A 144179-nucleotide genomic window follows, 5' to 3' on the forward strand; every position below is an offset into this window, starting at 1 on the left:
TGCTTTTTACACACATGTGGTTTCAGTTGTTCCTACATTTTTTCAACTTAGAATACATTTTAGTACGAAAGTTTTTGGTGAATCATTTGTTCGTGCACAAATTTGTGTGTACGCAGCAGGTTTGGTGAATGAGACCCATTGTTCTTTCCAACAACACAAATTACATTCTGTGTATGTATACAGATGGTTAATTTACCACGGTTACAGCAGTGAATGACTTGTCACCCTTACCTGCAAGATGTAAAGCTAAATATGGACAGCATCAATACTTTTGAGTAAGTTAGCTGGGTCTTTATACATGAACAAACGGCCTTTTATCTTGTACTGGACTTATGCCACAGATCAGCCTTAATTTACCCGTTAGAAGCATTAAAGTTCTGATTGATTATCTAAACAATTTTCCCAAAAAGCTTTTAATATAAAAAAATAATAATTTTTATTTTGTGTGTGTGTGTGTGTGTGTGTGTGTGTGTGTGTGTGTGTGTGTGTGTGACAAATTCTGTTCTAATCTTTATGTAAATTTACTTGTTACATTTTTAAATGTGTGGTATAGTTTATTAAAAAAAAAAACAAACACTGAATGTATTATATTGGTAGTACTTTTGCAGTTATCCTTTTGTTTGTCTTCCATGTGTGAAATTATGTTTTTGTTTTTATCCATCTGCTGTGTTGTGACCATTACAGTGTGGTCTAAATAAAAATACACACAAATGTGTTCTCAATTTCAGTGATGCTACTGTAATGGGGTGACCCTTTTAGGGTCTTCCGTTCTGTGTAGGTGGATGGAGCTGGGCGGAAGTTAAGCTCACGGCCCCTTTAAAAATGCGGAGATTCCCTTTCACTTCCGTTTTCTCTCTGGCATGGTACGCTCACGGCCCTTTAAAAACGCGGAGATTTCCTCTTACTTCCGTTTTCCTTCCGGCATGGTACGCAGGCTGCATTCTTTTGTGTCGCAAGAGCAATCTATTATGCATCAAGCATTGAGCGCGTATTAAGTGTTGTAGACCTGCATAAGTTGGAAATCCCTTTTTTAACTTTTGCCGTGGGCCTGTGGATGTTCAATTGCATTAACATATATCAAGGTATGTTACTGCATTGATATGTTGCTGCAATTATTCTTTAATAGCGCCGTTTTTAATGATGACTCGTTTATATAGTGTGATCGAGGCAGTATGGGTGGTTTGTTCACTGTTCTCACCGAGGGCCAGTCAATTGTGCTGTAGGTAAGTTGATATGTTATTTTGTAAGTTGTTTGTTAATCAGAGATGTAATTTTAGATATAGTGTATGCGTGGTTAATGACCAAATTGAGTAACTATTTTTATAGAAATCTGCCCGCTGTTGTTTTGCTGCTGTGTGGCGGCTCGCTAACTGCGACCCGTGGTGCTGTGTTGTGAAGACTGAAGAGGGTGCGCGCTCAAGTCCCACCACGGTCTACTGTGATTGAGAAGCGCACGTGTGTGTTGATGCGAGCGTGTGTTTGTGCGAGCGCACAGTTGTGTGAGCGGGGTTTTATGTGTGTGCGTGTGTGAGATGCGAGCGGGTGTTCGTGTGAACGCATGTTTGTGCGAACACGTTTGATGTGAACGAGTCTTTATTTGAGTGTGTGTTGAGGCGAGCGCATATTTGAGTGAGCTCGGTGTGAACGCGTGTTTGTGGTGGCGTTTGTGTGTATGGAAGTGTGTGCGTGTGCTGAAATGATTGGGTATTGAATTATTTATTTGTTATATTGATTGATCTAATTGTATTTTCTTTAATTTGGTATTACTCTTTTTGTTCTTTTCTTTTGTGGCTAATTGTGTTCTTGAGTACTGTGGGTGGTTATTGCCACCGCTCTTATCTACTGTCAATTCTTTTACAACTACCATGGGCTATTAGCTGCTGGGATTGGGAGGATTTATTTAATTCATTTATACCTTGTTGTTTATTGTGTGGATTGTGATTTTTGGTTATACATTTGTATGAAGGTGTGAATTGAGGTGGTTTGAATTTAATTCATTTGGATATTTTGTTTTCTTTTCTTTCTCTTTCCCAAATGTGACTTATCCCAAGGGATATTGATATTGACGGTCCAAGATCCAATTTTACAGGTGGCCACTTTGATTTATTCTTTTCTTTTGTGTGAATGTTGTTGTATTTGTAACTTGTGTATTTTTTTCTTATAATTTTTGTATGATTATCCTTTTACTACTTTGGTGTCAAATAAAGATTGTACGCATCTCTGCTTGTTTTTTTCCATTTATTTGGAAACCCTGTAGTTGGGAGCATTTACAAAACATATTCTATATCTTAGGTGGCAATAGCCTCCGCTCACATTTGGCGTAGTCGGGCAGGGTTTTGTACAGGCAGAGGTGTGTACTTCCAATCTTGGGACACTTTGTATGTGTTTGAATTTGGAGGTGTATTTGTGGTTTTTGTTTTTGTTTATTTGGATGTTTTGGGTGAGTGTTTATTTTACAGCGGCAAAGCAGCAGCGGGCAGTGATCAAGGGAAGCTTTCTCGAGACTGGCAGTTTGTCAAATTACCCGTGAGTACGTCTTTCAGGTTTATTATTATTATTTTGGTGCATTTTCCTAATGGAGAGTGAGTTGGAAGATCTGCGAAGACAGGTTCAGTCCTTGCAGTCAGAGAATGAGCAGTTACAGCGTCAAGCTAGTTCTGCAGCAGGGCCCTCGGTTAGTATTAGCTCTGCCTCTGATACACATGTTCGCGGTGTGGTGGATGCCCCCAGGCCCATGGCAGAGCGTGTCATTCTTGTCCCCAGAGAGAGACGATGTTCCATGTTTAGTGGAAGGGATGATGAGGAGGTGTTTGAATGGGTGGAGGAGATTAAGAGTAATTTAAGGGCTCGAAATTTATCAGCAAGGGAGGAAGCTCTGTTTATTCTTGACCATCTAGGAGGTTCTGCCAGAAGTGAAATTAAGTTTAGACCAAGGGAGGAGAGGGAGGATCCAGAAAAGGTGTTTTCTGTGTTAAGGGAGTTATATGGGTGTGCGCACTCGTATATTTCCCTTCAGAAGCAGTTCTTTTCCCGTAAACAGGAAGAGGGGGAGTCCTTGCAAGACTTCTCGCATGCCCTTTTTGCTTTGATGGAGAAGGTGGTACAATGCGCTCCAGATGGCGTGCCTAATTCCGCTTCTTTACTCAGGGATCAGTTTGTAGAACACGTGATCGATAACAGCCTATGCCGTGAGCTTAAGCGCTATGTCCGGCTCCATCCACAGTCTACCATTTTGGAGGTAAGGAAAGAGGCAATTAGGTGGGTTGATGAGGGTTTTCGCCCTGATACACGGGAAAGAAGTTACTCCGTTCCATCTCTTGCTACTCAGTATAGAGTCCAAGGGCATAATTTACCCTCCCGAGGTCGAGAGAATCCGTCTGAGTTGGCTGAACTGAAAGAGATGTTGAGGGCCCAACAAGAGCAACTTAATCAACTCACCCAAGGTTTACAGCAGTTGCAGTCACAGCATGTTTTTAATCCGTCTAGGCGAGTTAACCCTATTATTTGCAGACGTTGTAACCAACCAGGCCATATTGCCCGAAATTGTGTTTTGGATTTTCGTAGATCTACAGAGCAGCAGGCATCTTTGTCACGGCCAGGTAGCTCTCTGAATCCTAGTAGGCCGACGGAAAACTTCAACCCCCTGAATTGATGAGCCACACTTCAGGAGGGGTAACCGTTGGCTCTCAGCCTGCTGAATTAGGTGGGAACCAGGCCCTTCTTAAATTATTAGGTAACTGTCCTTCTGTCACTGTTACTATGGGTGGGGTAGAGGTTCCCTGTTTATTGGACACTGGGTCGATGGTGACCACTATTTCAGAGAGGTTCTTTTTCCAGCATTTTGAGCCTTGGGGTAAAGAGAAGTTGCTTAGTTGTGGGTGGCTACAGTTACGGGCTGCAAATGGCTTAGATATACCATATTTGGGTTATTTGGAGTTAGATTTTGTTGTTCTTGGGAAGAGAATTCAGAGTAAGGGGGTACTCGTGGTGAAAGACCTGTCCCACTCTTCCTTACCGGGTGGGTTCCCTGGGTTGTTGGGCATGAACGTTATCCAGGAGTGTTATAGAGAGTTGTTTAGTCAACATGGTCATAAGCTTTTTGACCTTCCCACTGTGAAGGAGACTCCTGCATGGCTTTCTGCCCTACAGTATTGTAAGAAGACTGAAATTGATTTGTATGAGACCACGGAACGACTGGCTAGGGTTGGGGGCCGAGAAACTGTGCGAATCCCTGCTGATTCATTGCGTTTTTTGCCCGTTACGTTTTCCTTACCGGCAGGCCTTCCACCTGTGTTGCTGTTCGAGCCTTTGGGGAAAGAGAATTCGCTCCCTGCTGGCCTTTTAGCCTCTGTATCTCTCGTACCAATTGTCCAAGGGGTGGCCTTTGTACCTATAGTTAATGTAGGGGAACAGGACGCCCTGCTGCAGCCTCATGTCGCGGTGGGAACATTGTGTAAAGTGGAGACTGTTTCACAGTCAGAGGGGTGTGAAGTTGTTGTACCATCAGAGGAACAATTTTGTTACCAAGCCACTATTGCATTACAGGCGGTCGAAGTGGATAAAATGGAGGAGGCAATCCAGAATATGGATTTGTCTCAGTTGCCTCAGGACAAACAGGCTCAGGTTAAGTCCCTTTTGCATACATATAGATCTGTTTTTTCAGCTCATGAAGGTGATTTGGGCTGTACTAAGCTCATTACCCATGAGATCCCCTTGCTTGATACTGAGCCAGTACGGCAGAGGTATCGACGTTTGCCCCCTTCAGATTATGAGGTAGTTAAGCAGCATATTCACCAACTGCTGCAGAGTCAAGTGATCAGAGAGAGTTCTAGTCCGTATGCCTCTCCGATTGTAGTTGTGAGGAAAAAGGATGGTCAGATTCGTCTTTGTGTTGATTATAGGCAGTTGAACAGTAAGACACGGAAGGATGCTTTTCCTCTGCCCCGGATCGAGGAGTCCCTGGATGCCCTGTGTGGAGCCCAGTGGTTTTCCACATTGGACCTTGCCAGTGGCTACAACCAGGTTCCGGTGGCGGAGGGAGATAAGTGTAAGACCGCCTTTTGCACACCCTTTGGGTTATTTGAGTTTAATCGAATGCCCTTTGGGTTGTGCAATGCACCTAGTACCTTTCAACGGCTTATGGAGCGCATGTTCGGTGACCAAAGGTTCCAGACGTTGTTGCTTTATTTAGACGACATTATCGTTTTCTCATCTACCATTGCACAGCACTTGGAGAGGTTGGAAATGGTCTTTGTCCGACTTCAGCAAGAGGGACTTAAGGCCAAGTTAGAAAAATGTTGCTTTTTCCGGCAAGAAGTAGGCTACTTGGGGCATTTGGTGTCTAAAGAGGGAGTGTCTACTGATCCTGCTAAGATCAGCACAGTGGCAGAGTGGAAGCATCCGACCAATGTGACTGAATTGCGGTCGTTTTTAGGATTCGCAAGTTATTATAGGCGTTTTGTAGAGGGATTTGCTCAGTTGGCTTCCCCGCTACATCGGCTTGTTGCAGACTTGGTAGGGACGAAGAAGAAGAGAGGTTCTGGGAAGTCAATTGAAAGCGGTTGGACTGAGGAGTGTGAGCAGGGGTTTCAAATTTTGAAGCAGCGATTGGTGTCTGCTCCTGTTTTGGCATATGCAGATTTCTCCCTCCCATTTGTGTTGGAGATTGATGCTAGCCACTCCGGGTTAGGGGCAGTGCTTGGGCAGGAGAAGGACGGTAAGATGAGGCCAGTGGCATATGCTAGCCGGGGACTCAGACCCACCGAACGGAATATGCAAAATTATAGCTCCATGAAGTTGGAGCTATTAGCTTTAAAATGGGCTCTGACCGAAAAGTTTAGGGATTACCTTTTAGGGCAGAAGTGTATAGTTTACACGGATAACAATCCCTTGAGCTATTTGAAGACGGCCAAACTTGGTGCTTTAGAGCAACGTTGGGCTTCCCAGCTAGCAGCATTTGATTTTGATATTCGGTATCGCCCTGGCCGTGTCAACGGTAATGCAGACGCTTTGTCTAGGCAGTACACCGTGGTACCTTCTCCACAGCAAGAGTGCGGAACTGCTCTGCCAGCCATTCTGGTAGAATTGTTGGACAAGGGTAGGCCATTCGAGGCAGTACAGAGCACAATCTCTGCTTTTTCTACAACCTCAAAAATAGACCTGCGACAGGCGCAGGAGAAGGATTCAGTCATTGGTCCGGCTCTTGATTTTTTTTCTTCTAAAGTGTATCCAACGAAGGAACAACGTCAGTCTATGTCCAAAAGGTGTTTGGAATTGCTTCGTCAGTGGAGCCGGTTGTTCGAGAGAGACGGCTTGTTGTACCGTCACCTAAAACTACCTGATGGGGGAGAGGAGGTGGACCAGTTGGTGCTGCCTGAGGTTTTTCAGACAGAGGTTTTTCAGCTATTGCATAGTGCTCATGGCCACCAAGGTAGGCAGCGTACCTATGAGCTGATACGCACCCGGTGTTATTGGCCGGGAATGGAGGCTGATGTCCGGAAGCAATGCCAGGAGTGTAGTCAGTGTGCTGTTGCAAAATCAAATCAGCCAACAGCCCGTGCTCCATTGGGCCATTTGTTGGCATCAAGACCGAATCAGATCTTGGCGGTCGATTTTACCACCTTGGAGCAGGCTAGCGATGGAAGAGAGCATGTCCTTGTTATTACAGATGTCTTCTCAAAATATACTCAGGCTGTGCCCACACGGGACCAGAAAGCAACTACGGTAGCTAATATTTTGGTTTATGAGTGGTTTTATAGGTTTGGTGTACCTGCGCAAATTCATTCAGATCAAGGTCGAAGTTTTGAGGGTGCAGTGGTCTCCCAGCTCTGCCAGTTGTATGGAGTTCAGAAGACTCACACTGTCCCGTATCACCCTCAGGGAAATGGGCAGTGTGAGCGCTTCAATCGAACCCTTCATGACTTACTTCGTACACTGTCCTTGGAGCAAAAAAGGTCATGGACTTGTCATATAGCACAGGTATGTTTCGCATATAATACAACTCCTCACCAGACCACCGGTGAGTCACCATATTTTTTGATGTTCGGGCAGGCCCCTAGACTTCCGGTTGATTTTCTACTCTCGGCAGTGGACGAACCTGCAAGTGGACAGGTGAAAGACTGGGTGGTTGAGCATAGAGAGAGACTTCAAACAACCTATACGAGAGCAAGGGCTCGGCTAGATAGAGCTGCTGAGCTTCGTAAAAAGCGCCATGATCAGGTAGGAAGGGATTTTGCGTTGCAGGAAGGTCAAGAAGTTTATCTGCGGGACTATGGTGTCCGTGGTCGTCATAAAATACAAAATCATTGGTCTAGCATTGTTCATAAAGTAGTTAGAGCGCCTAGGGGTAATGGCGGTGTATACACTATAGCACAGGTAGATAACCCTTCCATGGTAAAACAGGTGCACAGGTCTCACTTAAAGCCAGTACCACACGTAGAATGCTCTGGCCACATGGCTGATCCAGGGTTAGGGCTGTCAGATGGCAACTTGAATGAGTTTTTAGCTTCCCCAATGGCAGTGGAAGAGTGGGATGTAGCCCTTGTAGATGTAATCCCTACTGCCTTGAGTTCAGCTGAAGTAGATCTACCACTGGAGCCAGAGAGGTTTGTAGAAAGTCCTGTTGAAATGGGGATTGAAGGTCCTATGTTGATTGATAATCCCGCAAGGGAGGGGGGTCGGCGCCAAACCACTCGGACTACTGCCGGGAAACATTCTAACCCTTATAATCTACCAAGGGCCACAGCAATAGTTCAAAATATACATGTGGGCAGAGAGCCGGTGACTGCTCCATTTCAACCTGGTCAGACTCAGGGTTGCTCTTTTCGTCCATGGTTGTAGATTGTATCATCGGGACGATGAAAGAAAATCCAGGGGTAGAATGTAATGGGGTGACCCTTTTAGGGTCTTCCGTTCTGTGTAGGTGGATGGAGCTGGGCGGAAGTTAAGCTCACGGCCCCTTTAAAAATGCGGAGATTCCCTTTCACTTCCGTTTTCTCTCTGGCATGGTACGCTCACGGCCCTTTAAAAACGCGGAGATTTCCTCTTACTTCCGTTTTCCTTCCGGCATGGTACGCAGGCTGCATTCTTTTGTGTCGCAAGAGCAATCTATTATGCATCAAGCATTGAGCGCGTATTAAGTGTTGTAGACCTGCATAAGTTGGAAATCCCTTTTTTAACTTTTGCCGTGGGCCTGTGGATGTTCAATTGCATTAACATATATCAAGGTATGTTACTGCATTGATATGTTGCTGCAATTATTCTTTAATAGCGCCGTTTTTAATGATGACTCGTTTATATAGTGTGATCGAGGCAGTATGGGTGGTTTGTTCACTGTTCTCACCGAGGGCCAGTCAATTGTGCTGTAGGTAAGTTGATATGTTATTTTGTAAGTTGTTTGTTAATCAGAGATGTAATTTTAGATATAGTGTATGCGTGGTTAATGACCAAATTGAGTAACTATTTTTATAGAAATCTGCCCGCTGTTGTTTTGCTGCTGTGTGGCGGCTCGCTAACTGCGACCCGTGGTGCTGTGTTGTGAAGACTGAAGAGGGTGCGCGCTCAAGTCCCACCACGGTCTACTGTGATTGAGAAGCGCACGTGTGTGTTGATGCGAGCGTGTGTTTGTGCGAGCGCACAGTTGTGTGAGCGGGGTTTTATGTGTGTGCGTGTGTGAGATGCGAGCGGGTGTTCGTGTGAACGCATGTTTGTGCGAACACGTTTGATGTGAACGAGTCTTTATTTGAGTGTGTGTTGAGGCGAGCGCATATTTGAGTGAGCTCGGTGTGAACGCGTGTTTGTGGTGGCGTTTGTGTGTATGGAAGTGTGTGCGTGTGCTGAAATGATTGGGTATTGAATTATTTATTTGTTATATTGATTGATCTAATTGTATTTTCTTTAATTTGGTATTACTCTTTTTGTTCTTTTCTTTTGTGGCTAATTGTGTTCTTGAGTACTGTGGGTGGTTATTGCCACCGCTCTTATCTACTGTCAATTCTTTTACAACTACCATGGGCTATTAGCTGCTGGGATTGGGAGGATTTATTTAATTCATTTATACCTTGTTGTTTATTGTGTGGATTGTGATTTTTGGTTATACATTTGTATGAAGGTGTGAATTGAGGTGGTTTGAATTTAATTCATTTGGATATTTTGTTTTCTTTTCTTTCTCTTTCCCAAATGTGACTTATCCCAAGGGATATTGATATTGACGGTCCAAGATCCAATTTTACAGGTGGCCACTTTGATTTATTCTTTTCTTTTGTGTGAATGTTGTTGTATTTGTAACTTGTGTATTTTTTTCTTATAATTTTTGTATGATTATCCTTTTACTACTTTGGTGTCAAATAAAGATTGTACGCATCTCTGCTTGTTTTTTTCCATTTATTTGGAAACCCTGTAGTTGGGAGCATTTACAAAACATATTCTATATCTTAGGTGGCAATAGCCTCCGCTCACACTACTATTAGGCCTACAAAAAATAACGTTTTTGCAAGTAGGCTATATAAAGTGTTTTACTTATGTAGGCCTGTTATTGCTGTGTGCAAAACAGAACTTTATAGGCTCGTATTTTCTATTGCAATAAAAACAAACTAAATTTAGTCAGATTCAGGGTAAAAGCTTTATTTTGCGCTATTTACCAAATAACATTAGCCTAACATAAAAAAAAAACACTGATAATGAAACGTGAGCAAAATTAAATTACTAAATTAAACAAACAAAAACAATTATATATATATATATATATATATATATATATATATATATTTGTTTTTGTTTGTTTAATTTAGTAATTTAATTTTGCTCACGTTTCATTATCAGTGTATATAGTATAAATCTCAATATAAATTTTACCCCTAGCCGCTTCTCTATTGTGAAACAACCATTTGTTCTAAAACATTCATCATCACAAACGCCTCTTATCAGAAACAAGTAGGCTATCTTCTATCAAGACATGAAACTAGTTCATTCAAAAATATCGGACTCAGCTCGTGAAGATCCTGGTGGGCTTGTCTGTTTGTTTTATCAATCAGGCGCTCCTCCAGTGGACTGTCTCTGGACTCCAATGCCCACAACTCTTCCCGTGATGACGCCGCCGCAGCAGCGCACAACGCGTCTCACGCAACGCTCTGTGTTTTGGAGAAGAACGGAAGATGGCGACCTCAAACAATCCGCGAAAATTTAGCGAGAAAATCGCCCTTCACAACCAGAAACAAGCGGAGGAGACCGCGGCGTTTGAGGAGGTCATGAAAGACCTGAGCATCACGCGAGCTGCACGGGTACGTGTGTCAGAAACGGATACGTGTGTCGCGGCTAAACGCGCGCGTAGCACAGCTGCTATGTATAGAATATAGCCTGTATATGATTTGAGAACACTTTTGTCGCCCGAGAGCCGTGATAACTCGGTGAAGACGATAATGATGTCTCAGGGTTTGAGCGTAACGAGAGGCCGATCGGATGCATGAGCTCAGAGATGCTGAGGATGCGGCCGGACAGATGTCGTGCACATCTGTTTTGGCCGCGAATGGATTGTGATTGCTTTTCGGTCTTTTTATTTTTAGGCTAAATAATGAAATGTCATAGAGTAGACCGTGGATAACTGTCATATGCGCAAGTTGTCACAAAATATATGTATATCAGTTACTATGAGTTAAATGTCTACACGTGTGCATTGTTGCAGTTTTGTATATTTGATTAAATCCAACTAGGATTTAAATATTACCATGTTTTTGTAAAGGCTGGTAAAGTATGTAGTAAAACCATACTGGGATGCAGAATGAAGATATATTCAGGGTTAGCCTACTATTGTTAAATACAACTAATACAATAATAAATAAATAAAAAATTACTCATTACTCAATATTTCAATAAACATAAAAAAAAAAAAACATTAAGACTAATTTTATTTCAGCTTGTTGCCAAGGCAACATTTTAAATTTTTTTTGTTTAACTTGAAGTAATAAAAAAATAAATAAAAATAAAAATAAGAATGAATAAAAACTATTGACATACAAATAGAAAAACTAATACAAATGACAAAAATACACAACACTATTACTAAAACTTTCAAATTAAAACATCTAATTCAAAATATTACAATCTTTAATATTAAATCGATACTAAAATATAACTGGACAGATTTGAACATATTGTGTATTTTTCATAAATGTCAGGTCAGGGAACGTTGTCACGTGGTTTATATGTTGTTATTTTAAATAATTAATTTGTTCATTATAATTTGACCAAAACAGTGGTTTGTTATGTTTTTGTATGGCACTTTTTCATTTTTATTATTGTTCCATAATGATTAATGTAATTTTATTTAATTGACTGATACCTAACTTATACACAAGTTGTTGAATGTGCCTTTTTACTTTTATTTGATAAGGTTTTATACATAACATTTCTTCTTCTCAAATCATTGTCAATAAACGGTATGTTTTCATTGTGACAACTTTCTCCGCTATTGGGCAACATAAGTTAAATGAACTGTTGTTTTTTCTGTGAAATTTTCTAAACTTATTTTAGTCATGACTTCAAGTTTAACTTTTGAAAATAAAGAAATATTCACTGGAGGAAAATGTCTGGCATTTAGTCCTGGCCTCTATTGAAATGCAGCCTACTAGTATGTTCCTTGGTATTGAACTTATGACATATATTAGTGTGCGTCACAAAAGTTGAAACCCATATTCTGCTACTTTTTGTTAACTCTCACTGGTCTGCTTTTCTCATTCTTCACTTGATAAAATGTTTTTACTCCACAGTATCTGGTTTACGTTTCATTCATGCTTTCATTTCGTCATTCACTGCTGCTTTTCACGCACTGTTATTTTGCACAGCTGCAGTTACAGAAGACCCAGTATTTGCAACTAGGCCAGAATCGAGCTCAGTGCTATGGAGGGTCACTGCCCAATGTCAATCAGATTGGAAATAGCAACACTGACCTCCCTTTTCAGGTGAGACCTTAGAAACTTCATAAGTTTGAAAATTCTGTCGTACACACATGCTGTCACTTTATGATTGAATTTCCCTTCAGCTGATCTAATCACAATTTCATAAACATCCTAACTGGATAAAACTCATAGTGCAAGATGGGTCATTCCTTTTATGCAGTACCTTTTCAACTAACTTAAAAAGAAAATTAATATGCTTGTGATGTACTCTAGTTAAGCTTAGATGCTTTGAGACACTTTGACTAGTAATTATAGCTTGATTATTGACACAACTGGTAAGAAAATTAACCATATGAAATAACACGATGGACATAAGAACTAAAGTTAGTCATTACTCAGTGAGATATTGAGCATTAGCCTGTATATTGTTGTGCTGTCAATCGATAAAAAAAAACGAATTAATCGCACATTTTTCTGTAATCGCGATTAATCGCACCTAACATTAAAGTTTTAAATATATTTTTATATTGTAATACTTTCACATTGAATCTCCAAAATAATGTTGAAACAACATAAAGATGGTTAAATATTTGTTTAATGACATCTTTTTAGTAAGCCAGTATGAAGGCCAGTATCACTGATACTGATACTGTATAAAATTGATTTTCCTCCTCATTATTTATCCTAGTTAAAAAAAAAAAAAAAAAGTATCTAAAATACATTATTTTCATACTAAGTATACTACATATCCATTAACATTTACTGACATATCGCTTGAGACTTACTGATATAAATATTATAATTAAGTTTTATTTGGAGTACTTCTTTATTGCACAATGCACATTTCTAAATTTTAAGCCAAAAATGAGTTTTAACTCTTTCCCCGCCAGCGTAAAAAAAGAAAGAAAAAAAGTTGCCAGCCACTGCCAGTGTTTTTGATCATTTTCACAAAATATTCATGGCCCCCAGAATATTTTATTGTATGAATATCTGAACATGGAATATGTCAAAAGAAAGAACAGACCCTCTGCTTTTAAATAGAAAAACTAGTTTTATTGTTACAGATTAATGAGGGAGGACTCAAATGCAGAAATGAGCGATATGGGGTTTATTTGAAACATAAACCCATTGTAATAAATGTCATATTTAGATGAGTTTTTAAAATATTTGGGCTCAACCCTCAGATTTTTTTTCTACTGTACCAGTCGGGCCAGTTCAGATTTTTACATGCCCTGCTAAAATGCACAAAAAAGTTATTGTTTTCATTGTTCTTGACCATGTAACCTTGTAAACAGTGATTTAAGATTTCCATGTAGGTCTTACAGGTAAATATACAGAAAATAAACACTGCAGTCTCAATCCTTATTAAAGCTACAAAGGTTATACAGTCAAGAGCAGTGAGTTATTTTCTCTTTGTCTTTTGTTCTTTGATTAACATTAATGACAGACAGCAGCAGGTTTATTAGGCTGCTGTCACTTTAAGAACTGATAGACATGAAGCGGATCTGACACCATGTTTTCTCACAACTCTTTACGTTAATTTAACTTTTGAACTCATTTAAGACTGTGCTTACGAGGACACTCATCAAAAAGGGAATTTTTACATAATTTTGTGTGCTTTCTTTTGTCTGATCAAGTGCGAAAGAGAACTCAGTGGGGTGCTGCCGTGCTGTCTGAAGCGACATTCTGTGCGCATGTTTTGGGTGTTAGTTCACAGAGAAACACTTCACAGACAGCGCACCAGTACAGATTTGAGTTCTTTTTTGCGTATTATCACGCTTGAATGATTTAATAGCACTTGAATGAATGATAGCGTGATCATATACTGTAGCGCAGCCAAAGGATGAAAGATAGAAAATGGATGCTGTGTTATAGTTTAACGCATTTAAACTGAAAAAAATCAATAGCAAAATTAACATCCCTAGTATATTGTAATACCGATGTCTGTAATTTTACTTATTGATGTTTGTGCTGTTGTTTTGCACCAAAATTCTGTCAAATTCCTAGGATGAGTCCATTAAGACTTTTCGTTTAGTTAAAGGGATATAACAAAAATACTGATAAAAAAACAGGATGGAAAGTTATATGGTGGGCACAGAAAATATCAAATGCGAAATAGCAATATTATCAAATCAAAGGACATTTTTTCGTAACCATTTGGATTTGAGAAAGAAAAACGTCTCCGGTTACTATCGTAACCTCGGTTCCCTGAGAGGCGGGAACGAGACATTGCGTAGCTACGCTGCCTTCATCGAAGCAGAACACCAGGAGACTTGAGATGGATCTTATAAGCAGAAGAGATTTATTCTTCCGAGTCTGAAGCAGAAGAGATTTATTCTTCCGAGTCTGTAGTTCATCAAGTCTCCTGGTTTTCTGCTTCGATGAAGGAATAAAAGTTCCCAACAGTAGCTACGCTTCGGGAACTCCTCCCTTCTCCACTTTTGTTGAAATCTTATGGGCTAACACCAGCTTGGAACTGGCCAATTGTCGTGAAGTATGCAAATACTGACAGGTTCGCGGGCAGTATAAAATGCATGGGCGCGACAATTGCGTCAGAATCACGACTGAACGCTGCAAAGCTGATCGAACACGGTGGCTAACGCAATGTCTCGTTCCCACCTCTCAGGGCGGTCCCTTTCGAGAGCAGTTACCCTACATTGCGTAGCTTCACTGCTGGAACTGTATTAAATCCCGCCATGAGAGTAGTGAAGATAAGCCCGGGGAAAAACGGGGCCAAGCTACACCAGCCATGGAAGAGACAGACAGTCAGCCAATAGCCGCCCCGCTAGGAGTGCTCGCATCTGATAGGCGGAACTAGACCAATGAGACATCATCCCCGATTTGCATATACAAACGCAATGAAAGTGAAGGCTGCACTTATCCAGGGCAGACACAACACAATAAGCACTAAAGCATGAAAGTAAACACAGTGTCAACAGCATTAGCACACTAGTAGCCATATACTTAGAGTCAACAGCATAGCGGTAACCACTGCGTACAACTAGAAAAGTTCACAATACGTGAGTAAGGAACTTAACTCACTGAAAGCACTTGAGACGCCACAGACGGTACATCCAAAACATAAATCCTGGATAGACATACCTCTAGACCAGGCCCACGAAGAGGCAACAGTCCTCGTCGAATGAGCTCATATGGTAGGGAGGACAACCTTCCCCTGGCGTAAGCCAGCGGGACAGCGTCCACAATCCAGTGAGAAAGTCTCTGTTTTGAGACAGTTGACATCTTTCCCTTAGTAACAGCAACCAAAGCACACGAAAAACTGGACCGGCTGAAGGAAGGCAGCCACGCGATTCACATACATGCGCAAAGCCCTGTTAAGGCCTCATTATACTTCTGCGTCGGACATACGCCGGAGCCTATACGCCGTAGGCAACGTGTTGGTTTTAATTTATACTTCTGTGTCGTTGTCCGCGTTGACGCGCACCTGGGGAGCATGTTACCCCGAGGGAGGGGTTCTGGCAGACCAATCACAGCGCTTGTGTCCGCGTAGAATTGACGCGTTGTTACATTTTTGGAGAGGTGCACGTCAGGGTACGCCGAAGGGTACCGCAAGCTACACACAGCCTACGACGTAGCTACGGCGGCAGTTCGGCGCAGAAGTATAAAACAGGCTTTACAGGGCAAACAGCGCTCTGAGCGTCAGCGTCACGCGAGATGACAGCTCAGCAGATAAGCGGGCAGAGAAACATCACTGTGCTTTAAACCATGTAACTTTAGAGAGAGACTTAGGCACGTAGCTCCGTCTCGGCCGGAGAGTAACACTGCAGTTGCCGGGTCTGAAAAAGATCATATCACCGTCCATGAGAACACGTGTACGTCTCCAATGCGCTTAGCTGAAGCAAGGGCATTGAGCAGAGCCTTTTTTTTTTTTTTTCAGGGATAGCTCCTTAACGGCAATCGAAACCAAGAGCTTGAAAGGCGGTAGAGAATGAGCCCTCAAAACTAGAGCTAGATCCCACGGCGGCACTGAAGGCGGCAGTGAAGGACATAATCTCCTCACTCCCCTGAGAATCTGACCACCAAAGAATGCCTTCCGATCGATTGCCCGTAACGGGGGAACGAAACAAAGCAGTAGCAGCTACGTATTCCTTCAGCGTGGGTGCACTCACATTATTTTCCAGTCTGTGCTGCAGGAAACGCCAAACATCCAACACGGGGGGAACCACCGGGTCAACGTCAGTATCCTGGCACCGTTTACTCCAATCACAGAGTAGAACAACAGCCAATAGCGTCGCTCATCTAGGAGTGCTTACATTTGATAGGCAGGGCCAGACCAATGAGCTGCTCAGCTCAAGTACATCAGAATTTGCATATCAGCTAGAATCTTAGGCTGTACTAAATAATACAGAGCAGCATAACAGCACAACAGCATAATCACATATCAGTATGTAGATCAGCACAGCGTCAGCAGCCGTAGCGACGACAACTGTGAATATACGCAGTTAGATCAGAATAGCCAGTTGCACTGAAGGATACAGGGCAACATAACGGCATAAACACATATCAGTAACGACTGCGCAAACCCGTTGTCAAGACTCAAGACTAGGAGATAATTGAGGATAATCACTCACCGAAAGCACTTTTCTGTGAAGATCAGCCGGTTGCAAAACATACAACCCTAAAGACGCGCTTACATGGCCCATGAAGAGGCGATAGAACTCGACGAGTGAGCTCACATGTTAAGGGAGTCTTTCCTCCTGAACGTGCGCTAGTGAAGTGCTCAGATGATGGGTCTCGGGTCCAGTATCAGATGGAGTCATCCATCCCTCTTGGGCACCACAAAATAGCGGCTGTGCACTTCCATGCTCAGAACGGGGCGTTTTGAGGCAAAGTTAGTGACGGACCCACGCCTGACGCGGGTTGGTCTGCGTCTGGACTGAAGAGAATACCTGTGTTGAATTATCCCCAGTAGCCAAGGTGAAACGCCTGAAATAACTGTTCACGCGTCTAGAAAATGACATCACGGCTGTATTAGTTCTATGGCCGCTGTTGCCAGTTTGTAGACTGGAGCCCTGTCCCAGCCAGGCGGGCTGCCTATCGGGCACGAGCGGTGTCGTGCACGGCGGGGAAACATTGGCACTCTCGCGTTTTTCCATCGGGAGGCCATTACAGGCACAGACTGTGACTCCGTGCTGCTCTGGGGCAGGGCGAGTGACACAGTGTTGAGTGTATGAGGAGGAAAAGGCCCTTTGTGTGAAGAGATATGTGCTCTTATTGTGGAGCTCACACAAACAGCACACAAACATTGCAAATGTCGCCTACAGGAACAGAGGGGACATGATGCAGAACACGGCACTTGGGGGCGGGGCCTCCAACAAACTCTCTCCTCCTTTTGGACGGTCCGTAGGACGAAGGCTTGGCAGCCGAGGACGGCGCTCTCTGTGGTCCGTGATGCTACATTCCCGGTCCCGCCACTGCCTACGGCGAACATCTGGCTCAGGGCGGAGAGCCGTAGCAGGCTGCTCAGTCGATCTTAGGCGGGACAAGGTGCCGACGAAGAGAGAGACCTCAACACGGGCTGGAACGAGCGACAGGGCAATATTCGTGACTCATAGCCTTTGCGCTTCTGCGCCTCAGAGAAATGCTCAGTAACTGACTCCACGGCGTCACCTAGGAGGCCGTAGGGAGTGATTGGAGCCTTTCTTTTTTCAGACAGATGAGCGGCTTGGACTGCAAGCTGAGATCCTCGGCCAGAGACGAACGGTCGGGCACAGATGTATGGCGACAGTCTCCTCGACGGGGGGCATGCGCACAGAGCCGTGAGCTTCTGCCACGTCCCTTTACCACGTGCTCGTGGATATCGGGGAAGGACGGAGTCCTCCTCCTCGAAGCAGCCTGGCGGCGGCTCGACTACACATACCGGACTTACTTCCTTTTTACCGGAGCATTTCGTGTCGAGTCCAGCGTGTCCGCGAAAAGGACCGGTGTGTGGCGACGTCACAGGACTATGGCCCCAGGCCTCGTCGTCACCGTCGTTTCTGGGTGGGGGAGGGCCAACCAGCGGCTTGCTGGCGGCAGTGGGCCTTGACCCCGTAATAGCAAAAACCCTCTAGAGTGCGCACCGGCAGGTCGGCACAGTGCACGCACGTGGAGACCAAGAAGGTCGCCTCGGCATGGGCCACCCCAGGCAGGCGGTGCAGTACTCGTTGGTGTGGGGCGGGTCTATGGGGCCCGCACAAATCCTGCAAAGGTTAGCCATCGGATGCGAGGAAAAACTAGTCCTCAGGTGCAACTTCAACGATGACAGCGCAAAGAAAGAGATTCTGACGCAATTGTCACGGCCATGCATTTTATACTGCTCGCGAGCCTGTCAGTATTTGCATATTTCGCGACAATTGGCCAGCTGTTCCAAGCTGGCATTAGCACATAAGATTTCAACAAAAGTGGAGAAGGGAGGAGTTCCCGCAGCGTAGCTACGCAATGTAGAGTTACCGCTCTCGAAAGGGAACTATGAAGAAATATCTGGAATGTTTCTTAATAAGTTTACCATGTTTAGTGTTCATAAGCACTTGAGGACATGAATTGTTATATTATGATAAAAGTAAAACATATTTTTGTGAAATGTTTTGTTTGAAATGTGTGTTTATTCTATACTTCTTGTCACTTGCTTTGACATTCTGATATATAGTCCAAAGACATTCGGACAACTTAGTGTGGATTACATGTCCAAATACTTTTAGGGGACACTACTGTATATATGATGGAGATATGAAAATGCGCTGTATTGTAGGAATAGCCCAGAACAACCACACCGAAAGCAAATTACTAACCAAAGATTCATATAATATTATTGGTTGTCCTAAGGAATGTCTATTTAATGAATTAGTTAAATGTAACAAAGCTGATGGAAACATGCATTTGCACAAGTGTCATTTCAAGTATCATTTTTATCATTGCTATTCATTTATGAAACATTAGCATAAGAATGTACAATATGGTTCTCATTGCTCTAAGCTTTCATACTGCTAGTCCATCTTCTGTGTGGAGCCTGTTTAATGCTTTTATTTGCCCCACACTGCAGCAAAATTTCCCATACCTTTTCTAAAGAAAATGCATCTTAGAAGATCACTTAAACAAATTTTAAAAGATTCTTTTACAGTCGACAGTTCTGGACACCAGTCGGACATCCCGACATCATGGCCTGGTGGACCGCGTGTATCGTGACAGGAATCGCATCGCTTCTCCACATCGTAGACCTCTCTCTGTGGACAAGCATGGACGTCAGATATCCTTTACCATACGCAGCTAGTTTTACCCTACTGTGGTGTATTTTATGTGCGTGTACCTGTGTGAGACATTGTCCTTAGCCCAATTACATTGACAGCTGCCCCTACAGCTCTGTATATCTGTCACCACCTCCCGACACAAGTTGGAGGAGGTAAAGCCGTTTTCCTCACAAACTATGAAACAAAACATGTTTAAAGGTCATACATCATTGTTTCTTCTGTTCCCACCTCTACTACAGGACCAACTCTGACTCAGCTCTACACCAGAGCGCTGTCAATCCAGCTCAACAGGACACTTTTGTTGGTGGATCTCAAGAATTGCAGTCAAAAGGAGTGAAAACATGTAAGAATTTGGGAGTTTTTTTTTATTAGTTTTTTATTTGTGAAGATACATGTGAAGTGGAATTAGAATTAATTTTAATATGTTTGTAGTGCGTAAATTCAAAAATATTGTAAATGGTGATACAACTGTCCTGATATTATAATAAATAAAATGAAAAAAATCTTCAGAAGTTAGTAAGTTTGGCATATTTTTTATTATTATTTTAAAATAAAAGTTATTCCCTGCTTTTTAATATTTAAAGTGCCCCTATTATGCTATTATAAAGGTAATATCTGACAAAGTCTGTTTTTGTACATAATGATTAAGATTATTTACACTCACATGGACAGGAAATATTTTATTACTTTTTATTTTTTACTAATTCAATTTAAACATTTCTTGAAAATTGTAGAAAGGTCACACACACACACACACAACATGAACATTTCTAAGAACTTATCATGTGTTTTTAAAATATTTTTCCTTTTCTTTATCGTGGACACTCTTATTTGTCATGTAATTGTAAGATATTGTTTTTCCTCATTTACAATGACTAGTTGGAGTTCATCCTCCTCTCCATTTCCCTCTTTCTTCAGTGCTGTTGCTCACCCCTCCAGATACAGAGGACACTGAGTCAGAGATGGAGAAAGACGAACCCAAAGCATCTCTGCATACAGAGTCATGTGATGTTCCTGGGATTAAGTGAGTTTATCATGACATGTTTTTTAATGTATTTATTTATTTATTATTATTATTATTTTACCTGTGTGCTGGACAAACATGTAACACTTGAATGATCTTTGATTTAGCATCAGTAGAGAAAAGGAGGTGTGGCAGCAACTTTAGATGCAAGATCCAAAATTAATACTCACCATGTGCCAAAATGGGGTAAAAATGTTTTAATTAAAAATGAAATAATAAAATATAGTTTGCAGTGGCCATTTGTCGAGTAACTTTATTAGGAACTGAAATAGTACATGGTTTTAATTGAACTGTTAGAATTATACTCTGTGATATGAGAGATTTAGACATACTGTACAAATCTGTCATGACTTGTTTTTAAATATTTTACCCTTGGAGCAAACTGCAAAATTTTACATGATGCCTAAAGTTTATTTTTCTCCAGAATTTCATGTGGATTATTCCTCACATAAGCACCATAAACGAAACAATAAGAAACAAATCCACCATACTGTACGTTTTTGTGATAAATGTAAAATGTTAGTTTATAGCCATGAAGAAATGTTTAATGGCTGGTAAATATTCTCAAATCATCCTTCATTGGCAGGTAAAACAGACTGTTCATTTTGAACCCTATTTGGGTGAATAATTAATATAGAAATTATATTTTGCTTCAAGAAAATGATGCCTGATTTTAAGCTTTTTTTATGGTGAGATTATGTTCATGGTAATTTAATGTATTTCAGTAATGACAATTTAATGAGATTTGGGGTGGGACGAATTGTGCTTAATTGTAATGAATCTAAATTTCAAGACAATTGAGTAAAATTAAGCTAACTTTAACCCTTAATGGTAAATTGAAAATAAATATCATTTTCGTCCAGCAAAATATACAGTATATTAATATGAATATATATTGTTTCATGAGATTTACCATATATGGAGGGTATTCACAGCATATTCTGTTTAATTTTTCCAGCATATTTCCATCTCCTGATCAAGAAATGAATAGCTCTTTGATGCCAGCTGCTCACAGCACAGGCGGCTCCTTACCTGATCTGACAAACATTCAGTTCCCCCCTCCTCTCCCCACCCCGCTGGATCTAGATGACCCAATTACCTTTCCTACGTCCAGCTCCAGTAGTACCAGCAACCTGACCACCAACCTGACACACTTGGGCATCAGTGCTGCCAGTCACGTCCCTACCTCCCCACCTGCCCAGCACACTGGCCCCGTCCCCTCACCCAATATCAGCCTACAGCAGCCAGCTCCCACGCTACCACCTGCGGTCTCACCTCAGATACCGATCGCACAGGTAAGCCTGCCTCCCTAAACAGCGCAGTCTGTGTTTTCATTTGTAATGTGTAATTAAAGGGTTTTAGTTTTATTTCTAGCAATCTATGGGGTCTCATGAAAATCTGATATATATAGTTCTCTTACGAGAGGTTCTCTCGTATTGCGTAAGCTAGCTTACGCTGCGGGAAAGTCTCCTTTCTCGAGATACTGAAGCCAAAAATTATCCTTAATTTTTTAAATCTTGTCAACGCAGTGCGGCAGCCTGCAGACCTAGGGCAGGCGACTCGCGTGCCCATTGGCTGCTCTGCGGCAACTGCAGCAGCCTATCGCTGAGCCCTGGGCGTGACGTCACGTCCAATGAGCGCGCTTGGCGCGCTCAATGCGTCACAGCCCGTCATTAGGGGTGTGGCTTAGCGTATATAAGCAAGGCTCAGAGGCTGCTTCGCTGATTTCTGTCTCTTCAGCGAAGCTCTTCGCATCGCTGATCTCTGAGGAAGCCGCCGTCGAAGCAAGCGACCAGCACGCCGAAGATCTCAGCCTGAGGACGCCGGCCGCTTTCGCCACCTTCAGCCTTCCCTGCCTGCTGTGCTATCCGGCACTATATCCTTTTTCTGCTCTGTGTTGTGTGTGTTTGTGTGTTCGCCCCGCGACACACTTGCATCTAAAAGAGCGCGAGGCGTTGTTGCAAATGCCTCGCTCATCCTGTGGCTCGTGTGAGCCACGCTCAGCGACAGAGACCGCCATGTATCTGGGCTTCTATGACAGCTGAGCGCTCGCCGGAGCCCCTCCCGCGAGCCTCGCTATTTCCTTCTCCCCCCCACCTCCCGACGCGCAGCGGCCGGCTTCGCCCGCACTGCCGTCGCCTCAGGGGATGAAGCAGACAGCGCTGTTTTCTTAGACAGCTGCTTTCTCCCCTCTGTCAAGCCGCGCAAACGCGCCGCTCACAAGGGATGTCAGAAGTAGACGGTCACGGGCTGGCTTCCTTTACGTTATAAGAAAGCTACCCCGCGTCTCGGTCGCGCGCGGCACTCTCCGGCCACCTCCGTTTCTCACACATTTCTCAGTCTCCTCCTAAGCTCAGGCGGCTAGAAATATCAATATTGCAGTAAACGAGCCTGTTTTAATACACGCACGCCTGCAAACATACGATGTCATAGCACATGATGACATCTTCCCGCTCTCTCTCCCTTGTTCGAGCCGCGCAACTGCGCCGTTCTCAAGGGATATCAGAGCGGACGTCACGAGCACCGGCGAAAAGAGGAAGAGAGAGTGTTTTCGTCCCGCCTAGGCCGGACTACCTCCAGTCCTCGCATATTTCTCAGTCCCCTCCAAGTTCAGGCGGCTGGAAATACTATACTGCAGTAACGAGCCTGTTTTAATACACGCGTGCGTCTGCAAACAAACGCCGAAACGAAACACGACGCTCGGGCATATGCTCGCACTAACTAAAAGATTATGTGTGCTCCTGTGGCTCAGTGGCAGAGCATTGGACTTCCACACGGGAGACCCGTGTTCGAATCCGGCTCTGGCGGCAGATAAATATTTTTTTCTGCTGGCTTCTCCGAGCTCGCGGCCAGCTTTCTCACATACAGAAAGCGAACCCGTATCTCGCAGGATGGTGCTTGAGTATTTATGAGCGTCTAAACTTATGAGCCATCAAAGCTTCTCGCTCTATCAGTTTCCTATAACACCGATGGTGTTATACATGTAGAAAATGTGCCCACTCCCACGTGCTCACTGCTACACACAAACACGGTCTCCCCGGTAACGTCCACAGAGCGCACTCTCTTAAAGCGGTCACACGCCGCTTGAGTACTAAGTGTAGAAAATGTGCCCACAACTCTGTGCTCACACCTACCCGTTGCTCGCTCTGCCACTCAGTTACCCCGGGTTGCAGATCCTCTAAAGCTCACTAACATTCCAGCTCTAGCCGAAGATAAGTGTAGAAAATGTGCCCACTCTCATGTGCTCACTGCTTCACACAAACACGGTCCCCATGGTAACGCGCTCAGAGCGCTCTCTCTTAAAGCGGACACACGCTGCTCGAGTACTAAGTGTAGTAAATGTGCCCACAACTCTGTGATCACACATACCCGCTGCTCGCTCTGCCATTCAGTTACCTCGGGTTACAGACCCTCTAAAGCCCCGAAACACTCCGGCTCCGGCCGAGGGTGTCATAAGTGTAGAAAATGTGCCCACTCCCATGTGCTCACTGCTTCGCACAAACACGGTCCCCATGGTTACGCGCTCAGAGCGCTCTCTCATAGGCGGACACTCGCCACTCGAGTATTAAGTGTAGTAAATGTGCCCACAACTCTGTGCTCACACCTACCCGCTGCTCGAGTTGCAACGGCTCAGGCCGAGGGGATATTAAGTGTAGAAAATGTGCCCACTCCCATGTGTTCACTGCTTCACACAACATGGTTCCCATGGTAATGCGCTCAGAGCGCTCTCTCATAAAGCGGAAACACGCCGCTCGAGTATTAAGTGTAGTAAATGTGCCCACAACTCTGTGCTCACACCTACTCGCTGCTCGCTCTGCCATACGGTTACCCCGGGTTACAGACCCTCTAAAGCTCCCAAAATCACTGGCCGTGTTATAAGTGTAAACCCTGCGCCCGCTCACGAGCACGCGCACTCACTTTCAGACACTATATCCCCCACGCCGCTCTCGCGCCAGGGGTGTTTGACAGCAAAACGCGCTCCATCCTTCAGGACCGAGCTACTGAACGCTGTACAGCCGGCCAATACTGTTTATCAGCCCCCGTGTTCAAGCATCCTCTCTGATACAGGTTCTCCATCCCGCGCAGCGCGGCGATCTGAACCCAGAGACCATTCGACCCCTAGCTATGCGTGCAAAAGCATGGGAAGCTATTCAGGGCGCGTCAGAATGGGTGTTGAACACTACAAAACACGGCTATTCGCCTCAATTCGCTCGTCGCCCCCCGCGCTTTCTAGCGCAGACGGAGACGAAAGTGGGTTTAGAAGCAGCGCACCTGCTTCGAGCAGAAATAGCGAAGCTGCTGCGCAAAGGGGCCATAGAACAGGTTCATCCTTCCTTGAGCGAGTCAGGCTTTTACAGCCGTTACTTCCTCGTTCCCAAGAAGGACGGAGCATTAAGACCTATTTTAGATCTGAGACATCTGAACAAGGCTCTCATGAGACGGCCGTTCAAGATGATTACAACCAGACAGATCCTTGCGCAGATCCGCCCAGGAGACTGGTTTATCTCTCTCGATCTGAAAGACGCGTATTTCCAGATCCAGATAACCCCCCGTCACAGGCCATTCTTGAGATTCGCCTTCGACGGTCGAGCTTATCAATACACAGTCCTGCCGTTCGGCCTGTCTTTAGAACCCCGTACATTTACGAAATGCATGGACACGGCTCTCGCTCCCCTGAGAAGTCAGGGAATGCGAATTCTGAACTATTTGGACGACTGGCTTGTTCTAGCGCAGTCAGAGACAGAACTTGTGTCTCACGGAACAGCGCTTCTCAGCCATCTGGAAGGTCTGGGTCTAGCGGTCAATTGGACCAAGAGCTCGCTCTCGCCCCGTCAGTCAATTTCCTTTCTCGGAATAGAACTGGACTCGGTGGCGATGACGGCCAGATTGTCGGAGCAGCGCGCGCGCCGCATCCGGCGCCTCGCCGCATCCTTCAAAGAAGGCAATCGGGTTCCTCTGAAAGCATTTCAGCGCATCCTGGGGCATATGGCCTCAGCTGCAGCAGTGCTTCAGCTGGGTTTACTGCGCATGCGCCCGCTTCAACGCTGGCTAAGAGCGCGCGTATCCCATCGAGCCTGGGCGACCGGCGGCTCGCTAATCAGAGTGACTCAGGGCTGTGTCTCAGCCCTGCAGCCCTGGCTAGCAGCCGAATGGTATCACACTGGAGTGATTATGGGAGTGATTTCACACCGGAAAGTTGTCTCAACAGATGCGTCCAACCTAGGTTGGGGAGCGCTCTTCGAAGGCAGACCGGTCTATGGCCGCTGGTCAGACCAGGAGAATCTCCTACACATAAACTGTCTAGAGATGCTCGCGGTCGAGAAAGCGCTCATGCACTTCCTCCCATTCATCCATGGTCACCATGTTCTAGTCCGCACGGACAACACATCAGTAGTGGCCTATGTGAACCGCCAGGGCGGTGTCAGATCAAAGAAGCTCTGCGCCCTGACGGAACGCCTCCTCGTATGGGCTCAGCACTCTCTGCGCTCTCTGAGAGCATCGCATGTGCCTGGCCATCTGAACGAGGGCCCCGACAGACTGTCCAGGGACAACGTTCCCCCTGGGGAGTGGTCTCTACACCCCCAAACAGTCCAGTCGCTGTGGCGCCGCTTTGGCAGAGCGAAAGTCGACCTCTTTGCGTCAAAAGACAACGCACACTGCCCAGTATTCTTTTCAAAGAGCGAGGACGCGCTGGCCCAGTCATGGCCCAGCGGCCCGCTATATGCTTTTCCCCCGGTCTCTCTGCTGCCTCAGGTCATCAAGAGAGCCAGGAAAGCGCGCCACACAGTGCTCCTCATAGCCCCGTTCTGGGAGAACCAAGCTTGGTTCCCGGAACTCATACAATTGGCAGATTCAGCCCCTTGGCCGATCCCGGTGCGGAGAGACCTTCTCTCTCAAGCCCGCGGCTCGATTTGGCATCCCCACCCAGAGCGCTGATCTCTGCATGCGTGAAGCCTCAACAATTACATGCTGATCTACCAGAAGGGGTGATGAACATGATCATACAATCTAGAGCTCCCTCCACGAGGCGGCTCTACACGTCTAAATGGTCGGTGTTTAACAAATGGTGCACTGCCAGAGGGCTCGATCCACAGACATGTGGGGTCTCGCAAATATTGTGCTTCCTTCAAGAGCTACTGGACGCGGGCAGGTCCCCTTCCACGCTCAAAGTCTATGTCGCGGCCATTTCAGCGCTCTCTGTCTCAGAGCCGGGCCGCGCATTAGGAAGGAACGAGTTTGTCATCCGCTTCCTTAGAGGAGCGAGGAGGATGAACCCCCCGCGACCCCCTTCGGTTCCTATGTGGGATCTTTCACTGGTCTTAGACGCCCTGAAAGCACATCCCTTTGAACCCCTGGAAACTGTGGATATGAAATACCTCACGCTCAAAACCGTTTTTCTGATAGCACTGTCTTCAGTAAAACGTGTGGGAGACCTTCACGCGTTATCCACTAACGCTGCGTGCCTCGAGTTCGGACCCAATGACTCTAAAGTTATTCTCAGACCGAGGCATGGGTACGTCCCCAAAATTTTGGGCACTCCCTTCAGAGCGCAGGTCATTTCTCTTTCAGCCCTGCCGAATGCTGGCTGCGAGGCAGATAGTAATCTCCTCTGCCCAGTTAGGGCGCTGAGAAGCTATATTTCGCGCTCCGCCGCCTTCAGGCGTTCAGAGCAGCTCTTTGTTTCGTTCGGGGGCGCACCAAGGGTCTCGCCGCCTCGAAACACACCCTATCCAGATGGATAGTTGACGCTATCGCGGCTGCTTACGCGTCTAAAAACCTGCAGTGCCCTTTGGGCATTCGAGCGCACTCCACCAGAGGCATGGCCTCATCGTGGGCGTGGTCCAGCGGGATTCCCATTCATGACATTTGTGCAGCGGCAGGCTGGGCCTCCCCCTCCACATTTGTTAGGTTTTACAACCTGGAAGTTCCCGCCTTGCAGGCTAAAGTGTTATCAGTCTAAGTCTCGCGTAGCCAGCCCACTGTCTGTGCGCGGGCTACGTTGTTTGATTTAGCTCTACTGGTTGAGCTGCACTACGTGGGAAGTGTCAGTCTGGACCGGCTGTGCCGCTCCTCGCCCCATAATATGTGCTTGTGTACTGTGGTATCTTGGCCGCCCAGCTCCGCTTCGCGTTCCCCGGGCTTTCCCTGGGACTCATTCAGGATGCTGGGCGCGCGCACGGCGTTGACAAGGGAGTTCCCGCAGCGTAAGCTAGCTTACGCAATACGAGAGAACCTCTCGTAAGAGAACGTACTCGGTTACTGACGTAACCTCTGTTCTCTCTAGAGAGGGAACGAGTATTGCGTAACCCGCCGTGCTCTCGCCACGAGCTCATTTCGCTTCATGCGACAGAAACCAGCGAAGCAGCCTCTGAGCCTTGCTTATATACGCTAAACCACACCCCTAATGACGGGCTGTGACGCATTGAGCGCGCCAAGCGCGCTCATTGGACGTGACGTCACGCCCAGGGCTCAGCGATAGGCTGCTGCAGTTGCCGCAGAGCAGCCAATGGGCACGCGAGTCGCCTGCCCTAGGTCTGCAGGCTGCCGCACTGCGTTGACAAGATTTTAAAAATTAAGGATAATTTTTGGCTTCAGTATCTCGAGAAAGGAGACTTTCCCGCAGCGTAAGCTAGCTTACGCAATACTCGTTCCCTCTCTAGAGAGAACAGAGGTTACGTCAGTAACCGAGTACGTTTTCGACAATAAAACAATCAAGCAGTTGAGATTTGCAATACAGTATTTACTACAGGTATATAGCAAATCTCAACTGCTTGATTGTTTCATTGTTGAAAAATGTAAACTATATTACCTGATGATATATTAAAAGTTGGATATATAGTACATCTGCATACACACATACACACATTACATTCATGTAAAGCAATTTGTTTATATTGTAAAGAAATGTAAACTTTATCACACAGCTCTATATATAAAATTGGATATATATTATATCCAACTTTATCCACATACATGCCATGCACTCACGTAAAGTCGACTATAGCAAATATCAACTGCCTATTTTTTATTTTGTTGCAAAATGTAACTATATAATTCAGATCTCTAAATGAGATTGAATCAACTGAGAAATCAATAAATTGATTGAGCAATCAAGTATGTCTCTAAATACATGAGTCTACAATTTGTCAATCAAAAAAATCTGTGATAAAAACAAATTAATTCAAAATAGCAACAGATGATATAAACATTTAAAAAAGTGCTTAATTGCATTTTCAGATTTTTCTTTATCTATTGACCCTGTATTTAAAAAAAAAACCGTATTTGTCACACTGTGGGATCAATGGCAATGAACTAGTAATAAATGTATGGGTTTATGATATTTTTTTCCAAATTTCCTTGTTCATAACACTAACATCTGATTTGTTGACTGTATGTTGTTATCACAGCCAATCACGATGGACAGTCTGTCACTGGAGCAGCAGCTGTCTCAGTACTCACTGCTGAGTTTACTGAATGATCTGCAGAAACAGCCGCATACCCTTCCTCAGAACATTCGTCTCATACGGCTCCCTCCTCTCACCGTAAGCTCCACCCCCAGCACCGTCCAGACCTCTCTTGCCAGCCAATCACAGACAGCCACAAGTGGAACTGCCAACTCAGTAAGTTTTTCTTCTAGTGTACGCACGTTGGTTTAGGTTGATATTTCAGTTATCTCAAATTCAACACATCACATGATTCTAAAGCCCTTTTACTCCCAAAAGTATCGCAGTCAGACCGGCTCTTCAACCAATCAGTCACCAACATCTCCAGTGTCCAATCAGGGCTTCTCACCTGGCGGTTCACCGCAAGTAAGTAATGAATTTTTGTAATTTTGTGTTTATTGGCATCTCAGAGTGTAGGCTACTTCTCTCTATTACCACCACTTTCACACTGTTACAGTACATCTGTTTGTTGTTACATCTGGCTAATTTCCTTTAGATATGATGTTAATCCCTGCTTGAGTTCCTGTGTTTCTCCTCAGTGTTTTGGAATATAATAAAGAATGTCTACTTCATCTTCGTGCATGCTTACCACAGCGTTACATTGTTCTTAATGGATCTTTTTTCATAGCATATTCAGGTGGTTGGGAGCATCTTTGGAGATTCATTCTATGATCAACAATTTCCATCCAGACAGACCAATGCCCTATCCAACCAGGTACATACATGTGCGGCATTTAAAATCACTCTTTATATTAAGATATACCATTTAAAAAACAACAACAACAACAACAACAAAAAACCCTGTTACCATTGAAAGCTGACTTCAGCTTAAGAGTGAGTCATAGCTGATTCAGAGAGGAAGTGAATTGCCTGATTAATTCAGTTCAGATCAAGACAAGAAAAACAACTAGATTAGGGCTGTTCTTTGTGATGAACCAATCAACTGATTCGTTCACAAGTTTTACATTACAGTCATTACATTATGGTGCGGTGCATGTTAGTTTTTGTTCAGTCAGAGCACGCAAAATATTATTATTATTATTTTTTTTTTTTTAAATAGATTTGACTGCCTAAGAAATAACCAGGACAGAGAAAATACTGTCAAGTTCAAAACAGTGTTATAAATAAGCTTTAATAACACAACTAAAACCTTAACCTGTTTGACCCTTTAATCAGTCAAAACATCCTCGGTTCACGCCTCGCCGTCGTCCATTAATACCTGACAATGGACACCTCGTCGGGCATTAACCCGCTTATACCATGGTCACTTGCCAAATAACACATTTTTAAAACATTGGTTTTACAATGGTTACGCCTGGTTACGCCTGACAGTTTATTTAGCAACCGGAGATATTTATAGTCCGCTCGATTTATAGTCCGTATAGATACTTTGACTGCCTGTTGCTATGGTTACTCACAGCTGATGTAGCCAGCGCATTTATTTATTAATTTCGAACGGTAAACAGTCAGTTTCACCAGAACTCCTTTACTAGGTGTCCTCTATCACTTTTTAATGGACACCCTGCAGCCAATCAGAATCGAGTATTCACCCAGACCATGGTATAAATTTAATGTGAGAGTTTAGCATGCCATAACGCTAACATCACCCTATTTTAAATACAACAAAAATATTCCTCTCTAAAGATATTTGAAGTAAACTTTCAATAATCCACAGTTTTTTTATCCGAATGGTGCTGGATAACAGAGGCAGGCTAAATACACATAAATAAATACATAATACATAATTATTAATAAAAATAAAAATAAACATGAATAAGTCACGTTATTTTGACTGTCAAGCTGTTGTTCAATTTACATGTATATATTTTTTTTGATACATTCTTCACCTCCCATCTCTACCAGTGATGCTTGATTCAACTTCCCGCGTCTACTACCGGCGCAGATATCAACTGCGCAACTGGGTTGTAGGTTGCCAGGTTGAGGTCACAAATGGGTTGAAATTTATATGATGTGTTGATTGAGTGAGTAGGATGCACTTTATACAAGATTTTATGCTAGATTTTATATACGGAAGTACGGAAGACTCCCAGGAAAAACGGGACTTTTGGCAGGTATGCGTGCAGCGTGACATATGACATTGTTAAGGTGCAATACCGCCACCTATTGTACTTTGGGATGTCAACCAGGTACTGATGCTGGATTATTGTACTATTAATGTTAAATATTATGGTTATCGCCAATACCGGTATATTGTGTCACCCTTAATTAACACGATATCGATATTTCATGTTTTGAATATCACGGTTATCGTCAATACATTGCGTATATTGCGACACGCCTGATAAATAAATAAATAAATAAATATACTGTATAAAGAGAGGGAGGGAGATAGAGAGAGAGATTCAGTGCCTAAGCAACTGTGCAGGAAACTTATTTCAAGATGGGCAAAATTAAATCCATTTTAATTCTATAGCACTTTCACAGTATATAATGCTGAATCGTCTATGACACACTCACTGGACTGGACTACTGTTTGATTGAGTGTGAAGGTGCAGGAATAAAATTTGCTGCTGTATTACAAATGTTATTATTTTATTTATTATTCAAATGAGTTAAAATCTTTCTAATGCTGATCATGTAGCTGGAACAGTTCAACATGAACATGATGGAGAATCTGAGTGACTCCAGTCACTGTTCAACCCTGAACTACACACAGGCAGCCATGATGGGTTTAACTGGGAGCCACAGCAGTCAGCAGGAGGCACAGCAGCTGAGCTACAGTAGCCATGGCAACATTCCCAACATCATTCTCACAGGTATTGTGTCTTTCAATTCAACAAGAATGTCTTTATGCAAATGTCTTTCAAAGAGATGTCACAGAGGTACAATAAATGCATTGAGGCTCTTTACCTCCAGTACAAGCACAAGTTTTGGGGAGGACAGAATGCTTGCTTAAAGTTATCATTAAAAGTCTGTTTACAACCTATTTTACTTTATTTTGTTAATTTTTGATTAAAACAGGATATTAAACAAGAAAAAAAAGAAAGAAAGTAGGACAGGACTTGATTTGAATAATGTAAATATTCTGATTTCATGATTATTTTAAAGAGTAACAACCAGTCTCATGCAAAATGGGTTTCTGTTAGTCAAGACAAATTTGTGTAAACAAGATTCAGTTTCAGTTATATCCACCCCTGAATGACATTTTAATACAAAAGCTGTGATTGGTTTATTTACTGTATATGTCAGGCATTTCTTGGCAAGAATACAATGCAAAGTTAGGCAATAGTCTGGCTATGCACGAATTAACGTAAGACTTATGTTCCGTTCACACAGAAACGGAAAGCTATCAAGACCAAACTAAACTAGTTATGCACCGAAATTATTAATATTATTATTATTATTAAAAAACACTGAAACCATTTAGCTGAAAACCAAAATCGAAAAATAAAGTTTATTTAATAATCAGTTAATCAAATGTATTTAATAATTGACACTTAAATAAAAACTTAAATTAAAGCTGCAGTCAGCAAGATTTTTTTGATCATATTCACTGAAACCGACACTATGCTTCGACTGAACAACATAAATCAGGCGGTTTTAGAAAAAAACCTGCGCTTCTACCTCCACCTAGAGCGTATAATTTGTTTTGCAAAAATCCACCGCTCCCGCTTCTTCTGGTCCAATCAGCGCAGGGCTGTGTGAGATCTGACTGTCAATCACAGTTTGTGCACACGTCACAGATCCCCCCTCACACACGTTACAATATCACATGCACACGCCTGAAGTTCGCAGGTGTGTTGGATTATACGAAGCGTGATGGCGGAGAGAAAATCTACTAACAAGCTTCCAATTCCTCGGTTATTGCTATCTATGGGTAGATTAGCCCAGGGTTCTAAATGAGGGGGTCTGGGGGGGTCCCGGACCCTCCATAAGTCATTAGGGACCCCCCATAAGAATTTATTTTTGGATTTTGGGGGGTCCTCGACAAATATAATTTAACATTAAAAATAAATGTAATAATAATAATGAATTAATTCGTTACATTTATATAGCGCTTTACATATGGAAGGGGGGAATCTCCTCAACCACCACCAATGTGCAGCATCCACTTGGATGATGCGACGGCAGCCATATTGCGCCAGAACGCCCACCACACACCAGCTTACTGGTGGAGAGGAGACAGTGATGAAGCCAATCAGTATATGAGGATGATTAGGAGGCCATGATGGACAGAGGCCAAGGGGCAAATTTGGCCAGGATGCCGGGGTTACACCCCTACTCTTTTTCGAAGGACATCCTGGGATTTTTAATGACCACAGAGAGTCAGGACCTCGGTTTTACGTCTCATCCGAAGGACGGTGCTCTTTTGGCAGTATAGTGTCCCCATCACTATACTGGGGCATTAGGACCCACACAGACCACAGGGTGAGCACCCCCTGCTGGCCTCACTAACACCTCTTCCAGCAGCAACCTGGTTTTCTCAGGAGGTCTCCCATCCAGGTACTAGCCAGGCTCAGCCCTGCTTAGCTTCAGTGGGCAACCAGTCTTGGGCTACAGGGTGATATGGCTGCTGACAATATATCTCAGTTTATATCTCACAATTCTGAGAAAAGATGTCAGAATTGCGAGATATAAACTCGCAATTATGTGTTATAAAGTCAGAATTGCGTGATATAAAGTCGCAATTGCGAGAAAAAAAGTCAGAATTCTGACTTTATATGACACAATTGCGACTATTTCACGCTATTCTGACTTTATATCTCGCAATTCTGAGAAATAAATTCAGAATTGTGAGATGTAAACTCGCAATTGTGAGATAAAAAGTCGCAATTATCTTTTAAAATGTTTTATTCAGAGTTAGAGGGTTACCTGTTAGATTATAGCCACTTCTCCAGACACCACTACAATACTGGGCCTAGCCCAAACCATGAAAAACATCCCAAGACCATTATCCCACCTTCAACATTGGTCCATATAATTTTGCCTACAGTATACAGTGTAGCAAGGTAGTCTTCAGAATTTTTAATAATTTAATAATTACATTTTAGGGGACCCCCCAAGAGTCCTAAGTCATTTCGAACCCTGGATTAGCCAGGGCAGCCTATCTCCGAGTACTCCATGGTGTTGATCGACTGAAGAGACTATTTTTAATTTTTATTATAGTTTCTACTCAAATTCATTGTTGAAATATAAACATTTACATTTTAATTAAAACTTGTTTTCATGACATATTTATTTAAACATATAATGAATATAACCAATTAAGTAAAAATATAATGAATATATAATATAGTGCATTTATTTAGCAAAATGCTTCTCCAGTAGCCTAGAAATCTAGACGCACTCTAGCGGCAGCAAAATTTATTTAAGTTTTTCTTTGAGAAAAGAGCGGCACTTAAGTCATTCTTAAAAAAGGAAGATGTGTTCGTAGTTTTGCCGGCCAGATATGGAAAAAGTTGAATCTATCAACCAACGTTAGCTCCGCTGTTGGGAAAACGCTCTGGTTGGTTGGAGTGCTGTCCTATTGCATGCAGAGGGAATTTGAAAGACAGACGTTTATCCCGCCCCTCGGATTGAGCCGTGTCTATGGTGAGTTGCCAGACCTAACATCTTGATGTAGGTCTGGCTTGCCAGGCTACTTCTCCAGAGTTATTTTAAAGAAATCGAATGGCTTTACAGATATAAATGTAACGTTTCGTGACATACATTTATAGGCTGCTCCCTATCTGTCAGTCACTTTGACGTTGTGCCGATGAACTGAGACTAAGGGTCGCACCTGGGAGCCCCAAACACTTCTGATACTTTGAGAAAAGGCCATTTAGTATTGGTAAATGGAATTTCTATGTGCCACTCCCCTGGACATATGGGTATAAAAGGAGATGAGGACAACAATGGGATTGTTCCGCCAGTTCAATCCCCACGGGCCTCCCATTCCTAGTCACTCTCATTTTGCCCAGTCAAGTTCATGGATGAGTTAGGCAGTTCGTCTTATGGTGAACCTAATTTCTAATTCAGGGATCCAGAGGATGACGAACTTTCGATTGCAGCATTATTATGCCTTCCGATGCCGAGGACTTGGCTGAATTCCCGCTGAATTCCTTTGCAGCCTGAACCCACAGCCCGGATGCAGCATTGAGCCCACCGCAGGATGGCGACACCGCCCATCCATCATGCTAGCGCCAAGATCCCGAAGGCTTCGAATCGCCCCTGAGGCGGGTGACCCAGAAATGACGAGAGCTGCTTTCCCAGGAGGTGATATCCAGACTGCTCCTTCCCCCATTGGGTCACACAGCTCGCAGTCTGAACATGTTGGACGCGAGTTTCCCACAACGACACACACAAATTCCGACTAAGGTCAATGTAACGCGTCTTGAAGGTGCACAGATTCCTCACCCATCACAGGCTGGTTCCAGTCAAGATACATGGAACAAGGTAGCTGTTTCAGTGCACCCACAGGGTTGGGACGTGATGCTTCTCAACGTGGAGGCCAACACTCTGTGTCGCTGTACTACCACAGGTACATCAAAAACAATTGTCCCTCTGGTGCTTCTCATGAAATCATCACACTGGCTCATCAGGACAGGTTCAGCGGTGCCTTTTTACCTCAATAGCCGCGTTTCCACTGTCGGGCCAGGGCCGGGCCAGGGCTTTAAACGGGCCGAGCCGGGCTAATAGCCTCGGGCCAATAGCACCGGGCATGCGTTTCCACTGTCGGGCCAGAAGCTCCACAGCGCTTCACTAAAACACGCCCGTAACACGCCTCTCCGGGACAACGTCACACTAACCCATCATTTCACCAACAAATGGAAGTTTTATCAGAAAACTAATCAGAAATCACTGGAAACAGCGTTGAAAACAAACACGATAAAAGCGGCCGTTTGCTAGCTTTTTTTTTTGTTTGTTTGTTTAGCAGCTACTTGAATATTTAAAACCCAAGCATCGATGTTTTACCACAGGTTTACAATAAAAAGTGATACATTGATCATAATGAATTAATTTATGTAAAAATTACACATTAGTCACTCAGAAATAAATTACCGTTAGGTCTATTTCACAAAAGAAAGAGGACACACTTACTTTTTCAGTCGCGTCTGTTTCTTTATCTGGTAACTTAGTTACAGGACATATTTACATCACATTTAGAAAAAATGATAATTTCTACAAATATATGCCATACGACCTGAGGAGCTTTAGCACTCTCTCGACTTCCATATAGATATTTTCAGTCAGAGAAACAGAGGAAGCTCCCGAAAAAAAAAGTTACTTTATTTTTTGATAGTCCGGTATAAAGAGACGAGACGTAGGCTATGACAGATAAAATAAAAACATGACTGTGATAGCCTTTAAGATTGGTCTGATTTCTTCAAGCGTTCGCTATGTTTTTTTTTTTTACTATGCGTATCTTCAAGCGTTTACTATGTTTACTATGGTAACGGCTAGCGCGCATAGTCTTTTGCATCACAAACAGAAGGCATTCAAACATGAACGCGATTTAAATTATTTTATTTTTAAGTCTTAAATGCTGACAGAATCATCCGGCGCTGCCGTCTCCCAACGGTAAACTCCTCCTCTGTTGGTAACCACTCCTCTAGCCCGAGCTGGCCCGCTTTGGCCCAAGGTATTCGACGGGCCAGAAATCCTGGCCATTGGCCCCGGGTAAGCCCCGATCAAGCCCCGGAAGTGACAGTGGAAACGCGACTGGCCCTGGCACGCACTAGCACGGCCCGGCCCTGGCCCGACAGTGGAAACGCGGCTAATGACGGGCAAAGATGACCCTGTCCTGCATACAGAGAATGCAGTCCTTTTGGAAGAGGATGCAATAGAGCCTGTCCCTCCAGCCAAGATGAAGAAAGGGTTTTACACCCCTTCATCGTACCAAAGGTGGTGAAATCTGTGAGTTTGGAATTGGGCCCTGCACAAGCTCCAATTTAAGATGTTAACACAGAAACACATTTTGACATATGTTCGCCATCAAGATTGGTTTGTGGCAATAGACCTGAAGGACACATACTTTCATGTCTTGATTCTGCCTCGACACAGATCGTTTCTTTGGTTTGCCTTCTGCAGAGGCTGCCCTTGCCCCGCTAAGATCACATCAATTATCTTGACAACTGGCTGATTCTAGCTCACTTTTGATATTTATTGTGTGCGCACAGGGACCTGGTGCTTAGACACATAAGCTGACTGGGGCTTCAGGTCAACTGGGAAAAGAGCAAGCTCTCTTCTCTGTATGGAGTTGAGTTCAGTCACTTTGATGGCGCATCTCATTAACAAGCATGCTCAGTCTGTGCTGAACTGCCTGAAGTCATTCAGGGCAAAGACGGCAGTCCCACCAAAACAATTTCAGTGGCTCTTGGGGAATATGGCGTCCACTATGGGCCACTCACATTCCAGAGGAATGTATATTGTGCAGTCAATAATGTAGCGGATGCGCTGTCGTGATGAGCAACGCTTCAGGAAGAGAGAAAACTCCCCAAATGGTCCAGCTGATCTGGAGTTGATTTCAGCTAAGCACAGATAGACCTGTTCGCTTTCCAGGAATCCTCCCACCGCAATGGTATTCTCTGACCTCTCACCATGCGTGCACTGCGTCACACCACAGTGAAGCACATCAAAACGACATTTATTGTTTGAATTTCATAATAAAATTGACAGAATTTGAAGGAATTTGTTTCATATAAAAACTAACAAATCACAAGCTTATTGTGATTTTTAGATGGTAGGCATGCTACAAGTGTAATACTTGTTTGTGGGTGTTCTCGGGGCTTTAATTCTCGGGGCCCGTCATAATAAAAGTCCTCACAACAACATCCACTTTAACACAATATATACTGCTGAATAAAAAAAAGTCACTTACACAGTCAAAATGTTCCATTGGAGAAACACTTTTTAAATGATACATATTTCACTGAAAGATTTCAGTCCTCCAAAACTGTTTCAGCTGAAACTTTCAATACATTTTTGGCCAAATATTTTCATTTACCAAAATGTCTGTGCATCACTAAACTGAACTTAATGAAATGTAAACTTACGCCAAACACAAGTCACTGATGTCATGGAAAATCTCCAACTTACTCCAATAAAAAAATGAATGACTTCTGGTCACTTTGTTGTCACTGTATGCGTGAACACCCGTTCATTAGTTGCTAACTGGCATTTTTGATTTGTCGCACACTAGTAACAGGGGAATCTCCACCCAGTCTCTCCAAAGACCTCACCAGCTCATTGGCCAGCGTTGGTGACGTCAGCTTTGATGCAGACTCTCAGTTCCCATTGGACGAGTTGAAGATCGACCCCTTGACACTAGACGGACTGCACATGCTCAACGACCCGGACATGGTTCTCGCCGACCCGGCAACTGAGGACACATTCCGCATGGATCGACTGTGAACCTGTGAATGCAATTTTAAGCGAGACATTCCGCTGCATGGCCTCTCTGTTCACCATCTGGTGAGTGGCTGACCTCGTCCTCCCAACCACCCACACAACAGCATGCTGCCAAACCGCTCATGGCCAGGAGCTGGTGATGGCAGCGAGGGTTTGGGGGGTGTGGAGGTGGAAGTCCTGTATCCACACTGGATAGTTTCCAATGCGCAATACCGTCCACCATCCACTCTCTTCATGTATTCATGTTTTGTTATTGTTTGTTTGCATTTCGTTATCTTGGTTGGTCGCCAACATGCATTTTCTGTTTGTCTTGATGTATTTTGTGTTTTGTTTATCCTTTTGTGGATCTTTTATGGTTCACACCATTGTGATTATGTTTAGTAATTCATATTTACTTCAGTATGTTTATTAATTATTTTGTCACATTAAGTGAATTGCCAACTTTCATCTATTTTAAAATGTTTACATAATTATGCCATATGTCCATGAAGAATTATCCGTCTGTATAATTATGTGTGTGAAATCGACATATTTATTTATAATATGTATTTATTTTTTTTTATTTTTTTTAATAATAGATATATATATAAATATATATTATTTAATTATATTTCTGTAAGGAGCACTACTCCCCCAGATTGTGTATTAAGGGTTTAAGGGAGCGTTGCTCATTGTACACTGGAAGGCATAAAGTTTGCTTTTACAAAATGGCTTCCATGGCATTTCAATTTGCGAGCATTTTGTAACATCCAAACATCTCAAGATGTCACGATTGGTGTTATCATTCTTGTTTTTTAATATTTGCCAGTAATTAATGAAATTTTCTAGCAAAAGTACAGCAGTCTCTTGATAGAAATATAACCCATATTTTGGTGTTTTTGTGGACTGTCACGTGACTTTCTGTATGTTTTGCATATGTTATTCAAATTGAAGATTTGATTACTGTTATCGCTGTAATGTACGCTTCTACAGTGGTCAGTAAACGGGATCCAAGAGCTGCTGCAGAAACCTGCTGAACACTACACTGTGAGAGGACCTGATTTTGCCTTATATGAACAAAATGCTGTTTTTAACTGTCGATGTGATTTTCTAATCTCCAAAGTGTTTTCCTCTCGATATTCTTGTTTTACCAATGCCATTTTGTTTAGTATTGAGTGCTGTATAGTTTGTACTTGTACTGCCAAACATAACTCAAGTTTCTGTGTGAAGATGATGTCATTCATCTGGCATGGGGAGAGTAATGCTCCTTATTCTGTGCTGTTTACCGGAGTTTGTGTTTTTCATTCCCACATGTGTGTTCGAGCCCTGTCGCACTTTGATCAAGTGACGTTTTTTGCCCTGTGTGCTATAGCAAAGGTCTTTAACCCTGCTCTTGGGGACCCACTGTCCTGCAGAGTTGAGTTCCAACCCTAATCAAACACACCTGCATCAGCTAATCAGCTCTTCAGGATCGCTTGAAAGCACACAATCAGGTGTGCTGAAGCAGGTTGGGAAATCAAATTCGCAGGACAGTGGGTCCCCAGAAGCAATTTTGAAGACCTCTGTGCTATTAGAAGGAATTAAGGAATCACTCATTTACAGTTCAGTGACATTATGATCTCTATATGCAGTGGGGTTTTTTCATTCAAACCTGGAAAGTTGTAGGATTTAAAAAAAAATCTAACACAAAAAAAGAACTTGTTGAATCTGAGCTAATATAAACTAATAATGACCAGTTGTATTTTTATGGAGTAGTGTTAACTTTATTAACAAGATTAATACCGACTATAACAATTGTATTTCTCATTGTTAGTTAATGCTGGTAATGCATTAACCAATGTTAACTAATGGAACCTTATTGTAAAATGTTACTGTAATACTACAAAATTTGCCAACAATTTACGATAAGGTCTCATTAATGCATTACGTAACATTAACTAACAATGAGTAATACATTTGTTACAGTATTTATTAATGTTTGTTAAAGTTATTTAAAAAAAAATACAACTGTTCATTGTTCTTTCATGTCATCTCAGGAATTAAATATGAACAGATATAGCATTTTAATAATGTATTAGTAAATGTTGAAATTAACATGAACTAAATTGAATAAATGCTGTAGAAGTATTTTTTAATTGTTAGTTTATGTTAAATGTTAACAAATGGAACCTTGTTGTAAAGTGTTACCACAAAATCTAATAGATTTTTTTTTTGTCAAACTGTTATGCGGATGATATAGTTTATATAGATGTTTTAGATTTATTTAAAGAAATTATACATTTGGGCCCCACTGTATCTAATTTGCCAATCCAAAAACACAAAGTTCATGCTACTTTGGATAAATAACGTGGTGGAGTTTAGCCCTTTTTGGCCAGATACATTTTGGACATTTGGATCCTTCAAGGAAATAACTATTAAAACGGTGCAAATCCCATTTGTAATTCCTATGCAAACTAAAAGCATTAATCAACTATCAATCTGGAATATTTTTGTTTGAATATGAATTGTGTACTAAGGGCTGAGAAGTAGGGATTGGCTCAGATGGTGGATATTTATTAGACAACAAAAACTGCAATACTCACATTTTATTCTTCAAACTGTGCCATTCAGAATATTTCTTCAATTGTTTTCACGTTTTCCATGAACGTGTTTGTCTCAGACACTTTTTTTTCCCTGAAAACAGTGTACATAAAGCTTATCACAGGAATATGACGACAGCATGTCAAAATGAGAAAATACCTTTAGAGAACGAGGTCTTCATTAGCTTGGCTGATTCCAGTAAAAAGATTCACTGAACATAAAACAAAATAGATTCCAGAGACACCGTGCATGTTTTAATTAATGCTAGTGGTATAATTTTACTGGTTTATCACTGATAACTACGTCTATGATCATGTTTAGAAATGGAATGTATTTATGGGGCTCCGTGTTATTATAGTGCATTACACCAAATGACCTGCTTGGCAATGCTTGACCAAAGCACTTTCGTTTCTTTGTTGTTGTTTTTTTAATGATCTGTTATGTTGGCTTTTTTGGGGTCACAGTAGCATTTTTCTGTTCATCACAGTTGTAGCATGTTTGTTAACTTCAGTTGGGTCATTCCCCCTCCCTATCGATTTGTTCAGCCCTTGCATCTTGAGTTTCCATTTGAAATCCTGTCAGAAATCTGGAAGATATGGCAGCTTTCATACTGACGTATGTGCATTACTTCAAAATCTTCTGGCTGGGGCTTCAGCCATGGCTTTGCTCATGAAACTTGGACTGTTTTACTTTCTGAGAATGCCGACTGTTCAACCCTGTACATGCATTTTCCCCCAGTTTATTGTGAAGGTGTTCTTTGTGAACTGTTCTCTGTATTGCACTGATAATTCAGAGGGAAAACAATTCTGGAAGCGTATATGTGACTTCCCAATGCAAACCGAAAAAAGGGCTCAGTCTGTTTGTTGCTTTACCATGTTAAACATTAGGAGATGTGGGCAGACTGCATGTGTTTATTGGTCAAATAATCTGTTGTTGATGAACATGCAGCATGCAGCCAAACTGCCTGTTTGGGGCATTTTATTGGAGCGGTTTTAGCTAACAGCACTTACATGTATGTTGGACTTGTTCATTTGTGTCCTGGTTATTTGTGTGAGAGCAAACCCCCTTTAGCGTAAATTCCCCTTTAAGCCTTAATAGAACTGCTAAGCAGTTAGTGACCATGATTACCATGTCCGTACCATTAAGACTAATAAGGACGTAGTTGACTAGATTGGATGTACTTCTTGATAAACATAATGATAGTGACCCATAGGATAGCGCTGATCAGTATAACAACCCTTCCCCTTAACTCATAGCATTAGCATAAACTAAGTGCCATCCACATTGATTTCTTTCTGTAAAGATGATATATTTTTTATTTCGTCAACTGTCATCTCACTTAAGGCAGGTTAATAAGTATTAAAAGACATTGTAAACAAACCGCTCATGAGAGTGTTAGATTACAGAATGCACATCAAATCTTTGTGATCTTTCATTTTGTGAGCATAAACAGTGCTCGCTCTTTATTGGAATTAACGGTATATTAGGACATATAATTTGTGGTTGTCTAGAGCTTTCATTGGGTTGGATCTATCCAGAGGCCCAGTTCTATAGTCGCTGTGCTGGTGTGGTCATCTTTGTCTCCTGTTTGTGGTAATTGATTGTAGAAGGAACTGATTTTGTCTTTGTTGTATTGCTGGTCCTTTTCCTTTCTCAGAAAAAAAAAAAAAAAAAAAGCTAAATATGGACGTGCATGATGTCTCAGCTGCATATATCAGAGCCTTCTTGTTATATCATTTATATTTTGTAACCTGTATTTCTGTACGTGTTTTTAAAATACATATATATATTTAAATTCTAGTGTTTGTGATCTCAGTGCTAATGCAGTGTCATCAGTGTATCTGTCAGTCATTTGGGGTTTTAAAGAAGGCTTGTCTACTGTTGTTCTTAAAGTATAAACAATTGAGTATGAAATATGACACACATGACAGAAATATACAACTCAAAACACATTACCCTTGTAAAAAATAACTGATGTTGAGTTTGGGTTTAAAAAAGCTGGATTTGCTGGGTTCTGAATGTCTCAAAGTCCTCTGGGATTGTGTCTGCAAAAACAAAGAGGAAATACAATAGAATTTAATCATTTTCTCCTCAGAGACTGTGAATTTTGTATACCCATATTACACATTTTACCTTAATAATACAAAAAATGTATGATTCTGCACTTTTTTCAAGGGAAAATCTGCTGGATTCTGCAGAATGTATAAATGTAACGGAGGCCAGCTAGTAGTTGCTGTGCGAGTAAACCTCACTCCTCTGATCTCAATAGGCGCTCTAGCGACAGATGCTAGAGGCTGCAGTCTTTAGCCTCCTTGTTAGAGCGCCTGACTCTCACGCCGGAGACCCGGGTTCGAGGCCTGCACAGAGCAGGGCGAGTAGGACCTGGGTGGAGGGGTTACATTGGTGCCGTGACCCGGATGGGAGTGAGGTTTAGGGGGGTGAATGTAACGGAGGCCAGCTAGTAGATGCTGTGCGAGTAAACCTCACTCCTCTGATCTCAATAGGCGCTCTAGCGACAGATGCTAGAGGCTGCAGTCTTTAGCCTCCTTGTTAGAGCGCCTGACTCTCACGCCGGAGACCCGGGTTCGAGGCCTGCACAGAGCAGGGCGAGTAGAACCTGGGTGGAGGGGTTACATAAAGTCTTCCAAGTGAAAGGATATTCATTGAAAGTCCAATGGGAACTGGATCATAAAAAACGGTCATCCAAAGAGGAATTATTGTAAAATTATATATTGCTTTTGTCATAAATTTGAAATAACATGATTCAATGAATCATGCTAAAAAATGCTTGACATATGTATTTAGCCTACCTTTATTTTGTATAAATAAAAATCAATAGATTTTTTTTATTTCATGATAACTTTAAAATATGTAAAATATGTTACACATTTAGGAGTATTATACTCCTATTGGTAGCTTTAAGTATTTTCAAATGAGCCAAAATAATAAATGAGCAAGCAAGTGCCCAAGGATGTGTAGAACTGTTGGGAATTCAGATTATTTATTGGCCTGAGAGTAAGCTCTTTGAGTGAGTGTAGACTGTTTACTTATTTTCTAATGTACGCAAAAGATATTTTATCAAAATAACTGACCGTTGCATCTGTAGCGCAGGTTGGCCCAGATGATGTTCTCCTGAGAGAAGCAGAAAACTCCCAGTCTGCCTCCTCTCATGGTTGTGTCAATAATAATTCCTGTGTCTGCTACCATCTGCTGACCTTCATAGAACCGAACCCTGCATGCAAGATATGCAGAGTATTACCTAAACATGCATAAAACAATATTGCAAATGAAAAAAAAGGAGGATTTGCAGATGAAACATTGTCCATCTGATTATACCTAATATAGCCTTCTTGGGGTCTGTGCTGCAGGAACCAGCGGTAAGACGTCTTGTCTTTCCAGCCAACATTTCTGGAGTCTTTCCACAAGAGTTTCACCTGGTTAGTTGAGTCACCTGTGTGCCAGAGTGAGTTCCGCAAGTTTTCTCCAGGTCCCGTGTCTGATTTCACTGCCTACCAAAAAAAAAAAAAAAAAAGAAACCTGATACTATATTTGATCCGAGCAATAAAAGTTGTTACTCTGCACTTAAAGAAAACAGATCACACCTTTAGTTGGATACCAGGCTCAGCTACAGCTCGGAAAGGATTGGCTTGCCAGTAAATCTGCTCCACTTGCTTCCACATTACCACATAGAAGCTTGAGCTGTCCTGATAGCCAAAGATAAAGCCTGCATAGTCATCATCCGTCTCAGTATTCACATGAAACGTCCCTTCGAAGTCCACACCATTGAATGCTGTGTAGCCTGTTGGAGTAACCAGAGGGGTTAAGCTTGGAATCAACTTGACAGTACATCCACTATGCTGTTTTTCCTTGTTATAGTCTCTTACCTACAGCCAGTCCAGGGTCACTGTTCATGGTCTGAACAATCTCTCTTCCCTGTTAAAAAGGATGAGCATTGCTTAGTAAATTCACACTGTGAGAACTTTGACTGCCACCATCTATGAGGCAGAAAGAGGCAGACAGACCTGATTAAGCACCACCCAGTTTGGATCGATCTGCGCATCACCCTCTGGATCTAGAACTACAGTCTGATAGGTTCTGAAGTCGGTGAGAGTGACCTCAGCATTCTCAGGACAAACGTCAATGCTGTCGCTAAATGTGTCATTGTCAAAGTCATTCTCACAAACGTTGCCAATGCCATCACCTGCAAATCAACAGTCAAGAAAATGATGCAGATGATTATGATCTGACATATACATGACAAACCAACAAGATCAGAAACTGGGTGAAAACAATCCACAAGAAGGGTTGTAAGACTGCTGAAAAAAAGGTTTGTTGGTTTGGTGTTGGTCAATATGGTTCATAAAGTCTTTTCAGTTAAACTAGTTAAGAAGGCTGGTTGAAACACCAGCATTCCATATCGGGGACCATCATCCAAAACACAACATATGTTGATCTTTTGAACAGGAGATTATTTAATTCAGAATAATGGTATTAGTATAACAAGTTGACATAAAGTAAGGTTTCCAAGCTTTAAAACCTGACCATCAAAGTCCTCCTGCAGTGGGTTTGGAATCAGACGACAGTTGTCTGGACCAGGTGGAAGGAGATCGGGAATGCCATCGTTGTCATCATCATCATCACATTCATCTCCAATGCCATCCTTGTCTGTGTCTAGCTGGGAGCTGTTGATAACTGCAGGACAGTTGTCTCGTGAGTCCTGATGCCCATCTCCATCACTGAGGATAGAGACCAAAGCATTGGATTGAACATTCTGATTATGGGTGTTACCAATGGGAACCAACATTTGGAGTTTTGTAATACCTGTCTTTGTTGGTGTCACAAGGATCACCAATTAAATCATTATCCACATCCATCTGTAGCAGAAAGAAGGAGAATCATGAGTTATGTAGGCTTTTTTAATACCTCAATTTCTTGGATTCAGAGTTTTATTCCACCTCTATCACTCTGCAGTCTCTTTTTTACATTGTACTTTTGAGTCTGGACAACCAGATCTTTGGGTACCAAAATTTGCAAGACCACACCCAGACCACTTTTTTTTAAGCGGGCAAGGGTGTGCACTCTAAAAACTAATTCTGACATCAAACCATTCTGGGTAAAGAGAAGAGAGAAGTTACAAGTGAGAAATTAATAAAGAATTAATCAGACCTGATCAGGGTTGCGGACGTAGGGACAGCTGTCACAAGCATCACCAACATTATCACCATCTCGATCTTTCTGGTCACGGTTTGGTACCTTTTTGCAGTTATCCTTATCATTTTTTATTCCTAGAAAGCAAACCTTCTCAGTTGGACCAGTGCAGCTGTTCATAGTAACTCAATGAAGGAAATATCTAAAGTCTTACCATCCCCGTCAATGTCATCATCACACTCATCACCCTGACGATCACCATCTGTATCCTTCTGATCATTGTTTTTGATCAGACGGCAATTATCACAAGCGTCTCCATAATCATCCTGATCAATATTCTTCTGATTGATATTGGGGACGAGCACACAGTTGTCCTATCAGAGAAGTAAGCAGTAAGATGGTCATGAGAACTGGTAGTTTAGGCTTACAGCTCCCCAAATGCCTATATAGACAACATTGGGCATAATCCCAACATAAGGTATGTTTTAAAAGGTAAGCAGCAACCTTCTAAGTTAGCATATGACAAAATTCTAAGGCAGCATCACAAATATCTTTATGAAGAAGCCAATCCAGGAAATTTCCCTTAATGAGCTTTGTCTGTGATATGCATTTTAATGTAATATTTAAGTGTAATATTAGCTGAACAACATGCTAACATCGAACTCAATTAGAATCAGTAGTGAGTCAAGTCTCCTCTCCATTTACATGCATCATTATGTATGCTGTGCAAAACTATTGCCTATGTAGAATGTTCAGTCCAGTTCAGTCACTTGAATGAAGTTCCATTTGGATTAGGATGCTTCCTAAGAAGGCAGCAGACTGCATACAGTTTTAATCAGAATTATTCAATCCCCATTGCAAATCAGGTTTATTGGCAAAATGTTCATACTTTCAGCAGTTTGCAATGAACAAATTTCTGAACCTGCATTCTCAGAAATCTGGCAGCAGCCACTGATAGCTTCCTTTTTCTGCCCGTCCAGGTAGTGTAACCACTGTTCCTTTAACTTTGAACTTCCGAACCATAATTCCAACGCTGTCTCTAGGAACATTTAATGAATTTGCGACCTTTTTGTATCCTGTTCCTTGTTTGTGAAGGGTGATGATATCTTCTTGTTGGACCATTCTTTTGACTTAACCAAATTTCTAACATGCAGTTAAATGTGACACTTAACAAACCTAGCCAGTTCAGACATTTAATGTGTTCTAGCTCAAGCAAACATTGTGCAACTAATGAAGCCCTTGATTAGTTGCATCAGGTGTGCTTAAGACAACACCTGTTTTGCAGATTTGTGCTGCTGTGAGGGATTCTATTCGGAGGGGTTGAATAATTTTGAGACTGCAAAAGTCAAGTAAAAGTTGCATTTTCAGTTGAATTTGGGGAAACCACTTGAAACATGTTTTGTGTTGAGCTATTTCAATTACTTTTGTTTAATTTGTTCATTGCAAAAAGCTAAAAGTCTGTCAATTTTGCCAATAAACCGGATTTGCAATGGGGGTTAAATAATTTTGATTACAACTGTCTATCAGGTGATATTATGACACTGCATTTAACCAAGATGGTGTGGTGACCTCTGACCTCTGTGTTTAGGATCCCATCTCCATCTGCATCATCATCACATGCATCACCAATGTTATCTTTGTCTGCATCTTCTTGGCCGGAGTTTGGAACAGTGAGGCAGTTGTCCTAGAAAAGCATTTTACTGAGACCTCAACACTGAGTTTTTAACAAGTTCCTCACTTTTTACTTTGTTTTTACTTAATGCTTAGTGCAATACATCTTTATTTTGTTTTTTGGTTGTTGTTTTTTTTACCTTTGCACAGTTTCTTTCCACACATTCCAACTTTTCATCAGGAAAGCCATCAATATCAGTGTCTATTCCGCACAAGTATCCATTCCCAGCCCAACCAATTCCACACTAAAACAGATTATATCAGTTAGGCCAGTCACATCTATAGGAGTTTGCATATGTGAAATATGATCATTGACTTACTGCACATGCAATCTGTCCATCACGATGAACAATGCATTCTGCGCTGGCATGGCAAGGATTGGGCTGACCATTACCACAAGACCGCTCAGGTTTGCAGCCTTTCGCCTGATCCCCAACAAAACCAGTCTTACAGCGGTCACAACGAAAAGAGCCCTGCCATAAACATGCAATGATTCATATAAACAAGGTGAATGAAAAGAAAGATGCTCCCACTGATTGATATGATTAAATTTCTCCAAATTTGTAGACCAGTGGTTATCATCTGGTTTGATTAGTTTTTACTTTGCATTGTGGTGAGCCAACAAAATAGCTGTGATCCAATTCAGGGTTCACAACTTATCCATTTATGTACATAATAAAGAGCAGAAATGATCTATAAAATTGTATCTTGGTAAAATATATCAATATCTTGTGTCCTTTGAACCTCTTTGCCCATTTTGTGTTATCCGGGAGTGATGCGCGGTGATGCGCTGCCAAGATGGCGACGGCCGGCTCCGCCCACTTTAGGCTTCAAAAATCCTCTTCAGAAACCTACAGGTGACGTCACGGACACTGCATCCATATTTTTTACAGTCTATGCTTTGAACCAGTGTTTTTTTATTTTTTTTTTTTTACATTTGTATCAGTAGATATTCAAGTAAGTTGAAACCCAATAGACCTCATTCAGAGCAGTGACAGGTATGAAAGCGAGGCTGTGAGGGATAGCCTTACTGTGTTTTCAATAGCATCTGCTATATAAAAAAAATAAAAAAAAATAAAAACTGTATAAAGCTCCTAGGTCACTTTTCCACAGCTCATGTTGTCTGGAGTTTTTTGTGTATTGCAATTTCTTGGAAAGATATTTTTGCAGTGTTTTGTCAGCAGGACAATCCAAAGACAAAGATATCAGTAAACCCCACTGAAGAGATGTATGTCTATTCCTCACAGCCTTGGTTTCATTCCCGTTTAAAATCAAAGATGGCGCTGCTGTGAATAAGGACTATACTTACATTTAAAAGTGTAAGCTGGTGTAAACCTAAAAAAGTGTAAAAAAAATTGTCATCCCCGCCCGGTGTGCAATGAATTATGGGATGCATCCAAGGCAGCCTTCAAAGGATGCAGCCTCTGAATTGGAACGCAGCTAATATCAAATCTATAACCAGTATTTAATGAAGTCTGGCTCTATTTTTGTTATCTTACACAGTTCTGTTAATTATATTTAAGGATAAGGGCATGTCACGCAACCTGCATATGTTAGGATCTGCCTAATTTAGCTAGCTTTAGCTGAACAGATGAATTTGTTCCAAAATACCTTATCGTTTGGATGCATATATTTTGCATGAATTAGGAATTTGTTCCCACACTTATTAATCTGTTTCCTAAATTTATTAATTTGTTCCCGTTTTGTGGTTATGGTCACATTGTAGTAATGTGTCCATGATTTAACTAAACCAAGGGAACTCAATTACAACATTAATACAGAATTAATACAATTTGGCCATGATTTGCCGAAAATGTGGGAACAAATTAACAAAAGGTGACGAGTTTTACCAAAAACGAGGGAACATATTGATAAGACGTGGCCATAAATGAATTGGGATCAAGTCATGGGAATGAATTCTTAATTTGTGTCCATGATATACAAATTTTTGTGCATGTCATGTCTGTGACCCTTCAACTGAAAATATTTTTAACCTAAAATTAAATAGGCACCTAATTACATGGGCACATGTAAATGAACTGATTCAAGTCAAACTGTTCCTTAATGGTTCCTTGCCTCACCACATTAGTTGATAAAAGTTATTTTTAGTGTCAGATCAGGTAGAAGTAACTACTGGCAGAAGTCTCTTTTTAGAGTGTATCAATAGCAGAACCAATTTTTGGGCTCCAAACCACCTGATAAGAACCACTGCTTTAAACGTAGTTCTGCTGCTGTGACCAACAGACCATAAAGCATCACTCACTGGTGTGTTGATGCAGTTGGAGTTCTCCACGCAGCCTCCATTTGAGTTCTCACACTCATTAATGTCTGCGCAGACCTGCATATAATAGTTTCCATTTAATTTCAAACATTTTATCCATTGATTGCCTCATGATTATTCTCATATAAAAATGATACCTGTTTATTGGCAGATGCATAGGCGAGTCCAACCCCCTGCACCTGGGGGCCCATGTACCCGGCTGGACAGGGCCCACAGCGAAAACCAGGTGATGTGTTAATGCATCTCACCCCCATGTGACATGGCATTACAGCACACTGTACAACAAAGAAATAGTAGAGAACAAAAATCTTACTCTGCAGTGAAGTACAAATTAAATATTTGTTCTTTAAAAATGTGGTTCAGCACCACAAATCCTTAAGAGAAAAAGATTATTCAAAACGAAATTTTAGCACCCTAGAAAGGCACCTCAGGAAGCGAATGCCATTTATAGTGGCATTCCAAATGAAAGTGAATCCCTTCATAAAGGGCCCTTCCACAAGTCCGTTAGTGAAGGGTACATGCAATTGAGGAAATATTTTTTATCGTTTATGGTTATGTGAGCCATTTTAAAGCTAGATGGCGGGAGAGTTTGAGTTAACATATAAATAAAATAATTCAAGTTGTTCAGCGGATTCAAAATGCCGTTTTTCGCACCTTGGGAAGGGGACTTAATTTGTAAGGCCGTTCCAAACAAAAGGGAACAACCGAATACCTTCACGAAGGGCCCTTCCACAAGGCCGTTAGCGAAGAGTGCATGCGATGGTCACTTTGAGGAAGTAATTTTATCAATTTTATCGTCCTTGCGATTCATTTTAAAACTACTATAGATGGCAGGGGAGTTATGAATAAATAGAATAATATAAGTTGTATCAGTTCTTTTTGTTTTGCTGTGACAAATTAATTTAATTTAATTTTAGTTTTAGGTCAAGTATTAATTTTTTATGGTTTTGTCATTTTAAATTATTTTTTTTTTAGTTTAGTTATGAATAGTTAATCATTTTATTTCATTTTTAGTTATTTTAGTACATCAGGATGAACTAAATGAAAATGACAAATGCTTTAACATCTAGCTGAAATGAAATGTTGTATATTTTATTTTATTTCAGTTAGCATTCATTTTATTTTGAGTAACAGGGTTTATGGTTTAGTTTTAGATAACTAAAATAACCCTGTTACCACATATTTGTAATGCATTTCACACACTTTTTGTGCTAAGAAATGTGCTTAATATTAGATACAGTAGGTAAAAATGACTACCTGCATGATCCTAATAAGAGACAGCAAGTTTTATAAAGAGAGCAGAGAGGAAGAAACACACACACACACACACACACACACATAAAAGCATGTTTTAAAACTTCATTATAAATGTATATTTATTTGCAAAACTATATTAACAGCAGTAATACGAAATTTGTTGTAAGACCAGCTAATGGGGTGATGGATGCTATGCTGTATTGTCATGATAACATTCCAGGTAAAGATAATTAGTTACAGTGCAATTGCTCCCTTAGCCAAGCGTGTTCCAGACTGCTACCTTATAAGACACAATTTCCCTGCTCCCTCCAGAGTCCCCACTTCAAGAGCCCCCTTTGGAGTGAGTATGGATGCTCACTTCTGATTGGGAATACACCCTATTTCAGCTCAGGCAGCCCACTCACCTCATCAACATCAGTACAGTGAGTTCCATTTCCTGTCATGCCCTCTGGGCACAGGCCACACTTGATGCCACTGGGTGTCATAATGCATTCCACACCAGGGTGGCAGGGGTTGGGATCACATGAAGGCTGTGGATCTACTGGTCCCATGCCTACAAGGACAAGAAAGAATGAATATCCAATATTAAGCAGTTACAATCTCGATTATAAATCTGTGTGCAATGATAAGCTTAGAATTCCTCACCACAGGCTTCACACTCCATAACCGTGTTCTTCAGGAAAACTATTTCCTGTATCTATAAAACAAATTGTTCATTTGTCAGTGTTGTGTAAGAATGTAAAGTAACTAAAATGTGATTTAACTTTTTAATAGGCAGGAATGTTATAAAATATATATATATCTATATAATTATCAACAAGTAAAATAACATAATGATACCTTTGCAAATCATTAGCTAATGATTAATTAAAGCAGACAACTGGAAGTTGACCCATTGTGGTAATTAACACATTCATTTACACTATTAGCTAATAACACCGTATATTTAATTAATTAATACATCATGACACATTTAATTAATAGCAATTCATATAATACTTAATCTATTAATCTTAGTTCTTCATGCGTCATACGATTATCTGTGCATTAGTTAAGCATGAATTAATGCATATTAGTGCCATATTGTATTGTGAAGTATTACCAAATATATTTATGTATTGGTTCTAACACATTTTCATATCTTTGTTTAAAATATTGCATTCATTTTCTGTTGTACCATTTGTATCTCCAGGAATACATTGCTCATTTATACAATAAGTAAGTCTTAAATGACGACAGGCTGTTGAAATTATATACACAACTGGAGGTGGTAATGCAAGTTTCTGTGTGTGTTCAACAGCTGTGGTATACAAGTGGTATACATTCCAACAACGGAATTCCCTCCAAATATAGTTAAGATATCAACATTTACATCACAGTCTTTGACCTTCTCACAGCATGCTGTCATGATATCCTCTGGTGCTCTTCTGTCACTTTTGACCAAAAAATGTAGAAAATGTAAAAAAAATCGTAGCTTCATCGTAATGGTACGAAACATGATGACTTTTATGGCACTTGCTATATGAACACAAACAAATTATTATTATTATTATTTCAGGGCATGATTTGAAAAGGCTAAGTGGTCGTAATAAAATAGTCACACTTTTGGTCTTCGCGGTCAAAAAGCCTCTCTTTGGAGAGCTGTTCGTGAATCTAGTGGTTACACCATGGTATTATTGCCTACATGTTTTTCTTTCTTCACTCTCACCAGATGGCGCTAATCTGCCTTCAAAATTTTGATTTTAAATGCCTAGTCTCTATTTTAACCTGAAAAACTGTATAAATTGTATTAACTCCCAAATGAGGAGCACAGGAGGGTTAAATAAAGATTGTTAGTGGATGCCAGAGGTTTCCTACAAAGTCATTTACCTTGATAATTTACAATGACATACTTAAGGAAATGATTGAAGAGCCCATTATGTTTGGTTTCTGAATTACCTGTTGCTTCAGTAGTTCTTTGATTTCAGCAAGCTCCTGGTTTGTGCCTTTAATCTGTTTGATAATCTCACCATCTGTAGTAAACAATGTAGAATTAGAAAGATGGTTTAGCAACATGCTGATTTATCGAAAGATAATTCTTGGTTTGGAACCTTCATGTTTCCAAACCAAACATTGTGTATTAAGTTTATTTCTGTTCACACACAGCTATAGTATCTAATGGCTTACAATAAAGCATGAAACACGGTACTTTTATGGTTAAATATTATTGTTATATCTTTTTGAGCTCATTAAATATTATGCTAAATGTCTTTCTTCTGCAGTATAAAGACAGTCATACAGGTTTAGAATGACATGAGGGTGTGTAAAAAAAAGCGTGTTCATATTCATTTTTGGGTGAAATATCCCTTTGAAACCTGTTTCAACAGTAAACTAAGAACAACAGGACAGTTTCATGATTAATGCTTGTAACGCCCGCTCAAAATATAATGGCTTTTCCTGCAGGCCCTGTGGATGATTTTTCAGCATCTGACATTTTAGCAGTCAGGAACTGTATTACAGTAATTTGCCAAGGACTACATCTGTGTCTCACGCACATTTTGAGTGTTTATGCTGTGTGTTTGTGAATAGCAAAGGCCAGTCTAAGTTTGTTGCCTAATGGTGGATCCTGCTTTCTGTGTTTCAGCATGACCATAACATGTAACCCAAATATCATGCGTCATTTTGATTAATCTCATGGGTGAACATGTTGTTATGACAAGAGATAAACTGTTGCAGTTTTGATTTATGAGGCTGGATTTTATGAGCCTCAGGAGCAGCAACACCAGAATGATCAAATCAACCTGAGACCATTTCTTTCTCAGCTCTAGATGTGGGGTTAGGGTCCTAATAAGGGTTAGGTTTAGCTTTTCTCCATCGATGATTCCGGTAAATTTAAAAAACGTTAAATAAAAAGAAATAAGTAAATAAAAATCTAAGAGACAAAATTAGTGGGTGGGGCTTCTGTCAGAGGTTCCCCTCCCCAGAGAGCAGTCCAGACAAACAGAAGGGAAGTGTGCTCTTTCCATTAGCGACATCAGTGTTTTCCATATGCATTCCAGTATTCCATAAGCTCTTGCAACTTGCAGAATGGAAATGTTCTATTCAGCTGTATATATGTTATTAAAGCATTCCAAAACCTGCCCACATTATAGGTTCTCTTACTTGGCAAATAGTATAAAGATTCTTAGCATAAACCCTTCTAGGAGCTTTGTAAAAAATATATATATATATATATATAATGTTTATATTATTATATATAACTCATGCATATGGTTATGAATATATTCTCTGAAATAATCTTGCGGTGTACTTTAGATATTCCTCTACAAAGACTTTCAGATTTTGGAATATATATAAGATACAACAAAAATATAAATTTTATTAAGAAAGACAACTCACCTCTGGATATTCCTTGAGCCGAAACCAGATCGCTGTGCAGATAAAAGCTGCAGCTGAACAAGAGAGTCCACAGCATGTTCAGTGCCTGTGTCTGAGGAGGGCAGCAGATCTAAAGTTCTGAGTGTGTCTGTGTCTCCTCTGCTTTTATACCACGTCTCTGACGTCATCTGCAGTCTGGTTCTTCACAGATCACACCTTTCATTCCATTCCAAGGTTCACGTGTAAAGCCGGGGCAAAAAATACTTGGATTTGAGTCTCTCTCTCCCACACACACACACACACAAACACACAACCAATGATCAAGAGTTAGCCTACTTGTTTTCTGAGTCTTATGAGAAAATGCTAATGCGTCTTACACCTAAAAGTTTAGGTTTTACAGCAGCTTAAGTTCTCAGTAATATTTTTGTTTTTATAGGTTTTGCTTCAAGAGCTTAAAGAAATATTCTGGGTTCAATAGAAGTTAAGTTTAATCAACATCCCTCATCCTCCAAAAAAAAAAACAACAACAAAAAAACAACAACACAAACAGCAAGGCATTAACAATGCAAGTAAATAGGGACAATTCTTAAATGTTAAAATACTGTTTCAAAAGTATAGCAACAAGACATAGACAATAAAGGTGTTAACACAAACTTAGTGTGAAAATTGCTTTATAACCATTACATTTTTAAAGATTTTATTCAATTTTTCAATTTTGTTGCCATGACAACCTAAAGATGACAAGTCAAGTCAAGTCAAGTCATCTTCATTTATATAGCGCTTTTAACAATGTAGATTGTTCCAAAGCGGCTTTACAGAGATACAAGAATAGTTTAAAGTAACAGAGATTGTTTTGGCTTTATAGCAGTTCTTGAATAAAGTTTTTTTCCAGCTAAAGTTAATTTGATTGATTCACTTCGGTCGCAACGATCATTAGTTATTAACTTAGGGGCCGCTAACACAACACCGTTTTAACTGGAAACTCTACACAGACTTTAAACGCGAAACCTGTGAGAACGCTGATGGCGTGCTATTAGACGAGTTCAGTCTATTGGTATGCGCATTTGAATATATGTGCGCAGGTTTGTAATTCCCTACAAACCAAGCCTTAAAAAACTACTTGTCTGGCCGTAACATTTTGATACAGATTTGTATCACTTTGGGGTAGATTCGCGAACTGAATTTTCCCGACAACGCTTTATCTGTAGAGTGGTAAAGGGATCCTCCATAAGGAGAAACTAGTTGGCACTTTAGCACCCGCTATGACATCGGGTCCAGGCGCAGGTCCTTCATCAGATCTGGATACAGCCTGGATCCGGCAGGCTGCGGGAAAACCTCGGGATAAACAAAAACACTAAAATTAGCGTAGATGCCATTCATCTTATGATGTAACGAGTACATCAGGATTTATGGGAAGTGTTCCCGGTTCCGACTGATCTAATCTATGCAGCCTAACATTGAATTATAGAAGTCTATAATGTGTTGTGTATGCTAGGTCAAAGAGATGTGTTTTTAGTCTAGCTTTGAACTGACAGAGTGTGTCTGCTTCCTACAATGGTAGGAAGACTGTTCCAAAGTTTTGGTGCTGAATAGGAAAAGGATCTACCACCAGCAAATGATTTTGATATTCTATTATCAACTGGCCGGAATTTTGAGATCGCAATAGACGTGAAGGACTATAATGCGTTAAGAGCTCGCTCAAGTACTGCGGAGCTTTGTAAGTAATCAGCAATATTTTAAAATGTATACAATGTTTAATAGGGAGCCAATGCAGTGTTGACAGAACCGGGCTAATATGGTCATACTTCCTGGTTCTGGTAAGAACTCGAGCTGCTGCGTTTTGGACCAGCTGTAGTTTGTTTATTATGCGTGCAGGGCAACCACCCAGTAAAGCATTACAATAATCTAGCCTTGAGGTCATGAACGCATTACCTAATTGTCCCGCATTTGTCAATGAGAGCATTTGGCGTAATTTAGATATATTTTTAAGATGGAAAAATGCGGTTTTACAGATACTAGACACGTGACTTTCAAATGAAAGATTGGTATCAAAGAGCACACCCAGGTTCCTAACCGATGACGAAGACTTGACAGAGCAGCCATCAAGTGTTAGACAGTGTTCTAGATTATTACGTGAGGAAGTTTTTTGTCCAATAATTAGAATCTCTGTTTTTTCTGAATTTAGTAGAAGGAAATTACTAGTCATCCAATTTTTTATATCAGCTATGCATTCCGTTAATTTTGTGAATTGGTAGTTTTCGTCAGGGCGTGAAGAAATATAGAGCTGAGTATCATCGGCATAACAGTGAAAGCTAATTCCATGCTTCCTAATGATATCTCCTAAGGGTAGCATGTACAGAGTGAACAGCAACGGTCCTTGTACTGAGCCTTGTGGTACGCCATACTGAACTTGTGATCGATAAGACATCTCTTCATTTACTGCTACAAACTGATAACGGTCAGATAAGCAGGATTTAAACCATGCTAATGCAGTTCCACTAATGCCAACATCATTTTCAAGTCTATTTAAAAGAATGTTGTGGTCAATAGTGTCAAATGCAGCACTAAGATCGAGTAACACTAATAGAAAGATACAACCACGATCGGATGATAAGAGCAAATCATTTGTGACTCTAATGAGAGCTGTCTCGGTACTATGGTACGGTCTAAATCCTGACTGAAAATCCTCGCAGATATCATTTCTTTCTAAAAAGGAACATAGTTGTGAAGATACTGCCTTTTCTAGTATCTTTGACAGAAGACAAAGATACAAAACAACTTAACAGCTCAAATAATACAATAATTTTAACAGAGGAAGAAATGGAAGTGATTTTATAACATTTTAAGTTCCACATTTCTACTTCCATTATAAGTGCCTCAACATAACCTTACTTAAAAAAAAAAAACTAAAAAAAAAAAAACTAAGGATGAGTCAAAATATTGTTTTGTGGTAATAATTTGACACAAATGTTGTCAGTTGAATTGAACCGGAATAATAATAATTTAAACCTACACTGGTCAAAAAATTTGGAAACACCATGCTTCATCATTACTATTACTATTTATTTGAATAATAATAATAATAATAATAATAATAATAATAATAATATGCTGAACACTTTTTGGCTGCTTCTCCTTTACTATTCAGCCCATTTACAAAAAACTGTTTTGCAACAAAATTCAAAAGAAGGCATAATGTACATTCATCTACAAAACAGATTTCAAACATTTAAACATAATCCTTTAAATCAAATGATTTTTAAAGCCACGAGAAACATAAATTCAGTTGACTATGCCCACACATTTGGCTTTAGTTTGATTATTATTAGTTAAATTATGGTAAGTTATTGTAATTAGTAATTAGTTAATTAGTAAATCAAATTATTTATTTTTCCTAACTTTGAACAGTCTTAATGTTCTCAAAATGATTTTGCTTTGTATCCCATTAATCACATTTATTTAAGCAAATATTGTAGATGAACAATAAAATGTTTGCTCTTGCATGACCAGATATATATATATATATATATATATATATATATATATATATATATATATCACCTTTATTTCTATTGTTATTCAGTCCAAGACTTCTCTGTTCTCTGCACATTTAGGTTTATGTGTTTCATTAAAAGCTTTCATTAGTATGCCTTGTTTGCTGATAATTGCATTCACAGACGTGGGTTGAATTCCAGCTTGTAGACCCGGGCCTAGAGCCACATGTGGTGCAACTTGAGGTCTTGTGCCTCAGTACATTCTTCTAAACTCACCTCTCTCACCATGAGCTCTTCTGGGAAAAACAAACAGAAGTTTTATAGCCTGGTGGTTTTCAACATTTTGGGGGATGACACAGGAAAAACAAACAAACAAAAAAAAAACAGCGAAACTTTTGTTTTTTGAGTCATTCTCTTTACAGGAAAAATGCACTTAATGTACTGAGATTTCAAAAGATTATCTGGGTTATACTGAGATTTATTTTATGCAAGGCTGTCCATTTAAAATTAATATATATATATATATATATATTTTTTTTTTATCTAAAAACCTCATGTACAGGAATAAATTGGTCATTTGTCCTGGTTAATGAGCTCTTCTATTGGTGTGGGGCAGAGGTGAAAGGTCAGCAAAGGCTCAAAGGATGTAGGTTTTCAAGGCAAGTAAACAAATGTGTGCTCACAAATCATCAGTCTTTATTTACAGTACATGGATTACTAATTACTTTACAAGATGTTTCTTTCACGTGAAATCTAATTGGCTTAAAAATGGCATTAACAGAAAGATGCGCCAAGAACAAATCAAACACTTCACCAAGTTTGAACCTATCATACAGTAAATGTCCTCCAAATTAAAATTCTACTATCATCTTATTGCAATAGCTGTTGGGTAAAAAATTTAACAGAAGAAAATGATACTGGGATGACTTTTGGAATGGGAACAGGAATATTGGATCTCTTCACCAGATCCCACCAGAAGATATCCATTTAGTCTTGAATCCAAAACTTGTCTGGTGTCCAAAATCTGTATTTTTTCTAGTACCCAAAACTGTATTAACAGTCTTCTATCAGTTAGAGGTTTACTGAGGAAGCCAAGTAACAGCAGAAAAAAGGAGACAAAGTGATGATTATAAAAATGTGAAGGGTTTATTACATAATCTTAGTTGCGTATGTTTTAACGCCTTTGTCTGAGCATCATCCCAACTTTTTCAAACTGGACTTTGTCCTGTACTTCATCTGACCAGTACAAATCAAGTGTTATTTACCAAAGCAAAATCAATGGAAAATAACTGCTTCACAACATCGTCCTGTGATTTTAAGAACCTTAAAGTGGAGACATTCTCTTATTTCTAAATCGTGACGACTAATATCCCCTGAAATCACACAATCATTCAATCATTAATAGCAAGCACTAAAAGAGCAAGGAAACTAAACAAAACAATAAGTAATGTGATAAAGGTTTGAATAATTAAATGATACATTTCTAATTAAATGAAAAAAGAAAAGAAAACAACAGATGAATGGTTGCTTTCTTGAAGCAACGCACACAGGTTGCTATTGAGAATCCTTACTTAACATTTAATATTGTAGTGGATTTCCTATAAGTCAGGGCAAGATGGTAAGAAGGTCTTCACACACAGTTTGGAATAAACAAATAACCAATGTCCACACAGTGATATTCTTTTCAATGCTTTGCTAATGAAAAATATTCGTATAGGTTTAAAAGCACATGGATCTGGTAAGAACCATATGTTCCCGCCACCTGCCCCTCCATGTGATATTGAATAGTTGACCACTTACACAACTGGTGCACATCGCCATCTAGTGGTTTAACAATCATTACTGTTGGCTCCTACAAACATATAACATTAAAGGGTTAGTTCACCCAAAAATTTAAATGATGTCATTAATGACTCACCCTCATGTCGTTCCAAGCCCGTAAGACCTCCGTTCATCTTCGGAACACAGTTTAAGATATTTTAGATTCAGTCCGAGAGCTTTCTGTCCCTCCATTGTATGGTAACTGTCCATGTCCAGAAAGGTAATAAAGATATCATCAAAGTAGTCCATGTGACATCAGTGGGTTAGTTTGAATTTTTTTGAAGCATCGAAAATACATTTTGGTCCAAAAATAACAAAAACTACGACTTTATTCAGCATTGTATTCTCTTCCGGGTCTGTTGTCAATCCACGTTCACGACTTAGCAGTGACGCTGTACAGTCAACCTTACTGTACATTGATTTAACTGAAAAGCAGAACTGTTTTCTCAGGTCAAGGGTATTTTTCATAACTGTCAGACTTTTAAATGTTGAATGTTTGAATGTTGTAATTCTGTGCAATTGCTTTGTTTCATTTCCTGTTGATCATTAATAATGGTTGATATGCTAGTGACCAGCCAATTATTTAAAATATCTCATGTGCATTTTTGTATTTGGTGATGGTTAGATTTTAAAAGGCGAGAATCATAGTTGTTCAAACAGATAATTTCAGTGAAATTATTCAATTCAAATTATTTGATGTAAACTGGTGACATGTGCTGATAAAACATTTAATAAAACATGCTGTTATAAAACAAAAAAAATGTCCATGAAAATCAATTCTAGGGGGCAAAAAATCTAAATGTTGAAAGAACTGTGATAAACTGTGATAATAAGCTCCATCAATCTTGTACTATGACCGACATTTTAGTTGGCAGTGCTATCTAATTTAATATATTCATATTACTTATATACAAACAAACAAAGAATGAATGAATGAATGAACAAAAAATTAATAAAAGTATAAATAGTAAATGTATGAAAACATTTTTAAAAATTCTAGAAATAAGAAGAAATTCCGTAAAAAAAAATACTGCCCAATGTACCGTGTTAATATGAAGGAATGTTGATTTTCAAAGGTGTTTAACCTGTATTTTGACTCACGTATTGCATTGTGTTGTGTTTTAGGGTTTGTGTTTTAGCCAGGAGATTAGCTGGATTTCCTACAGAATTTTATTCTGAGGGTATACAGTTCATTGAACTCTCCTTTAATCCCTCTATCTCTAGATACAAGTGAATTCTCTTGTGTCATATGTATGTGGCAAAAGCTTAGTAAAACTGGTCTGTAGTAATAAATGTGTAAACAAATGCTCATTAACCTTTTCTACATTTCTCCTGCAGAGCCATTACATCCATTTCATATAGGCTAACATGGTGACCCTGAAGTGCAAATGAAATTCACAAATCAGAAAACACAACAGTAAATAAGAAAACTCAACAGCAAATTATGAAACGGAAAGGGGCGGTACATGTTGATTGGACAGATAGGCTACGTGCCAATTTGTGGAAGCAGACTTTTTCAGTAAACTCTGTTCAATGTTTGTTGCTTATTTGGATAAAATGACAGACGACATAATTCAAACATAATTAGAACATACTTATATGCAGGCCACACATAATGTGATAGTGCGTGATAGACACAAATGCAGTTTTGCACCGTGTCCTAACCAGACGCGATGCGATAAGATTACAGCGACGAGCAATTTGCCTGTCCACACCAGAAGCGACGCAACTGCGAGATGCGTCAAAATCAATCAAAAACCGACGCGTCCGTACAAGCGCGAAGGTGCGCGCGGCAAAAATGACGTCATTGCGGTCTGGGCGGTCGTGCGCGTTCAGTGCGCAAGACCCAATTTCGCTTGGCGGTGTGCACGGCGCGCGCGGCTCCGCATCCGAAGATGAACGACTTCGAGCTGAATCTGGCCGAGCACGAACTTCTCATCAAACAGGTGTTGTGCCAAATTTCGACCCCTGCCAAATTATTGCGGGGTTACTTGTAACAGACAGAGGGGTTAGTTGTAACACACATAATTCAGTACTATTTTATCTGTATAGTTTGATAGTGTTTGTGCATCTGTATACACAATATACATCCCTCATCCAATCATCCTTATTATGGATCAATATCATGGATAGAGATATAGGAAAGGGCTGCACAGTTTTGCAATAAATAAATTAATAAAATCATCAAATATTGTAATTGCAATTGAATTATATTTGTGTGTGGCAGCTGCATGCAAAATTATTATTATTAATAATAACAGTAATAATAATAAAAAACGAGCTCAAAATCACATTTTAAAAGGTTTATTGCATGAAAACCAGGATATATTCTTAATAAATAAAGTCTCTCCTCAACCACCACTAGTGTGCAGCATCCACTTGGATAATGTGACGCCAGCCAAAGTACAACGGCGCCAGTGCGCTCACCACACACCAGCTATAGGTGGAGAGGACAGAGAATGATAAAGTCAATTCAGTGGATGGGGATGATTAGGTGGCCATGATTGGTAAGGGCCAATAGGAGTGGATGGGGATGATTAGGTGGCCATGTTTGGTAAGGGTTAATAGTTGGAATGTGGCCAGGACACTGGGGTTACACCCCTACTCTTTACAAGTATGGGATTTTTAATGACCATAGAGAGTCAGGACCTCGGTTTTACGTCTCATCTGCAGGACGGTGCTCTTTGACAGGCTCAACCCTGCTTAGCTTCAGTGGGCAACCAGCCTTGGGCTACAGGGTGATATGGTTACTTGGCAGCTTAGTTGTAACACTATGCTACAACTAACCCCGCAGTGTAAAACATATTTTTAGGACATGTTTCAAAATTGTGCTATGTTTCAGCCAACAAAGCAGTGATTAAGGTTATATAAAGTTAGATTTGGTGACGCACACACCCAACTCAGGAAAAAAACATATGATGAAAAAATGTACTTGCATGGTGTCAAAACACTCTTTTTCCAGTATCTTCACAAAACTTTCCACAAATCAGCGGGAGACAGTCTTCTGGCAGCGAGAGAAAATAAGCGGAAACACAACCTGACTACCCAGCTAACAATTTATGGTTCCCAGAACGTTCTCGGAACGTTAGTTTTTGGTTGCGGGAACGTTCCCTTAAAGGGTTAGTTCACCCAAAAATGAAAATTCTGTCAGTAATTACTCACCCTCATGTTGTTCCAACCCCGTAAGACTTTCATTCATCTTCGGAACACAAATTAAGATAATTTTGATTAAATCTGAGAGCTCGATCACTCCTCCATAGGCTTCAACAATTTCCTCTGGCAAAGATGTGGCCCACACCCTGTAAAATAACTCTAATTTATTGATATGGCCCAGGTCTGGGCCAGGCGCTGTAAGACAGATCTGGCTGAGAGCCGGCTGGGTCTCTGTGCCAGATGTGGAACAGAAACAGGCAGTGAAACACAAATTCAACCATTGAAAAAGATTAAGGATTTTTATTATAAAATTAACAAATACACTTTAATATAAACATGTATTAACAATGAACACTTATAATATTAACATCTATTAACAACACACTTTTTAAACAACAACATAACAAGTAAATTATAATTACTGTATATGATTAAAAGAAAAACATAATTCTCTTTCACACACATAAACTATCTTTCACTCTCTTTAACACTAAATAATTTCCTTTTGCAAATGTCGTCACCTTTAAATATATAGCGCAGTAAAAACTGTTTCAAGGCAGCTTTACAGGAAAATGATCAATGATGCAAACAGAGCTCAATTTGGCTGTAAAGCTGCTCTAAAAATAAAATAGTGTCATTGTTCTGTTGAATTCAGTTCAGTGTTGATTCAGTTCTGTTCAATAACTGTATAAAGTATATCAATTATAAAAATAGTTCATTTCAACTATTAAGCAGTTCTTCAGGAAACAGTGATGTCATTGTCCAGCTCAGTTCAGTTCTCATATAATAGTGTCAATGCAGGCAGATCAATAATATTAAGATTAATAAGTGTCCCCAACTAAGCAAGCCAGAGGCGACAGTGGCAAGAACCCAAACTCCATCAGATGACAGAATGGAGGGAAAAACAAAACAACGAATATGGTGTGGTTAGGATTCCAGGCTGCTTTACAAGTCAGATTGTGGATTGATATCATTCAGATTATTTCATTCAGCTCCTTCTGCTTGAATATTGGAAAAGATTACATGAAGGTAAAAGAGTAGCAAAGCTCAAGAGCATGTAGATGTGAATTTGAGAACTTGTACAATAAATATTTGTACTTGTACACTAAAATTTACACTCACAGCTCCAATGTGAAAACTTGTTGAATGTTGAGATTTGCACTTGCAGACAAAAGTCACAAACCTGTATACTGAATTTGAAGCTGCAGACAAGTAGTCACAAATGTGTAAAATGTCATTCACAAAAATACAATGACAGACACAAACTTGTATTCTTTCATTCACATTCGCATCTGGACAGCACAACCTCAATTAGACATTTGCAACTTCTCAAATCTTACATTGCAATTTCAAATCTTCACGCATTGACTTTTGCAACTATTTTCGAGATATGTTAGATGTGTAGGAAACTCAGAAGCGAAGACCGGGAGACTTGGTTGTATCTTCAGCAGGACTCTTTATTGAGAACACGAGCTGTCGTAGCTGCAGTCATCAAGTCTGACTAGGGCAGTGTACATTGTAGTTTATATACATTTAGAGGGCAGTGCTTAGAAATGGAGACAAAGCTGCTGGGTGACGACCTTAAATAAAGCATGCAAATGAAGTATACAGCTATAGGAACCTGCCCTAGAATGGAAGGTGGTCCTGACACAGATTTGAAAGAAAACTCCCAAAGCTATATATATATATATATATATATATATATTGTCACGGGGTGTTTGCAGGCTGACAGACGAAGACGGATGAATAAAGTTCTCAACGTCTCAAGTTTAATAGCAAGTATACTCAAAAACAGGCGAACAGGCGATGAAAACACAACTAAATGTGATCGTGACCAGACAAAGAGGCTGTGTTTACACTGCCACAAAAAATCCGATCTTTTACTTTTGTTGCATGTTATGTTTTAATTTCTTGCAATTTGTTGCACGTGTAAACACAAAAATCCGCACAAGATCAGATTTTTCCTCATCCGATCTGAGCCACTTCCAAATGTGCTTTTAAATCAGATACATATCCGATATCTGGACATCCAACCTATGTCTAACACGCATATCCGATTCCCCTTTGAATTCCAAGCCACCACAAGGCGAGGACGACACGTTTATTCACAAAGATAGCTTTTTAATGTTGTATTTTAAGGTAGACGTGCCTGTATGCGCTCGCTCACAGCTTTTTAGAGGTGGGAACTTTATATTTATCTAAATATAATATTTATCTCTTTATATAAGAAAAGAAATTGCACAAACACAGAAACATTCAGGAGCTGGTTTTCAACCTCTGCCCATGACTTTTATAAATAAAACAGCTTCACTACTGAAAGCTACATTATATTTCTCAGCTATGAGGTAATAACTTCAATGTAGGCTAATTAAAACAACAAGCTTCACTATTAGGTTACTCTCTCTCTGGTTAAATCATTCGAATTCATAAAAAAAAGAAGAAGTTTATTTTACTTCAGAATAAAAATTCCTTAATAATAACACATTACTAAATTGTTGTCGAGGGAGCTGAGTAACATCACTGTTGCTGGAGACCCAGACGATGCCGTGGCGACGAGCGTTGTAGGTAGATCCAGAGTACCTGAGGGCTGGGGTGATGCTGGTTTGGACAAGGACAGAGGTGAGGCCAATGGGAAGGAGGAAACTGCTGGAGCTGTAGGGGTGGAGGGACGGTGTGCAGCGGGTGGCCCGTAAGTCCATGGTCTTTTTGAAGCTCTCCACAAGTGATCCTTGGCTCTTGGACAACTCTTCTGATTATTCTTTTCACTCCTCTATCAGAAATCTTGCGAGGAGCACTGGTCGAGGCAAATTTATGGTGAAATTATTGTCTTTCCACTTTCGTATTATGGCCCCAAAAGTGCTCACTGGACCATTCAGAAGCTTAGAATGGCGCCTATAACCAATGCCATCATTATGTTTTGCAACAATTAGGTTGCGAAGGTCTTGAGACAGCTCTTTGCTTTTACCCATCATGAGATGTGTGACTTGTCTTGTGTGACACCTTGGCAATGAGACCTTTTTGTAGGCCATCATTTGGGACCGAATCAGCTGTTATTAATTTCCACTGACAGGGGGCTGGATTGCTTTTTAATTACTGTAAGTTTTCAGCAGTTGTCTTGGCTTTCCATGCCTTTTTGCGCCTCCCTTTCTTCATGTGTTCAATACTTTTTCCCTGTGTCATTTCACATTATTACACATAACTTAATTTCTGAACTTATTTGTGTTTGTTTCTTTGTATGTATGGCTTACTTGGGTTGTTACCAACATCTGGTGAAAATTTCATGTCAATAGCACCTTTGGAAATATATTTACTGAGAAAAATGATGACGTGTTCAATACTTATTTCCCCCGCTATATATATATATATATATATATATTATGGCGAGCAAGCAGCAGTTCAGATTGTCTGTTCACCCCTGCCCACGCTACATCATGGGTACAGACACAAAAAATCTGTGTGTTGTTTGTTTGGGACTGGAGCATGCACAGTCAGCGCTCAAGGGTGCTGGCTGTGCAGACTGTGAACAGCTTCCTTAAAGGACAGTCCAGTCCCACCTGGCGATCTTCAAGGAGGTTTGGGTCCCGCTGTTGCGGAGGCACAGCGGCGATCTAGATCGTGGGGATCACAAATGGATCTATCAGAGGGGTTTGAGACGGGCCCATGCTTATCTCAGCCCTCACCTTATAGATATAGTGCCTTTTCCCAGTGTTAGGAAGCACGCATTGCGGTTCCTTCCGCACCGGGTGAGGCACCGGTGCTTCATATATCCAGCTCTGAGGAGTTGGATGTAGAAAGCATCGAAACAGAGGATGGTGACTCTCCATCTCACTCTCCTGCATAGGAGGAACTGGTGGAGGTTGTGTCTTGCTCTGTTGCCAAATTAACTATTGACTGGCCAGCAGAGAAGCAGGACGTTCATCCCAAGTCCAAGCTAGATGAATGTTTCCAGCCCTCACGAGCGCAACCTCTGTGTCGGGGCCTGCCATTCTTTCCTGATCTCCACACCGAGGTGTCGAAATTGTGGAAGAAACTGGTCTCCTATAGAATACATAGTGCACAAACATCACACTATTCCTCTATAGTTGGCCATAAAGAACATGGTTATGGGGCGATGCCTAAGGTGGAAGAGACGCTTGCCAGCTCTCTCTCCCCTCAGTCTGCATCGTCCCTAAAGGCCCCGATGCTGCCCACCAATCCGGTCAGAACAACTTCGGCTTTGGTGAGCAAAGCTTTTGCTGCTTCTGGTCAGGCTGCAGCATGCCTGCATACTATGGGTGTGCTGCAAGCCTACCAGGCAGAAATGCTAGGAGACCTAAATGAGGACGGGAGAATTGGCCCTGTCGCAGTTGCATCGTCGGGCCACAGATCTTTCTCTCTGGGCCACCAAGGAGACAGCCAGAGCTGTTGGTTGTGCCATGGCAGCCCTGGTGGCCACGAAAAGGCATTTATGGTTCAATCTCAGCACCATAAAGGAGAAGGATAAGTGCTTCCTCATGGACGCCCCACCTCTTCGGTGACGCTGTCACTCCAGTCGTCGAGAGGTTTCAGGAGGCTGAAAAACAAACGGCTGGGTTCCAGAATCTCCTCCCCTGTCGCTCACAGGTCTCCGGGGCTGCTGAGTGGGAGCAGCCCCAAACCTCTAAAGCCAGATTCTCATACCGTACGGTACAAAAGCAGAGCTCAACTATAGCCTTCGAGGGGTAAGGCGATCTGAGGACCGTTATGGGAAAGAGGTCTTGACATCTATGGCATCAGACCTCTGAGGGTAGTCCCCTCTGGAGAGAAATGGTCAACACCGCAGTACATGGTGCCAATTTCCCTTCGGTGCCCTTAGGGGGACTGTTATGCCAACCCTTCCATCTCATGTGCTTCAAGGCGAAGCGGTCTCCGGCGAGCACATATCTCTGCATCCGCCCGGAAACGTAGTGGTACTGGGAGGCTTGTCCCCTCTGAGGAGCCTCAGAGCTGGTCGCTTGAAAAACAGAGGCCAGCCTCGAGAGGCTGGTTCCCTTAGTAGATTTTCTGGCTGTGTGGAAGCTACTGCCAAATATATCTCAATGGGTCCTGCACACAATCCTGCACACAATCTCACCCACCCAGGTTTATGGAGGTCCTACCCACAGTGGTGGGCCCTGAGCAGGCTCTGGTTATGAAACAGGAGGTAAAAACTCTGTTGGCGAAAGAGGCCATAGAATGTGTACCTTCTCCTCTACAGAGAAACCGGTTTCTACAGCCAATATTTTATCGTTCCAAAAAAGGATGGGGGGGTTGTGTCCCATTTTGGATTTGCGCCTTCTGAATCAGTCGGTCATGCAGCTTAAATTCAAAATGTTAACCTCATAGATCGCACCACAGATCAGATCCGAGGACTGGTTTGTTACGATAAATGTCAAGGATGCATACTTCCAGGTATCCATCCTTCAACAACACAAGTTCCTGAGGTTCGCTTTCGGGGGAAAAGCTACTAGTATGGGGTTCTTCCATTCAGTCTAGCTTGTATCACCCCGCACTTTCACCAAATGTGTGAATGCAGCACTAGCACCACTGCATCTACAAGGCATAAACATTCTGAACTACATCGACGATTGGTTGATTTTAGCTCAGTCACATCAGCTAGTGGTTCGGCATCAAGATGTCGTTCTCGAGCACATGGAAAGTTTGGAGTTGAGGTTGAACGTCAAAAAGAGTGTACTTTCTCCAGTACACAGAACCACTTTTCTAGGTGTTGTATGGGATTCGATCTCAATGCAAGCACGTCTCTCTCCTGCAAACATCGAGTCGATTCTGTCAACAGTAAACCGGATAAAGCTAGGCCAGTCACTTACTGTCAAACAGTTTCAAAGGCTGTTGGGTCTGATGGCAGCAGTGTCCAACATAATACCTTTTGGCCTAGTTGTACATGAGACCCCTACAGTGGTGGTTCAGGACCAGGGGGTTTTCCCCAATCCTTTTCGCACGATCAAGGTCATGCGACGATGCTTACATGCCTTGGTTATGTGTAAGAAACCCTGGTTCCTATCACAATGAACCATGCTGGGAGCTCTTTGTCGTCGCAAAATGCTAATGACCGATGCTTCCCTCAAGGGATGGGGTGCAATCCTAGAGGGTCGCTCGACTCAAGGTCTGTGGAGGGGACACCATTTTTACTGGCACATCAACTGTCTGAAAATTATGGTTATTTTTCTTGCTCTCAAGAATTTCCTCTCAGACCTCAGGGGCAACCATGTGCCCGTCCTCTCAGACAACACATCGGTGGGCGCCTACATAAATCACCAGGGGGGTTTGCGCTAGCGTCCACTCTGCAAACTAGTGCACCAAAACCTCCTGTGATCTCAGGAAATGCTGTTTTCACTCAGAGCAGCTTACATCCCTGGGAACCAGAACATAGGAGCAGACGTCCTGTAGATACAGGGGCTGAGGCCTGGGGAATGGAGGCTCCACCCCGAGGTGGAGGAGCTGATAAGGAGGTTGTTCGGCCAGGCTCAAGTGGATCTGTTTGCATCTCGAGGGACGTCTCACTTTTCACTCTGGTTCTCCCTCACGCATCAAGCTCCTCTGGGGCTGGATATTATGGTTCAGACGTGGCCAAGACTACGTCTGTACGCTTTTTCCCTGATCGCTCTGCTCCCCGGGATTCTGGAGAGAGTTCGCCGGGACAAGATTCGTCTCTCCTTGATCGCCCTGGGGTGGCTGGGCAGAGTGTGGTTCTCGGATCTAGTGTCTTTCCTCGATGGCTTTCCTTGGGAGATTCTGGTCAGGAGGGACCTTCTGTCCCAGGCAGGGGGCTCAATACTTCACCCCCACCCAGAACTGTGGAAGCTGTGGGCTTGGCCTCTGAGGGGGCCCAGCTCATAGATGCTGGTCTCTCAACTGAGATTGTTGAGACCATTCTTCACTCCAGAGCTCCCTTCACGAGGAAACTGTATGCTCTGAAATGGAGAGTGTTCAATTCTTGGTGCAGTAGTCGTCAGCTGGACCCAGTTAACTGCCTTGTTGGTACAGTGCTTGAGTTCCTGCAAGAGCAATTTGCTGCAGGGTTATCTCTGTCCACTTTAACCCTCTGGGGACCAAGCTGTTTTTGGGGCCCTTGAGATGTCCTGACATGCTCTGACATTTGTGCTTTTTTCAGTTATTTATAAACATGTTAATGGCAAAGGTGTAAATTCACTCTATATAGCACAAACAGGCCTACCATAATATGCGAGCAACATGTATGTAGATGTTTGTATTTTTAAGAGAATAATGTTTATGCGTGGTTATTTAAAAAAATAAAAATGAAAGTTGCTGAAATAAGACCACAAAACTCATGCAAAATATGTGCCCACAAGACTTTTGACTAATGGATGTTGTCTTTTCGAGTTCTAGCTTCAAAATTATGTGAAAATAGTCTTGCTTTATCGTTCACAAAAAAAAAATACATTGATTTAAATGGTGTAAAACAGGTTTTGCTTGGAAAGCCAATATGCGAGGGGGAGGAGTAGTTTACACCTTAGATTACCCAGTCCCACCCACTCTGCATAATGACTCTGCATAATTAGCCATTCATTCAGGTGTGACACTGACTGAGCCACAATGCAAGGACAAAATATATATTTTGAAGAAGACTTATATTGACCATTTAAGATTTTGCTTACATCTATCTTGTAAATATGTTTTGCTATTTTATTAAAAAGGTTACAATTACAACAATAATTACAATTTCAGCAATATTTCTGCAAAAAAGTACTCTTTCTTTGTAAAAAAAAAAAAAAGATTATAGGCCTACATTTTATCATATGTATTCATTAGTTTGAATATAGCCAACATTGGAACATCTTAGTCTATGACTTTATTTTTGACAAAATAGTATTTTTTATATATATATATATATATATGAGCAGAAAAGCTTATTTGATGTGACAGTCTATTCTACAGTAAAAACTGTACTCAAATCTAGTCAACAAAATGTTGTCTTTCATACTTCGCCTGACTGTAACGTTGTTTTTATGAAATATTAGGGCATAGCCTATAAATGTTAATTTGCAGTTTAATACGTTGCTTATACAAATACATTTTATTTCAACATATTTCAGTCGATTTTTACTCATCTCAGTAGGCTATAGCAAAGCAGTTTATTCTTTCACACACAGACGCGCGATTCATATTTAGGCTAAACAGTCTTTACAAATATGTACCCTTCATTCATCTCACAGAAACGCGATTCATATTTAGGCTAAACAGTCTTTACAAATATGTACCCTTCATTCATCTCACAGAAACGCGATTCATATTTAGGCTAAACAGTCTTTACAAATATGTACCCTTCATTCATCTCACAGAAACGCGATTCATATTTAGGCTAAACAGTCTTTACAAATATGTACCCTTCATTCATCTCACAGAAACGCGATTCATATTATAGAAGCGCGATTCATCTTTTTGTTTACATAGGCCTAACGTTATTCCATAACGTTATTCCACATTAACACTTGAGAAAGGATAACTTAGCCTACCTCACTCCTCAGCGGGATCTGCTCCTCATATTGCTCCTCATATCAGCACGGAAACTTTTCTCCATAAGGTAAGGTAGGCTATATTATGCCTCTTTGTTTACAGCTGATGTGGGGGCGTTTCACAGACTGAAATGGTTCTCAGAATTTGCGTTTGAATAGCACGCGCTCTCCGGGGCGTGGTCAAATTACTTTTGAATGGCTCGTAATGAGCTCGACTGGAGTCGCTCTCTTTTTATACAGATTACAGAAGCTGATAATATTTGTTTTTTATATAAATTACTAAATTTAAAAGCTGCGATCTCAAGCTTTATGCCCGTGGGTCTGTTTGCCTGTTTGACTGAATTTTCGCGGAGTTATAGATCATTTTCGAACGCGTTTCAAATGGGAGTTTACTGACAGAGAGAAGGCAGAAATAGCATCATGTTAATTTTTCTTTATTTGTCAAAAAGCAAAACACTTTATTTTTATTGTGAGTATACAGAAAAAAAAATTGAAACTGAACAGGATCGATTGATGTATTACACGAAAATGAAAGATCAAAATTAACAGAGCATTTTGTGTTTATTTTTCATTGCTAAAAAAAAAACGAGCAAAACGCGCGGGCGCGTTTTTGGTCCCCAGAGGGTTAAAGGTGTACGTGGTGGCCATAGCTGTATAACATGTTCCTTTGGGTGGTGTGTCTTTAGGGAGAGACCATTTGGTAACACGTTTCCTCCGTGGCACTTTGAGGCTGAGGCCTGCAGTATGCACTAGGGTAACAGCATGGGATTTGCCTGTGGTGCTCCAAGGCCTATCCCTGGCTCCATTTGAACCTATTGAGGTGGTTCCAGTCAAGTTTCTGACTCTCAAGACATTGTTCTTCCTGGCTATCACTTCTCTTAAAAGGATAGGAGATTTACAAGCTTTGTCAGTTTCCCTTTTGTGCTTGGATTTTGCACCTAGCATGGTAAATGCATTCCTTCACCCTAGACCGGGGTGCATTTCTAAAGTTCCCACTAATGTGGCCAGATTTATTGTTCTGCAGGCCTTCTGTCCTCCTCCATTCCAGGATCCCGACCAGGAAAGAAATAATCTGCTTTGTCCAGTTAGGGCATTGGATGCCTACGTCCACAGAGATGCCTGGTGGTGTAGATCAGAACAACTGTTTGTGAGTTGCAGAAAATTCGCAAATGGATGGTCGAGGCTATCTCTCTTGCTTATGAATCAGCCGGACTACCTACCCCTTTGGCAGTACGGGCCCATTCAACTAGGAGTATGGCTGCCCTCTAAGGCTCTAGTGTCAGGAGTTTCACTTCAAGATGTTTGTGATGCGGCAGCCTGGTCTGATGATGCGCAGCGTTCCCACTGCGTCGATTCGTTCCCTCTTCAGGGAACCGAGTTTACAGTCGTAACCAAGGCGTCTTTTCATACTGTAAATGTATCAAATTATGATTATACAGTGAGAGCAAAAAGATAAAAACAAAAAGTTCTCGGTTAGACTTATAGCAACTTTTACTACTGAAAACAAAAATAGCTACATATTTGCAGTTATATTCCAGATAGGTTTGTGAAGGACCACATTACTCTATGGCCATGTTTACATATGGTATTAAGATGCATTTTGGTAGATTGAATTACACGTGTAAACAGAGTCTAAAACATTTTGAGCTTTTAACATTTAACGACTTCTAGAGGGAGTCGAAAACGCATTTGACTGGATTGCTTTCGTAGTGTCATGATGTGATAATGTCGCTCATGTGATTGATTGCGTTCGAACAGCCACAACAGACCGCCTGCTCTCGGGCCTTGTTTACACCTGGTATTAAGATGTGTTTTGATCGATCGGATCATAAGTAGACGAGGGAGACTCATACCCGTTCACACCTGGTGTTTTATTCCGTCTCTTTTGTCCACTTTCAACCACTTCTGACCTGATTTCTTTGAGGGGAGGGTCTATGGGGGGGTAAATGTATGTTTTTTTTTCAGATCTTTTGATCTAATGGATGAAATAAGCTTGTGCAATTTACATATGAACGCACCAGGAGACCACGGAAAAACATCCAGAGGGCAGCAGCTTTCATTTATGCTCTGATAGCTGCAAGACTATGCCAAAAACTGTGAGCATGTGTTAAAAATCAGGGATGGTGAGAGCACATTGTGGTTGATATGTTTTTCGTCTTCAAACTTGGGTTTTCAGCTGACTAAGTTTAAATCCCATCTGACTAGCACACTTCCCATAATGTTTACGCAGGTCAGTATGCAGAGAGTAAGCGGTCTTTTGTGGCTGTTCGAACACATTTGATCGCATGAGCATTTACACTGCGAAAACAATCTGGTCGAATGCGTTTTTGACTACCTCTGGATGTGGTTGAAAGTGGACAAGCTCAAAACTTTTTAGATCCCGTTTACACCTGTATTTAATGTTGTCCACTTGTGATCCCAAAACGCATCTTAATACCAGGTGTAAACAGGCCCGTCTACTGACTTAATATGACATATGACTCCACTCAGTGTTATCATGTCTCTGGACTGGATCAGACTGTGTGTGCACTGCGGCGGTTCGCATGACACTAACATGAATTGCCAGCAGCCATATCACCCTGTAGCCCAAGACTGGTTGCCCGCTGAAGAGAAGCAGGGCTGAGCCTGGTTAGTACCTGGATGGGAGACCTCCTGAGAAAACCAGGTTGCTGCTGGAAGAGGTGTTAGTGAGGCCAGCAGGGGGTGCTCACCCTGTGGTCTGTGTGGGTCCTAATGCCCCAGTATAGTGACGGGGACACTATACTGCCAAAAGAGCACCGTCCTTCGGATGAGACGTTAAACCGAGGTCCTGACTCTCTGTGGTCATTAAAAATCTCAGGATGTCCTTTGAAAAAGAGTAGGGGTGACTTCCGGGCGGACGGTTGACCAATATGGCGGTTTAGTTTTTGAGCTCCTCAAAGTTGGGTTGTACTTTCCCCTGAAATTCAAGTTGACTGCTTCAGAAATAGACTATTTTGTCTGAAAATATGCCAGGGGGAGGCAGGAAAGGCACTAGGAGAATGCAAGGAGATAAAGAAAAGCAAAATTTTGAACAAGACGAAGCACATGCGAACACTGATGAAGAGGATGGCGACGGCGAGGCAACAACGCAGACTTTACACGAAACTATGCTAAGTATTAGCAAGCAGATAAGTGGCCTACGGACGGAGCTGAAATCGGATCTGGATGCATTCAAAGCGGATATGAAACAAGAGATGAATACTCTTAAACAAGACATCAACCAGCAACTAACAGTGACAAAGCTAGCGGTGCAGGAACAGAGTGAAAAACTCGAAGAAGCCCAGAATCGCATAGGGGGGCTTGAGACTTGGTCAGCGGTAGCTAACGAGGCGCTCAGACAATCACTAAAGGAGCAAAAGAAGATGATGGACAAGATTAACGATCTGGAATCAAGGGGGAGAAGGAATAATCTGAGAATTTACGGGGTCCGCGAAGGAGAAGAGGGCAGCTCCACAATAACCTTCGTTGAAAACCTAATTCGAAGTGAAAAGTTGATCAGCGAGGGTACAGACCCGCAAATACAACGAGCTCATCGCTCCCTTGGCCCCAAACCTACCGCCGATGCCCCCCCCACGATCCATTATCGTGAATTTTCTTGAATTTAAGACCAAGGAGACTGTACTGAAAAACGCGTGGCAGAAGAAGATGCTCATACGAGACAAGCCCGTAACTTTTGACCATGACTATACCGCGGCCGTGGTGCAACAGCGCCGAGCTTTTAAACATATAAAGAGTGCGCTAAAGGCTAAAGGCATCCGCTTTCAATCTCCTTTCACCAACCTTCGAATTCATTGGGACACAGGACCACGGTTGTACCACACCCCGGCGGAGGCTGTACGTGAAATGAGAAACCATGGAATCGAGGTGGAAGATCCCCAGGATCGCGGAGAACTCGACACGGCTGTCTTGCAGGATCAGCTGGAGAGCGCATCTCCATGGCAACTCGTCCCTCGCCACAGAGACAAGGGAGCTATCAAACGCGTACGCGATCGACTTCAGGAGTTCCAACGTACCCCGTCCTAACTTAATTACAGCATGTCCTACAGGTACTTTTCGCTTGTTAATTTTGGGACCAACAACCCACACATAAAACATGTGCTGACTAGACCTATGGTTGTAGTTGACAAGGTTGATTCTATTGTAGGCTTTATGAATATATTTACCCTACTTTGAGGATGAGGAAGTTTGAGCTGGAATGAGTGAAACTCATTTTGCGTTATCACTAGTTCTGGGAGGGGGCCCTCGCTTTGTGCGAGGCTTTTCCCCCTCACTTGATGTTGGGATAATAACCCAGAGTGTATTTCCAGTACCTCATTTTGGAAGTCAATGTGTTCATGTTAAATACTTTTGTGTGTTCTTTAGTTCATTTTTGTTACTTTTTGTTTTGGAGGCTTTGGGAGGAGTAAGAGCTACATTTTATTTTAATATTATCTGATGATACAAAAACTTGAAATAATGTCACTGAATGTAAACGGTCTTGGGAATGCAATCAAAAGAGCAAGGGTAATGACAAAAATAAAGAAAGAAAATAAGCATGTTATCTTTCTGCAGGAAACCCATTTGTCACCACAAGAGCACGAGAAACTAAAAAAATTAGGATACAAGAAAATCTGCTACAGCTCTTGTGTTCATAGTCACAAAAGAGGTGTAGCCATCCTCATCTCGAACTCTTTGAAATTTGACATATATAAAGAAATAAAAGACAAAGAGGGACGCTATGTTGTAGTGAAGGGCAAAGCTGAAAACAGCAAATTGACTTTAGTTTGTATATATGCACCTCCAAATAGTGATAGATCCTTTTTTAAAGATTTATTTGATGTGATCTCTCTAGAATCGGAGGGAATTTGTATTTGTGGTGGGGATCTCAATGTAATACTGAATTATAATCTGGACACAACTAGTCAAATCAGAAATAAAAAAGCAATTGGAAAATTTTTAAACAATCCCTTAAAGAAACTGGACTTGTAGATGTATGGAGGCTATTACACCCCACACAAAGCGACTATACCCATTACTCTGTCCCGCACTCTGTACACACGCGAATTGATTATTTTCTAATGCAAAAGGAAACATGTTACAGAGTGTTGGACTGTAAAATTGGAGTCGCTGATATCTCAGACCATAACGCAATTTTCTTAACTATCCAAATAGACTTCACACCCAAAAACTCTGTGTGGCGGCTTAATGTGGGTATTCTTAACAATGAGAAAATAGTGAATGATATTAAGCAAGAAATTGATACATTTCTTAGAGAAAATGATAATGGGGAAGTTGATCCTTTAATTCTCTGGGATGCATTGAAGGCTGTGCTGCAGGGAAAGCTAATAGCTATAACTGCACAACTTAAGAGAGATAGAAAAGAGAAGTATGAAAAATTGATGAATACTTTGAAAGAGTTAGAGAATAAATCTAAGTATAAAAGAGAATTAAATACACAAAAACAGATAACTGAAGTAAAAACACAAATAGAAGAATTACTTAATCAAGAAGTAGAGAAAAAGGCAAGATACGTCAAGCAAAGTTATTATGAACTTGGTCCCAAGTCAGTAAAGTTACTTGCTCGTAGATTGCGGAAACAACAAACGGATACTGCAATTCACAAAATTAAAAACCCAATATCACAGAAAATTGAAACTAAGCCTGAGGAGATTGAAAAGATATTTAGAGAATACTATCAAAAACTTTATTCACAAGATGAAGCCGTGAACAAGCAGTACATAAGGAATTTCCTTTATTCATTAGATTTACCTAGCATTGGGGAGATACAAAACAAAACAATCACCAAAGAGATTTCACTAGAAGAATTAAATAAGGCGCTGGGAAAAATGAAGACTAATAAAACTCCGGGTGGTGATGGGTTTCCTGCGGAGTGGTACAGAAAATTTTGTGACAAACTGAACCCAATTTTATTAAGATCTTTTAACTGGACGATAAAGGAAGGTTGCATACCAACATCTTGGAAAGAGGCCATTGTGTCTTTGATTCCCAAGGAGGGGAAAGATCGAGACGATTGTGTTAATTACAGACCCATTTCTATTTTGAACGTGGACTATAAATTGTACACTTCAATTATTGCTAAAAGACTAAATTCATTTGTTACAGAATTGATTGATGAGGACCAGAGTGTGTTCATTCCATGTAGACAAACACAGGATAATATTAGAAGAACTTTACACATACTCAGAAAAATCAACAGAGATAAATCAAGTGCAGCACTTATAAGCCTGGATGCTGAAAAGGCATTCGATAGGGTGGGGTGGGAATTCCTGTACCAGACACTGGAAAGATTTGGATTTAATCAAGATTCAGTAAAAATTATTAGGGCAATTTACCAACAGCCTACTGCCAGAATCAAAGTGAATGGGTCTTTAACAGATCGTTTCTATTTGAGCAGAGGGACGAGGCAGGGCTGTTGTTTAAGCCCTACTCTCTTTGCTCTTTATATTGAACCACTGGCACAGGCGATTAGACAAGAAGAGGGATTAAAGGGTATCATTATGGGACAAATGGAGCACAAAATAGGACTATTTGCTGATGACGTTATGCTATACTTGCAGGACTTGGACACTTCTCTCCCTAAACTTTTGGAGGTAATTGAACAGTTTCATATTTGCTCTGGTTATAAACTAAATATCACAAAAACTCAGATTATTCACTTTAATTACTCTCCAGGAGAAGAAATTAAACATAAATTAAATATAAATTGGAAAACAAAAACACTGAAATATTTAGGTGTAAACATAACAAAAAAACCCTGAGCTGCTATATAAAGCAAACTATAATCCAATAAATGATAACATAAAAAAAGATTTGGAGAAGTGGTCGACCTACCCGCTAGATTTTAGTAGCAGAATAAATGTAATAAAAATGAATATTCTGCCAAGGCTCCTGTATCTGTTCCAATCGCTTCCAGTGGAAATACCACTTCAACAATTTGCACAATGGGACAAAACGGTGTCAAGGTTCATATGGGGAGGAAAACGCCCCAGAATACGTTTCTCTACTTTGCAGCTCCCAAAAGAGAAAGGTGGAATGGCTTTGCCAAACTTAAAAATTTACTTTCAAGCTGCACAACTACGACCTTTGTGCCTTTGGTGTGATAACTCCTATATTGCACGATGGAAAGATATTGAGACTTACGCACCAGATTATAATGTTCAAACCCTGTTGGGAGAGGAAGGCCTAGATGAAATTCTAAGGAAGCTTCTGAATCCTATAGTTACATTTTCCCTTGGGATATGGTTCTCTCTGATTAAGCAATTTAAACTTAAAAATGATCAAAAAATACTGAGATGGATCGCACTGGATAACAGATTTAAACCGGCTATTTATGATAGTACTTTTAAAGATTGGATGAGTAGGGGTCTGACAGCTTTTTGCATAGCTATCAAACATAACAAGATGAAGAGTTTTCAGGAGCTAAAGGATAGTTTTGACCTAAATAACCATGATCTATTTAGATATTTACAGCTGAGAGATTACTACTACAAAGAAATTAAGGGGATTTCTTCTGACGTGGTAAACCCTCTTATTGAAATAATGTGTGACGCTTATCAACAAAAGACTAATAAGATTGTGTCTAAACTCTATCAGAGCCTGATGGAGAACTTGAAAAACACTACACTCTATGTAAAAGCAAAATGGGAGTGTGAATTAAAGGTTGTCCTCACAGAGGATGAATGGTATCAAACATGTGTGGAGGACGTGAGCAGAGTCTTCAAAGTCTCTAAAAGACTTCAGAGTCTTCAAGAGTCTTCAGACTCAAAAGACTTCAGAGTCTTCAAAAAACAGAAGACTAGGAAAGCTTCAGGCCCAGACGGCATCTCATCTGCTTGTCTAAAAGCCTGTGCTGACCAACTGGCCCCAGTCTTCACGCAGATCTTCAACAGATCATTGGAGCAGTGTGAAGTTCCCTGCTGCTTCAAACGCTCCACTATCATTCCGGTTCCCAAAAAAACTAAAATCACTGGACTTAATGACTACAGACCTGTCGCTCTCACGTCTGTGGTCATGAAGTCGTTTGAAAGACTGGTGTTGGCCTATCTGAAGGACATCACCGGACCCCTGATGGATCCCCTTCAGTTTGCTTACAGAGCAAACAGGTCTGTGGATGATGCAGTCAACATGGGACTGCACTATATCCTGCAACATCTTGACAGACCTGGGACTTATGCACGGATCTTATTTGTGGACTTCAGTTCGGCCTTCAATACCATCATCCCTGATCTTCTCACAGCCAAACTGACTCAGCTCTCCATGCCATCCACAATCTGTCAGTGGATCTCCAGCTTCCTGACGGACCGGCAGCAGCTAGTGAGACTGGGGAAACTCACATCCAGGACCCTCACCATCAGCACTGGCGCCCCCCAAGGGTGCGTTCTCTCCCCACTGCTCTTCTCCCTGTACACTAATGACTGCACTTCTAAAGACCCCTCTGTCAAGCTCCTGAAATTTGCAGACGACACCACTGTCATCGGTCTCATCCAAAATGGTGACGAGTCTGCTTACAGACTGGGGGTTGAACAGCTGGCTGTCTGGTGCAGCTATAACAACCTTGAGCTGAACACACTCAAAACAGTGGAGATGATCGTGGACTTCAGGAGAAAACCCCCAGCACTCCCTCCTCTCACCATCATGAACAGCACTGTGGAAGCAGTGGAGTCATTCAGGTTCCTGGGCTCTACCATCTCCCAGGACCTGAAGTGGGCAAATCACATTGACTCCATTGTGAAAAAGGCCCAGCAGAGACTGTACTTCCTTCGCCAGCTGAAGAAGTTCAATCTGCCACAGGAGCTGCTGATCCAGTTCTACTCAGCCGTCATTGAGTCTGTCTTAAGCACTTCCATCACTGTCTGGTTTGGTTCAGCTACCAAATCGGACATCAGGAGACTACAACGGACAGTCCGGACTGCAGAGAGGATTATTGGTGCCCCCCTGCCAACCCTCCAGGACCTGTACTCTTCCAGAGTGAGGAAGAGAGCAGGTAAAATCATCACAGACTCCACTCACCCTGGACACCCCCTGTTTGAACTGTTACCGTCAGGACGGCGACACAGATCACTGGCCACAAGAACTTCCAGGCACAGGAACAGTTTCTTTCCACAGGCCATTTCCCTTCTGAACACTTAACATGCCCCCCAAAGCATATGCCTGTAAGTGCAATACTCCCACTGTCTAGTGCAATAAACTCAGGTGATATTTATATCTATATTATTCATACTACTCAAATACTGTAAATATGTTTATAATCTGTAACATGCGCTAGACTCCCACTGTCTAGTGTAATATTCTCTAATTCAGGTGATATTTATATTATTCATACTACTCAAATACTGTAAATATGTTCATAATCTGTAAATGTTTATTCAGACTAAACCCAACTGTGACCCTACTTTTTTACTTTTATACTATTTTTATTTATTTTTTATATATTTTCATTCTTAGAATTTGTATTACTATGTTCTTGTTGTATTTGTATTTGTATATGTGCACTGGAAGCTTCAGTACCAAGAAAAATTCCTTGTGGGTGCAAGCACACTTGGCAATAAAGCTCTTTCTGATTCTGATTCTGATTCTGATTCTGATTCTGATTCTGATTCTGATTCTGATTCTGATGTTGTCTACTCCAGACCTCCACCAACTCCCAACAATGGAGAGAATTTAATTGGAAGTGTTTTAAGAGGTTTTTCATCACTCCTTATTTGAAGAGTAAACAACTTGGGATACCTCAGGACTGTTGGAGGGACTGTGGTAGTAGCGACGCAAACCACACACACATCTTCTGGACATGTCCTAAAATTCAACCATTTTGGACTGTCGTTAACAATACATTACAGAAGGTGTTGGGATACAATATCCCAAAGGAATGTAAAGTTATGTTTCTCGGATACATCAAGTGTGCGGAAGGAGGACCTTTATTTATCCAAGATTTTATTATCTGCGGCTCGAAAGGCTATTACTAGACTTTGGCTCAAATCGAACATCCCAGATCAACAGCAATGGACAAGTTTAATTCAAAGCATTTTTATAATGGAAAAATTGACCTACACTATAAGGTTAAGAGAATCATCATTTAAAGAAAAATGGAGAAAATGGACCCATTTTCTGGCCCTAGAGTCTGCATAACTGTACTTCCCAATACAACTGTACACTGAGTGTTAATTTTGTGAGATTCTAATGATTGGGTTTCAGCTAATCTTGCGCAAAGATGGTAGAAATATTGTATAAGTAAGGTTTATTGATCAGTGATTCCAATGATCACAATTTTAATTTAATTTTATTTATTTTCAATTTTTTTGTATCAATTGTATTAGATGCCTCCTCCTCCTTACCTTCCTTTGATTTTGTTCAATGTATGTTATCTTTTTTGTTGTCAAAAAATTCCAATAAAAATGAAAGTGATAAAAAAAAAGAAAAAGAGTAGGCGTGTAACCCCGGCATCCTGGCCAAATTTGTCCCTTGGCCTCTGTCCATCATGGCCTCCTAATCATCCCCATATACTGATTGGCTTCATCACTGTCTCCTCTCCACCAGTAAGCTGGTGTGTGGTGGGTGTTCTGGCGCAATATGGCTGCCGTCGCATCATCCAAGTGGATGCTGCACATTGGTGGTGGTTGAGGAGATTCCCTCATCTATGTAAAGCGCTTTGAAAAAGTCTCAGAAAAAGCGCCATATAAATGTAACAAATTATTATTATTATTATTATGAATCTAGACTTCATTCGCCCCAATGGAAAGCATATTTACACTGTCTGAATCACAGTGTAGTGCAGCGTGCAGCTTCAGAATCATTGATCCATACTGCCGTATGTGAAAGACTGTAAGTTTGGAATGCTTATATCTTCTAGATGCGAATTTTGTCATTTTTTTAGAGCACACTAGCTTATAGATAAAAGTAAGACTAACATATTCATACTAAAAGCCAGCAAACTTCAATTTTGATTTCATGGGGACTTTTCAAGCATAAATGATTTAACTTTAACCACAGAAAATGATTTAACCACAGAGTGCTACTCCACTTCTACTGAGTATCATAATGGTTTCTGCCATTAGAAACCACTTCCCCTATTGGGAAAGTGTGGGTGTTTTTTTTCCCCTAGACATATTCCAAATCGTTTTACTTGAAAGTTTGTTCCTAATAGATTCAGTAGTGACTGCACATTTCCTGATTTCTCATCAGCATGAAGTTATTATGCATGTCTAAAACTACCCCTTTTTAAAATTAATGTTTACTTTTTCCTACTGAAAGTATCTGCACAATCAGAGCCGGCCTTTGCAGGCCTGTTGCAAACAAACAATTGGAAGCCCACTACCTCCACTGTCTCCAACGCTCTCTTACCCATGGTTTATGAGTTCTCATTTTACAATGTATTTTCTTCATTTTCAAATTTGGCATAACGATGGTACTCAACAGGGGTATTATGCACCGTTTCTAATCCTCCTTTTTCACCATAGCTCTGGTCGTGCTTTGTTTCTACCTGAATGGAAACACAGGTTTATATAAAATGGTCAACATTTTAGTCCATTTACCATTATGCAGCTTTTATTTGAAAACTTTACATTTAAGTAGTGAAAACTTAAAACACCATCAGGGTTAAAACAGCAAAATATGTATTGCTCAAAACACTTCCATTTTATTGTCATTGTCAGCAAATCAGCAAAAAGGCTGAATTAACTTAAAATGGTAGATTGACTTTCAAAATTATTTGGGAAATATAACTGTTATGATTTGGTTGTAGACATTATTGAGCACAACGATAAAAGATCCAAATGCAGTTTATTGGTAGCACAATCCAAAGTCGTTGTTGGATATTAGATGTTCAATATATCCAAAGTTCGGAGTTGCAGAAACTTGATGGCGTGTTGGATTAAAACACGGGACAAATACCAGTCCTTTGCTCTTTTTTATTTTAAGTTCAGGATAATTAAGTCTTGAGTAATTCACATGACATGAAGTTCATGGATTCACATGGACCAGATTTACAAGATGTAAATGGGCACGTGTTAACGGATGGAAAGGACGAACAGGATGTACAAGATGATCTTAAGTCACTGCAAACAATACAATGAAGGGAATCAAACTCATATAATTAATTAATAAACATATCAACAACATATATATACTGTATATATATATACGTTGGACAAAACCAGGACAGGGGCAGACAGGAACAGGAACATAGGAATAGGAAACCTGGGAAACCTGGAAAACACTCAGTAATGATGTATACACAAGACAAGACTTTGCAATGACACAAACAACTGAACAGATATAAATAGGCAGACAAAGAGAGGTAATGAGGAACAGCTGCACATGATTACATTGATGAAAAACAAAGCACTATGGGAAATTGAGTCCATGAAAGCGGTAGCGTGAGAGGTAAGATGACAACCACAGCAGCGCAGGTGGGCTTGAAGACCTCCACGGCAGAGCAGACAACCACCACAGCTGATCAGGTAGAACTGAAACAGACCACAGAGAGGTTAACGTTGGCCTCAGGGGCTGTGTCAGAACAGGCAGGGAGCTCGAAGGTGACCTCTGTGGTCGTATCAAGGCAGACCGGAAGTTGACAGGGATGTACATCAAAATCCCGGGCCGATGATACCCAGTCTGAACGTGCCAGTGGCGCTTGCTGCAAATTGTACACCTCAACAACCGAAGGACGAGTGCCTCGCTAGTGTGTTGCAGAGCAGTATGGATTTTGAACATCTAGGTCCTGGGCCGACGGTGACGACAGCCGGTTTGAATGTCCCGGTGGTGGTTGCTACGGATTGTATGCATCAACAATCAAAGGGCGAGTACCTCGCTGGTATTTTGCAGAGCAGTCCAGTTTTACAACTAGGTCCCGGGCCGACGGCGACTACAGCCAGTTTGAATATCCCAGTGGCATTTGCTGCGGATTGTACACCTCTGAAGGGCAAGTGCCTCGCTAGTGTGTTACAGAGAAATCTGGAGTTTGAACATCTAGGTCCTGGGCCGATGACGACGACAGCCGGTCTAAATGTCCCAGTGGCGTTTGCTGTGGACGGTGGTGGACCTTAACAACCAAAGGGCGAGTGTTTCGCTGATGTGTTGCAAAGCAATCAGGACTGTGTATATCGGAAACCCAGATTGGTGAAAGCCAGTTTGAGTGTTCCTGTAACACAAGGACTTGTTGACGATATATCTCATCAAGCGAAGGGTGAGTGCTCCGTTATGGTGTCACAGAGCAATCAAGATTCTACACAGCTCCCAAAGACAGACGTGAGTAATCCAGACTCCTTACCATCCGAAAATGTGTTGGCTGTGTCATCTTAGAGGTTGGATTTAAGTATAGAGTAAACCCGGCAATCGTCAAATTGCGACAAATGAAACTTTTTAAAACTGTAAATCATGCACGGATCTTATGGGACACTGATGCCAAACCAAAAGGACTGTTGGGCGGTCATTTAAATATTCGCAGTGTTATGGCAAAGTGTGATGAAATGAAACATCTTGTCAGAAATTCGAATTTAGATTTTTTATGTCTGACTGAAACATGGCTAAGTAGTACTTCACCATCAGCAATGTTAGATGTCCCTGGCTATAATATTTTTCGAAGAGATAGGTTGGTTGGTAGGGGTGGGGGTATTATGTTTTATGTCAGGGATAGTATTAGGTGTACAGAGCTACAAATAGCTTATCATTTTGATATTGAACGTATAGTTTTAGATGTTTCCCTTTCACCACAAATGTCTTTTATAATTATAGCTGTTTATCGACCACCATCAACAAATAATGAATTTTATGATAAATTACTTGGGCTTCTTAAAATGTGCAATTTTACTAAAGAAGTTATTTTACTCGGTGACTTAAATGTAAACTGGTTAGATAAAATTGATAGGAAAAAATTTAAAAACATAACTAGAAGTTTTGATTTGGAACAACTTGTAAATGGACCTACAAGAATAACTAGATCGTCTGACTGAAACACAAATTGATTTAATCTTTACCAATAAATCTGATCATATAGTTAAGTCTTTTAATATGATTACAGGATTGTCTGACCATAACTTAACACTTATAGTGAGAAAATTGACAAAAAAAAAAAAAGGTTTAGTCACTGGGTTTTAAATAAACAAAAAACAGATAATTTTAGAATACCAAAAAGTGAATTTAGTCAAAAGGCTTTAGAAGACATAAATTGGGAAGAGCATTTCTCTCATAATTGTACTGAAAAAGATTCAAAGGTTTTATCAGATATCATTCAAAATACTGTAGATAGTTTTATGAGACAAGTTAAAAGTAGACAGAGGAAGCAAAATTGTCTGCCGTGGTTAAATGAAAATATTTGGTCACTTATGAAACAGAGAGATTATGCACTGAAGCAGTTTCTTAAATCTAGAATGGAATACGAGAAGCAACATTTTAATAAATTAAGGAATAAAGTAATAAGTGAAATTAAAAAAACAAAAGCTAAATTTTATATTTCTATAATAGAAGAAGGAAAGGGCAATACAAAACGCATATGGGAAAATTGGGGAAATTTAACAGGAAAATATAAAAGAGTGCGAAATTTAGAACTTGAGTTAGAAGGAAAATGTATTAGTGATCATGGTATGATAGCAAATACTTTTAACAATTACTTTGTGGACACAATAAGTGTTCTCTCTAAGTCATTTTGTCCAGAGATTCCTTGTATTACAGTGACGGATACTGCTCTACCCACATTTACTCTTAAGCAGGTGTCCATCACAAATGTTGACAGAATAATAAGCTCTCTTAAAAAGTCCAGAGCTAGAGATAAATATGGATTAGATTCCATTTTTTTAAAAAACTCATAAAGAATTACTCAGAGGACCACTAACTCAGGTTATTAACTTATCAGTAAAGCAAGGAATCTTTCCCTCTGTATGGAAATATGGAGTAATTACACCAATTTATAAATCTGGCAGATGATGCATCAAGAGGAATGAGGGCAGAGACTTTCCTGAAAGGCAGGAGATGGATAAATGGTCCAGAGTTTCTTTGTGAGCCAAAGGAGGATTGGCCTAAGTTGGATGCTGATCTCGATGCGATTCCTGCAGATGACCCAGAGGTCAAAAGGGATTTGACAGCAAACTCTGTTGTTGTGGATTTTGAGTGTGCCACAGATCGCCTGCTTTGTTACTTTTCATCTTGGAAAAGACTAAAAAGGTCTGTTGCTTGGTTGCTGAGGGTTAAGAGAGCTCTTGTGTTATTGGGACATAAGAGGAAGGAGTTGTGTGCCTCTGCAGACTTCAACAAGGACGAGCTGGAGACTCAAGGAACTGCAGTGGAAAGGAAAATTCAGAGCTTTAAAACCATGCTCAAAGGACAGAGTCTGATTCCTGAAGATTTTGTGAAAGCAGAACATGCAATCATTCAGTATGTACAAGAACATAAGTTTAAAGCTGAAATTGCATTATTGAAGAGTGGCTGCAAAAGTGTTTCCAAGGGGAGTCCGCTGTACAGACTAGATCCTATGATGGATGATGGAATCCTCAGAGTGGGTGGTCGGCTGGGTCGAGCAGCAATGCCAGCAGAATCCAAACATCCTGCCATTCTGTCCAAAGATCTGCATGTATCCGTACTGATTCTGCGCCATATTCATTATCAACTGGGGCATGCAGGAAGAAATCACATATTGTCTAGGCTGCGTCAGAGGTATTGGATCATTAATGCAAATTCCGCTGCCAGGAAGGTGATATCTGAATGTGTGGTCTGCAGACGCAATAGAGGAAAGCTTCTTGAACAGAAGATGGCAGACTTGCCTGAGGAAAGGGTGTTGCCTGATAGAGCCCCTTTTACGGATGTAGAAGTCGACTATTTTGGGCCTATCGACGTTAAAAGAGGCAGGAGTCGTCTTAAAAGGTATGGAGTGTTCTTCACGTGTTTCACCAGCCGTGCTGTGCATTTGGAGGTGGCACATACGCTGGATACAGATTCCTGTATAAATGCTGTCCGGAGGTTCATCTGTAGACGAGGCCTAGTCTCCTCCATCAGGTGTGACAATGGCACAAACTTTGTCGGAGCCAACAGGGAGTTGAAAGAAAGTCTGGCTGGGTTAAATCATGGAAACATTCAGAGAGCTTTTGTTGAGGATGGCATAAAGTGGAACTTCAACACAGCTGCAGCTTCCCATCACGGCAGTGTGTGGGAGCGCTTGATTCGTTCAGTAAAGAGTGTTCTCACTTCAGTTCTCAAACAACAAGTTCTGGACGATGAAGGACTCCATACTGTGTTCTGTAAGGCTGAGGCCATATTAAATGATAGACCAATTACAAAGGTCTCTGATGACCCAGATGACCTGGAGGCACTCACACCTAGTCACATTTTGACGTTAAAAGGCAAGCCAGTCATGCCACCAGGATTATTTGACCACAGTGACCTGTACATCAGGAAAAGGTGGAGGCAAGCACAATACATGGCAGAACTTTTTTGGAAGAGATGGATTGCTGAATACTTACCAATGATGCAAGAGAGACAAAAGTGGATAAGACCAAGGAGAAGTCTCACTCCTGGAGACATCGTCCTCATTGCAGATGCCACAGCCCCAAGAGGATCTTGGCTGATGGGGAAAATTTTGGACGTGAGAGCAGATGCAAGGGGCCTGGTGCGTTCTGTGCGCCTTCGGACAAGAACCAGCATTCTGGAGAGGCCAGTGACCAAGCTCTGCCTGCTGCTGGAAGCAGGAGTGTGACTCCATGGATTCTCTCTCTTTCTTGTTTTTTCTCTCCCTTTTTGTCTCTATTATTCTTTGTTTTTGTTTTAGGTTCACCACAAGGAAGACCGGAAACCGAACCTGATGTATGATATGCCATGTCTAGTTATAGGTTAGGGTTGAGTGAATAGCTCCTTTGGGAGATTGACGTAATTGTGATTTAATGCACAATTAGGGGCCGGAGTATTGGAGCTATTTAGTGCTGTGTTTAGATTTCATTATGATAAATTTATTCATTTTTTGATTTAATTATGATTAAATTTATGTTAGTGTTTTGTTAGTTTATTATTTGGTTTGTTTGTTTTAGGCACGCTAGGGGGCACTATAGGTTATTTAGGTAAGCGCACGGCAGGGACTAGTATGCACCAGGTTAGGCATATGGTTTTTTTACCGGAGCGGGAGAGGCACAGGAAATTTTGGAAAATTCAGGAAACTTGTTTGGACCTGATGTTTTTCCCACCCGCGTACACCAAAACCCACGGTGCATCAGTGGCCTTTTGATTTTGTTTGATTTGAACTTTGACTTGAGATTTTTGTTACTTCTTTGACAAATGGCCGCTACAAATAGAAACACTAAAAATGTGTCTTATAGATCAGGAATAGGCAATGTTCGGTCCTGGAGGGCCGCTGTTCTGCAGAGTTTAGCTCATAGGACAGTTTTGCATGTTAAAATATTTTATGGTTTAATTTTTGAGTATGTGAGTAAATTTATTTTATTCTTTCCTCTTTCTGAGAACATCTCAGTGACTGGTAGCCCACGCCTGAGTCAGCCCTACAAACCTGTTAGTGGACAGAGTAAATATGCACTGATCCCAGATGATGTCCCGCTGGTGGAGGCCTTACCAGGGTCTCTATTCTGCAGCCCATCCAGGCTCTCCCTGTGCAGCTCAATAAAAGTCTACAGAAAAATGTTTTCTTCCTATCTGTTTTGTATACTGTATACTGTTAATTTAAACTTTTATTTTGTTTTTCTTATCTTACAGTTTTTTACGATTGTTTACACACTAAAATAAAAATTTCCACACAATTTGCAAAATTCTACTCCAAGGAGCAAAACACCTCCACAGATTTGCACAACATTACACACAATGTCTGCTTCACCCTTTTTGCAAAACATTACACACAGTGATTTGTAAAACTCTACACACATTTTCACACCTTAGACACAGATAAGGATTGTGAGGTTACTTCCTTGTCATTACAAAGCACCGGATTGCCAATGACCACACTAATGAAGGAATTGGATAAACACAACCACCAGGTTTGGAAGCACACATGTGCTAATTTGAAAACGCAGCACTCAGGTGTGCTATAAAAGGTAGCAGGTGAATTCACCTGTCTTCAACGAAGATGGAAGGAGCTAGAAGAAAAAGAAGAAGAGTGAGAATGAGAGGGGGAGCTCAAAGAGGAGATGAAAGAGGTAGAGGAAGAGGAGAAGGAGGTAGAGGAAGAGGAGAAGGGAGGTAGAGGAAGAGGCCTAGGTAGAGGAAGAGGTAGGGAAGGACTTATGCCATTGAAGACATAGCCTGTGATGTGGATGAAATCTTATGGCCTGATCCAGCCAGACGGAGAGATGATGAATAGTTACAGTATTCTTGTTGCTTTTACAGTAGTTTTTCTTCAGAGTCAAAGTGTATGTACTTCATGCAGTAATTTTTATTTGTCTACAGATTTTATTTGTTTCATTGATTTCATTGTTGGTTGATTACTGTAACTGATTATGGTAAGAACTATTGTGTAAGTATTGAAATAAATACTTGAAATATTCAGTCACAGCATCAGTGTTGTGCAGTGCTTTGTAAATTTATAGTAGGCCTATTTGTGTACATTCTCCCTATATCTCAAACTAATCATGAAGAATGTTGTGGGTATGTCACTATTTTTTTTTTTTTTTTGTCATCTAAATTATCCATTACATAACAATGTCTGGCCAAAAATCTAGCACATGCTATTTCCTAAAATTAGTTTTTTTACAAATGTGTTTTATATTTATCACAGCTGTGTGTAACTGGCTGCAATAGTGTCTGATCATTGAGGACTGTGTTGGTCAAATGAAAACTAATAGCATTTTCACAAATATGTGTATATGTTTTGACTGAAGTGTGTCATTTTGCAAACAATCTAGGAATTATGCAAATTGAGTGTGGTGTTTGGATAATTGTTATTCTGTTTTGAAAAAAAGAACCCGGTTTTCAAAATTGCGTGTAAACAATTGAAAAAAACTGTAAATGTAACTTATCTTGTAAATAGTTGTAAAAAGTAGGCTACTGTAAGTAAAACTGTATAGAACAATTTATTTTGTATCAAATTTACAAATTAATTGACATGACACAAATAAATTTTTTTCATTTAGCCCATCGGCATTTCTCCATCGGGCGGCCGAATTCTCCACAAGATTTGTGAGTATTTTGGGGGTGTTGGAGCATCAAAATCGTGCTTACGGGGGTGGAAACTTAAAACTTAAAAGGCAAAACCTCGGACTCGGCAACACTGACGGTAGGCCGCATTAGAAGGATCCTTTGAATTGGGACAGCCTTTGTCGCGCCGCTGTGACGCAACCAGCCTTCAAATGCGTCCTTCGGAGGATGCAGCCCCTGAATTGGGACACAGCCCTATTTTGTGTTGATCAAGGCACTTGTTTAAAAAAAAAAAAAAAAAAAGCTAGGTGGCGCCCGCGGGCGGTACACTCAGGTTTAGAGGGACTACTCAGCAGTCTTTAAGAGTTCATCGAAATGGTTAGATGCATTAAAAAGCTGAGTTTCTAAACTTTAAAATGATAGGCTACCTATTTTGTGTTATTCTTCAATTCAGTGGTTGCTTTATGGAGTTTAAGGGGTTAATATTTTATTCTACTTATTAAAGTGTGTCTCATTATCATCCTCACCTTGTTGCCGGTATTCCTCAAACCATTCATTATAAACTATATTTCATTATAAAAAAATATATATAAAAAAAATAATGATGAAAGAATGGCTGTTTTCTAATTTAAGTATATACCCGAAGTATGTAATAGTGTAAGATTTTTTTTCTCTGCAACAATAATTGAACCTCTGATGACTCAAGTGCAATTCACCTTTATTCCTCAAGGTGACAATGCCTGATACACAATGATTTCGCTCAGAATTACCACAGGCACACAACAAAAGAATACACAAGTATCCTCAGCAAAACTTGAAATGGCCCGGCGATTTACTGCAGAGTAAGTACTGTACACAAATGAATATTAGTGTCACTGTCACTTGATAGTGGATCTGGGAAGAAGCTGTCAGCAATCAAAATATTGTACCTTATATGGTGTATGGTAAAGAGTGCAAATATGAGCCAGATGCTGAATATAGGCATATTGGGGAAATAAGCGCTGACAATGACAGTGATAATGGTCAAAAGCATCTGCTTAAAATATAACCCTTCCAATTTCCAAAAGGTAATGGTAATATTCTTTATTTTTGTATTAATTTGTAATTGTTATTTAAAAAAATCAGGTGAGTTTTATACTATTGCAGCAGTTAGAGATCCTTTCGTGTTAGATATAGATCCAGGTCTCAAAAAATGTAACAATGATTGGAGAAACATTAATTCATTTAAGGGTTAAAATATAAACAAAATTCACTCATGAGATGACATGACTTACAAGACTGAAGATGTTGTTCCTCAGTAGATAATGATGTTTATGAGCGGTTCATGGTTCTTTTATAATTTGAATTAAACCCAGAAACATTATCTAAATGGAGAATGGTTTTGTCAGATAATAAACAGAAAAAAAAAAGAAAAAAAAAACATTCAGTCTGTAATATAGATGTAACCACATAGACTGTAAAGCATTAAGCCATCAGCAAACAAAACCAAAATGCAATTCTAAGATGAAAAAAAAAAAAGCTTACACTTTAAAAAGGAGGAGGAGACCAATATAAACTCTGGGTTTACCAAAGAAAACCTGCTCCTGACCAGGTTCACAGTGTAAGTTACCATGGTAATTTACCTGTCTTTCAGAAACAGACTTGACTTACCCTGCTTTCTCGGATTTGACATACCTCCCATTCTAAAATGGAAAACCCAGAGATTCCCTCATTTCAGGGTTAACCTCCTTTCTGAAATGGGCCTCTTTGCACCACCATCTCTCAGGATCTGAAGTGGGACACTCACATAGGCTGCATCCAAAATCACATACTTTCCTATTATATAGTATAGTATAGTATAGTATAGTATAGTATAGTATAGTATAGCATAGTATAGTATAGTATGTGACAAAAGAAGAATGACTCCTCAAATAACTACCTACTCAAGAGAGTATGCGATTTTGGACACAGCCATAGACTTGGTTGTGAAAAAGATCCAGCAGAGGTTGTACTTCCTTCACCAGCTACTGACACAGTTCTACTCATCCGTCATGGAGTCTGTCCTGTGTTCATCCATAACTGTCTGATTTGGTTTAGCCACCAAATCAGACATCAAGAGACTACAACGTACAGTCTGGACTGCTAAGAGGATTATTGGTGCCCCTCCAATACACCAGTATACTCCATGACCTGTACTCTTCCAGAGTGAGGAAAAAGGCAGGACAAATCATCACAGACTCCACTCACCCTGTCAACAACCTCTTTGAACTGTTACCGTCCGGACGACGCCTCAGATCACTAGGCACTAGAACATCTAGGCACAAGAACAGCTTCTTCCCACAATCTATTTCCCTCTTGAACAGTTAAATCCCTCTCAAGGCATATGCCTGTGAGTGCAATACTCCCACTGTTTAGTGCAATATCTTTGTAAATTAATTAAGTCCTACTTATTTATATTATTATTCACAATACAGTTAAATAAGTCTTATATGTTTTGAATGACGTAAGGGTGAGTAAATGATTTTTGATTGAGTAAATTTTCTTCTTCTATCATTTCTGGGTCAACTATCCCGAAAAAAAGTAAGATTAGAAAGAATCATTAATTATGCAGAAATATAGCCTAGTATATGATTCATTGTGATGATATATTACTGTAAGTGATATGAAAATGGAAGAAAAAGCTTACTCAAGTTTAGTTATGTGTTTTGCAAAAATCAACATATGGAGCATTGAAACTGCAACTACAGATGCATGTTTTGTTTTCAGTAGTAAAGGTTGCTATCACCCTAACTATATAACTTATAACCTCAGCTTTATTTTTCTGCCACTGCTTGTTGATGTATCACTGCAGTGTTATGAATCCCATCTGAAATCATTTCAGCTGGTTTTGCATCTTAGGATTACATTTTGGTTTTGTTTGCTGATTGTTGAAGACCTCTTTCAGTCATGTTAATTGTGGTTTCATCTCCATTACTGACAGAACCACTCCATTTTAAGTGATGTTTCCACAGTTCATTAAGACTATAAAAGGACTTCGAACAGCTCATAAACAGCATCATGAGCAACATCTCTAGTCCTGTACGTGGACCCACAGTGTGATTCCAGGTAAGATCATGTGTGAATTGTCTCTATTATTTACTGTCACTACAGATATTAAGCTATAAAAGTTAACATGTAGTACTGCTATATGATACTTGTTGACTCTAGTGTGCATGTCTGAGGCGCAGAAAGATCTTTTAAAGAAAGAAGTTGTAAAATTGTTTAAAGTAACGCTAGTTTATTTTTAATTTTCTTTATGTCTGGCAGAAGAATCTCTATTTTAAGGGTTGTGTCCTTCACAAACACTATCGTCTACTGATTTTCAGTCCTGTAAGTGAGTCCACACTCAGATTCCAGGTAATCTTCCAGGGGTCTTTCTATTTAAGGATCTGGTGTCACTGTGATTGTTTGTAGTCTTTGTATGGGTAAATGTAAATGCATGAGAAATTGGAGTATTTTAAGTTATATCAGACCTTTTATTTTCTTTAAATTTAACAAATAAATGTGCAGTGAGTAACTACATTTGCCTTTTTAGCACAGCAAAAAAAATATATATTAAAGTTATTTGTAAGTTACAATACTGTTTGATTAAAATACTGTTATCTGATACTCAGCATGGATCTTTTTTATTTAAATTTTAAATGTTAAAATTCTTAAAAAAATATATATATATTTTTTAAGAAAAAACAAGTGTAAACACAGTGTTAAGTTCTTCAGGACATCAAACAAAAAGTGTCTTAAATACATAAGAGAAAGTATATGTTTATGAAGAGAAATTACACATCACTTTAATTAATCTAAAATTGGATTCTGAAGTGTAACTTGAGAAATTATATTAAAACAAGAAACAAGTATGTGCTTGATATATTGAAACAAAAATGAAAGTATGTTTTGGTAAACATGGTAAAAATGTGACTTGTTTGTTGTTATTTCAGTGCTGCTTGTCAAGATTTGGTGTAACATGACACAACACAACAACAGCATCAGCATCAGCCATCAAAATGAGATTCCAAAGTCATATAAAAAAAAACTCTTTGCTTTTCGTGCTAAACAGTCCATTGCAGAATCGTTATATATCTGGGTTCTTTCTGTCATTGAGATTCCAATCATGCTCTTAACTCTGTTTGCATTGTGTGTTCTTATCAAATCTCATCGTGTTTCTTCAGTTTATGTGATTAATCTGATTTTTTCAGATTTCATACAGATCATTTGTATATTATTATCCACAACCGAACTCGACTCTGAACTATTGATGGATACATATTATTATTCTTTGATTGCGGGTCTATATTTTATGGTATGCATTGCTTTTGAACGATATCTTTTAGTTTCTCATCCTCACTGGTACAAATCTCACCATTCACTAAAACTCTCCTGTTTCATTTCTTTGATCATCTGGTTTGTTCCTCTGATCTACTATCTCCTGCCACTATGTATAGTGATTTTAATTCCCTACCCAATAATCATTCTCTGTTTTTTTGGTACTTGTCGGGGTCTCTCTCACTCAATATCAATTACTCCCCTTAATCGCAAATTGATTTTGGGCGGTTTGTTTTTGGTGCTGTTGACTTACACATTTCTCATTCTCCCGTATGTAATCATGGATTTTATTGATATTTATACCTCTATAGACTCAATGAACTTATTATTTACAAAGGCTGACCACTTTCTAACATGTCTCCTGTATCTTAACCCACTTGCTGACTGTTTATTGTACTTGTTCATGAGGGCTGATGTTGCTGATATAATGAAGTTTGTTCACTGTTGTTGTGAAACTGACAGATATCAGAATTCAACACAACACACGACCAGTATAAACACTCAAAATAATGTAGTGTGCGTTAGACTAAGAGGAGTTCAAAGTAATGAAGGTCTCTGATGTAGTTTGTGAAATGTTCGCTTGTTCAGATCAGTCATTTTTAATGTATACACTGTAAAATGTTTCCTATTTGTGGGTGTAGATATAAAAACACATTTTGACAATGTCTAAAAACAGTGGCTGTGTTTGCAATATGTAAATGATTAAAGAAGATCGGATGATCTGCATGATTGAAAAGGTGTACTAACTTTAAATAAAATATCATTTTTTATGTTTTATGTATTTATTTAGCGTGGTTACAGTTTTTCTGAATTGCTTAAACACATGTCTTGAAACCATCACTTACTTTCTTAAAACCTTAAACACGAAACCACATTTTCAAACCACATTCAGAGAACCTGTGACTCTTCTGGCAAAATCAAACAATTGCCTCAAAACCATTTTTATCTGTGCTCAAAATCAAACAAGGCCGATCAGATCAATGTTATAAACACTACAGATAATTCATTAGACACCAATTTAAAAAATGGAGAACACATAATCCAAAGCATGCAGTTACAGAAAAAAATTAAAATAAAAATTCAAACAAAGTAAACAAATTTTGCAATTACATAAAAACTATAGTGATGACAATGCACCTTACTACACCTTACAGTAGTAAGGTGAATAAACTGTATAGTGTATGCACTGAAAGTATAGTATTGTACTGAATATTGTATAGTATTGAATGTCTGTATATTCAGCACTTGCATACTGTGAAAATACAGTTGCCCAACTGCAAAAACCAAAGAGGTTACAGTAAAAAACTCGAAATCAAAAGCATGTTACAGTATACTCAGAAGAGTTGTGCAACTTCAAAATCAAGGTCAGTGAGAGAGATTCATTCTGCTTCAGCATCATGTCTTCGTGTTGGGTCTGACCTGAGGACTTTGTCCACATCACAGTCAATGTCATCTCTGCAGGCAAAGGGAAAAACCCTAAAGCCAGATCCAGCCTTGACAACATTATCCACACCTTGCTCTTTCTTGTCCTCATCCTCCTTGTTCACCCCCTCTTATAAACATACTCTTCCTCCTCTCCCTCTTACAGTTTATTGTTTCCATCCATTGTTGGTATCAACATTCAGTGCAACATTTTGACTCGATTTTGGCACTCTGAACTGGCTTGTATTATGTACCGTTGGTTTGGTCACATCATTAGAAATAAGTGGGAACAATTTTGAGTCGTTGTGTGTAAACGATGACAACTGTGTGTTATTGTGTTTAACTTTTGCCTGCCTGTGTTTAGCGTTTTAAAACACAAGTGCATCATAGTGCAAAATGTGTTTTACTGAGTGAGAATGTGTTTAGAGTTTTGCAAAAAAGAGTGCATGAGATTTGCAAACAGTGTTTTAACTACCTGAACGTGTGTAATGTTTTACAGAAAGAGTGATTTATTTGACAAATTGTTTTAGGCTATTGAGAATTTGGTTCAGAGAATGGGGTTTAGTGTTTTAGCAGTTCAGGAAAAACTGAAAGAAAGAAAGAAAGAAAGAAAGAAAGAAAGAAAGAAAGAAAGAAAGAAAGAAAGAAAGAAAAAATAACTTTCACACTCAATGTCCATTACATTAATTACTGGTTTAATTTAGCCTTGCCTTGCCCTACATTGATCATTATATTTGTTCTATACATACAAACCTATCTTCTGCATTATTCCTATCTTGTTTTGATATTAAAATGTGTTTACCATGTTGCAAATACAACAGACTACAGCAGACATCACTCCAATGTGAGTTGTTGAGATTTTTAGTATGTTAAAGGAATGCTGGAAGTCAATTTCTTTTTTTATAGAATGAGGAAGGAAGCCACAAGGAGTTGTATGGCAAACAGCAACCTGACATCCATGTCCCTCTTCTCATGGGCCTCAAAGTCCTGAACACCACACATCTGAATAATAATAATAATAATAATAATAATAATAATAATAATAATAATAATAATAATAATGGTATAACAGGAAGGTACAAGAAGGTTATAAAAAAAAAAATGCTTACATGCAGTTTTTGAAACTATGGCTCTATTTCTCAAAAGAAACTACACACAAAACCAAAAAACACGCACACAACATGCAAAACGTCACACATATCTTTCAAAAGGAAACTTTTCATCCAAAACAAATTTTTTTGTGTAGTAACTCTAGCATATGCCAAACTACACACAGAAGTGAAACATGTAAAACACTTCTATATTGTGTCTTTTGCTTGTTTCACGAGTTCACATGTTAATGAAATCTGATGTAATATTATAATGCGTATTTGGCTTGCTGTCCGGGGGGAGGGCTCCGAGCTCGGAATTCGGCCCGACCCCAGAGTACTCCCCCCATGAATGTATAGATCATAGGTATCTATGAGCAGACCCAGCCAAGTGTGAGGTGATGGGGTGGTGGCGGGATGCTGAGAAATTTGTCATGAGACAGGAGGTAAGGGAAGGCTTTATTTATATTGGCTTCTTCTTGTGCTGACTGGATGATTACCTGAACATGCTCCTCCCGAACTTTGTTACATAAAACTTCATTTCACGAGTTCACATGTGCTCGGAATTCGGCCCGACCCCAGAGTACTCCCCCAAAAAGGCCAGATGAACGCAGGACAGCGAGCGTAGAATTTATCCCCCCAAAATGTGAAGGGTATGTATTTCCCTTACGAAAAAAAAGTATACTTCAAGTTCATTTTATGAAGTATACTTGAGTAATGTTCAAGTATATTTTTAAGTATACTTATGTAGTAAGTATACTAATGTCAATATGTACTAGTAGTAAACTTGTAAGTGTACTATTTTAATACCGCTTGGGACTAAATTGGCCCACTTGAAGTATATAAAAGTATATGTTTAAGTGTACTATAAGTGTAACAGTAGTAAACTTTAAGTGCACAACTAGTTCATAATTATGTTTCTCATTTGTACTGCAAGTGAACTTATGAGTATACTAGTAGTTTACTATTTTAATACTTGTAGCAACTTTGAAGTATACTCTCAGTAAACTACTAGTTTAGTGGTTTTATACTACAAGTTTTCTTTTAATGTACTCTCAGTAAACTACTAGTTTAGTAGTTTTATACTACAAGTTTTCTTTAAGTGAACTTAACATCATGCTTATAGTTTACCATTTATATATTATTTTTACTCTTTTAGTGTACTCTCAGTAAACTACCAGTTTAGTAGTTTTATACTACAAGTTTACTGAGAGTACACTAAAAGAGTAAAAATAACATATAAATGGTAAACTATAAGCATGATGTTAAGTTCACTTAAAGAAAACTTGTAGTATAAAACTACTAAACTAGTAGTTTACTGAGAGTACATTAAAAGAAAACTTGTAGTATAAAACTACTAAACTAGTAGTTTTCTTTAAGTGAACTTAACATCATACTTATAGTTTACCATTTATATATAATTTTTTACTCTTTTAGTGTACTCTAAGTAAACTCCTAGTTTAGTAGTTTTATTCTACAAGTTTTCTTTAAGTGAACTTAACATTATACTTATAGTTTACTATTTATATACAATTTTTGCAGTTGCAGTAGGCCTACAGTATAATACTATGTTCAAATGTTATTTTTTATACTTGAAAAATACCTTTAACTCTACTTTAATTTTAAAAACATTTTATTAGCTTCATGCATCCTTTTTTATCAACACTCGAATGTCAGTAAGTTTCATAAAGAAAGGCAACATTTTGTTAAAATGTTGACAAAATAGTTGAGAAAATCACATTTTTGTCAAAGACTATGCCTTGATCAGATCCAGAACGATGATCAAAACACAGGTGGAGTAGATCGAGTCAAACACCCCCAAAGCTTCACAGTCGTTTTCTCTTCATGGGTTAGGCCTATGCTTAATTTCATTTGGAAACATTAAGCAGTTTTGATTTACAAGCTGTTTAATGTTTGATGATCACATTATTTTACATTTGAGTGAGCAATCTTCTATCACATGGTTCAGCTTCTTCTTCTCCTGTGTTTTGATCCAGAGACCCCCTACCGTATACCAGTGAAAACATGGATAGCTGGAAAATTCAGTCAATGGTGGGGAAAAGTTTATTTAAAGTAAATATGTACACTACCAGTGAACTAGCCTACACAAAAATTCAGATACGCAGAATTAGAAACATATCTGTTTTATATCAACATTTTAATCAATATTTTCAAACAAAGTTTCATAAGACTGTATATGAAAAACAATGTAAAAAAAAGTATATTTAATAGGCTACTCGATCAAAAGAGTTAACACAACTACAAGCCAAGTATACTTTGAATAATTAAAATTTTAAGTATATCTTGATCAAAAGATTGAGTACAAGTACAGGCCAAATATACTTAGACGTTTCTGTCAGTATAAGTCAAGTATACTTAAGTGCAATTGGAAGTATATTTCTGAGAAGTACATAAAGTATATTTCTGAGAAGTATATAAAAAGCAGACTGAAAGTATACTTTCTTATTTTTAGTTTAAAAGAAGTATACTAATAGAACACTTGAATAAACTTCTTTTTCGTAAGGGTTACCAAGGAACGAGCTTGCCTGTTCGACTGGGAAGGCTCTCGCAACGTCCGATGGGAACTTGGATGCTCACAGCATTGCTCTTGGAACTTGGATGCTCACATTGGAGTCGTTTGTGAAGAGTGGGTCGAGTGGGGATTTGGACGTGGAACGTTTGTACTGCAGGTAATTAAAAAGAGCATGGTACGGTTGGATGGGAGTTTGTAGATTGAAAATATAAACGAAGTGACCTTTTTTTAGCTCGGTCAGTTTTACTTTGTTTAATGAAGAATGATATGGTTTCATTATGTACGATCTGTAAGTCTGAAATTGTAGGATGAATATTTGGGTCGAATAAGGAAGTGATGGTCAGTTCGGAGCAGCGGAGGAAACCGAAGAATGCTAGGATGAACATTGCTTCTAATGTATAGGCGGTGCTGGTGGAGTGGTATCCAAGACGGAGTGATGAAATGCATCTGGTGAGTATATCGATTGTGATTGGTTGTCTGGTGTCTGGGCGAGTGAATAAATAACTCCCAAACGTCCCTTCTAATTAAGGGAATCCAAAGAACCCGCCTTCTTTGGATTCCCTTAATTAGAAGGGACGTTTGGGAGTTATTTATTGCAGGTGCGGTTTTACCGTGGATTAATTTATGGAAGAATTGAATGCCGCTTAGATAGCTTTTTATGGATCCGGCTTGGAGACCTTTGACTCTATGAAGATGAGATATACAGTGAGGAAAATAAGTATTTGAACACTCTGCTATTTTGCAAGTTCTCCCACTTAGAAATCATGGAGGGGTCTGAAATTGTCATCGTAGGTGCATGTCCACTGTGAGAGACATAATCTAAAAAAAAAAAATCCAGAAATCACAATGTATGATTTTTTAACTATTTATTTGTATGATACAGCTGCAAATAAGTATTTGAACACCTGAGAAAATCAATGTTAATATTTGGTACAGTAGCCTTTGTTTGCAATTACAGAGGTCAAACGTTTCCTGTAGTTTTTCACTGCAGGAGGGATTTTGGCCCACTCCTCCACACAGATCTTCTCTAGATCAGTCAGGTTTCTGGGCTGTCGCTCAGAAAAACGGAGTTTGAGCTCCCTCCAAAGATTCTCTATTGGGTTTAGGTCTGGAGACTGGCTAGGCCACGCCAGAACCTTGATATGCTTCTTACAAAGCCACTCCTTGGTTATCCTGGCTGTGTGCTTCGGGTCATTGTCATGTTGGAAGACCCAGCCTCGACCCATCTTCAATGCTCTAACTGAGGGAAGGAGGTTGTTCCCCAAAATCTCGCAATACATGGCCCCGGTCATCCTCTCCTTAATACAGTGCAGTCGCCCTGTCCCATGTGCAGAAAAACACCCCCAAAGCATGATGCTACCACCCCCATGCTTCACAGTAGGGATGGTGTTCTTGGGATGGTACTCATCATTCTTCTTCCTCCAAACACGTTTAGTGGAATTATGACCAAAAAGTTATATTTTGGTCTCATCTGACCACATGATTTTCTCCCATGACTCCTCTGGATCATCCAAATGGTCATTGGCAAACTTAAGACGGGATTTTTTTTTTTAGATTATGTCTCTCACAGTGGACATGCACCTACGATGACAAGAGATAAGAGAGAGATAAAGTCGTCGTAAAAAAAAGTTAAGCCATTCCACTGGTTAAGGAAATTAATCCATAGTTTTAGCTCGTTTTTGGACTCGCCAGAAAGGATAATCCGATCTTCCAGCACGTGAACGGATGACGTGAGGGCGAGGAGATGCGCGATAAAGGGGAGGCCCTGTGGAAAAAAGCGCATAGCATAATTTAGGTGGCCCAGCAGCGAGAGAAGTTCGCGTTTGGAACAATCTGTGCCGTTTGTAAAATTGGATGCGATTAAGATGATACGATCGATTTTTTCCTTAGGCAGTGAGGCCTGGAAATTTACTGAGTCCAGATTGATGCCTAGGAACTTGATGGATGTAGTTGGACCCGATGTTTTCTCCTGAGCTAACGGAATCCCTAGCTCGGCGAAAACCTTTTTGCACTGTGAGGAGGTGAGCCTCGGGGATGGCGTCGTGTGGTGAAATTATTAGGAAATCGTCGAGCAGATGGAAAAGATGAGGAATTGCGTAATTATTTGGAAAGGATCCAACATATGGCTTCAGAGAGAGTGTCAAAGATTTTTGGGCTGCTTTTGCAGCCGAAAGTTAAACGCACGGCGAAATAATACTTTTTTCGCCAGTTCACGCCGAATAAGTGCCACGAATCAGGGAGGATTGGCATTACTTTAAAGGCAGAGGAGATATCTACTTTTGCCAACCATGCGCCTCGTCCAGCTATTTTAATCATGGTTATGGCTTGTTCGATATCGTGATAGTTGAGAGAATATTCTTCGAGAGGGATAAGACTATTGATGCTCGGATATGGAGAATTATGGGGGGCTGAAAGGTCGATTATCAACCGCTTTTTTCCTGAGAATTTCCTGGTAGCCACGCCTATAGGGCTGATGCGAAATTTGTCGAACGGGGGAGCCTCGAAGGGGCCTATCATGAAACTAGATTCGATTTCTTTTTTAATTAGTTTGTCTACTACTTCAGGCTCCGCTAAGGAGGACTGAAGATTAGCGCAGATGATGTTTTGCGTGGGATGACTTTCTACGCCGGGTTTAAAGCCTTGATTGAGACCTGTCAGCAAATAATTTGTGAAGTTGACGTCGGGGTGGTGGGATAATTCCTCGGCCAGGTGGAAAACATTCACAGGAGTCAAGAGATATTTTTTTGCATTTTTATTGACAGATTTTTTGACTGGGCATACCACGCGGGCGTGGGCACCCACCGCCACAGTAATCGCAGACGTGGAGAAAATGACAGCATTGTCTTGGGCATCTCCCTTCATTGAAATTTCTACAAACTTGTCTGTCGGGTGCCATGTATGGTGCTCTGATCGAAATATCTTTACCGAAAGTGTGGTCTTCTCTTGCGGGTCGTGGAACGTAACTTGTGGATTTTATGGCATTCTGCTCCGGGAAGGGAGGGATCGAGGGATTGATTTGAGGGCATGCCGTGGTGACATGGATTGTGGATCTGCAGATTGCGCAGGAGATGTTTCGGCACCCGAGGAAGACTCGGTTATGGAGATCAGTGTCCAACGCTCCCCAATAGGGACAGTGATTCCATTGAGAAATGCAGACGGCGCATTTTGCGGAAAACAACTTGTGGTAAGTGTAAAAATGACTACCCCCATAAGACAACGCGAGCTCCGCTATGATAGAAAGATAATCGTTCAGCTCGCACCGTCTATGGGGGAAAGTCGAGTATATGATTTCTGTATAGCGGCTGAAGGCAATACAGAATTCGGCCAGTGACAATGTACGTGATGAAACCTGTGAGTTATTTTTTAGAGTAACTGATATATCACCACAGTCCACTTGGCGATTGGACTCTGCTGGGGGAAACAAGGACAGGAGAGAACCCAAATCTACATCTGCACCTGTGAGGATTTGAGCTCTGATGTTGTTCGTCACTGGAGGAGGTTCTGCGGCAACTGCGTTCGGAGGGGTTGGTTGAGGAGTGGCTGAGAAGAGAGAGAAAGGAGATCGCACTTGGAGAGGGTTAATGGGAGGGAAAGTCGGGAGGGAATGGGAGGAAAAGCCCATCCTCGCGCAGAGATCGGCCCCCGGGATAGGTGGAGGAGGAATAAGATGAGCATAGTGTGGAAGGGGAAGGGGAAGGAATTGCGCTGGCGATTCCGGAGGCATCCTCACGTTAGGGTGAGCACCTGGCACTTGGAAAGAAGGAAAACTGAAAGATGTAGAAGGGAAGGAAAACATTCGAGGATCGTGTGTGAAAATGGTGTTGCAGAGATCTGGAGCGTGGGGTACCACGGTGGGAGGGGCTGAGGAGAGGAGTTGACCCGGAAAAGGTTGACGCCCTTCCGCGACTGGTTCTGGGGCTAGCGGAAGGTCTGCGACGACGTGGCGCGGGGGCGGGGCCCGGCGCTGCATGTGAGGAAGGTGGAGACACTGCGGGACGAGCGATTGGGGCCCGGCGGGCCTTGCTCGTTCGAGCCGATGGGATGGGAGCTTAAACAGAAGGGTGAGTAGATTGTAAAAAGACATATAAATTAAACAATTCTGCTTTTTTCATTCTGCGTGAAAAATTTGCATCGGAATTAATTAAGGCTTGTCTCAGCCCCTTAACTGTCCACTTCCCTATGGGAGGGACGTTTGGGTGAGCTGAAGAGTGGGAAGGTGCGGAGGAAGACGATGAGGGAGATGATGAGTTCCTCGCTGGTGGTGGTGAGGGGAGTCTTCGGCGTCTTGGTGTATGCGGAGAGGATCTGGAGGGCCAGCGTCCCGTTTGAGGATGGAGGCTCGATGTTGTTGTTAGATCGGCGGTTTGCGATGGAGACACCTCCGTGATGAAAGACTCATCGTCGGAGGGGAAGAGCTCTAACTCAGACATGACGGCACGAAGGCGGAGTCCGATGCTGAGAAATTTGTCATGAGAAGGGAGGTAAGGGAAGGCTTTATTTATACTGGCTTCTTCTTGTGCTGATTGGATGATTACCTGAACATGCTCCTCCCGAACTTTGTTACATAAAACTTCATTTAGTGTGCAGGGAAGTGTACAGGAGTTTTTCATAGCACTAACAAGTACATGCATATGCACAAATACACTGTATATACAGTATGCATGCACAATTGATTAATTTGACTAAATCATTTACTAATTTTAATAACTGAATCAATCCTGAACATGTCATGATAAATAACAGAGGATACAAGATGTAAGTAACAACAGTTTTTAATAGAGAAAGTGAGATGTAATATCCAAACAGTCTGGTGCAGGTCAAATAGAATGGCGCAGGGACGTTGACAGGCAACCCGATCAGCCGTGGCAGAAGTGAAGTGAGTAATCCACGTGAATCCAGGCACAAAGCAATAGAACTCTAGATGAGAAATAATCCCAGGCAGGAATGCAGAAACTCAGGAACTAGAATCCAACACAGGCAAAGGCAGCTAGGCAAACAGTAAGCAGGACACGACACCGGGAAATCCCCCAACGATCTGACAACACAAGAGACCAGGCAATGAACATATATAGGCGCAGCTGATAGGTATCAGCTGGGGCTGCTGATAATACGGTGGTTAGCAATCACACCCACACGTACACACTAACATATGGGAGGAAAGAGAGACAGTGAATTCCTCCACCTAGGAGCCCCTCCTGGCACTCCCAAACTAACTTACCTGTCATTTGTAATCATCAATAAGAGAGTGATCCAGAATGTCTCTAGCAGGTACCCAACTTCTCTCCTCTGGACCGTTTCCTTCCCAGTCGACCAGGTACTGAAATCTGCGTCCCCTCCGTCTTGAGTCTATGGACTTTGGTGACAGTGAACGGGCCGATGAATTCGGGAACTAGCTTATTAGAAACGGAGCGGAGCGGAATGTTCTTGGTTGAAAGCAACACTTTTTGACCTACGATGTACACGGGAGGCTTCGACCGGTGGCGATCGTCCTTAGCATTGGTGCGCGCTCCCACCTGGAGAAGAGTCTCATGGGCTCTGTTCCATGTGTGGCGACACCTCTGGACGAAGGCGTGGGCGGAGGGGACCGCGACTTCGGATTCCAGACTTGGAAAAAATGGTGGCTGGTAACCTAAGCTACACTCAAACGGAGAGAGGCCCGTGGATGACACTGGTAACGAGTTATGAGCGTACTCAACCATTGAGTCTAGCGCTGTGTGGGACCAGGGTCTCGAAGGGACAGGCAGCGGTTGGAGTAACTCATCTCGGGGTCGATTGGAAGTCTTACCAGTGGCACAAACCGATCAAGCCAAGACAAAACTGTGAATGTCGCGAGCCATTAATGGCCACCAGAATCGTTACTTTACCAAAACAATCCAGTTTACTCCTGGATGACATGCCACATTGGAACAATGACCCAGTCGAATAACGTCAGACCGTAATCCCTCCGGCACAAACAACTGACTTGGTGGTCAACCGGGCGGAGGCGGTACCTCTTCTAAGGCCGTCTTGACCTTCGATTCGATCTCCCATGTGAGTGTGGAGATAAATAGTGTCTCGGGTAAAATGCACTTGGGAATGGACGGGCATTCGGATTGATCAAAAATACGAGATAAGGAATCGAGTTTTATGTTTTTGGAACCCGGGCGGTATGAGAGAGAGAAATCAAAATGACCGAAAAAAAGGGCCCACCGAGCCTGCCTGGAGTTGAGTCTTTTGGCAGATCTAATATATTCCAGGTTCTTGTGATCGGTCCAAACGATAAAAGGTATCCCCGACCCTTCTAAACAATGACGCCATTCTTCCAATGCTAACAACTCTCTGTTACCAATGTCATAGTTACATTCGGCAGGTGATAAACGGTGGGACAAAAACACGCAAGGATGCATCTTGTCGTCTGTGGAAGAGTGTTGGGAAAGAACCGCACCTACCCCCACCTCTGACACGTCGACCTCCACCACGAACTGACATGAAGGATCAGGGGCTATCAGAATGGGAGCTGAAATAAATCGGCTCTTCAGTTTGGCGAATACAGCTTCGGCTGTATCGGACCACCTGAACGTTGTTCTGGGGGAGGTCAAGGCAGTCAGAGGAGCGGCTAGATGGCTGAAGTTGCGAATAAAACGGCGGTGGATTTGGCGAACCCCAGAAACCTCTGTAGGGCCTTACGGCCAATCTACCACAGCCTTAACCTTGTCAGGATCCATGCGCACTCCCTCAGACGAGATGATGCAACCTAGGAGAGGAACAGACTGTGCATGAAAAGCGCATTTCTCCGCCTTGACAAAAAGCCCATTTTGTAGCAACCTCTGAAGCACTCTTCTGACGTATTGAACGTGTTCCTGGAGAGAAGACGAATCAATATGTCATCCAGGTAGACATATATGAACTAGTCTACCATATCTCTCAGCACATCATTGAATAGTGCCTGGAAAACCTCTGGGGAGTTGGACAGCCCGAAGGTCATGACCAAATATTCAAAATGACCCTTGGGGGTGTTAAACACGGTTTTCCACTCATCCCCCTTCCTTATGCGAACCAAATGATAAGCATTGCGTAAATCCAATTTTGTGAAGACAGATGCTCCCTGCAACTGCTCGAAGGCTGAAGACATCAACGGCAAAGGGTAAGTATTCTTTACCGTGATGTTGTTCAACCCCCGGTAATCAAGAACCATCTTTCTTCCCTACAAAAAAGAACCCCGCCCCCACTGGAGAAGAGGAAGGACGGATGAACCCCGCTGCTAGGTAATCAGAAATATATTTCTCCATGGCCTCCCTTTCTGGAGCAGAAAGCGAGTATAACTTGCCCTTAGGCGGAGACTTACCTGTCAGTAAATCTATGGCACAGTCATAGGGACGATGCGGAGGAAGAGAAGCAGCACGGGACTTACTGAACACTTCCTTCAGGTCAAGGTACTCAACGGGCACGTTCGACAAATCCACTGCCTCCTCCTGAAACACAGAACCAGACACAGACGAACAAGCAGACACTAGACAAGAAGCATAACATTGATTGCTCCAGGTGGAAATAGAACTCTGGCCCCAGTCAACCCTGGGATTGTGCTGCACCAGATATGGGAATCCAGGCACAAAGCAATAGAAGTCCAGATGAGAAATAATCCCAGGCAGGAATGCAGAAACTCAGGAACTAGAATCCAACACAGGCAAAGGCAGCTAGGCAAACAGGAATCAGGACACGACACCGGGAAATCCCCCAACGATCTGACAACACAAGACAACAGGCAATGAACATATATAGGCGCAGCTGATAGGTATGACGCTTTGGGGAATGCCTCAGGCGTGACAGGTGTCTGAAACTGCTATCGAATCACGGCAATCCTATTGACCTGCGACAGCCCATGATGTCATCATCGTGCGACTCGGAATTATAAAAGGGGTCCCTTGCAAACATGACATTCTATTGGATTGCTCCTGTCTGCCTTGATCGATTGCTCCTGTCTGCCTTGCTGCTGGCCTGTGTCTGTAAGCTCCGTATAGCCTTCTGTTTTGAATCTCTATTTAATATCATTCCTTGTTGTTCTTATTTGCTAAATTTAACTTACTCATCAACATATATTAGATATTGTCTAATTTTGCCTATCACATTAATCTGACATCACTAGCTTTTATCTAAATTGTTATTGCTAACAAAACATGCTAGTATCTCGCTAGCCTATTAATCTGCCATCCGTGCTTGCCGTCTTTTTTCTCGCACGCACCCGCACCTTTTACAAATCAAACAACTGTGGTGAGTAGGATCAATCAACAAACACGGTGAGTAATGTCTTCTCCTGTTATTGTCACTTGCACTTCATGCCACATGTATAGTATAGCATTCTCTGTCAGCAATGAAGGATTTACATGTGATAAATGCAGGGAGACAATCAGGCTGATGATTCAGAACTAGAGACACACATCCAAACTTTAATCGAGAATAGTAAGAATGTAAGGGCTTTAGATACTGCTTTGGATGCGACTAGCTTAGTGAACACTGTGAATTGTTCAGTTCCAGTTGTAGAGCCCGTGCAGCAGGGTAGCTGGGTGACCGTGAGACGCTGTAGTCGCGGGACAAAACACCACTCTTCCGTTCCGATAACAAAATTAAACAGGTTCTCTCCACTCAGTGAAGCACCCACTGAGAATCCTGTTAAATGTGCCCTAGTTATTAGTGATTCTATTACAAGGAACGTGAAAATGGAGACACCAGCCACCATAGTCACATGTTTGCCGGGAGCCAGAGTGCCTTATATCAAAGCAAATTTAAAAGTGCTGGCTAATGCTAATCGTAAATTCTATAAGATTAATATTCACGTCTGGATTAATGTTGTCGACTTCGCCAGTCACATCACATAGAGACTCTTTCACCTAGATATCATATAGAGACTGTGTCTGTTCTCCGAATTAGGACATACAAAAAGCTCCTAGACCCATTTAAAGATAAAAATGTAATTGATGTTCAACAAATAAAAAAACAGATACAAACGGATGAACAAATGATAAAGCTCGGGTTGCTGAATATTCGATCCCTTACTTTAAAAGCACTTATTGTTAATGATATGAATACAGATTATAAACTAGATGTGCTGTGTTTGACAGAAACCTGGCTAAAACCAGACGATTACATTACTTTAAATGAGTCCACCCCCCAAGATTACTGTTATAAACACGAGCCTCGTCTGAAAGGCAAAGGGGGAGGTGTTGCTGTAATTTATAGTAATATCTTCAGAATTACTAAGAAGTCTAGTTTCAAATATAATTATTCTGAAGTGTTGGTGCTTAATGTAACACTATCTAGTGTAAATGATAAATCAGGTTTGAGATTTGTGCTGGCTACTGTATAAAGGCCACCAGGGCACCATGCAGACTTTATCAAAGAATTTGCTGATTTTCTATCAGAGTTAGTACTGGCTGCAGATAAAGTCCTAATTGTTGGTGATTTTAATATACATGTAAATAACGTAAAAGATGCATTGGGATTGGCATTTAAAGACATTCTGAACTCTTTTGGAGTTAGACAAATGGTGTCAGGACCTACTCATTGTCGTAATCATACTCTAGTCGAGATCTAATATTATCACATGGAATCAATGTTGATGCCGTTGAAATTATACAGCAGAGCGATGACATCTCAGATCATTATCTAGTCTCATGTATACTTAATTTAGCCAAGGCTGCAAAGTCGACTCTGTGTTACAAATATGTTAGACCTATCACTTCTGCCACTAAAGATTGCTTTATTAATAATATTCCTGATCAGTTTAATCTCCTCAGCATCCCAGATAGCTTAGAAGAACTCGATATTGCGACAGAAACGTTTGACTCTCTCTTTTCCTGCACCTAAAGAAGATTAAAGAAAATAGTCCAACACCCAGTGGTACAGCGAGCACACTCAGGCCCTTAAGAGAGCAGCCAGAAAGAAAACAACTGGAAGAAAAGTTTACATTTTACAAAAAAAAAAAACGCATCTTGCGTTTTTTTTTCGCATTTCATTGAAAGAGAGCACGATTGCATACAGAGAGGCCTTAAAAGCTGCTAGATCTGCTTATTTTTCAACCCAACCAAAACCCTAGGTATTTATTTGAAACAGTGGCTAAATTAACAAAAAATAAATCTTCAACCCTAGACTTTTGCAAGCAGCACAGCAGTAATGATTTTATGAACTTCTTTACTAACAAGATTGATAATATCAGGGACAAAATTATAAATATGCAACCGTCTACTACAGTATCACATCAGGAAATGTATTGTAGTCTCCTTGAGGAAAAATTTGATTCATTCATTGCTATAGGAGAGGAAGAATTTTCTAAACTCGTTAAATCATCTAAATCGACAACATATATGTATGTTCACCGACTATTGAAAGCTATTGAAAGAGATGCTTCCAGAGGTCATATATCCTCTTCTTAATATGATTACTTCATCTTTGTCATCTTTGTCATTAGGATACGTACCAAAAACTTTTAAGCTGGCTATGAACCAGGAAGTATGACCATATTAGCCAAGTTCTGTCAACACTGCATTGGCTCAAATATACAGTGCTATGCATAAGTGAATACACCCATGCTAAAGTTGACTAAAAAGAGGAATAAAAAATCATATTTTGGAAATTGAACTTAATGCCTTAATTTAAAAAATTAGGAAAAATCCAACCTTTAAGGACACCAATTTTCTTTGTGAATGAATAATGTATCGTAAATAAATAAATGTTCTTCCTTAAAATACATGGTGCATAAGTGAGTACACCCCTATGTTAAATTCCCATAGAGGCAGGCAGATTTTTATTTTTAAGTATTTTTTTTTTTTTTTTTTTTTTTTTTAGGATACTATGCATCCTGATAAAGTTCCCTTGGCCTTTGGAATTAAAATAGCCCCACATCATCACATAGCCTTCACCATACCTAGAGATTGGCATGATTTTATTTCAGTTAGCCTAAAAGCTAGTTTGATTTGCATTGAGAGATGATCTTATGGAAAGTACCCCATGCCAATCTCTAGGTATGGTGAAGGCTTTATCAGGATGCATAGTATCCTAATTTTTTTTTTTTTTAAATACTTAAAAATAAAAATCTGCCTGCCTCTATGGGAATTTAACATAGGGGTGTACTCACTTATGCACCATGTATTTTAAGGAAGAACATTTATTTATTTACGATACATTATTCATTCACAAAGAAAATTGGTGTCCTTAAAGGTTGGATTTTTCCTAATTTTTTAAATTAAGGCATTAAGTTCAATTTCCAAAGTATGATTTTTTATTCCTCTTTTTAGTCAACTTTAGCATGGGTGTATTCACTTATGCATTGCACTGTAGCTGATTACTTACAAAGCACTAAATGGTTTAGCTCTGCAGTACTTGAGCTAGCTCTTAACGCATTATAGTTCACGTCTATTGCGATCTCAAAATTCCGTTCAATGAAATGTTTGCATGTGAAAAAGAGCTACTTCGAACCGGAGTCGAAAGGCCCTTTGGCTTTTAGTGTGTGACCGCCCCCTTTAAGAATATGGGAATGATCCGAAGGGATGGTTTACTGATTTCAATTTCATCAGGCTCATCGGAGGGAGCTCTCATTTGCCACATGTTGGGGATCTTGTTTGCTTTGTTTAATGGCAAGTTGTGGTGTTGTTAGGATATTCCTACAGAGCCTGTGACAGTTTCTCAGTGGAAGAACTGTGATCCAGGGTCAGAGACGTCTCCTCTCCTGAAGGAAAATACAAGCCTTAGTGGTCTTGCTTGAGCAGTTGCTGCAAAATCTGGTAGAGGCACAAAGCCAGGCTGGAGGGGGTGGAATCCTCAGACCTTCCCTGGTGGTCTAGTGGTTAGGATTCGGTGCTCTTACCGCCGCGGCCGGGGTTCTATTCCCGGTCAGGCAATAAGCTTTTGCCCTTCGTGATTGCAAACTACGAACTCAAGCACTGACGTCCTCGTCGAGAAGCACAGCCAATTAAATGTTTGCGTGTGAAAAAGAGCTCCTTCGAGCCAGAGTCGAACCAGCGACCTAAGGATTGCCAAATTTGCCACCTACAGTCCTCCGCTCTACCAGCTGAGCTATCGAAGGCACACTGATCTGGGACAGAACCTAAACCTATCAGGTTTCGGAAGCTCCACCGCTGGCTAAAAGTGCTACTGACACAGGCAGACGTGCTGGCATAAGTGAAGCAAAGACAACACAAACTTCCCATACCGGGAGTCGAACCCGGGCCGCCTGGGTAAAAACCAGGAATCCTGACCGCTAGACCATATGGGAATTTCCTCACACCTTGAGCAGGCCCTTTGGCTTTTAGTGTGTGACCGCCCCCTTTAAGAATATGGGAATGATCCGAAGGGATGGTTTACTGATTTCAATTTCATCAGGCTCATCGGAGGGAGCTCTCATTTGCCTCGCCCAGGGGGTTCAGTTTCCTCCCATTCCTGTGATGGCATAATAGACACTATAAACTGGTCGCAAAGCAAGGTACTTGTGACAGTACTTATGCAGTGCATGTGAAAAGACACATGGTATTGTATGGTAACCGTTATCCCACTGACAAAGCAGCCTATTGTTGGACTGTCAATTTAAAATATTAATCAACCAATCCAATAATAATAATAACAAAAACTATGGGCTAATAAAAGGAAATAATAAAACGGCTGTGGGCTGACAGTGAAGCAAAAGAGATGAAGACAATTGTTGGTGTTCGACTTGGCAGAGACCTGTCATGACATCTACTTTTTCTCATGCCATTAACAGGCCTGGAGCAAACGTCAGGACGGGGTCTAATGAGGGGCCTGCTATAAAAAGCTTTGAGGTGGAGGCGCCACATGTTGGGGATCTTGTTTGCTTTGTTTTCATGGCAAGTTGTGGTGTTGTTAGGATATTCCTACAGAGCCTGTGACAGTTTCTCAGTGGAAGAACTGTGATCCAGGGTCAGAGACGTCTCCACTCGGAGGCAGCTCTCATTTGCCTCGCCCAGTGGGTTTAGGTCAGACCTGGTGGTCTAGTGGTTAGGATTCGGCGCTCTCACCGCTGCGGCCCGGGTTTGATTCCCGGTTAGGGAATGAGCTTTTGCCCTTCGCGATTGCAAACTACGAACTCAAGCGCTGACGTCCTCGTCGAGAAGCACGGCCAATGAAATGTTTGGGTGTGAAAAAGAGCTCCTTCGAGCCGGAGTTGAACCAGCGACCTAAGGATTGCCAAGTGTGATCAACAGTGCAAATTTTTTCATAGCTTGAGTTTTGTTATCATCAATATTAAATCACACCATTTCTGGCCACCCCACGCAATGCCCACTCAACGATGTGTGACCTGACGCAGAAGGCCTTTAACACACAAGGCCTTGTCAGAAAGGGTGCTTAAGACCCCATTGACTCTGAACTGCAAACGAACTAGAAGGCACACCGCATGACCACAATGCAAGCCTCTGCTACAAAGTTCCTAGTCAGCATAGAACATAAAACTTTTAAAGTAGATGAAAATGTGTGCTCAAAAAGAAGCAGGAAGCTGCATTAGTAAAATTAGAATTTTAATACATCATAAATAATGTTCCGGGGGCGGGGTTTATGTAAATTGTAGGGTTGGTGATGTCACTAACCCGGGAGGAATGTCGTGTAGTCCCAACCAAACCCACTAGGTTTGTAGTAGTCCTTAAAAAACAATTTCTTTTAAAGCAAATATCTCCCTTTGCTTTGAACTTTGAGCACTGTAACTTTGCAGATGTTGTTTATGCTCAAACAGCAATATTACACATTAACTAAAGTTAAAAAAGTGAAATCATAATCAACCACCCCTTTAACATTAAACAAATATATACAGACCATATGCCTTTTCGGGGGGTGCTTAATAACTTGCTAACTTTATAGCTGCAAAACAGCTCCGATGAACTGTGTGCTCTCCCTTTCATTACACGTAGACTATAATACCTGTCAAAATAAGTCCCTCCTTAGTAAGACAGATAATGCAGATCTTATACCTAGTTAAACTGAAATATCAAAAATGTTTACAAAAACAAATTAGAAGATTAATCACAACAAAGTTTATTACATTCTACCTAACTGAACAGTGTGTAATTGATATATCGATAGACAGCAATATAATGTAATGAAATTATAATTTTATAATTTTTAAAAAAGAACAATGTCTGTCTGTCTCTCTCTCTCTCGATAAAATGGAATAATAGATATTTCTTATGTTATGTTGCTTTTAAGTCTTAAAATCTCCAGCGCTGCATCAAGCAACCAGCATAATATGTTGGTGATGTGTGTATACGACTCCAGTAAAATTATGAGATAATTATTCGCTCACAAGTAAATCTAATAAATGAGTAAAATTGGCCATGAATTATTATAGACTACACAACATTATAACTATTTTCAAAATAATTTTAAAAATACAGACCTGCTGCTATGACAGCAACTCCAGGATGAGCTTCGAAACACCTAACAATCCTGGATCATGTCAAATCATCAACAGTAAGTCGATGAGTAATACACATACAAAGAATGGGCCCCAGGTGTCAAAAAGTAAATAAATAAATAAATAAATAAATACAAATTAAAATTCTTTAAGCCAAACCAGTTAACTCTGCAGCCATACTGGTAACATAATATAGCAGATACAAGTATAACGTCTATCTGGGGACAAGCTAGACAACATCCAGATAATTCTTTGCCATCTACCACACCTCGATCCTAGGGACTTTCCCAATCTACATGAACCTCAATAAACTATATAGGTAAAAGCTTATAAACACTAAGAACGTACTCGCACTAGGCAGGGTTGCCTCATAACGAGCCTGGTTGTCACCCCTCCTGACTCCCTCGATGGCCTGCACTCACATTGCACTTTAGCATTCCAGTCTATGGTTCCAGGATTGAGCATGCTTAAGTCATTCTGATGCAACTTTGTTTTGAAGAAAACAGAAGCATGCTCTTGCTAATAGGCTACATAATATATTTAGCCTATCACTTATGTAGCCTATCAGTGATTTTTACACGCACCACAAGATTATTATGGGGGCATCTGAAGTTGAGGGAGGAATATGCTGCTTTTTTTGCAAATTACAATTCCGGTTCAGCAATAAGGTGAGAACCAAACACGTAATAAACCTGATGTTACATGCTTGATGTTATAGTGTGTGATATAAACATTTTATGTAATGAGTATTTTCAACATTAAATGTACAGAGAAATGCAGACTAATGCTGGGTACACACCAAAAGATAATCGGGCTGATTTTGGGCCGATTTCTCCCCTTCCGACAATCCTAGCTATGTCCCGATTATCTTGATGGTTTAACAGATTATTTTATCAGATTTTCCCTTGGTGTGAGGTGTGTTAAGAGTGTCCGAACCTGCTCGGAAGAACGTCGGAGCCGCTCCGATCGCGAATCGTAAATATTAAACATGTTTAATATTTACGATCAGAAATCCTGATGTGTGGGGGGAACCCCGAGGACAAACACGCGCACGCTCTGGAGATTATCACGTGAAACGAAACAATATCCAATCAGAAAGCAAGATGATGGAAGACACGGTCATTCTCACACACACACACACACACACACACACACACTTGCAGGAAGCTTAATGTTAAGATTTAGTATTCATAAGTGTAAATTTCGAGGAAACAAGCCTTTGTTCATTTTAAGAGCGGAAATTTTACAATACTTAAACACAATATTGGGTTTGAAAAATAAGAAAGCTGCAAAGTGCGTTTCAATCTGTAAACATTTTCAAATTTTTGTTTAACTTTTAAGTTTGTCACTGTTTATGTATATGTCTTTTTATGTTTGTTTATCGGCTTTACTCTTTGTACCCCCCTGACTGTAATTGTATAATTCTTAAAATCAATTTAAAAAAAGATAAAAAAAAAAAAAAAAAAGCTGAGTGTTAAGGGTTCAGTGAGGTTCTATAGACTAGAGGGATTAAATAACTTTTTCTAAAGAGACAATAAATCCAATAAAGAATAAATAAAGACAATAAAGAATGAATATATTTCTGTATAAAAGGTTATATACAATGGTAGGTACAATGGTTTTTTCACGTGAATTTTCTGTGAAAATCATTCCAAACACTATCGCAATTTCTTCCTGCATATCGTCCGTCATGCTTATTCTGAAGTCTCACGATATTTTGCGAGATTTCCTGTGTTCATAGTCGAGACTCTGGTTGAAAATCTGTTTGTGTGTGGTGTGCTGTCTTTGTCACATCATTGCACACCACACACTATAGGAGCAAAACGCTTAAATCTAGGATTTTTTGTCCTCATGTTTGTGGTCTGTCACATTTTGAAAATCTTATAAGATGTAAAAAATCTTTTGGTGTGTACCCAGCATAAGGATGCTCAGGTCAAAAGTGCTTAACATTTTTAAGTGCATAAGCGCTAACATTTTGTGGCATTTCTCTTAATGACACTCTTCTCACTGGTCCAGACTTGATCAGTTCTTTGGTGGGAGTACTTTGCCGGTTCAGGAAGGAAGCTGTTGCCGTGACATGTGATATCGAAAAGATGTTCCATCAATTTCATGTTCCTCCCGATAATAGAAACTACTTGAGATTCTTATGGTGAGAAAATGGTTCAAGCTTTAAGCTTTAGTATCCCTTTGGCAAGCAGAGAGAAGTATGTTAGTTTGTTTTCTATGTATTTCTTTGGTACCATTTGATTAATTTGAACAATGTTAAATGTGTAGTGAATGTTTGTTTGCTTGTTTGTTTATATTGTGAATGTTGTTTGAGTTTATTTTGCTTTGATATTTATGTATTGTTTCTTTTATGTTTTCTTTGTAGTTTTACGGTGCCACCATGCTGTGATGCAATTGTTATGGTGCTATGAAGTCAATGTGTAAACAGTGTTGTGATGCATGGAGAACATTTGCAACAAAGAATTGAGCTGAAGGGCCGCTACACAGTAGAACTAACAGTCATATGATTAGCTTAGATTATTTTTAACTAATCACCAGAACAAATCACAGTGAAAAAGACTTGAGTGATACTGATTTTTACTCAACTGTAAGATTTAAATGTACATGTATCTTTTGTTCAAGAGACTCACTTGGTTGTTGTGGCCAAAACTTGACAGTGGCACTCCAGGACCGAGTTTGAGAAACCCTGCCTTAAATGAACTACGCTAAATAAAGACCAAAGATACTGGGGGTTGCGATCACTCTGAACATAAAAGCTAATAATGAAAATACCACAAATAAATACTCAATTACGGCACAAACACAAATCAACCAAATTAGAAATCAAAGCCAAGCAACAACTTAAAGTAGTAAATTCACGACTGGCCGAGGAAGTCCGAAGATATGTCCATCTGTATGACACATCTTTGTCAAACTATAAAGACTCTCAGATGGCAAATAATTCTGCTGTGGGTTACACCATCAACATGCCCGTGGACACTGCCTAGTAGCGGTCAGCATGTGCAATTGCATGTAGATGCGGACAGCGACGCAGAAGTATAAATGAAAACCGACGCATGCGGCGTAGAGGCAGAAGTATAAATTAGCTGTAACTCGAGTGACATGGGTTGCTGACTTTGCTCACACCCACACCTTGAAATCAAGCCCTTTTATGCAGCTGGCATGTCAGCGGGTTGGTTGAGTGGAACAATGTCATCATGATGATTGACAGGCAGGAAGTCCAGTGATCGTACACCTAGGAGCGGAATAAAGAAACAACAGGGAACAGAAAAACAGAGCAAAAAACAAACAAAATATACACAAAACAATGTAACAATAAATATACCCAAATTAATTCAAAAGTGTACTATCCAAGTAGTAATAGAAGGTGTTTGTTGAAATGATGAGCGCACATTCAAGTAGTAGCCGCTCTGTTCTCTGGTCACACTAGATGGATACACAGTCATGCGGATCAACAGGGCGAATCAGGAAGTGTCATTTTCAAAGAGACAAATCGCCATTCGGCCAAATTTATGCACTTTCATTTACATCTTTACTCTTAGTTGATGTCTAGATGTTTTGAAATTCATTTTTTCGATCCAAAACCCAGCCCACCTCTTCAAACGGGCCAGGGCACGGTTCAGCGTTCCGATCACACAAGTCAAACAAACCTGACTTTGGGTGTCAAACATGCTTGGGCGCAGTTCTGATCGCCTAATGTGAGTACACCCTAAATAAGTTGCCTTTGGTTTGCTTGTTGGCGGAATAATGACAAATATATTAATGAATAATGTTTAATTAAGCATTAACAAGAGCTGCACAATGAATACCTATGAAATGTAATATATAAGTCTGTAAAAAAATCTGTAAAGCTGCACTGAAACCATGTATATTGTGTAAAATGCTGTAAAAAATTTAAATAAGCAAAATGGCTTTTTTAAATGACAGACATGGGATGTAGGAAGAGTATGTGCATCTACAAAACCTGAGATAAATGTCTCCGTGTCCCATTTATTATTAGAAATGTACATCAGAAATTCAAAATTAACATTACTATTCCAATTCCCTTGCTTAAGAAGTGGTAATAACAAAAGCCAATTTACAGGTTTAGGCTTTTTCCTTTGATAACAGTGACATATCTCCTTCATGGTGCTTGATTATATGTGATCTTGCCTGATTCCACTGAACAAACCCCTTTCCACATTTATTGCACCCAAATGGTTTTTCACCAGTGTGAATTCTTAAATGCTCTGCAAGATGCCAGCTCTTATAGAATCTTCTGCCACAAAATTTACAGGGGTAGTTTCGATCACCTTGGTGTAAAAGCATGTGGCTTTTCATGCTCTTTTGACGTTTGAATGGCCTATCACAAATCTTACAATAGAAAGGATATTTCCCAGGGCCCTGATCAGAAATACTTAATTTAGGAGAGTGCCGTGGGTTTGTGTCCACATTTACACAGTCTGGCTGCAGGATTATTTCGACATGGGAGATCTGTGAGTCCAGTGGTTCTTCGGACCGATCTTCTGCTCGCCTTTCTGTAGGGAAATAAATGTTATTGTAATGAAGTCTACAAATATGATTATTTGTTAAAAACTAGTGCTGCCAATCGAGATATATATATAAACAAATTAATCACATTTTTTCACACTGAGTATCCAAAACAATGTAGAAACAACAATGGCTATAATATTTTAAATATTTGTTTAATGGCATCTTTTTACTAAGTACTATGAATGAAAGCCAGTATCACTGATACCAGTACTAATACTGATGTCTCTATTTAATATTTTTTTTTCTCAATTCTATCCATTAAATCCTCTGATATTATTCATTTGGAGTGACACTAGTGATCTTTGGGGTCTCCAGAGACCCCAGACAATATCATGTAATTTTGTAACAGAATAATAGTTTTTATTTTTAACAAATGTAATTTTACTCTGTTTATTAAGGTTTTTACTCCACATTTGTGCAGTTTTTGGAGGAGTTAGGATGTATTTTAAATTTATATAAATACATTTAAAAAAAGTTTTTATACAAAAACAGCTTTTTATGTAAAATTCACTTTATAAAAGAGCCAAATTAAAAAAAAAAAAAATTATGGGAATAACATGGATAATTTTACATGGTTTCGTGTAAAATTGTTGCCCATATTTTGGAAAATGTAGTTTTAAAAGTAAAAAATGATCATTTTAGCCACTAGATGGCTATAGAGCTCCACTATATGCTATTTGACTAACTGAAATACATCTTTTCACAAGTTTTTTTTCCAGTTGGATTCATATATAAATATTATGAAATCACAATTCTAACAATAAAAATGACTTTTTTGTCAAAGTTTAGCATTTTTTGTACAGAATTCTTTTTTCCAATAATGTTACATTATGATTAGAATCAAACCTGAAAAAGATAAAAGTTGAGTTTTTAGAGTTTATCATTTATTTCAATCTTTTTTTTCATATAATTGTACAAATGTAATCTACACTTCAGTTACTAACTGTAACAGAACAGATATGTACAGTTATATATTGAGTACAAATACATGACATGAACATCAAAATGCAATGAACTTAACAGCATAACAAATGAGCAAATAAAGCAGTAACTTTTGTCTCTTTCTCTCTCCCTCTCTCTCTCTGTGTGTGTGTGTGTGTGTTCACATTGTCGATGTGTCAGTGTCACCAAATTTATTTTTGTGGTGGTTCCGCATTTTAGACTATTTTATGTGACAAATTATAAGAGAGCAGTTTTTATAGTCTCACAAATGTATTCCTCTGTGTGTGTCTTGTGTGTGTGCGCCTGTGCGTGTGAGCATGATAATTTTGCATTGTGAATGTTTTTAGCACTGTTAGAAGTGTGCCACTTCATTTCTGTCTATGTGTGTTCTGCATTGTTTCTGATTTTGAATTTTGCCAATTTTCTATGCGCGGTCCCCAGAGACCCGGAAGACCACGAGTGTGACTATTTTTTTCACGCTGACATAAAAACAGATATCATTACATTGTTTTTTTTTGGTAGATCTAGAAAGGGTTGAGAGCCATACAAAGTTTCATGCCATTTGGACAAAGATACTTTTTTTTTTCTTTTTTTTTCAGCAAAAGTCATTTGCGGGTTAAAAAGACCCCGAAGAACACCAAAGGGTTAATTATAGCCATTCAACATTACAGTATAACTGAAAGAGGAGGAAGAGGTTTTCTCTTTGTCTTTTGTTCTTTGATTAACAATAATAGCCGCTTTTCCCGTCAGTGCGAGTAAGGGCTTTCAACAGTCTGGGCTGGGCTAATAGCCTCAGACCTGTAGCAACGAGCCCAAAACCACACTTTGTTTCCAACCGTTAGGCCTGAAGCTCCACAGGGCTTCGCTAAAACCCGCCCGTAACACGCCTCTCTGGAACGACGTCACACAAACCCATCATTTCACCACCAAATGGAAGTATTTTATCAGAAAGAAATCACTGGAAACTAGCGAGATCACAAAACTATCATGATAAAAGTGACTGTTTGTTGGCATTTTTGTTGTTGGATTTTGTCTCACAGCTCCCGGACTTTATTTTGAGACAACCCTACGAAAAATCTGGAAAAACAAGGGGAAGGAGAAGGAAGCGGGGAAAACGAGGTGGCGTTAAGCTACGCCTGAGGAAGCAGCGTCTGACCCGGATTCCTCTGCCCTCTGTGATCCTGGGGAATGTTCAGTCCATGAGGAACAAAATGGATGAACTTCAGGGGTACGTTCGATTCCAGAAGGATTTTAAAAACTGTGGCATCCTGGCTTTTAACGAGACATGGTTCAATGAGCAAGACCTAGACACTGACCTGTGCATTGACGGATTTGGAACACCGTTTCGTTTGAACCGAAAGGCTGAGGTGACGGGAAAAAACCTAGGTGGTGGGGAATGTCTGTATGATAACGAACGATACTGCCATGCTTTGACTGCTCGAGAACGTATTTGCACTTCGGATGTCGAACTTTTAACAGTATCATTGCGTCCTTTTTATTTGCCTCAAGAGTTTCCACAAATTGTTATGAGAGTTGTATATATCCATCCAAAGGCAGATGCTGCTAGTACCATTTTTGAGGTGGTACAAATACTAGAGTCGATTTCACCTGAAGCACCGAGTTTTATATTGGTTGATTTTAATCATGTCTCGCAAAAGCACTTGCACACTATTATCAATACGTCACCTGCCCAACCAGACGGAATAAAACACTAGATTTGTGTTATGGGTCAGTGAAGGACGCTTACAAATCACTTCCACTACCTCCATTGGGCTCGGCCAATCACAACTGTGTGTTTCTATTGCCTAAAGTACAAACAAAGGATGTAAAGGTTTGGACTGAAGAATCGGTGTTCCCTTTCGTTGTCACTCCGAGTTACGTCGGATGACGACGAATGGGGTTTCGCTTAGAAATCCTATCATCTTCGAGTATTAAAACACGAGCCAATGGCAAGGAAATGCCATGGGTCTGCGGAATTTGCATAGCGTAACTCCGCCCCACCCTGGGGGTATAAAGGAAGTCGCGAGCAACATGCAGATATGTTTTCGCTTCGGAGCCAAGTTCAGTACTTCACTCCACAAGCCTTTTGAGTGTCATCTCAAATCTCTTCGAGACGAGCGGCTCTTCAGTGTGTTGGTGTGACGGCGCTTCCAGCGAGATCGCATTTCCTGCTGCTGATTTGTGCAGTAATCTGCCGACAGTGAGTGTGTTTCTCCCTGGGTGCTTCAGCACTCTGCTGAGCTTTTCCACTCTCTAAAAAGAGCTGCACGCGGCACGTCTTTTTCAAGACGGTTCGCCCGTGTATTTTCTGGATGTGTGTGCGTCAGTCATCTGCCTAACGGTCGCGAGCGCTGTTTTGCGTGTTGGGCTTCATCACGCTTGGCAGCGCTCGTTGATGAGTCATGTTTTCATTGCGGGAACATGACCATCGCGATGTTTATAGATCAAGACTCAATGATCTCCATGTGAGTAGAGTCCCCTCTGCCACACCCCAATTTATCTCTTCCTCGAGAAGGGATACTTTGGCTGGTGGCCAGGGTGATCTGAGGGTTTGGTGTGGCACAACAACCGACGATTCAATTCCTCGGGCCACACCCCCCTCCACATCGCAGACCATGCACTCACAGCATCACAAGGCGGGCTTGATTCCTCTGGAAATGAAGTTTCGACTGCGTTGCCTCCCACGGGAGTGCCATCGTTGCCGGGACCGATCCAGAGCTGTCAGCCATGCTTTCCCGGGCAGCTGAAAGCATCGGCTGGAGTGGCCCCGCCCTCCCCCCGAGCGCTGTAAGCTTCTCCCGGACGTGCATCAGGACGCCTGCGCTGCGCGAGACTCCACGTGACTTTCGCGGCCCGCGGGTGTCCTCCGCCTTCGCTGTTTTCGATCGCACGGCGATCATGGTCTGTATGTTCCCTGTCACTATAGTGGCACGGTCATGCAGTGCTGTGTGTCGCCTGCGCCTTCGATGCAGTGCTGTCCCGGGAGTTCTGTCGAACCGGCCGCAGTGGAACGCTAGTCCTTCCCTGGCCAACCCTGGCAGAACGCGGAAATTCTAACCACGCCCCTACGCTGGGACGCCATGCCTCCCATGCCCGGCCTGGTTGTTCCGCCATGCACACTACTGACCTCGCTTTCGGGCGACATCGGTACCTGCGTGATCCTGGGTCAGGTGATGTCCACTATGTGGTCCAGACATGGGCTTAGCCAGGTTGATGTGGCAGGGTCTGAGAATTCATTTTCTCAGCTCCCCCATGTCCCAGGCTGAGCTCTTTGGCGGTGTGGCTTCGACCACCTGAAGCAGACTCGGGTCCGGCACCGATGGTCATCCATCCGTGCGGCCTCCTCAGTCTGCTTCCCGCCAAGCCCCCCTCCATGCGGCTGCTCCCCTCGGGCCTGCAAAAAACGGACCTGAGCAGGAGGAAGCCGCAGGAGGGCGGCGCTGCCCGTCTCCGCCCCTTAGACTGCCACGCCAGCCTAAGCAGCACCTTTAGGAGGGCAGCCTGGTCGGCGGGCTGGTTGAAGACTGCGCCCAACAGTCTTTGATCAATCCAGAAGCAGACTGAGGCTTCTGCACTGACGGTCATCCGTCGGTGTGGTCTGCTTAGTCTGCTTTCCGCCGACGCCGCCTCCTTGCGGCTCCTCCCCTCGAGCCTTCACTGGCCTGAGCACAAGGAGGTCGCTGGAGGTTGGCACCGCCTGTCTCTGCCCCTTAGCCGGCTAACACCTGGCTGAGCAGCACAAACTTGAGACAGGCAGCTTGGAGTTAGGGCTCAGTTCTTCAGGAGCTGGTAGCAGGACCACTCCTTCCCCCGCTGGAGGGTCGGGGCAGAATCTCTACAGAAGAACTGGTGCTCTTTCTCTGAGCCCCAAGAGGCTATGGATGACAGCACGCGCCGCCCACGGGCCACGCTCCTCTCATCCCCCTCTGTCGCCAGACCCCTGCCAGAGCACGCCCCCGTGGGACGCTGGTCCTCCCCCGGCCTCCTCTGGCAGGACGCGGTTATGACCGTGCCCCCGCACAGGGCCGCTATGCCACCCTCGCCTGGGCTGGTCATTCCGCCTCGCTGCACCCCCGACGGTACGTCTGTGGTTCGAATAACCCCGCTGGCGCAGTTTCTGGAAGCCTGGCTAGAGCTTCCCAGACTGTCCCGCTGGGTCGCGAGAACCATCAGGCTCGGCTACGCGATTCAGTTCGCGCGATCTCCTCCCCGCTACAGAGGAGTCCGCTTCACTATGGTCGGTGGCAATGCCCCTGTCATGAGAGCGGAGGTCGCCACCCTACTGGCGAAGGGTGCGATCGAGATTGTCCCTCCAGCCGAAATGAGGTCCGGCTTCTACAGCCCTTACTTCATTGTTCCGAAGAAATCGGGTGGGTTACGACCGATCCTGGACCTGCGCGTCCTGAACCGCTCCCTTCACAGGCTGCCGTTCAAGATGCTCACGGCCAAACGCATTTTCGAGTGTGTGCGGCCACAGGATTGGTTTGCAGCGATCGACCTGAAGGACGCCTACTTCCATGTCTCCATTTTACCTCGACACAGACCGTTTCTACGGTTTGCTTTCGAGGGGCGGGCATACCAGTACGCGGTTCTCCCTTTCGGGCTAGCCCTGTCTCCTCGCGTCTTTACGAAGGTCGTCGAGGCAGCCCTTGTTCCCCTCCGGGAACACGGGGTTCGCATCCTGAACTATCTCGACGACTGGCTGATCCTAGCTCACTCTCGAGTCCAGGTTTGCGAACACAGGGATCTTGTGCTCCGGCACCTAGCTCGTCTGGGCCTTCGGGTCAACTGGGAGAAGAGCAAACTCTGCCCAGTGCAGAGGATCTCTTTTCTCGGTATGGAAATCGACTCGGTCGCCATGTGCGCGCAGCTTACGAGCGAGCGCGCGCAGTCACTGCTGACTTGTCTTCGCCAGTTCGAGGGCAAGAGTGCGGTCCCACTGAAACTTTTTCAGAGGCTCCTGGGGCATATGGCATCCGCAGCCGCAGTAACGCCGCTCGGATTGCTTCATATGAGACCGCTTCAGCTTTGGCTTCGCGATCGAGTCCCGAGGTGGGCATGGCAACACGGCAAGCTCCGGGTCCCAGTGACTCCGTCCTGCCGTCAGACCTTCACCCCGTGGACGAACCTCAGCTTTCTACGGGCCGGAGTGCCCCTGGAACGAGTTTCCCGGCATGTTGTTGTTACAACAGATGCCTCCACCACGGGCTGGGGCGCCATGTGCAATGGTCATGCTGCCGCGGGCTCCTGGACAGGACCCCAGCGCCTTTGGCATGTCAATTGCCTCGAGTTGCTGGCTGTACGTCTCGCCCTGCACCGCTTCCATGCGTTGCTCAGGGGTCAGCACGTACTAGTCCGATCAGACAATACCGCAACAGTAGCGTACATCAACCATCAGGGTGGTCTACGCTCCCGCCGTATGTCGCAACTCGCCCGCCACCTCCTTATATGGAGTCAGAAGCATCTGAGGTCGCTTCGAGCCATTTATATCCCGGGACACCTGAACCAGGCGGCCGACGAGCTGTCTCGAGTTCAGCCTCTCGCTGGAGAATGGCGACTCCATCCCCGGACGGTTCAGCTGATTTGGGATCAGTTCGGCGACGCACAGGTAGACCTGTTTGCCTCCCACGACTCGTCCCACTGCGACCTGTTTTATTCCCTGACCGAGGGCACGCTCGGCACGGATGCACTGGCGCACAGCTGGCCGAGGGGCCTACGCAAGTATGCGTTTCCCCCAGTGAGCCTTCTTGCGCGGACCCTGCGCAAGATCAGGGAGGACAAGGAGCAGGTTATATTGGTTGCCCCATACTGGCCCAGCCACACCTGGTTCTCAGAACTCGTACTCCTTGCGACAGCACCTCCCTGGCCAATTCCTCTGAGGAAGGACCTCCTTTCTCAGGGACGGGGCACCCTTTGGCACCCTCGTCCCGGTCTTTGGAACCTCCACGTGTGGCTTCTGGACGGGACGAGGTAGGTTTGAGTACCCTACCACCAGCGGTGGTGGCTACCATCACTTCCGCTAGAGCATCGTCCACGAGACAAGCCTATGCGTTGAAGTGGAACCTCTTCGTCAACTGGTGTTCTTCCAAACAGCAAGAACCCACGAAATGCCCGATCAGTGTCGTGCTTTCCTTCCTGCAAGAAGGGTTGGAGCGAAGGCTGTCTCCCTCCACCCTGAAAGTGTATGTTGCCGCCATTGCCGCACATCACGATGCAGTTGAAGGTAAGTCTCTGGGGAAGCATGACCTGATCATCAGGTTCCTGAGGGGAGCGAGGAGACTAAATCCTTCTCGTCCTCCCCTCGTACCCTCTTGGGACCTCTCAGTGGTTCTAACTGCCCTGCAGAGCGCTCCATTTGAGCCTTTGCAATCCGTGGAGCTTAAGTTCCTGTCTATGAAGACAGCGCTCCTGGTTGCATTGGCCTCCATCAAGAGGGTAGGGGACCTGCAGGCATTTTCGGTTGACGAAGCGTGCCTGGAATTCGGGCCGGCTAACTCTCACGTGATCCTGAGACCCCGGCTTGGATATGTGCCCAAGGTTCCTACCACACCCTTTCGAGATCAGGTAGTGAACCTGCAAGCGCTGCCCTTGGAGGAGGCAGACCCAGCCTTGGCACTGCTCTGTCCAGTACGCGCCCTTCGTGCTTACGTAGACAGAACGCAGTGTTTCAGGACCTCAGACCAGCTCTTTGTCTGTTATGGTGGGAAGCTGAAGGGAAAGGCTCTCTCCAAACAAAGGTTGTCTCACTGGATAGTGGACGCCATTGCTTTGGCATACCAGCAGCAAGGTCGACCGTGCCCCCTTGGTGTGACGGCCCACTCCACTCGGAGTGTGGCCTCCTCTTGGGCTCTAGCGCATGGCGCCTCGCTAACAGACATCTGCAGAGCTGCAGGCTGGGCGACACCTAACACGTTTGCGAGATTTTACAATCTCCGAGTAGAGCCAGTTTCTTCTCATGTACTCGCTTCAACTAGCCGGTACTAGATTCTGCTCAGGTGTCTTCGCTTGCTCGCCATTCCTCTCCACGGACGGGATACGTGCGATATTCTCCTCAGGTGAGCCTCATAAGCCCTGAGTCTCCTCCAGCACTGACGACGTCAGCGCCAGAGTTATGCCACGGGCAGCTTTCGCGCTTGGCTAGGTGCCTCCATGTGCATGGTTCCCTTCGGTGACCCCCACATGTGTATTCCACTGTAAGCCTCCTTGAGCATGTGTCTTTCCCTTGGCAAGCCACCTTGCCACCCCTGGGGTTGAAATATTCCACCTGCGGCTGGACACCCCAGTGTTACTCCGTATGCAGCCCTTCGGGGTCATATGTGTATTCCAAGTCCCCCCCTTCGGGTTGGGCATGATTGCATATTTCCACTGGATATGCTTCCCAGTGTACCTTGGTATTCCTGTGTTAAGTAGGACTCCTTCGTCCGTGCTAGTTTCACGACAGGGAGATCAGACTTACGCAGGGCACTGGTAGACAGTCGAGAGGTGGCGTGATTTTACGGGAACCCCATTCGTCGTCATCCGACGTAACTCGGAGTGACAACGAAAGGGAACGTCTCGGTTACGTATGTAACCCTCGTTCCCTGAGTAGGGAACGGAGACGTTACGTCTCCCTGCCACTTCCGCTGTACCGCTGGAACGCCTGAGTTCAGTCTCGGCTCCTCAGCGAAGACATATCTGCATGTTGCTCGCGACTTCCTTTATACCCCCAGGGTGGGGCGGAGTTACGCTATGCAAATTCCGCAGACCCATGGCATTTCCTTGCCATTGGCTCGTGTTTTAATACTCGAAGATGATAGGATTTCTAAGCGAAACCCCATTCGTCGTCATCCGACGTAACGTCTCCGTTCCCTACTCAGGGAACGAGGGTTACATACGTAACCGAGACGTTCTGTTTACAAGAGTGTTATGACCACACGGACTGGAAAATGTTTAGAGAAAGCTGTGATGATGATTTGGATGAACTTGCTGATGTAACTTGGTCTTATGTTGCCTTTTGTAGAGACATAATTCCTTGTTTCCTTTTATAAAAGTGAGATTAGAGAGTCAGATGGCTGCTAATAAGTTGGGTTCGGCCTGGTCCAGTATGAAAAGTATATTAGGGTATGGTAGTTCAAAGCACAATAATCAGGTTGTCTTAAATGGAAATAATTTGGATTTGGAATTTGCGAACGCCCTGAATGGTTTCTATAATGTGATACAACTGATTTTAGTAAGGAAACCCAGGACTTGCGTCACAAGCTTGATGATAGCCAACCTTTTTTGTAGACCTAAGGGAGGTGGAAAGGGCCTTTCCTTCAGTTGGAGTAAAAAAAAAGAGTTATGGACCTGATAATATTTGTGGGTGGGTACTCAAGTTTTGTGCGAAAGAGCGGAGTCCTGTATTTCACTACATTTTTAATATGTCCTTGAGGGTACAGCATGTTCCAAATGTGTGGAAGGATGCAATGATTGTCCCTGTTCCGAAATCTATTTGCCAAAGACGCTAAATGATTTTAGAACGGTGGCTCTTACATCTGTTTTAATGAAAATTCTTGAAAGATTTGTGAGATCTGAAATATTGAGGATGACTGAGGGTTTATTAGATCCGATGCAGTTTGCTTACAGATCTAAAAGAGGTGTAGAGGATGTCACGATCACCTTGATAACATTTACTTTTGAAACATTTGGAGTGGAAGGGGTCTCACTCAAGAGTTCTATTTATAGATTTTTCCTCTGCTTTTAATACAATTCAACCTCACGTCTTAAGTGGGCTTTTAGAACAATTTAAATTGAGTAATAACCTAGTAGGATAGACGTTAGACTTTTTAACTAATAGGACACAAAGAGTGAAAATATACTCTCTCAGCACAAGTCACTTCCTCTACTGGTTCGCCACAAGGATGTGTACTTTCTCCTTTACTGTTTATTCTTCACACAAATATGTGCCAAAGCAATTGGGAAAAATCGTGTTATTTTGAAGTACGCAGACGATACTGTAATTGTCAGTCTGCTTCAGAATAATGAGAGTAGTCATGGACCAGTTGTTTGTGACTTTGTAGAGTGGTGTGAGGAGTCTCACCTTCATTTGAATCTATTGAAGACCAAGGATATGGTAACTGATTTTAGAAAGAAGGTTTCTATGCATGAAGTGCCAAAAACTAAGGGTCAAACAGTGGAAGGTGTGCAATCTTATAAATACAATCATTGATTCGAAGTTGGGTTTTGAAGCCAACTGTGAAGCTGTGTGTAAAAGGGGGATCAACGTTTGTTCTTTTTAAGGAAACTGTGCAAATTTCAAAATGACAAAACACAAAACAGTTTTATCAGGCTTTTATCAAGTCAATTTAGTCTTTTTCTGTGGTGTCCTGGTACGGGAATTTATCTTTAAAGAGCCGGAACTCTATTAACCAAATTGTGAAATGGTCCAGTAAGTTGATTGTGGAGCTGCTACTTAACCCTGCTTCACTGTACACCAGGCAGGTACAGCGAATGTTTTTTTATTTTATTTTAAATGACAGGCAGCATCCCCTGTATTGAGTTCCAGCACCTTCCGTCTAATCAACGGTTTAGAGTCCCGCAGTGTACAACAAAACGTTATAAGAACAGCTTTGTCCCTGTAGTGATGAATTCTATGAATAAGATGAAGTAATGGGTTTAGTATAATGTTTTAGGGGTAAGTGTTTTTATAGTGTTGTTGTATTGTCTATGATATATGTATGAGAAACAGCCTGAACTTGTTCAGTGAAATCTAATTTACTTACGGGTATAGAATAAAGGAACCTGCACCTGAACCTGAGGAGCTTTAGTAAAACTGTAAAACCGGAGTTGCTTTTTTATGACATATGCGGAGCTAAATATGGATATCAGACAGTCCGGTATAAAGAGACGAGATGTACTGACGAATAAAATAAATACACGATTGTGATGGCCTATATCAGTGTTATTCAAATGGCGGACTGCGGTCCGGACCATGGGACATAATTGCGCAAATTTAACGTTTCTACAGATTAAAGTGAGCAGTGCATCAAAACAACGGAGCGGTTCACACCATAAGCACTCAGGGTTGTTTATAATAATGATCTTTCGGAGCTATATCTATAATATTTTTTATCTAGAGCCAAAAGTGCTTAATTCAATCTGCACCCAAGTCCCTTTCACCTTTCTTAGTCCCAAGGCCTTCTATGTGCCATACACGTAGGTGTCAAAATGTAAAATAAATAAGTAAATAAATAAATAAAAATAGCCTGTTAAAACATCTGATCTAACCTTTTTATTTTCATATCCAGTTGGGAGAAATATTTACTTTTTTGGGTACATTTCTGGTAAAAATTCTTAGACATCACTGTTTTGGCTCTCTGGGCCAAAGATTCTCATCTTTGATGACTATTTCGAGTGTTTAGGTATTGTTTTTTTTTATTTATTTTAATTTTTTTATACTCCTGCTGTCTCGATGGAAATGTATAACTGTTCCAAAAAAGTTTTGTCCGGACCTCGGCTGGGAAGGAAATATAGAGACCAGACCTCTTGGAACTTTAATTGAATACCCCTGGCCTAAACTATTTGTCTGACAAGCGGTTATATTTAGCATGCTTACTTTGGTAATGGTTCGCGCACTTTTGCATCGCATATAAATATTTCTGCCTTATATGGCAATCAGAATCCACATCAAATCACAAACAGAAGGTATTCAAACACAGCTAAAATTATTTTAAAAAGTCTTTAATGCTGATTAGTTGATTAGGAATCATTCGCGGCGCTGCCGTCTCCAGACTCAAGTCCAAAAAACCCTGGCCGCTGGCCCAGAGGAAGCCCCAGCGAGGCCCGATCAAGCCCCGGAAGTGACAGTGGAAAAGCACGCCCGCTTTTGGTCCGACAGTGGAAATGCGGCTAATGACAGACAGCAAACGGGATTATTAGGCTGCTGTCACTTAGGCCCTGTTTACACCTGGTATTAAAATGCATTAAACGTGTTTTAATGTTTTAACCACAACGAGAAGTGCTTGGCACATGATAATTCCACTTTAATTTGTGTTCTAAATAGCAGATGTTCTGAGAAAATATTTTATATTTAGAGACTAATAATCGATGCACATTTGACTCCAAACAGACACAGACACAGAAGGACGGTGATCGAACACCATTGGCCCGAATAAGTCTGATAACACAGTACTGTGCAAACTCTGCTGAACGCAGCTGTGCTGTTTGCGTCGAGACGTGCACAGACTGACAGTAGGAAACGGTAAGATATGCACAATTTATTTTTTAAATGTTTTGTCAGTGAAGAGCTGAGTCTTACAATTATTTACACTTTAAAAAATAAGGCCTATCTGTTTCCATTACAAATATATAAACATCCTAAAATATATGTTTACCTTATGGGCTAAATTGCATTAATTTGATTTGTTTAAAGCAATTAAATACTAATTAAATACAGCAATTTAGCAATTAAATTCTAATTAAATACAATATGGACAGTGGAGAAGATTGAGAATAACTCTTCTCTGAAAACTTTCTCTGAAATGTTATAACATTTTTATTTATTTGTTGTAAAACAAGGCAAGAACACTGAACGATTTTTAGCAATGTAATGTGACTGCACATAGTCCGCATCTCATATTTCTTAATGCCTTGTACCGTTGAACATGGTATCACGTGGATGGAATATGCATGGAAATGATATGCAGATGATACGCAGATGCAGAAAACTAGGCGTTGTAAGCTCCATATATGGTTATTTCTAAGGGGGCGATGCATGTAGCCTACGCACAATCTTCCGCTGACTGGGTTTTATAAAGGGAATTTTGCGCAGGTTCTGGCATACTTTTGTGCGTACGCAAAATCTAGCTTGTGCGTACGCACACTTTAAGGATGAAAACTACGGAAAAGTTTTATACATGAGGCCCCAGGTGAGAACAGGTGTGTGTCACTCTTTACGTTCATTTAACACTTTTTAACTCATTTAAGACTCTGCTTACGATGATACTCGCCAATAACGGGCATTTCGACAAAATTGTGCGTTATTGTTTTTTTGTCCATTCAAGCGCAAAAGAGAACTCAATGTGGCACTGGCGCGCTGTCTGAAGCGACGTTCTGTGCGTGTGTTTCAGGTGTTTTTTTTTCACAGAGAGCCGCTTCACAGATAGCGCACCAATACAGATTTGAATTGTGCAAAACAAATTAATGGCATGTGTACATTTTTACAGCTCTATTAAAAACACAGTGTTGAAATGGGTTACCCCAGAATGGAAATTAATTTCATTCTTTGGCCTAAAGTCCCAATTCATTGACCTTTTTTTTTGTTGAGGATTAAGAATTAAGACTGGCAAACATAGTGTCATTTGACAATCTGATTGACAGCTATAATGATAATCACCTGCATGGAGTCTCTCATGTTCTTTCAAGTGGAATTTCGATTTAAAACGACTCCCACATGAACCACAGCAGAAAGGTGTCTGGTTCTGGTGCACTAAAGTGTGTCTCTGCAAACGTCCTTTGGTGCTGAACATTTTTCTGCAAATCTTGCATATTAATGTGTTTTGGTAACTTTGAATTGTCTTTTGTGACATCTCATCAGAACTTTCAATGTAAAGTTGAAGACACGACAGGTCTTGTTCAGGTGCTGGAAGTTCAACATGACAATCACTGCCAGACTGCACTGCAGAAGGGTATGAATGTTTAGCCTGATTTTCACACAGCTCTGACTTAACTGTGATTGATGATTGTATATCTGTACCAACTGTGATTGATGATTGTGTATCTGTACCACCAATATCTTCATTCTTCGACAGCACATTTGGAAGAAGTGTGAGGCAGTGAGAGGGTTCCTGCCATTTAAAACCTTCAGAAAGGGGAGAAGTATTGGTAGAAGCTTGTCTCAAAGGCTCATGGGGCATCACAGTGGCAACCTCCATTTTTACTTGTATTTCTGACAGTTCTGAACCCAATGGAACTTGCAGACATCCATCTCTCCGAGTATCTGTGTGACATGAAGCACAACATTAGTTTTTACTTGTAAGACAGGGAAATGCTAAATATAATGTTCAACTCAATTTAAAATGCCATTCACCACCAATTTACAGGAATACACTACACAAAATTGGCAGATTTTTGTCCTGATTTACAGTCTGGAGGAGTCAACACTAGCTGTCATAGGGAATAGCCAGTTTGCAGAGTTTGGGAAGTCAGAGTTGACACATTTCAAAGAAAAAGGCAAAGTGTACTGATTATTTTTAGCTTTAGACTATGATTTTATCCAGTCGGAGGACATCAATCATGCTTGATATTTTGAGAGCCGACTTTAGATCACACATTTGAGCCTGGAAAGTTTCTGAAATTTGGTTGATATCACACGGAATGACCCAAAGGTGTTTTTGTCTGATAACCTTTTATACACTTAACTGCAGATACTGAAATAACACTGTGTGGGTACAGTACAAATATTTTGAGTGTCCCTTATTTTCCTAAAAGAACCACGATTGTCCCTCATTTTCCTTTCCAGAAGTTGGCAACCCTAAGCACAACAGTTTCCAATATTGAGAATAATGGAGTTTCAAATCAGTATATTATAATGATTTCTGAAGGATCATGTCGCATGTGACACTGAAGACTGGAGTAGTGGCTGATGAAAATTCAGCTTTGCATCACATAAATAAATAACTTTAAAGTATATTAAAATAGAAAACCACCATTTTTAACTAGTAATATTACAGTTTTTTTCCTGTATTTTTGATCAAATAAATGTAGGCTTGATGAGCATAAGAGACTTCTTTCAAAAACATTAACATACAGTATATTAAATCGTTAAAATGTTTAAAATAGAGCAGTGAGATTAATTATTAAAAGATTGTGATCTCAATTCAAACACCCACACAATCTCATTCCTAAATGACAACGATTCAGGTACGTATACAAAATTTGACAAGTACAACCATAGCAGAACATTGAAATCTGCATGGGCAGATACTGACCCAGAGAGAGCAGTTGTCATGTTTAGGTATAAACAGCTTAACAGTCTTTTCAAATACACAGTATCATTATTTCTGTTTCTAAAATTCTAATTATGACAGAAGTACTGGGATAAAAGTTTAAAGTTTGGATATAAACACTGATGTCTACGGTAGCAATCAAAATAGAGTAAATCGCCTTCTGAAAGTAATGATGATTTAAATAAAGATTGTATCTATTACATCGTTAGACCAGACCGTGGGAAGTGACATAAAAAATTTTTTTTATTTGTCACTGAATTATTCATTCAAAACAATTTAATTTGTATTTTTTTATTATTAGTTCTACTTAATTCAATATTTTTTAAATAGAATGCAGCCATTAGCAGTATACAGCCTCTATTAATTTACATGTTGTTTAGTTGACTATTTAGAAACAAATTGTGATTCTTAATTTATCCTGAATCTTGCAGCTCTGTTAAAGTAATGACACAACCTGTATTTGAGGATAGTTTTTTTGCATTGTGCATTTCTCAATCATTATTATTATTGCATTGCATTATACACTAAGTTTTGCCCTTCAAAACTAAAACTGATATAAAAAACCTAACAATTTCTGTTAAAAAATGATTTCATTGCAAAGCGATTATATTCTTAACTTTTGACTATCATCAGCACAACACTGCTCAGTTTGGGTCACTGAATAGGCTACTCCGAGGTATGAGTATTATCATTAGATGGGCAAGAAAAGCCTGTTGTACCAAATATGACACCAAACATAAATCTTATTTGAAATATATAAAATATATAAACATAGACTTTTCTTACTATTATGTCATACGTCAGGCGTTACGTTACATGGTTAAATAAAAACAATTAAATAATGGCAATTTAAATACAAATTATCATCATGACATCCATTATAATATGATAAAAGTGAGAACAACATATTTGAGATTTAGCGTTGATATACAGCGTAACGTGACTGACTGATATGTAACATGAAGGTTACCTGAAACAGAGTACTTCAGATAATTCCATAGTACTACCATTAATCATGGCCAGAAAGCACGGTATTCCCATTGACCATGACAAAATAAAATAGTTTAGAGTGAATGTTTTACTAACCATGGCGTGTTTCTGCACAGACGCTGTTTCGGCTGTGAGTCAGTGTACTCCTGAGACAACAGTTCTCTTGCTTTAGACGCTCTATCTCCTGCTCATATTCAATCATATTGTCTTTGACAGCGTCAAATATTTCTTCGGCTACTGCTGTCATGCGCTTCACCAAAAACGAATGAATAGACACAAGTCCCATTTTGATCATTTTGTTACAATGTACAAACTTCCGTTTTTTCTTCTTCTTCTTCTTTCTTGGCAACCGCACTAAACAGTGCATTACTGCCACCATCAGGTAGCTTGGATCAAAAACATTTTCTTATACCTCTTAAAGGAGCTGTATGTAAGAAATGTATTTCAATTAATCATAAAATGGCCCTGATATGTCACTAGACATTAAGAAATCATGTTCATTTCAAATACTTATATCACTGACAACAGTAGTCCGGCCAGGATATTGTCATTTAAAAAGTGAAGTTGCAGCCCTCAACTGATGTTGATGTTGTCATCTTGTGTTTTGGCCTGAAGCGCCACCCTCCACCTATCTACCAATCACGAAGTCAGTAGTGTTTCGGCATCGGGGTTGCCAGCTCTGCTCTAGTTACCACAGCTACGTAGCAGCCTACGTTCCTGCTGGATCCTGCAGCCTATCTGGCAACCTCGAGTCAGGGGGGAGGGGGAGGGGATACACCGCTCTACAGTAATTTGAAAGTGATTGCAGTACCAGTTTTGGCCACAATCTTACAGACGGCTCCTTTAAAGGCAGGATTTTTGTAAAAAACTTTTTCCCAAATTTGTTTAAACTGTCTTTATATACCAATACATAATTAACATGTAAGTACTCTGAAAAAGAGAGTATAAAAATCGAGTGTCTCTAGTCCTCTCAGGACTGCAATAAACACAGCTACTTATTCCATTCACTCCCACCCCTCCCTTCTGGGCTCCTTCCAAAGCCACGCCCCCAAAACACATGAACGCGCGATGCCGACCGCTCAGCTGGAGGCAGTGTTGCCAGATTGGGCGGGCGCCCAATTAGGCTCCTTTTGGTCACGTCCGACCGGAAAAAAATGCAGAAAATTTGGGCTGGTTTTTGATGCAACGGGCGGGTTTTTATTTTTAACTATAAACAGTATTTTTTTATATTTTTCATGAAAACGAACTATAAAATAAATTATATAATGTAGGATGACGTTTAAATTAGGTATGGTTCAGGTTAGCCAATAAGGTTCAGGGGAATCCTGTTCAATCGGACTTCAAGCTTGATTGACGGGTTGTTATAGGCTAATCGTTCTATTCGTTATATCGTCAAAACTGCATTTATCATCATCATTCATCATCATCATGCCAAAGTGGGGTAAATATAAAAAGTCCTACAGAAAGGAATGGGAGAGCTGGTCTCTGAAAACATGGATTGCACCCGTGGTAGGCGATGAGTCAAAGGCATTTTGTAAATACTGTCAATCAGAAATCAGAGCACAGTTAAACGATTTGAAAGAGCATGCTAACACAAAAAAAACCACAAATCGCGCTGTGCACCAAGTGTAAAAACTTTTACTGTGCCAGCGGGAGCAGCAAGGCAGTGTCCGATCAAAGATGACCAAAAGCGCCGTGAAATTAGAATCGCTGCCTACATTGCTTGTCACAGTTCAATAAATGCGGTGGACGATTTGTCAGACATTTTGAAAGATGAGATGGGAACATTCCAAATGCACTGGACAAAGTGCACAGCTATTATCAAATCTGTCCTCGCGCCACACTTCAGAGAAGAACTTGTGGAGGATATTGGTGAGTCTCCATATTCCCTGTATCTCGATGAAAGCACTGACATATCCGTGAACAAACTTCTTTGCATTTGTGTGAAATACCACTCAAAAACACAGCAAGTTTGTCAGTACATATCTTGGACTTGTGGAGCTGACAGATGCTGATGCTAAAGCCATATCAGACACTGTTGTTGCTTTTCTATTAAAGAACGGCCTGCAGATTAAAAACATGATGGGCATTGCCACAGATGGTGCCAGCGTAATGGTTGGAAGTTTTCACCCTACTTAAACAAATACAGCCAAACCTGCAGCTTATTCGCTGTGTTTGCCATTCACTTGACATTGTTGCAAATAAAGCAATGCAGCTTCTTCCGAGCAACATAGAATACATGGTTAGAGGTAGACTGGTTCGCTCATTCAGCAAAGCGGCAGTATGAATACAAGAACATATACGAGACTATTAATAAATGGGGCTGCCCCTTGAAATTAATAAGTCCAAGCTGTACCCGTTGGCTTGTGATGGCTGACTGCATTAACCGCATTGTGGATCAAAAAGATGCCCTCACATTGCACTTTAACATGGCTTCAAGTACAGAACACTGTTATACTGCTCGGCTTTTAAAGGAAATGTACAATGACAAAAGTAATCTCCTTTACATGTACTTTCTTCAACCTGTTCTGATGGAAATCAAAGCTGTAAATAAATGCTTTCAATGAGAAACAGGAAACACTCTCGGTGTGTTTAGAGACTTGGAAAGGCTGTACATGACAACTGTTAGACGCATTCTCAAACCGAGCGTCTTGCGTAATCACAAGCAGCTCCGTGAACTTGACCTCACACAGTCTGGCATATTCCTATCCCCTCTGGATGCGGACCTACCACATTTATGGACAAACTGGAGGAAAGTAGGTTAGCCCCAGACATTAAGGAGAGAATTGCTTCACGTTGTATGGATTTTTTTAAAGGACTTGTAAAGCAGTACCAATTGCGTTTACCTGCTTCAATGGAATTCCTGCGCAAACTGGAGCTCATCTGCCCGAAATCTGTTATGTCCACTATAAATAGGCCTGGAGTAAAGAACTTGCCAGCTGATCTTTTCTCGTGCCCCATTGGTACATTAGAATCGCAGTGGAGGAATGTGACAACCGCAAGCTTCTCTGATGATCATGACATTGACAAGTTTTGGCTCGAAGTCGAAGCGTTTAAAGATGCAGGGGGGCACAAGTGTTTCCAGGAATTGGCACAATGTGCCATAAGACTTCTTGTTCTGCCTGTTTCCAATGCCCATGTTGAGCATTTTCCGTCGTCTCGCTTTTAAAAGATGACACTAGGAATCGTATGGGACTACCGCTGCTCTCCAGCATCATGGATGTGCGCACTGGCCTGGTCAGAAATGGCTTTACCTCGGCAACGTTCAAACCTCCCAGGCAGTTGCTGGAGAGATTTGACTCAACGATCTATTAATCTATCTGGTTGTGACTGTACAAAGTTGGTTCTATAATTTCATAGTTCTATAATTGTTCTATAAAATAGACATTTTCATCAGTTCTGCGGAGATTCTCTACGTTAACTCCATATTAAAAGGTAAGCGTGTTTATGCTATTATAGCACACTTATTTTGCTGTACAATTCTGATGTCATGTTTGATCATTTCTTAAACCTAATAACATATAGGCTACAGGTAGCTGATGTAGTGTCTAGTGACGATTCAGTGTATCATTCAGTCGTTATTCATCTTGAATTCAAGAATTCATCTTGATTCGCCCAGTGGTCTATAAGTTAAATAATAATAATAATAATAATTGTAATAATAATCTAAAAAAATTAATTAGTTGTAAATAAAGCACACATTTTTATGCACTAATACAAAAAGTAAAGTCTAATGAAATTATTTGAGAATTGGCCTATTAGAGAAGACCTGTAGTTCTGACAATAGTAGCACAAGAACAATAAAAAATGTTGTCCCCTTCTGAGGTTTTCGATGTAGACCTTGTGTTTTATTAAAATTAAAAATGTTTATTAAGAAAATAAATTCTGTGTGTTTTATTGTATAACAGTTTTAATAACAGTATGTATTTTGGGCTGGTATTTTTTTTTAAATGGGCGGGTTTTAAGCTGTAGTTGGGCTGGAAATCTTTAGTCCAATCTGGCAACACTGGCTGGAGGACGCGTTTGCCAGCGCCTAGCGGAGAGGAGCGCAGTGCATGTAGTGACATCATGTCAGAATCACATGTAATAAAATACCTAACTTTATCATTATGAATATAAACAACTAACATGGCTGTTAGTACTCACTATCAAGCTAGCATATCGATACTGGTAAAGTTTAAAATATATTGAGTTTGATTCGGTAACGAGCTAGTAACATAAGGCAAAGCTAAAAACAGGTTGCATTGAGACACGTTTTCCCATTACCATCAGTTACACTGTGATGAAGGTGAATTTCGTGTAAGATTCATAACATAATACGGTGTTTTGCATGTAAGAGCTTCCACGATGAAAGCACTGTTGGCTCTGATGAGGACTAACATTACACTCCGGCGACAAGTAGCCTACCTTTCTACCTTACTAGTTCCTTTTTTTGCCTTGTTTGCCTTCGCTGACTGTATATGCAGGTACTGGGGATTTTGACTGCTCTTTCTCTGCCATTATTGTGATTCTTCCTAGCTTCCGTGCCCTTTCTCCGTGCCTCTTCCCCTCCTCGAGTCAAACGGGTGCGCGTATGTGGGCAGCTCCTGTAGCGGCAGGGGTGGTAGCATTAAGATTAAAGAGTAAGAGTAAAAATATCAACACATTTAACTGAAAAGTTACCAAGATTGTGTGCATTTTCTCTAAGCATGGCTTTAAAAATTAATGAAATCCTTTAAAACTTCATGCAGTAAGAATACTAGTTATGCTAACAAGATTCTGATCAATTTGTTAACAATAAAACACATATGATGATATTTTTTTAAGTAAAACCTTCAACAAACAGAGTTGACATTGATCAAAACAGAGTTGACATTAATAACAGAGTTGACCCCATAGTTAAAAGATCAAAAACAACAACATTTTCTGCCAGTGTAATAAGGTCCACTGAGTCGAGTTGCAATGAGTCAGTCATTCTAGAACGAATTATATTTGAAACTAGACTTCTCAGTAATTCTGAAGATATTTCTATAGATTACAGCAACACCAACCCCTTTTTCTTTCAGATGTGGCTCATTTTTATAACAGTAATCTTGGGGGGTGGACTCATTTAAAGTAATGTAATTGTCTGGTTTTAGCCAGGTTTCTGTCAGACACATCGGCCCTCATTTATCATTCTTGCGCAGAAACGGGCGTATATGTTGGCGTAAGATTATGCTTACACTCCTCTCACCGCCTGATTTATGAAGCTATGCGTACCTTTGAAATCCAGGTGTGCGCAATACCTGCCCTTGATAAATGCCGCGGCTGAAAACGATCGTCATTAGAATAACACGCCCCTATATATTCAAGTCTCCGCTTCCCCCACGCCCTCATTTTACGCCATGGACACACGGAAGACGGCAAAGAAGAGAAACTTGGATGAGCAAATGACCTATCACAATGCATTATTTTACAGCACGTGTTTTGAAACAATTAGCATTTAATTTCGTATCACGTCACATGTATTGGGGTGTACAATAGTGATGATGATGTGATGTGGAGTACCATTCATTCACATTAATAATTGCATGACAATTTGTAATATTATTATTATTATTATTATTATTTTTATTATTAATGACGCTTATTGTTATTTAGAAGAAGAATGTCGTTATTACTATTATTTGTATTATTATTATTATTATTATTATTATTATTTAAAAGAAGAAGAATGTCATTTTTATTATTTTGTCAGTCTGAATTATTTTTTGGTCATTGAAAGCCTTTCATTACTGAACCCAGTCCGTGCGCACCTGCCGGGCCTAACCCTGAAACGTCAGGTAAAGCGCACAGGCTCGCAACTGAAGGAATACATATGCCTACAAATCAAATGCTTTGGTAAAGTCACACAAATTAAACATTGAAGTCCATGTTGCACAAAAATAAACACTGAAGTTTATAATTACTATATTGTTTTTTTTTTACAGTGGGTCATAATATATCATATCTTTTAGTTTGTCAGTGCGTTTTGTGGTGTTAGGAATTGTTTTTCTGCGCATTTCCACACTAACTCAAAACGTGCGTTCACCACCTCCTGAGCTGGCGTAGGATTTGAGCGTGCCGTACGCCAACGTCCATATTGATGAATCTCAAAGTCACCGTGGTTTTGGGTGTACGCCAGGTGTACGCTGGAAATTTGGTGTACGCACTTTTGATAAATGAGGGCCAACATGTCTAGGTTATAATCTGTAATAATATCATTAACAATAAGTGCTTTTGAAGTAAGGGATCGAATATTCAGCAACCCGAGCTTTATCATTTGTTCATATGTATTATATCTGTTCTTTATTTGTTGAACATTAATTACATTTTTACCCTTAAATGGGTTTGGGAGTTTTTTGTATTTCCTAATTCAGTGAACAGACAGTCTCTATATGATGATATCTAGGTGAAAGAGTCTCTATGTGATGGGATTTATCTGACCTTGGTGACGTGAGACAGCTAGCAGACGGTCGGTTTAGCCAGTCTGTCTGTTTCCTGACTTGAGCCCCAAGTCATGTTTGAGCTCTAAGACTATGTGCCATATTACTAAGAGCAGCACCATCCCAGGAGGGATGAATACCATCTCTTTTTAACAGGTCAGGTCTGCCCCAAAAACTTTTCCAATTGTCTATGAATTCTATATTATTTTGTGGACACCACTTAGACAGCCACCCATTGAGTGAGGACAGTCTACTAAGTATCTCATCCCTCCGGCGAACAGGAAGGGGGCCAGAGCAAATTACAGTGTCTTACATCGTACTTGCGAGTTCACACATCTCTTCAATGTTAATTTTAGTGATCTCCGACTGGCGAAATTGAACATCATTAGTGCCGACGTGAATAATAATCTTAGAGACTTTACAATTAGCATTAGCCAGGACTAAATTTGCTTTGATGTCAGGCGCTGGTGTCTCTATTTTCACGTTCTGTGTAATAGAATCGCCAATAACTAGGGCACATTCAACAGGATTCTCAGTGGGTGTTTCACTAAGTGGGGAGAACCTGTTTAATGTTGTAATTGGAACGGAAGAGTGGTGTTTTGTCCCGCGACTACAGCGTCTCACAGTCACCCAGTTGCCCAATGTACAGAGTTCACTAAGCTAGTCGCATTCAAAGCAGTATCTAAAGCCCTTGCATTTTTACTATCCTCGATTAAAGTTGGGATGCGTGTATCTAGTTCTGAAATCTTCTCCATCAGCCTGACAATCTACCTGCATTTTGCCACATGTGTAGTCCTCACCACTGACAGAGAAGGCTATACTATACATGTGACACGAAGTGCAAGTGACAATAACAGGAGAAGACATTACTCACTGTGTTTGTTGACTGATCCTACTCACCACTGTTGTTTGATGGACTCGTAAAGGCGCACTAGCACAAAATACTAGATTGTTGTGCTAGTGATAACGATTTAGATAAAAGCTAGCGATGTCAGATTAATGTGATAGGCAATATTAGACAATATCTGATATAAGTTGATGTGTAAGTTATTTAGCAGTATAAACAACAAGGAGTTTTAGTAAATAGAGATTCAAAGCAGAAAGCTATACGGAGCATACAGACGCAGACCAGCAGCAAGGCAGACAGGAGCAATCGATCCAAGCAAGCAATCGATCCTTAGTAGTAACATTTTTAGTAATATGCAGAAAGAAGTGCAGACAATGACATTATTTAAAACTGACTTTCCAGATCAGCAGAATTTTATTATGCTTTTATAAATACATTACAAGCTGCCTTAAATTTTTAAGTACAATTTACTTGGCCGTATAAATCATTTCAACTTAAGATTAAACTGACTTAAATTAGTTGAATCTTGAATAAATCTTGAAAATTGCTCATCTTATGTTGATAAGTTAAAGTAATGTAAAAACATGTTGTCATGACTTTGTAAGTCAAGTCAAGTCAAGTCATCTTCATTTATATAGCGCTTTTAACAATGTAGATTGTCTCAAAGCAGCTTTACAGAGATAAGCGTATAATTTAAGGTAACAGAGATTGTTTCGGCTTTACAGCAGAGTTAAGTTATTTCCATCTAAAGTTAGTTTTAATTGATTTGGTTCCGTCGCAATGATCATTTGTTATTAAATTAGGGGCCGCTAAGACGACACCATTCTCTCTACACAGACTTTAAACGCGAACCTGTGAGAAACGCTGATGGCGTTCACATGCGCATTTAGAATGGGTTCTATAGTTATGTGCGTTAGAATATACGCAGGTTTGGAATTCCCTACAAGCCAAGCCTAAACAAAATACTTGTCTTTCCTTATAAATTTTGATAAGGAATTTTATTTTATTTGTTGCTTTGGGGTAGGACCGCAAGACGAATTTTCCCGACAACGCCTTATCTGTAGAGTGGTAGTGGGATCCTCCATAGGGAGAGACTAGTTGGCACTTCAGCACTGCGTTGTCATCGGTCCAGGTGAAGGTCCTTCGTCAGATCTGGATACGGCCCGGATCCGGCAGGCTGCGGGAAAACCTTGGGATAAACACAGACACTAAAATTAGCGTAGATGCCATTCTTCTCATGATGTAACGAGTACATCAGGATTTTTGGGAAGTGTTCCCGGTTCCGGCTGACCTAATCTATGCAGCATAACATTAAATTATAGAAGTCTATAATGTATTATGTGAAAGCTAGGTCAAAGAGATGTGTCTTTAATCTGGCTTTGAACTGACAGAGTGTGTCTGCTTCCCGGACAATGGTAGGAAGACTGTTCCAGAGTTTTGGTGCTAAATAGGAAAAGGATCTACCGCCAGCAGTGGATTTTGATATTCTAGGTATAATCAACTGGCCGGAATTTTGAGATCGTAATAGACGTGACGGACTATAATGCGTTAAGAGCTCGCTCAAGTACTGCGGAGCTAAACCATTCAGTGCTTTGTAAGTAATAAGCAATATTTTAAAATTTATGCGATGTTTAATAGGGAGCCAATGCAGTTTTGACAGAACTGGGCTAATATGGTCATACTTCCTGGTTCTGGTAAGAACTCGAGCTGCTGCGTTTTGAACCAGCTGTAGTTTGTTTATTAAGCGTGCAGGGCAACCACCTAGTAGAGCATTACAATAATCTAGCCTTGAGGTCATGAACGCATGAACTAATTGTTCCGCATTTGTCAATGAGAGCATATGACGTAATTTAGATATATTTTTAAGATGGAAAAATGCAGTTTTACAGATACTAGACACGTGACTTTCAAATGAAAGATTGGTATCAAAGAGCACACCCAGGTTCCTAACCGACGACGAAGACTTAACAGAGCAGCCATCAAGTGTTAGACAGTATTCTAGGTTATTACGTGAGGAAGTTTTTTGTCCAATAATTAGAAACTCTGTTTTTTCAGAATTTAGAAGTAGGAAATTACAAGTCATCCAATTTTTTATATCCGCTATGCATTCCGTTAATTTTGTGAATTGATAAGTTTCGTTAGGTTTTGAAGAAATATAGAGCTGAGTATCATCGGCATAACAGTGAAAGCTAATGCCATGTTTCCTAATGATATCTCCTAAGGGTAGCATGTACAGAGTGAACAGCAGCGGTCCTAGTACTGAGCCTTGTGGTACGCCATACTGAACTTGTGATCGATGAGACATCTCTTCATTTACTGCTACAAACTGATAACGGTCAGATAAGTATGATTTAAACCATGCTAGTGCATTTCCCGTAATGCCAACATAATGTTCTAATCTATTTAAAAGAACGTTG

The 144179-nt window shown here is 41.0% G+C and overlaps 3 protein-coding genes and 1 long non-coding RNA gene across 7 annotated transcripts; 2 read left to right on the top strand and 2 right to left on the bottom strand.

The window, feature by feature from the left end:
• Positions 1 to 923: 923 nt before the first annotated feature.
• On the top strand, positions 924 to 2219 carry LOC311281863. Its single transcript, XR_014625856.1, has 3 exons — positions 924 to 1082; positions 1158 to 1223; positions 1327 to 2219. It is a non-coding gene; the product is annotated as an uncharacterized lncRNA (long non-coding RNA).
• A 7602-nt stretch (positions 2220 to 9821) lies between these two features.
• On the top strand, positions 9822 to 39828 carry crtc1b (CREB regulated transcription coactivator 1b). Its single transcript, XM_084395361.1, has 12 exons — positions 9822 to 10277; positions 11838 to 11954; positions 19012 to 19137; positions 19229 to 19290; positions 19378 to 19481; positions 20057 to 20162; positions 21121 to 21457; positions 28571 to 28783; positions 28886 to 28972; positions 29235 to 29321; positions 31209 to 31383; positions 37749 to 39828. The coding sequence occupies exons 1-12, from the start codon at positions 10152 to 10154 to the stop codon at positions 37958 to 37960; spliced, it is 1752 nt and encodes a 583-aa protein (XP_084251487.1). The 5' UTR covers positions 9822 to 10151; the 3' UTR covers positions 37961 to 39828.
• A 145-nt stretch (positions 39829 to 39973) lies between these two features.
• comp (cartilage oligomeric matrix protein) lies at positions 39974 to 54370 on the bottom strand. Of its 3 annotated transcripts, none has more exons than XM_084395360.1 (20): positions 54252 to 54370; positions 52812 to 52885; positions 51519 to 51570; positions 51278 to 51426; positions 49754 to 49891; positions 49599 to 49673; positions 47656 to 47808; positions 47476 to 47580; positions 47241 to 47348; positions 45879 to 46038; positions 45683 to 45801; positions 45338 to 45390; positions 45059 to 45252; positions 44539 to 44717; positions 44401 to 44449; positions 44119 to 44315; positions 43853 to 44025; positions 43609 to 43748; positions 42473 to 42561; positions 39974 to 42168 (listed from the first exon to the last, which is right to left on the bottom strand). In XM_084395360.1, the coding sequence occupies exons 1-19, from the start codon at positions 54325 to 54327 to the stop codon at positions 42506 to 42508; spliced, it is 2250 nt and encodes a 749-aa protein (XP_084251486.1). In that variant the 5' UTR covers positions 54328 to 54370; the 3' UTR covers positions 39974 to 42168; positions 42473 to 42505. The 3 variants fall into 3 exon arrangements, with proteins under 3 accessions (XP_084251486.1, XP_084251484.1, XP_084251485.1); XM_084395359.1 differs by having other exon boundaries at positions 40036 to 42164; positions 54252 to 54355; XM_084395358.1 differs by having other exon boundaries at positions 39974 to 42561; positions 54252 to 54355.
• A 61902-nt stretch (positions 54371 to 116272) lies between these two features.
• On the bottom strand, positions 116273 to 134846 carry LOC311282375 (uncharacterized protein). 2 transcript variants are annotated; one of them, XM_084396094.1, is made up of 3 exons: positions 134569 to 134846; positions 131871 to 132473; positions 116273 to 118560 (listed from the first exon to the last, which is right to left on the bottom strand). In XM_084396094.1, exons 1-3 carry the CDS (start codon positions 134837 to 134839, stop codon positions 118130 to 118132), a joined length of 1305 nt encoding a protein of 434 aa, XP_084252220.1. In that variant the 5' UTR covers positions 134840 to 134846; the 3' UTR covers positions 116273 to 118129. The 2 variants fall into 2 exon arrangements, with proteins under 2 accessions (XP_084252220.1, XP_084252221.1); XM_084396095.1 differs by having other exon boundaries at positions 116612 to 118560; positions 132261 to 132473; positions 134569 to 134819.
• Positions 134847 to 144179: the final 9333 nt, after the last annotated feature.

This window comes from Rutilus rutilus (assembly GCF_951802725.1).
Source record: "Rutilus rutilus genome assembly, chromosome: 22".
NCBI classification, from domain to species: domain Eukaryota; kingdom Metazoa; phylum Chordata; class Actinopteri; order Cypriniformes; family Leuciscidae; genus Rutilus; species Rutilus rutilus.

Coding starts and splice junctions, on each gene's coding strand:
- crtc1b (XM_084395361.1), top strand. CDS start 10,152: ATGGCGACCTCAAACAATCCGCGAAAATTTAGCGAGAAAATCGCCCTT. Junction 19,482..20,056: donor GTCAAAAGGAGTGAAAACAT/GTAAGAATTTGG, acceptor CTCTTTCTTCAG/TGCTGTTGCTCACCCCTCCA. Junction 20,163..21,120: donor TGTGATGTTCCTGGGATTAA/GTGAGTTTATCA, acceptor TAATTTTTCCAG/CATATTTCCATCTCCTGATC.
- comp (XM_084395360.1), bottom strand. CDS start 54,327: ATGCTGTGGACTCTCTTGTTCAGCTGCAGCTTTTATCTGCACAGCGAT. Junction 52,886..54,251: donor GGCTCAAGGAATATCCAGAG/GTGAGTTGTCTT, acceptor TGTTTACTACAG/ATGGTGAGATTATCAAACAG. Junction 45,802..45,878: donor TGATGACATTGACGGGGATG/GTAAGACTTTAG, acceptor TTTGCTTTCTAG/GAATAAAAAATGATAAGGAT.
- LOC311282375 (XM_084396094.1), bottom strand. CDS start 134,839: ATGCACTGTTTAGTGCGGTTGCCAAGAAAGAAGAAGAAGAAGAAAAAA. Junction 132,474..134,568: donor CTGTGCAGAAACACGCCATG/GTTAGTAAAACA, acceptor CATGTCACACAG/ATACTCGGAGAGATGGATGT. Junction 118,561..131,870: donor ACATGAGAGACTCCATGCAG/GTGATTATCATT, acceptor ATTTCCCTACAG/AAAGGCGAGCAGAAGATCGG.